Source organism: Akebia trifoliata, chromosome 10 (assembly GCF_017979445.1).
Source record: "Akebia trifoliata isolate Shusen 1 chromosome 10, ASM1797944v1, whole genome shotgun sequence".
NCBI classification, from domain to species: Eukaryota; Viridiplantae; Streptophyta; class Magnoliopsida; order Ranunculales; family Lardizabalaceae; genus Akebia; species Akebia trifoliata.
The window spans coordinates 18,005,670-18,149,848 of record NC_141384.1 but is presented as its reverse complement, the minus strand read 5'-3'; the positions used below and the strand labels follow the sequence as shown (position 1 = coordinate 18,149,848).

Sequence of the window (144,179 nt, the reverse complement as noted above, 5' to 3'; positions counted from 1 at the left end):
AAACATTTTGAAAAATCAGATTTGTATAAGCAAATCGGGTTGGAAGAATTCACATTATTTTTTTAGCTTCTAATTTAGTTATATGAAATCAAGATCGGCCAGTTAAATCCCCAGGGAAGAGGTGGCGCACAATGCTTTCGCAAGGGTACTCTTAAATCACCTCATTTCCTTTAACAGACATAGTCTATCCCTCTCGTATCCACAGGACAAGATCGTTTCTAGGCACCGACTTTGATCAAATACTACAATTGGTGCTTTTAAATCTATTTTATTTTTATGTTATTTTTTTTTAAAGATTGAATTCATTTGAGTTGATTGATCGGTTGTTAGCCTCATTAAATCATAGATGGATCATGGACTTGTTTCGATATGGGTCATGAACTTGGCGTGTAGTGGATTTGGGTCGTGGACCCAATTGAAATGGATCTCGGTCATAAACCCAGTTCAGGTAGATCTGGGTCATGAACCCAGTTGAGGTAGATCTGGGTTGTGGACCTAATTGAAATAGATCTAGGTCATGAACCAAGTTGAGGTGGATCTTAGTCGTAGACCCAGTTGAGGTAGATATGGGTTGTGAATCCAATTGAAATGGATCTGGGTCATTGACCCAGTTGAGGTGGATATAGGTCATAGACTCAATTGAAATGGATCTGGGTCGTGGACCCGATTAGATTGATCTAGGTCGTGGACCCAATTGAGATGGATCTGGGTCGTGGACCCAGTTGAGATAGATTTGGGTTATGGACCTAGTTGAAATGGATCTGGGTCATGGACCCAGTTGAAATGAATCCGGGTCATGGATCTGGGTCGTAAACCCAGTTGAAAAGGATCTGGGTCATGAATCCAGTCCAAGTAGATTTGGGTATGGGTCGTAGGCCCATTTAGAAGTGGATATGGGTCGTGAATCCAAACCTGAAACGGATATGGGTCGTAGACCCATTTTGAATGGATGTGGGTTTGGACTCAATTCGGAGTAATCACGGGTGATGGACCCGATTCGAGTTGACCCTTGGTAATGGATTTGATTTTGGTTGATAGTGTGCCATGTTGGCTCTTGGTAGAGAATAGGCGGACTCAATTTCGATCGCAAATGGACATTTAGGAGAATCGAAATCCTATTTAAAACGATGATGAGTGGTAGGCCCTGAACTTAATTACAAAAATGATCCATTTAAGCATTTTGAGGCCTTAAAATTCAAAATTAAAATAAACTCCAGAACAAAAGTTGTCAATAATGATGTCAGGAATAGAATAAGCAAAAAAAAAAATATTTAATATATATCCATATTTCAAGTATGGATACGGGTATTTTATACCTATCCGTGCCTGAAATATAGACTAGTACGAATTTTTGGCTAAATTTTTTTTTTTAATTTGTGAATCCAAAATTGAGGCACATTGCCTATAATTTTTGTTTTGGGCTAATAAAAAAATACATTTTTCATTTTTGTGTGGCACTGATGCTCAAACAGCAAGAGGTAGCTCTATACATTTGGTCTATTGTCAAGATTCATTCTAGTCCGTGTTCAGGACACGGATGAAACTATCATTTGTGTTATCTGTATTTTGGGCACGGATGAAACATTCACCATTTCAACCGTGCTCCCAATACGAATGAGGCACGTTCTATTTCAACCGTGCTCCTGACACGAATAAGGTACATTTTGTTTCAACCGTGTTTGCAACACAGATAAGGCGCATTTTTGTCCATCCGTGTCATAGACACGGACCAAAAAGAAATCCAGTTCCTACAATTCACAGAAACTGGTTTCTTATTTGTTGATTTCAATGTGCCTCACTTAGTTGTTGTTTTAGTCACTCACTCACTATTTTTTTTTTTTGAACATGATGCAACATGCATTCTTCCCCTTTTACCTAAGGAAAGTCAAAAAGAAAGTGGAAATAACAGCATACGATCTAACATGCCTCTTTGGGCTTACAACTTAGGCTTCAAGGCCCAACTACAATAAATACATACAACATTGCTTCGGGGGTCGATGTAAAATTGAAAACTTTTGTCCTAACATTGTCTAATCGAGCACATGCATGAGTCTAATAGGTGGTTTCACAGCTACCCGATCTTCAAACCTTAATGCATACCAAAATACACACGTCATTGGTTGGTGATCGGATTTGATGTGTTCATCCCGATACTTGAAATAACGATCTCAAGTCGTATAACTACTAGGCATCGATGCTAAATATATTGAGGGTGGGGTGGTCGTGTAATGGGGCTATGCTCGCGAGTGCATGTGCATTTTCATTTATTTCTTTTATCGACCCCCTTACAAATATCTTGAAAGTAAAAGAAAATAAATATTACAACATGTCACTTGAAATAAAAAAAGAATATGAACAACAAACACAAACTATGTTAGTAAACCAAATAAAAATAATAATTTTGTTTTTTTTTTTTTTTTTAGAAGTGACCAAGTTGACACGAGGGTAGAACCTTGCTCCCCAGCGGAGTCGCCAGCTGTAAATACATGGTACTCGATTACGAGTACCATGTCTACTAAGAATTGGAGTCGCCACCATTCATATTGTAAGTGGGTGTGAATGGTCACCCGATACATATGTTTTGAAAAATATGTCGTTTTTGGCACATAATGACTCGCGATGGATAAAGTACCGATCAACCTCGAGATCGGGGTAAGCGACTCGGTTGGAGAAAATGGAAGGTGTTAGGCATCCTTTTCTCCCCACCAAGTAGCAGTAACCTCAACTTAACTCAGTCATTTCGATAAAAAAATGTAAAAAATAAAGTGCCACGTATTGTGCATTTGTACCCTAAGTAAGGATTTGTTTTTGACTTTAGCTTGTAAAGATCATCTCATTGAAAGAGTTGACCCTAAAGGGCCTTAACCTTAGACATATATTAAAAAATGTTGGCTAAGATTTCGGATCCATTTTATGGGTAGAGAAGAATCTGAATTCCAACTTGCTTCAAAATAGTTTTTTAGGATTAAAATCGATTTTATTTTTTTAAAGGGATTACAACCCTTATACTTTCAACCGGACCGAAGTCCAATCTACCAGAGATAAGGGAGGGGAGCATTACGTCTTAGGAGTCTTCTAAAATAAAATTAAATAGAGGAGGGGGATAGTAAAAGAGGAAGATGGAGAGGGTAGAGAAGAAGAATGGGGAAATTTGCTTCGACCCACCTTGAACCTTGAACCTTCTTCAATGTCTTCTAAGGTCCTTAGTGATTTAGAAAATATCCACTTTTTTGTTTTTTTGTTTTGTGTAATTGAAAGAGTAGAGAAAATGTGATGAGAGAATTGAGATGAATATAGTATATTTTTTATTGTGAAACTTGGGAAAAGAGGATTGGTAGAGGAGAAATTGGTAAGACTTGGTAAAGGAGAATTTTTGTAAGGAAGAGATTGGTAGGGAAGGGGGTATTTATAGATATTTGGAGGGTATTTTAGGGGTATAATGACGTGAAGAGTTGAGAGAATGGATAATGGCATGGGTTTTAAGGGTGGAGAGTATGAAATTTGGAGTTATAGGGAGGGTAATTGTGTAATGAATGGAAATGGGTAATGTTTAGATGCAAATGGTTTGGATCCTACCCAAATCCATTTGGGTAGAGTATTTGGTAAGGTAAGATGAGATATGGAAAATGGTGGTGTAAAGGGTTAGGTGTTTGATTGAGAGTTAGGTTGGTTGGGTAGGTAGGGTGTTTTAGATTAGAGTAATATGTTGTGTAAGAGGTTGGTTGATTGAATTTTGGAAGAATTAAGGGGATGATGACATGTGGCAAATGGAGATGGGAGAGTGGGTTGATGAGATTGGGTGATTGATGATGGTGGTTGTTTGATTAAAGAGAAAGAGTGTGGGTTAGTTTTTTTAAAATGGTTTTGTAAGAAAATGATGAGGGAGGTGTGGGTTGTGATGTGAGTTGGTAGAGTATTTTGGGAAAGGCGATGGGTTAGGGTGTAGAGGATATGGGTTGTGATGTGAGTTGGTGGAGTATTTTAAGAAAAAGTGATGGGTTAAGGTGTATAGGCTATGGGTTGTAATGTGGGTGGTTGATTATGTTAGAGAAGAGTGATAGGTTAGGCTAGGGTAGGATATGGGTTGATGTGATTTTTGGAGAGAGGTAAGATGGTAGATGAATTATTTAAAGAAAGGTGATGGGGGTAGGTGATTAGATGAGGGAGGTGAAAGGGGATGATGACATGTGCCATCTTTTGATGGTAAGAGGGCGTAGACATGAGAATGTTCATCTTTGAACATCAATGCTACGTTGTTTAGAGTCGCCACCATTCTTTTTTGGAAATGGGTGTGAATGGGCACCCGAATCGATTCTTTTGAAAATAATTTTTTCATGACATTGTAGTGACTCTAAATCATGGAAAAGGTATAGTCTACCTAAGATCTAGGTAAGGGGATTCGGTTAGAGAATGGGGAAGGTGTTAAGCACCCCATTCTCTCCACCTTCGATGCTTATCTTTAGACTTGGCCATTTTTGAAATGATTAACAAAACAAGGAAAATGCATGGGATGCATGAAGTGGTGTGTGCATATGGTGAGTGTGTACCTCTTTGAAAAAGGATTTGATGTTAGTATTGACATAAGAAATATTCAATGAGAGAAGATATTCTATGGAGTCAACACACTTTTGCATTAGTTGAAAGGTTGGTTTAGGATTTTAGGTAAATTCCATGGATGGAGTCCCTTAGATCCACAACCTTAATGTATGCATGCTTAGCTAGAAACTTAGTGTTTTAGTCCCATCAAGAGAGCTACACAATTCTTCATCATTGCCAAGCATGTGTGGTGTGTGTGAATGGTGTACATTATGATGCATGAGATAAAAGTGGTAAAGAAGGACTTCAACCTCCATCCTTTCGATCAAATCGCATCAAGCATTCCATGCCCAAGGTTGAGGTTCAATATATTCGGGATGAAGGAGGGTTTTCATTACATCCTAAAGGCTTCTAAAAAGAAAAAAGAGAGGGATAAAAGAAGAAGATGCAAGTTAAAAAATAAATAAACAACTACAATTCCCACCTTGTCCCCTTGGAAGTCTTGAATAAACTTGAGCTTGAGATATGAACTCGAGAGTTGAAAGATATAGTTGAGGGTTGAGAGAGTTGAAGGTTGAGAGGTGAGAGATGAGTAGAGATTTTGGTTGAGTTTTAGGTTGAGAGATGAGGGCTTAAGAGTACCCCTTGTTCATAGAAAATGAGGGTATTTATAGAGTTTTTGGATAACTTTTGGGGATAAAGTGGTCCAACCCTAAAAATAATGAGAATTGACATAAGGTTTAGGTTATTTCTTTTTAGATTTTTCATTTGTATGAGGGCAAAAATGATATTTGTGAAGAAACCCTAAAAGCATTCTTTGATCTTTGATTTTTTGGTAAATAGAGGTGAGAGAACAAAAAGTACTTTTGAGAGGATGAATAAAGGAGTGACATGTGTAAAGGTGGAATGGTAGGTGAAAAGTAGACATTGGTTCATTTGTAAATAACTATTAAAATAAGGGTGAAAGTATATTTTTGAAATGGACAAATGAGAGAACAAAAGTACACTTGGGAGGGTGAGTAGGAAATGACATGTGTAAAGGTAAAGTGGTAGGTGAAAAGTAGACCTTGGTTCATTTATAAATAACAGATAAAGCAAGGGTGGAAGTATAATTTTGAAATGGACTAATGGGAGAACTCCATGTATGTACTTGAAGATTCCCACATTTTGAGGGTATGATTGGAAGTTCTCTCAACTTTATAGATTATTACCAAAGACCCAAGAACCTTTTTGGTTTGACCAACCTTTTTGGGAAGGGTATTCTTGGATTTTCACAAGGGAGAGTTGACTCTCCAATTAGATAATGCATTGGGTATTGGGGGCTTATAAGAGATCAACATGTGTCATCTTTTAAGGGGGTGTGAGAGAGTGGGCTTAGAATGGACTTGGTATTGGGCTTAGGGGTGGACTTGGGCTATGGATTATGAGTATTATGGCTATGGACTTAGTTTATGGATAATGGATTTGGAGATGGACTTGGTTTATGCTTAATAGTATTATGGACCTTGGGTTAAGGGTAATGGTATTATGGACCTTGGGTTAAGGTGTGGTGATGGATCGATTAATGGAAAACGGATATGGATCCGGATTGGATCACAGAGGTGATATGGAATTATATTGGGTTAGGGACAAAGTTGAGTATACAAAATTATGTGACATGATGCATGTATGCATGAAATGATGTTAACTGGGAATGCGGGTACGTCGAGAATCTTGAGTTCTAAATCAGAATCAATTCGAGGAAATTTGGATTTTTTTAACGGGTTCGTGCAAATTAGGGTGTCTACAGCTGTCCCTCTTTGCAGGAAATGCTTGCAAAGAATAAATTAGACGATTTATTTGCACGAATTTGAAATAATTGTTAGTACCATGTTTTGTCAATTCCAAGATTAATCGTATGTTGTCATGTTGTAACTACTGGAAGATATTGTTCAAAACGAACGAAGAGTAATCAGCATGCATTACATCAATGACAAATCCGTAGTGTATCAAAACCAATCAAAGGACAAGGGACATCTTCTCCCGTGGAGCATCAGAACAAGCTATTATCAAAACATCTTGTGAGTGTTCTAAGTTCATCCCAAAACTAGCTCAATCTCAAGAAAAATAGAGGCTGTCGACAGGAGTGAAGGATCCACCGTTAACCACCGACAGAATAATATGAGAAAACATCTATCGGTGGCAGAAGCTTAAACTTATCGGTTCCACTGACAGAATAGTCATCGGTTCCACAGACAGAATAGTCATCGGTTCCACCGATGAACAACTTGTCGGTCCCACCGCCAGAACAAAATGAGAAATCATATATCGGTGGCAGAAGCATGGTTTTGCCGGTTCCTCCATTATAATGCTCATCGATCCCACCGATGACTCTTGTAGGTTCCACCGACAAAGCTACCAATAGTGTTCAACGGTAACATTTTCGACCATTAAGTTTGGTCGGTGCCACCGACAGGAAGCCGTTGAGAGCAGTTTCTATAAAATAGAAGCTCTAGGCTTCATTATTTTTTTGATCAACAACTTCTGAGTTAAGCCCAAGCAAATAAGTACATTTCAAAAGACTTAACAAAGTAAGAAGAATCATCAGGAGAAGTCGAAACCATGCACATCAAGCTACTTCATCTGAGTTGATCAAGCTTCACTTACTTCATCCTTCAAGCAGTTACATTCTAACATTGAGCTAGGTGAGGAGCCAAAGATGAAGGAAGTAGTGAAGAACCAAAGAATAACAAACTCACCTCATTCATCATAATTGTGAGTTTGTTTGTTTTGCTTTAATTTCAAAATACTCTTATAATAGTTTCCTTGATTTCCTCTTCAAAATCAAGCACTTGATTGAGTTGCGGACTCAAGTTCAGTGATAAATGTTGCTGAGTTCCCGAAGCATAAAACTCAGACATTTTGAGTGGATGTGGTTCACTCAATCTTAAGGTTGCAGAATTAACCCGGGAAAAAATTCTATGTGCGGTTTAAGGTGAACCAAAAACCTCAGTTTTAGTAAACACCGAAAAACCATCGATTGGGATTCTCTTGGGAGTGGACGTAGGCACAGTTGCTGAACCACTATAAATTGCGTGTCCTGTGATTCTCTCTAATTTCCTTATCTTCATGCAAATCTTAACGTATATCATGATTGATCATTGCATGGATAAATCTTTTGTTCCATAGATGATTTGGTGAATGCTTAAATAGAACGAATTCATTAAAAATTCAGTCACACTTAAGTGTTCACATTTAGAAGAATTTTTAATTAGTCCTATTCACCCCCCTCTAGGTCTATACATTGTCAAAGCCTTTAATTTCAATTGGTATTAGAGCAGGTTACTCTAGAAAGGTCTAACAACCCTGAGTGATTTGTGGCTTTGCATCATGTCTAGAGCCGATAAATGGTCATCGACTCGTCCACCTATGTTTGAAGGTATCAAGTATGCCTTGTAGAAAAATAAAATGATGATATACATCAACTCTCTAAGTAAGGATGTGTGGGACATGATTGAGGAAGGTTGGGAACCTCCCGTTGACATCATCGAGATAGATGGTATCACTACCTCTGTTCCGAGACCATCAAGAAAATGGACAGAACAGGACAAAATAGATAGTAGCAATAATTACAAAGCTCTTAACGCCATTACTAGTACCATTTCCGATGATGAGTATCAACGGATATGCATGTGTCAGTCGGCCAAGCAAGCATGGAAAATTCTAGAGGCAACTCACGAAGGCACGAGCATAGTAAAAAAATCTAAACTTCAACTCCTCCGCACTCAATTTGAAAATATTAAAATGGAGGAAAGTGAAACTGTCCAAGAGTTCTACGCTCGTCTAAGTGACATTTGCAACTTTATGTTTTATGTAGGGGAAACTGTCCCTTAGGGTAGGATTTGTGCAAAAATCCTAAGATCCCTGCCTAAGAGATTTGCCTCTAAGGTTACCTCAATTGAGGAATACCGATATGTAGAAACAATAACTGTTGAGGAACTTATGGGGTCTCTCACTACCTTCGAACTCCATCTCAAAGGTCCTCCCTCAAAAGGGAAGACTCAGGTCCTGAAGACATCTTCTTTGAAGTCCACGTCAAAGCAAACATCTCGTATTGGGTCTCAATCCTCCTCCCATGACCATAAGAAGATATTGATTGAAGAGGATAAGGAGACTGAATCGGATGAGGAAGACTTAGCTTTATTAGCTTCAAGTTTTCAAAAGTTCTTCAAAAGAAGAGGACCTGGTAATACTAGTAAACGTAATCGTCTGGTAGATAGACATGCGCCTATGGGAAGAACCTTGTCTAAACTAAGGGAAGATACTGAATGTTACACATGTGATGGTCGTGGTCACTACTCGAATGTGTACCCCACTAAACCCAAGTCCAAAAGTCTCCGTAGATCAAAGGCTAAGGGCACAATAATGGCTGCTAAGGCCACATGGGATGACTCAGAGGGTGAAGAAGAACTAGATACTCTTTCAGATACTGAAAACCAAGACACTCTTCGGATCCTTATGGCAGCCACTACAGTCTGTATCCCAGATGGGGATGAAATTGAAAGGGAACTGGATTCTAAAAGTCAAAATCACTCTTTAGTCACCTCTTCTTCTGATGAAGAAGGAGAAAATGAGGATAATGATGAACTTGAGCTTCAATCTGCATTTGACCAACTGTTCATTAGTCATGTAAAACTAACCAAAAAACACAGTCAAGAAAAACTCCAAAAGGAACAGTGGCATGCCCAATATAAGCAAGTTTGTGAGGAAAAACTCTCCATAAGCCTTGAATTAGAAGACATTAAGATCCAACTCTCTGCAGCCTTAGAAAGACAGTCTAGCTTGCTCTCTGCATCTGAAACAGTCTTGATTGAAAAAGATGAGATGGTAAAAAATCTTCAACAACTCAAGAATCTCCTTTCGATGGCTAACTCCACAATAGCTCATCAAAACTTAGAATTAGTAAATCTTCGTGATGAAAACAAAGTTCTGAAGTTTGACATCAATGAACTACAAAAACAAAAGACTAGACTTGAACGTAATTACACTCAAGGAAGCTTGGAGTTACAAACACTAAGAAAAACTCCAAGAAAGTTATCACATGCAACTTCTGTGATGGAACGGGTCACATGAAATTTGAATGTATCGAGTACAAAACCATCTACCACACAACCTCACAGATCCCTATTGGTAAATCTTTATCGGTTGAAAAGAAGAAGCATGATGAAGAAAAGCATCAACTGCTAAATAAAGTCGAAAAAACAAAGAAAGAAAAGTCTCCAAAATGGAAGGGAGAAAAGCATCCATCTCCTCCCAAACAAAATAACAATATTGGGGAATTCTTCAAATAGATTGCTTGCCTGAACCTAAAAGCTAAAGCACTTGCTGAATCAAGGTGGAAGAAGATATTCAAAAAAAAATTTACCCTCAAGATCACCTAAGAAGGATAGGTCCCCTAAGAAAAGCTCACCTATTAAGGAGAAGTCTCCTCCTAAATGTAATCCTCAACCCCTCAAAACGACTTTACAATGGAAAATCAAAAATAGGGATAACAAGTACCTTATAATTCACACAGCCCTCAAGGCTGGAAATCTTTCGCGATGGTACCTTGATAGCGGTTGTTCCCGATACATGACGGATGACCGAAGTCAATTTAGCCACTTGATTGATTTTGACGGAGGGGTCAGTCACTTTTGGTGATGGCAGCACCGCTAGGATTATTAGGCAAGGAACTGTCAGTGGTCTTGGACTGCCCACAGTAGAAAATGTATTGTGCATAGATGGTTTGAAACATAGCCTTCTTAGCATATCCCAAATTTGTGACAAGGATCACCGAGTGAGTTTCAATTGTGAAGTTTGCGAAATCTCCACCCCGACTGGAAAAATTATCATGAGAGGTCTTCGCACTTCTGATAACTGTTATGTTATCGAAAACACAGGAGAGACTACTGTAAGCCACATGGCTCAAATTGATGAAGTCCAGTTATGGCATCAATGTCTAGGTCACGTTCACTACAAGAACATGTTTCGACTTGCCTCAAAAGGCTTAGTCAAAGGATTACCCAAGTTGGGAAAACAAGCAAGAGATGTCTGTGGGGAGTATCAAATTGGTAAACAAATTCGAAGTACCCACAAAAAAACAACCACTCTTTCAACCTCAAAACCCCTAGCACTTTTACACATGGACCTTGTGGGTCCCACTAAAGTACAAAGTCTAGGTGGAAAGAGACATTTCTTGGTAATCGTTGATGATTACTCTAGATTCACCTAGGTCGCATTTCTAAGACAAAAATCTGATACTTTTGATGAATTCAAAAAGATTATGAAGCATATCCAAACAGAAAAGGAATCAGTCGTTGGTAGAATAAGAAGTGATCTCGGTGGAGAATTTGAGGATAGTTGATTCACACAATTCTGTGATGAAAATGGAATTCGACATGAATTCTCAGCTCCGAAGATCCCTCAGCAGAATGGAGTTGCTGAGAGAAAGAATCACGTTCTTCAGGAAATGGCCACAGTCATGCTACATAGTAAGAATCTTCTCAAAAGTCTGTGGGCCGAAGTTGTAAACACTGCCTATCACATCATCAATCGAGTATATCTTCGAGCAGGCTTAAACAAAATAGCGTATGAACTATGGAACAACAAAACTCCAAGTGTCAAGCACTTCAAGGTCTTCAGTAGTAAGTGTTATATCCTAAGAGATCAGGAACATTTGGGGAAGTTTGATTCGAAAAGCGACCAAGTAATCTTTCTGGGATACTCTTCGAACAGTCGAGCTTTTCGAGTTTTTCATCAGAGGACCTCCTTCATTCAAGAATCCATAAATGTGGTGATCGATGATCAACCCATTAAGTAGAATGGTCCCTCTAACACCGAGGCTGAGGACGAGGGAGTGTTCCCTCCTACATCCTTACCATCCCCAATGTCTCAGATTTCAGAAACACTACATGTTGTCAAGGATCATCCCGCCAATCAAATCCTTGGAGATCCTCATATCGGAGTGAAAACCCGACGACAACTTGAGACGTTGAATAGTCATCTCTGCTTCATATCCAAGTTGGAGCCTAAAAATATTGATGAAGCCCTCTATGATGAATACTGGGTCCAAGCCATGCAAGACGAACTTCTTCTATTTACTCGAAATTAGGTGTGGCATCTTGTACCAAGACCATCTGATAAAAATGTCATTAGGACAAAATGGATTTGCAAGAACAAATATGATGAACTTGGCAATGTTGTCCGAAATAAAGCTCGTCTAGTTGCCCAGGGATACTCTCAAATTAAGGGGATTGACTTTGATGAAACTTTCGTCCTGGTAGCAAAACTTGAGTCAATTTGGATTTTGATGTCCATTGCATGTGTTATGAAATTCAAACTGTTTCAAATGGATGTTAAAAGTGCCTTTCTAAATGGCCTATTGGATAAGGAAGTGTATGTTGAACAACCAAAAGGCTTTGTTGATCCCAAACATCCTCACCAAGTCTTCAGACTGAAAAAAGCTCTCTACGGCCTTAAACAAGCCCCCCGTGCCTGGTATGAAAGATTGACTCAGTTTCTGATCAGTCATAAATTTGTAAGGGGGAGCGTTGATAAAACTCTGTTTGTTCAAAAGGTTGGAGGTCACACTGTTATTGCTCAAATCTATGTGGACGACATTGTGTTCAGGTCCACTACTGAAGGATTGGCTAACAAATTCGCCCACCTTGTGCAATCTGAATTTGAAATGAGCATGCTTGGTGAACTCAGCTTCTTTTTGGGATTGCAAATTAAACAACTCAGAGAATGGCATGTTCATTTCCTAAACTAAATATGCTCGCGACTTGGTAGATCAATTTTGTTTAAAGTCTGGACGAACTCACCATACACCTATGAGCACCACTCTCAAGCTCTTTAAAGATCCTTCAGGTAAGAGTGTGGATTAGCATCTCTACAGGAGTATAATTGGTAGCCTTCTCTATCTTACAGCCAGTAGACCCGACAGTTCTTACAGTGTAGGAACATGTGCCCGTTTTCAAGCTGATCCTAAGGAGTCTCATCTCCTAGCTGTTAAGAGAATCATCAGGTACGTAGCAGGTACTATTGAGAATGGTCTCTGGTATCCATTTGATTCCTTGTCCATCATAGCCGGGTATTCAGATGTTGATTGGGCCGGTAACATGGATGATAGAAAATCCACTAGTGGCGGGTGTTTCTACATCGGGAATTGCTTAGTTGCCTGGCATAGTAAGAAGCAAAGTTCCATATCCCTTTCCACAGTTGAGGCTGAGTACATTGCAGGTGGAAGTTGCTGTGCGCAACTTCTATGAATGAAGCAAATGCTTGCGGACTATGGGATATCTCAATATACGATGAGCCTCTTATGTGATAACACCAGTGCCATCAATATCTCAAAGAATCCGGTCCAACACTCTCAAACTAAACACATTGATATTCGGCATCACTACATTCGTGAACTCATTGAAGAACACATAATTAGGCTAGAATATGTTCCGACTGAAAGTCAACTTGCTGATATTCTTACTAAGCAATTAGATACCCTAACATTTGATCACCTTCAGAAATCCATTGGGGTCTGTTCTTTATGAGCAGGGTTCTTCCAACATAATGGAAGAGTGCCTGCATACACTCGGGATGCAGGATTGCTTCCCACTCCCGATCATTATATGAACTTATTGGAAAATTTGAGGAATGTTAGTCTCACAAAAAAAATTAAAAAAAAAAAAAAGGGAAATCTGTCGGTGGCAGAATGGGCATTCTGTCTGTTCCACCACCAGATTACTCATCGGCAGATGTCGATGGAACCAACAGAATCTGATGGTCCGACCGACAGCACGCGATTTCGTCATTTTAAAGCCTTCTCGCTCATTTTTTTCTTTCGCGCCTTTTCATATCCCCCACTGTTCCATTGCCTCTTCCTCTTCTCTCTTCCTTCGTCTTTCTCTCTGCATTCCCTCTCATGTCTCTCATCATCATGATGATTCTCTCGACTTACTTGCCCTGATCTCCGTGGTGTTGGTGATCAATCTCATGGCTCGCCGTCACCAAGCCAGACCTCCAACGGCCCAAAGAAATGTTAGAAGCAAGCGTGCTTCTACCTCATATGCACGCCCTTCATCCTCCTCATCCTCTTCCGCTAATGAAGAAGACGATGATGAAGAGGAAGTTGATCTGCCTTCTCCCCAGGGTTCTCGCCATCCTCTAACCCCTACTTCAGATATGGGCATCGATGATGATCAGCGCCTCTACATAGATCGATTGCAGTCCCTTCGAGACCGCACGATTGTCCGAGAACGTCGCGTTGACATCGCAGTAGTGCACCCATTTGGCATCTTTGATTTACTTCATCAAATGGGCTGGGAAGCTCTTCTGGAACTTGGAGGCGATGTCTTCCCCTCTCGCGTTCGTTGATTCTATGCCAGCATTGTGGACTCTCGCAACTTCCCTCCTTCTCTCGATGTGGTGGCCTTCGGTACGCCTGATCAGGTCAGTACCCATGTTACTGCCGCCACCATTGCCTCCATCCTGGGAATCACTTGCACTCATGTCGGACATCCTGATCCCATTTTTGACCTTGGGACTCGCCGAAACGCTTACATGGATGTCCTATATGGTCGTCGGGACATCCAGTGGGTCAAGGATAGTACTATTCGTGGCACGGATCTTCTTCCGCGGTATAGACTTGCATCCAGAAATAATTCCAGATTTACAGATTGAACTTGCATCGATGATATCTAAAGCTTCCGATAACGAAATTGAGTGAACTCAGATTCTAAATTAATCTACTCGACGAGATCTATATTTTATTAAAGGTTCCCAGACCTAATTCTCACTAAAATATTCTGTAAAAAAGTTTTAACGTTGCTGTCCCAACTTTTATTCAGAAATAATTCCAGATTTACAGATTGAACTTGCATCGATGATATCTAAGGCTTTCGATAACGAAATTGAGTGAACTCAGATTCTAAATTAATCTACTCGACGAGATCTATATTTTATTAATAGGCTCCCAGACTTAATTCTCGCTAGAATATTCTCTAAAAACGTTTTAATATTTCTGTCCAACCTCCATCATTCCATTATTTTCATAGGTTAATTTGAATCTTTCATTATTTAGGAGTCATCAAAAAGTGATCCTTAATTGAAAAAAAAAAAAATGCAATGCCCAAAATCATCTACAATCAAGACAAAAAAAATAAATAAACAGAAAAAATAAATAAAATAAATCCAACTAAATAATAAAAAAAAACTAGGTCATCTTGGCAATGCTCCCATACTTGGGGTTTTTCAAGTTTGATCCTCAATAGTCCCCAGTGGAGTCGCCACTGAAAGCGCCCTCGATCCGCGGGGTGTGCGGATCCGCTTTTGACCCTTGAGGTTTGGGAGTCGCCACCTAGTTATTACGGTCTAGGAACCGATCAATGACTCTAAATAGATAAAACTAATCTAAAACCAAAAAAAAAACTGAATTCGGGGATCATGTTACGGGATTGGAAGGTGTTAGGCACCAATCCCGCCCGGCCAAAGCCGATCTCTACTAAATTCTCAAGTAAATTACATTGCTAAAACCTAGATAAAAATAGAAAATAATAAAAAAAAATACCTTTCCGATGCAAGGACTTTATTCCCTCAGATCTGACAAAAAGAGCTCCTTGTACCGTGCTCCCTTACTTCGTTCTGCTTCCGGATTTGACTTCGGATCTCCGAGGCAAGGTATCTCCTTGTTTTTGAATTTGAACTCTTCAAGTTCGTTGCAGATTTGGGGATGTTTTTAGAAGGCTTTTGGGTGTTTTCTAGACTAAAATTGAAGGAGGGATGTTAGCTAAGGAGTTGGGACTCCAAAACTAGGGTTTATGGGGGACTAGGGGAGCTTCTAGACCTACTTCTCTTAGGGTTTATGATTTGATACGAAAATAGGGTGTGAGCACCTCTATTTATAGATGTTTTTAGGGGTTGATTTGGATAGAGTTAGTGTTTAATTAGAGATCTTTTAATTAGAGTTGTATTTTAGTTAGACTTATTTTAGATAGAATTGTGTTTTAATTAGAATTGTTTTAGGTAGAATTGTGTTTTAATTAGAATTGTTTTAGGTAGAATTATTTTTAAGTTAGAACTCTATTAGATAGAGTTATTATTTAATTAGAATTCTATTATGACTTTAGGTCTTATTTGATTGACTTTTAATGTTTTGACTTTGGTCTTAATTGATTGACTTTTAATATCTTGACTTTAGTCTTGCTTAATTGACTTTAATTTTAACTTCGGTCTCACTTGATTGACTTTAATACCTTGACTTCAGTCTTGCTTGATTTACTCTAAATTTTTGGAGAAGGCCCCTCCATTATTTCTTTAATTCTTTGGACCCCCAAATGGAGGGGTCCTTAAAGAAATATCCCACGAACCCTCAACAATTTTGCCTGAGAGTCCGATTAATCGATTTTTAGGTTCAAAATTTTAAATTAATTTCATTAATGTTTCACTTTAATTATTTAATGTTTTATTTATTAATTTCGGAATTTTTTATCATGAAAATTGTGAAATTATCGTTTTGCCCCCAGAGAGGACTTTTCACGTTTTAGGTCAGTTTTTAATGTTCTAGGATGTTTTAGAATCAGTTTTTCGTAAGGAATTCAATGAGAATGTTGGTTTGTGTCATTTATGAAAATTTTTATGTGAAATGGTCGTGAACTTTATGAGGGGCATTTTCGTAATTTTGTCGAATTCTATGAAAATTGACGAAATGATTTATTTGGTTTCGATTTGTTGTTTTATGTGTTTGAATGAGTTTTCCTAAGCGTAACGTAGGCTCTAGGATTGTTTTGAGGTTAGGGGTATTTTGGTAATTTGATAGTTTTAGTGATTTTTATCGTGAAGCTTCTTTTTGGTTTGCAAGATGATGATTTCTATGTTTCTGGGGTCGTATTTACCTAGCGTAGCGTGGTTTTTAAGGTTTTGTTAGTTTGAGATACCTCATCCGGATTTCTGAAACACATCTGGTAACAAAATAAAGCAATGGAATACACATCCATCATTGGGAATCATTGCGATCGGGTTGACGAGTTGATTAATCAGGCGAGTGCAAAAATGGGGTGTCTACAACCCCCTCCTCCTCCAGCTGCCCCCTCCGACTTTGAGTCTCGGTTGACTACTCTGGAAGCAGGTCAGCTCCATCTAGTACAAGTGCAAACTCATCTGGAGTCGCGCCTTAAGAAGATGAACAGGTACCTTAAGACTTTTATTCGGGCATGTGTACCAGGGCACGCCACCTAAGATGACAGCTCGGGCAGTGCTTAGTCTTTATAGTTAAATTTTACAGATGTTTTCTTCCTTTGTTGTGTTTTGTCGGGTTGCTTATGTCATGAATTGTATGTATCTATCTTCAGTGATTTGTATTGTTTCTAATGAATCTATGTTTAATTTCATGATGTACTTTTCCCATATCACTGTTATGTGCATCCTCATTCTTGGCATATTCACTTTTGTGCATCTCTGTCTCTGTCCACCCTGATGTGTCTCTTGTTCTTTGTCTTCATTGTGTGTTGGCCTTGGGGTAGTTTGCCCTTGGTCAATGACTGACAAAAAGGAGGAGAAGGTATCCCACCTGTGAACCAATGTTTTAATGCAGGCATATATAAATAATGCAAGAAGTAAGGGGGAGATATCTATCGTCTTACATCCTATATCTGAAAATGTATCTGTAATCATTTAAGAGACTTACTGTTTTGTATTTGTATATCTTGTGTAAGATCTTGTTGGGCTCTATATGTAATTGATTACTTTTACTAATGATTCACAGTTGGTAGTCTAGGATTGGTTTTGTCTTGTAATTGACAAAGGGGGAGATTGTTAGTACCATGTTTTGTCAATTCCAAGATTAGTCGTATGTTGTCATGTTGTAAATACTGGAAGATATTGTTCAAAACGAACGAAGAGTAATCAGCACGCATTACATCAACAACAAATCCGTAGTGTATCAAAACCAATCAAGGACAAGGGACATTTTCACCCGTGAAGCATCAAAACAAACTATTATCGAAACATCTTGTAAGTGTTCTAAGTTCATCACAAAACCAGCTCAATCTAAAGGAAAATAGAGGTTGTCGACAGGAGTGAAGGATCCACCATCAGCCACCGACAGAACAATATGAGAAAATATCTATCGATGGTAGAAGCTTAAACTTGTTGGTTCCACAGACAGAATAGTCATCGGTTCCACCGATGAACAACTTGTCGGTCCCACCGACATCCACCAACTGAACAAAATGAGAAAACATCTATCGATGGCAGAAGCTTTAACTTATCGGTTCCACCAACAGAATAGTCATCGGTTCCACCGATGAACAACTTGTCGGTCCCACCGACATCCACCGCCAGAACAAAATGAGAAATCATCTATCGGTGGCAAAAGCATGGTTTTGCCAATTCACCGTTATAATGCTCATCGATCCCACCGATGACTCATAGAGGTTTCACCGACAAAGCTACCGATAGTGTTCAACGGTAACATTTTCGACCATTAAGTTTGGTTGGTGCCACCGACGGGATACAGGTGCCACCGACAGGAAGCCGTTGAGAGCAGTTTCTATAAAATAGAAGCTCTAGGCTTCATTGTTTTTTTGATCAACAACTTCTGAGTTAAGTCCAAGCAAATAAGTACATTTCAAAAGGCTTAACAAAGTAAGAAGAATCGTTAGGTGAAGTCGAAACCATGCACATCAAGCTGCTTCATCTGAGTTGATCAAGCTTCACTTACTTCATCCTTCAAGCAGTTACATTCTAACATTAAGCTAGGCGAGGAGCCAAAGATGAAGGAAGTAGTGAAGAACCAAAGAATAACAAACTCACCTCATTCATCATAATTGTGAGTTTGTTTATTTTGCCTTAATTTCAAAATACTCTTGTAATAGTTTTCTTGATTTCCTCTTCAAAATCAAGCAATTGATTGAGTTGCGGACTCAAGTTGAGTGAAAAAGGTTGCTGAGTTCCCGAAGCATAAAACTCAGATATTTTGAGTGGATGTGGTTCACTCAATCTTAGCGTTGCAGAATTAACCCGAAAAAAAATTCTATGTGCGATTTAGGGTGAATCAAAAATCTCAGTTTTAGTAAACACCGAAGAACCATCGATTGGGGTTCTCTTGGGAGTGGACATAGGCACAGTTGCTGAACCACTATAAATTGCGTGTCCTGTGATTCTCTCTAATTTCCTTATCTTCATGCAAATCTGAACGTATATCATGATTGATCATTGCATGCATAAATCTTTTGTTCCATGGATGATTTGGTGAATGCTTAAATAGAACGAATTCATTAAAAATTTAGTCACACTTAAGTGTTCATATTGTCAAAGCCTGTAATTTCAATAATTTATTGTATGATGATTAAAAATGTTGCATGGATTTAGGAATTTTTTTTGTAGAATGTGGCTACCCAAGCACGGGATCTGACAGGGTTAATATTTTTGAAATCCTTGATTTCGTGGCACAGGGCTCGTTTGAAATCTTAGATAGAATTTTTGATGATTTTTTAAAGTGATTGACATTTTAAATCATGCAATGCAATTTTGAGATATTTTTCTTTTCCCTTGTTAATTCCAAATTTCGAACTTCCTTCTTCCATTTTCATGACAGTTACGGGATCGTCTGGAAATGACTTAGCATAGCGTGGCCATTCTTGAGAAAAGCTTGCTTTGAAGATATATGACGACTTGATATTTGAGTATTCAGTGAGTCATCTTGCCACGAATGCTGAGAGAATCATCATTGACCAGGCTGTTCAAATCAAAGCCTTAGAGGATAGACTTGATGCCTATTATGCTTTGTATGAAAATGTTTTAGTAGTTCTTCCTCCATTGTCCCCTTCTGTACTTTACTTTCAAGAAGAGGTGTGTGAAAGCGCCCTCGATCCACGGGGTGCACAGATCCGCTTTTGACCTTTGAGGTTTGGGAGTCGCCACCTAATTATTACGGTTTAGGAACCAAATATTAACTCTAAACGGATAAAAAAATAACTAATTTACTGAAGAAAAACTGAATCTAGAGATCACATTACGGGGTTGGAAGGTGTTAGGCACCAACCTCGCCCGGCCAATGCCGGTCTCTACTTATCCCAAATAAGACTACATTGCTAACAAAAAACCTAGATAAAAAAAATAAAAATAAAATAAAATAAATTTTACCTTCGAAATGTAACGATTCTATTCCCTCAGATCTGATAAAATCGCTCCTTGTACCGTACTCATTGCTTCGTTTTGTCTCCGGATCTGATTTCTGATCTCTAAATCAAAGTATCTCTTTCTTAGATCTGGATTCTTAGAATTTTGTTATAGATTTTGGAGTGTTTTTTAAGGACTTCTAAGTATTTTTCAAGCTAAAATTGAAGTATGGGTGTTAGGTAAGGAGTTGGGGCTTCAAAATTATGGTTTATGGGAGGCTATGGAGACTTTTTGACCTACTTTTCTTAGGGTCTATGATTTGATACGAAAATAGGGTGTGAAGGCTCCTATTTATAAAGTTTTTTTAGAAGAATTAGGGTTTCTTTTAGAATTTTAATTAGGATTTTGACTTTAGTCTTATGAGATTGACTTAGTCTTTAGAGTTTTAATTTAGGGTTTTGACTTTAGTCTTATGAGATTGACTTGATTAGTTTAGATTAGGGTTTTGACTTTAGTCTTATGAGATTAACTTTAATACTTTGACTTTAGTCTTTCTTGGTTGACCTTTAATGTCTTGACTTTCGTCTTACTTGATTAACTTTAAGATTGACTTTAGTTTTACTTGATTGACTTTAATTTTTGGAGAACCTCCTTTTATTACATCTTTAACTTTTTGGGCCCCCAGATGGAGGGGTCCTTGAATAAATATCCTAGCAACCATCAACAATTTTGCCCGAAAGCCTGATTGATCGATTTTTTGGTTCAATTTTTTAAATTAATTTTATTAATGTTTCACTTTACATTATTTAATGATTTATTTATTAATTTTTAAAATTTTAATTATTAAAATTGTAAAATTACTGTTTTACCCTCGAAGAGAAGTTTTTGCATTTTAAGTCATTTTTCAATGTTCCAGGATGTTTTGGAATCGATTTTTCGTAAGGAATTCAATGAAAATATTGGTTTGTGTCATTTATGAAACTTTTGTGTGGAATGGTCGTGAATTTTATGAGGTGCATTTTTGTAATTTTGTTGAATTCTGTGAAAATTGGCGAAATGATTTATTTAGTTTCGATTTGTTGTTTTATGTGTTTAAATGGGTTTTCATAAGCGTAACATAGGCTCTAGGGACATTTTGAGGTTAGGGGTATTTTGGTAATTTGATCATTTTTTAGTGATTTTTATCGTAAAGCTTATTTTTGTCTGCAAGATGATGACTTCTATGTTTTCGGAGTTATATTTTCCTAACATAGCGTGGTTTCTATAGTTTTGTTAGTTTGAGATACCTCATCCGAATTTCTGAAATATATCTGGTAACAAAATAAAGCAATAGAATAAACATCCATCATTGGAAATCGTTGCGATCGGGTTGACGAGTTGATTAATCAGGTGAATGCAAAAATGAGGTGTCTATAGATGCCCCTCTTTGGCAGAGGATTGAAGCAAACTAGATAGCAAATCTATTTTGGTAGATGGTGCGATATCTGAATGCCAAAGCTACTGACAGTTCATTTTGCAGCCTAATTTAGCAATTCGTCGGGATGTTCAAATCCTTAAGCGTAAAACTCTCCCCAAACTAAAAAGTTGTCAGGTCATCGAGAGAGAACTCTCACTGACAGTGTCAGATCCTTGAATTTAAAAAAATTCTCCTTGACTAATATGTGCAAGTGTGTACACTTGAAATCTGAGATAAATCTAAGAGGGTTTGAGCAAAATCTAAGCATAAATTGAGCATAACTGAGCATAATCTGAGCAAAATCTGAGCATAAAAAAGTTGAATGTCTTACTTTACCTACCCTGGGTGAAAGAGTAATGAACAATTTTTTTTTAGGGAGTCCTACTCTACCTACTCGAGGTGAAAGAGTAATGAACTAAGCTTTTTGGGAGTCCTACTCTACCTGTCCAAAGTGAAAGAGTAATGAACTAATTTTTTGGGAGTCTTACTCTACTTGCCCAGGGTGAAAGAGTAATGAACTAATTTTTTAGGGAAGTTCTACTCTACCTACTCGGAGTGAAAGAGTAATGAACAAAGCTTTTTGGGAGTCCTACTCTACCTGTCTAGGGTGAAAGAGTAATGAACTAATTTTTTGGGAAGTTCTACTCTACCTACTCGAGGTGAAAGAGTAATGAACTATTTTTTCTAAGAGTCATACTCTACCTACTCAGGGTGAAAGAGTAATGAATTTTTTTTCGGGAGTTCTACTCTACCTACTCGGGGTGAAAGAGTAATGAACTATTTTGTCTGGGAGTTCTACTCTACATACTCGGGGTGAAAGAGTAATAGACTTATTTTCTGGGAGTTCTACTCTACCTACTCAGGGTGAAAGAGTAATAAACTATTTTTTCTAGGAGTCCTACTCTACCTACTCAGGGTGAAAGAGTAATGAACTTTTTTCGGGAGTTCTACTCTACCTACTCGGGGTGAAAGAGTAATGAACTATTTTTTCTGGGAGTTCTACTCTACCTACTCGGGGTGAAAGAGTAATGAACTATTTTTTTCTGGGAGTTTTACTCTACATGCTCAGGATGAAAGAGTAATGAACTATCTGAGTAAAATCTGAGCAAAATCTGTGAAAACCTTCGGCGGTATCTGGCTAAGCATAATCCGAGAAAACCCTCGACGGCATCTGAGCATAATTCTGATAAAGCCTTCGGCGGCATCTGAGCATAATTCCGAGAAAGCCCTCGACGGCAACTGAGCATAATTCCGAGAAAGCCCTCGATGGCATCTGAGCATAGTTCCGAGATAGCCCTCGGCGGCATCTGAGCATAGTTTCGAGAAAGCCCTCAGCGACATCTGAGCATAGTTCCTAGAAAACCCTCGGCGGTAACTGAGCATAGCTCTGAGATAACCCTTGGTAGCAACTAAGCAAAATCCAAGATAACCCTTGGCGGCAACTGAGCAAAATCCAAGATAACCTTTGACTGCATCTGAGCAAAATCCAAGATAACCCTTGGCGACAACTGAGCAAAATCCAAGATAACCCTTGGCGGAAACTGAGCAAAATCCAAGATAACCTTTGACGGCAACTGAGCAAAATCCAAGTTGACCCTTGGCGGCAACTGAGCAAAATCCAAGATAACCCTTGGCGGCATCTGAGTAAAATCCAAGATAACCTTTGGCGGCAACTGAGCAAAATCCAAGATAACCCTTGGCGGCAACTGAGCAAAATCTAAGTTAACCCTTGGCGGCAACTGAGCAAAATTGGTAGAGGAATGAATGATTTTTGGGAAAGAATGAATGAATTTGGAGAAGGCTGATTAAACTGAATCTGGATGAGATTGAAAATGAATCTAGAGAATAATGATTGAATCGGGGAACGAATGAATAAATTTTGAAGAGAATGATCGAATCCAAGACTGAATGGATCTGGAAAAGGATAAATGAATCTGGGAACGAAAAAATACCCTAGGTAAATGAGTTATTTTTTGGGCAAAAACCAAAATATGAGATCAGAAATTCTTTTGTTTGACCCTCAAGTTTTTTTTTCAAAAGTTTTATGACTTTAAAACCTGAGTTTTTATTTCTTTTGAATCACAAGGGTTTTCGAAAAATTATTATCAAAAGGGTAACCTTAAGTTTAAGGTTCTCATTATCTTTTAGAATTAACATTGATCAGGCTTGAAGTAAAAATGCGCCAAGTTTGACAGGAAATATTGTATTGAACACATCTTGTAAATAAATAAATAAAAAAATGCCCCTAGTATAAGGGGAAAACTACATATCAGAGAAGAAAGAAAATTCCCCTTGTATGAAGGTTTGAAATATTTGACTACCACAAGCGCAATAAAGATTCAACTTTTTAATTTCGATATTTTATATTGAAGATTTTGAGTTAGGCTCAAGTAAATAAAATATTTCCTTCCGAGATTCATTGTAGAATCCACCATTTTCCTTCTTGGTTCATTTGGGAAAGTAAAAATTTTCAAATCAATCATAGACAAGATACTTGTGGTTTCTGAGTCTATGCCTGATTTAAGCTAAATATTAGACTTGATTATTCAAACTTCAAATGTTTCGGCTCGAACCTCCTGAGATTTTCTTCTGTTTTTCTTTGTTGCTTTAACTTTTGCCTAGATCGCCTTTTCAGGTTTTCGATCTAGCGAGCTTGCTCTACCTTTTGCCTAGATTACCTTTTTAGGTTTTCAATCTAACGAGCTTTTTCTTTTTTTTCTCTTTGCTCTAATTGTTGCCAAGACCGTCCTTTCGGATTTTCAACCTTGCGAGCTTGCCTTAATTTTTGCCTAAGTCGCCCTTTTCGGGTTTTTCAACCTAGCAGGTTTTTTTTCTTCTTCTTTTTTCCATCTGAACTTCTGGAGTGACTGTCAAGTCATGCTTTCCTACCTTCCTTGACTTTTGCACATGGTACTTAGGAGGACTTTTATAGGTAGGCTTAGGACTGGGCATAAAAAAAAGGAATTTTGAGACTCAAAAACCCAAATGCCTCTTGTGTGGCATTTCCTTTTAAATTGTTTTGTTTTTCCTTGAATTTTCTTTCCCATTTTGGATGATATTTCTTTTTCTTTTGAATTTTTTTCTTTTTAGATTTTTCTTTGTTAAGGAATCTATTTTTTTATTTTGATGTGGTCGGACCTGAAGTAACTTCTCAGGTTGCCTATGTACCCCAGACCAAAAACGTAATTTGAATTTTTCCCTCCCCTAGGTTAGGTGATCGGGCTGAGAAAGAAAATTGTATTTTTTTTTAACTTTATTTTTTTGAAAAATGCTGCAAAGGACTGAGAAAGGAGATATTGAATTTCTGAACTGGGTACTAGAAAATAGATTCAACCAAAGATGGCCTCCTTAAATGTAATACCGTTTGATCTGGTCAAGGTTGATTAGTTCTGCTAATTCGATTCCATCATGATCTTGAACTCTGACAATTTTTCCTGATAATATTTTTTTTATGATGAACGGACCTCCCCAATTAGGTTTGAACTTCCCTTTAGGGTCAAAAATAAGTACTCGATTCTCTTTGAAATCTGATGGTTTTCCAAAGTAGTATTTTCTTGTTGATAAATGAATTTCTCCAATTAAGTTCAGACTTCTTCCTATGGTTGAGGAAAAGTACTTAGTTTTCTTTGAAATCTGATGGTTAAATCCTTGACTTGTAAGTAACGAACTTTAACCTTCTTGTCAAACGTGTGAGCGATTCTTCTTTTATAAGTTTGCACCCTAAGTTATTTTTCTTCAATCAAATTTAGCTCTTCGTACCCAATGGCGAGTCTAGTCTGTTTCTAGCAATTGACTTTCCATCAAGACCTTGAGATACAAGATTCCCTTTCAACTGGTATGACTGTTTATGTACCCATAAAGTATGAATGGTAGCTTCTCTGACTAATCCTGGTGCGATTGACACATTTTCACAATGGTTATTTTGAGACTCTTATTAGTTGCTTGCTTCAACTGCTCTACTAATCTGAGGACGATAGGGAGATGATGCCAAATAGTGAACTTTGAACATAGATCAGATATCAATTTCTTTTCAACCATTTCATTAGTCTGAGAATGTAATTTATTCTAGGAGCTCTACCATGTTGAGAAGTATAGCACTGATACATTTTGTAACATCTTCTTTGATCTCATTTTATCAAGTCAATATCTAATCTGTGTCAAACAACACCCAAGCTTGCACCTAACATATCCTCATAGGCCCACACGAACAAATCTTTTGAAATTTCTAAGAAAATTCATTATCCCCTTATATTCCTCTAGGGATAGGATGGTTTCTATTTGAATCTCTTTAGGAATTAATTTCTGTTCCGAGGTTAATGACCTTTGTTTTCTCTATTAAACGTTGAGCCTGACTCTTATCTTCTTGCTCAAGAAAGAAATCTATCCTTGAAGCCAGATTAGTAGTTAATTCGTTAATGCGCTCGAGGTATTCATAAATTTCCTTTATCAAATCAAATTCAGATGGGGGCGACAAATACCTCTATGACTCGACAAATTAACTTGACTCAACAGAAAAAAAGTCGACTCAAAAAGAAGACATGACCTTGCTGAAAAAAAAAGACTCAAACTAACCCAAATGACTCATGAAAACTCAAGACTACCCACAACGGGCTTGATTAGGACTGAGGAGTGAGACATTGCTTACAACCGGCATGACTGAGGCACTGTGATCTTCAAAAAACAACTGGGCGATATTGAGAAATTTTGAGGTCATTTCTGACTGTTGACTTGATATTGACGTTTACTCTAACTGACTGGATTTCCAACCCTAGCTAGACGATGGACAATTGAGCTTAGATACAATGATAACCTAGTAACCCCATCAAATGTGGATTATCAATTCCAGTGTTACCCCCATGATAATATTTTAAATGAATCCTGAGATTTTATTGAATTATGTACACCAATCCATTAAACAATCCATCCATGAAAGGGAAATAATTTTATTGCACTCTTGAAAATTATTGAAAAATAATGTTTTTATTGAATAACAATTTTCACAAACATATTTCAATCATTTTTTCTTTGAAAAATATTTTTCTTCCTTTTCTTTTTTTTGGAAAACATTTTCTTTTAGAAAACTTATTTTTGGGAAAGCATTTCCCTTAGGAAAATCTTATTTTTCTGGAAAACATTTTACTTTTGGAAAGCATTTCTCTTCTGGAAAATATTTTCTTCTTTTAAAATAGGTTAAAAATCCAAATTAGAAAAAAGTTTAAATTTCATTTTGATTCAAATGACTCGGCCCATAATGATCATTGGATCGAGATGGACTGGGCAAGTTTAAAATAGATTTTTTATTGAGTGGGTGTACCCAGTGATACTGTAATTTCAAATCAGGTTAAACAATAAAAAATATATCCTTGAGGACAAACCCGCACATTCCTGATCTCATCATTCATATCATTCACATACACTCATCAATCAAAATGTTCCATTAAATAAACAACCCGGGAACACCCACGATAAGTTCGAGTTGTGACCTACAGAGAAGGTTTCTATACTCTAAGCTTACTACGTGCAATGCATTTTATCTGGCCACCCTTGCCCAAATACACCTATATACCTCTCGATACGTGGTGACTTGGTTTGATATATCGTATAGGTGATAATCTAAAATCTCAACTAACTTCTCTGAAGCCAAAAACAGCCAGTTTGATCTCTAGTTGAGAGGTGGCACACGATACTGAGCAAGGGCCCACTTAAATACCTCTCGTCTAGAATAGACGTAGTCTATCCCCCTCGTACAGTAGGGTACAGCGGGGCAAGATCTTGTTTAGGCACCGGTTTTGACTAAGAAGTGCAATTGATATACTTGGATTATCTTTTATATACCTACAGGTACGAGTAAAGAGTTGTAGCTTTCATAAATGGTTTGGCATCCCACGAGGGGACCGACCACGTACTAGTACTACGTTGACCATCGGGACATGTGACTGTGTGGCTCACAATAGGTCAAAGGCTCAGGTCGCTCCAGCCTGGGTGCATAAATATACCTTTCAGAGTCACCTGATCAGACGGTACTGATGTCCTAGTTTGATATACCTTAAGGTACGTGACTGGAATTGTGGTTTTCATGAATGACGTCGCATCTCTAAAGAGATCGGACCACGCACTAGTGCTACGTTGGCTATATGGGACGTGTAAGTGTGCAAAACAGTAAACGTGCATGTGGTGTGTGCAAAACAGGGTGGGGTGTGCCCGGGGCCTTTTCCAAACAGATTAATTCATGGGTCCAAATAAATCATCCAAGCTATCATGCAAGTACATATATCCATTGACCAGAAAAGACTAAAAGCATATCCACATGGTTCAATTCAAAATTAAAGTATGCACAAAATAATCCAAGTCAAACGGATTTATTTTTTCTATGGTCCAATCGAAGGTTATTTTGGGTGGCCCACAATATATCGAGATTTCAATGGATATCAAATTGATGATGGAATGATAATTATTGAGATAGGGAGTCATGATTTTAGGCGATGATTTCAGCGATTTTTATTAACAAAGAAACCTCACTAACTTAATAATGCTAGCCCTATTCTTTGAATGTCTTCTGAAGTCAAGATGAAGGGAATTGATTTTCTCACGAAAACACATATGGGATCATATCAAAGTTCTCTTTTGAGTGAAAACCTTCATAAAGTAGTAAGTTTCCGTGATGAAAATTTAACAACCGTGTTGCACAAAAAGATAATTTTAAAAATAAATGAAGTACCCAGTCAAGATTTGTCAAAAGGAACACTTATAAAAAAATTTCTCCTTTGCCACGCAACATTCATGACCATAAAAAATTTTAAATTTCTTTTTTTTTTTAAATATGTGTTGCTGCCTTTTTTTTTTTTAGGAGAAAAAAACATGAACCCATAGAGTGCTAACAAAAGTTGGTATAGCCATAGCCATTCTCAAACAACACAGAGAGCTGCCCCCATTTCTTTTCTTGTTTTTTTTTTTTTTTTTAAAAAAAAAACTAAACCAGAAATATGTCGAGTTCATCGTTCGTAATAAAGATCCGAAATACTGGATTCATTGGTCCAAATCGGAAATCAAATCGAAAAAACTTCGATCTAAGCCGTTGATCAACATCCAACCTATGCTACAACTGCAGCACCCAACCTGAGATCATACTCTCCCTTTGAAAAAAAACCAATAAGATTGAGAATGGAACTCACAATACCAAAGATCTGTAGTATTCATCGTTGAGATAAAAAATCTGAGAGCAGTGGGTTACTGGTCCAAATCGGAAGAAGAAGAAAGAACAAACCACATCAGCCAACTTCTTCTTTTTTCTAGAAAAAACCAATTTTTGAAAAAAAGAAATCTTTTTCGATTTCAACAGATTTGGCCAAAATTTCTTGTTGTTCGTCAATGGTTTTGAATGGAGAGATCTGAACTTAGATTTTGATTTTGATCTTCAAAATCCAACCTCCACGACCTCTCTTCGACAGCCGAAACAAGAAATTGATTTTCTCTTAATTAAATCGTTTGAATTCAAGTTGGTTTCAAGAAGAATCAAACGGTTTTAAGCTCTAAATCATAGGAAATCTGCGATTTATGTGGAATTCTAAGTCGATCTAGCCTGACTTCCACCAATCGACCAGAGAGATTGAACCGGTCTCTGTTGAAAAATCGATGGAATTGGGTAAAACAATTAACGAAGAAGATGATGTGCAGATTTTTAAAGAAACCGTTCTGTTTTTGGCACACCAAACACATCATCATGTATTGGTGGTGTAAACAAAGAAAACAACAACTTATTTGTGGCACACCAAGCGCACCAGCACCTATTGACAGAACCTTTAAAAAAATTTCGTTAATTCCTTCTTGCTGTCAATGGACAACATGCTAAAAAAAAATTTCTTTAAAAAAAAAAAAAACAAATAAAAGATGTTGTCAAAGGGTACATCCACACCCTTAAACGAATTTTTTTTTTTTAAGGAAAATGGTCAAATACCAAATCAAGCACACACCTAAATTTTTAATCGAAAGATACTTACATATGTAAAAAAAATCATGGTCCAAAAATCATTATCCCATCCTCAATAAGACTATTCCTTTGAAATCTCGCATTATTTAAGGTCATTCCGAATTACTTTCGATTGAACTATAAAAAAAATGATAATATGCAATAGAAGAAAAAACACAATCAATAATTGAATGAAAAAAAAGAAAGATAAAAACAAAACAAAATAAACAGGCACACTAATAACTAGAAATAAAAGCAGTCGAGGTCGTTTTAGCAATGCTCCCATACTTGGGATTTTTCAAGTCTGATCCTCAAAAGTCCCCAGTGGAGTCGCCACTGAAAGCGCCCTGGATCCGCGAGGTGCGCGGATCCGCTTTTAACCTTTGAGGTTGGTAGTCGCCACCTAATTATTACGGTTTAGGAACCAAATAGTGACTCTAAACGGATAAAAAATAACTAATTTACTAAAGAAAAACTGAATTTAGAAATCACATTACGGGGTTGGAAGGTGTTAGGCACCAACCTCGCCCAGCCAATGCTGGTCTCTACTTATCCCAAATAAGACTACATTGCTAACAAAAAATCTAGATAAAAAAAATAAAAATAAATAAAAGAAATTTTACCTCCGAAACGCAACGATTATATTCCCTCAGATCTAATAAAACCGCTCTTTGTACCGTACTCCTTGCTTCGTTCTGTCTCCGGATCTGATTTCTAATCTCCGAGGCAAGGTATCTCTTTCTTAAATCTGGATTCTTCGAATTTTATTATAGATTTTGGGGTATTTTTGAAGGACTTCCAGGTATTTTTCAAGCTAAAATTGAAGTATGGTTGTTAGGTAAGGAGTTGGGACTTCAAAATTATGGTTTATGGGAAGCTAAGGAGGCTTTTTGACCTACTTTTCTTAGGGTCTATGATTTGATACGAAAATAAGGTATGGAGGCTTCTATTTATAAAGTTTTTTTAGAAGAATTAGGGTTTGATTAGGGTTTCTTTTAAGATTTTAATTAGGGTTTTGACTTTAGCCTTATGAGATTAACTTAGTCTTCAGGGTTTTAATTTAGGATTTTGACTTTAGTCTTATGAGATTGACTTGATTAGTTTAGATTAGGGTTTTGACTTTAGTCTTATGAGATTGACTTTAATACTTTGATTTAGTCTTTCTTGGTTGACCTTTAATGTCTTGACTTTCGTCTTACTTGATTGACTTTAGATTGACTTTAGTCTTACTTGATTGACTTTAATTTTTGGAGAACCTCCTTTTATTATAACTTTAATTCTTTGGGCCCCCAGATGGAGGGGTCCTTAAATAAATATCTTAGCAACCATCAACAATTTTGCCCGAAAGCCTGATTGATCAATTTTTTGGTTCAAATTTTTAAATTAATTTTATTAATATTTCACTTTACATTATTTAATGATTTATTTATTAATTTCAAAATTTTAATTATTAAAATTGTAAAATTACTGTTTTACCCTCGGAGAGGATTTTTTACGTTTTAAGTCGTTTTTCAATGTTCTAAGATGTTTTGGAATCGATTTTTCATAAGGAATTCAATGAAAATATTGGTTTGTGTCATTTATGAAATTTTTGTGTGGAATGGTCGTGAACTTTATGAGGTGCATTTTTGTAATTTTGTTGAATTCTGTGATAATTGACGAAATGATTTATTTAGTTTCGATTTATTATTTTATGTGTTTAAATGGGTTTTCCTAAGCGTAACATAGGCTCTAGGAATGTTTTGAGGTTAGGGGTATTTTGATAATTTGATCATTTTTTAATGATTTTTATCGTAAAGCTTATTTTTGTCTGTAAGATGATGATTTCTATGTTTTCGGAGTTATATTTTCCTAGCGTAGCGTGGTTTCTATAGTTTTGTTAGTTTGAGATACCTCATCCAAATTTCTGAAACATATCTGATAACAAAATAAAGCAATAGAATAAACATCCATCATTGGAAATCGTTGCGATCGGATTGACGAGTTGATTAATCAGGCGAATGCAAAAATGAGGTTTCTACAGTGTGTAGTACTGTTTGAAATAAATGATATGAAAATAATAGGTTTTTTACATAGTGGCCTCGGATATATCTACTACCTTCGAAAACTCTTGATTTTGAGAAAAGTCATAGGTTCTTCGTCATAAGCCAAAAATAGTAATTTTGATGATGCATTTTTTTTTTGTTTTAGGTTATAAAAATTGCCTTTGTTGAATAATCTGTGATAGATTAGTGTTTGACGACTCTAAAAGTCAATGATCATGGTGCCTTTGCTAAATTCCGAGGATACAAGCGTCAGCTAATCCTTAGCATCTTTAGAGTCATCCCCGAAACTGAGGATTTTGACTGAGCTGTCTTCGTGTATCTATTGGAATACTGAGGACTTCGAGATTTTTGTCGTTCATGATTTATACTCTTGCGGGCCAAGAAGAGTTATTTTTTTCTTTTTATTTTTTTTCTTTTTTTTTTTCAGTTTTGCCCCTGGCGCCAGTTACAATTTTCATTAGACCCGATTTCCACATTTTTGCGCATCGATGCCCTTTTTGGGTTTTCATCGTGCTAGTGATTTTGATCTTGCCATAGACTGATTTTTTTACTCACAGTGCCCTTGCGGGTTTTCACCATGCCCTTTCAGTCTATGCTTACTTTATAGATTTTCACTTTGAATTCTTTCTCGATTTCTCTGTGCCCCTTGTGGCTTGGTGACTCAAGCTGCAAGATCGAACACTCTACTCTTCTAGTGGCGTTTTTTCTTGAGTTACAGATCTGGACTCCCCTCTCAAGTTCCTCCGACGATTTTCATGGTGCGGTGACTCAAGTTGAGCTTCGAGATCAATGACTCTACACTTCGAGTCGCTTTTTTTTTCAAATATTTGATCTGACCTCCCCTCTCGGGTCTTCCAACGACTTTGGTGGCTTGAAATCCGAATTAAGTAGTAGAATCAACTATACCCTGACGATGTTTTTCATGACATGCTTCCACAGTGATTGAGTTGCCTTAAACCATTCCCTGATCTGTGAGGACTTTAAACAGGACGAAACGTAGGCTTAGGCTATGGTTGCGAAAGGATAAGAAATGTTGAATCTAGATTTACTGAGGGATAGAATGGACACAAGGTTTATCTATTTTTGTTCTGAAAATATGACCTATGTCTCCTCCCAACGTCTCACGAACTCGTTTAAGCGAGAAATTTGGATCGAGCTTGAGATCAAGTATTCGAGACTTTTCACTTTTTGATTTTTTTTGTACTTTTAGCCGTTCACAGTTTATCCTCATGCGGGCCAGGAGTATACTTTGGTATTTTTTATTTTGACTTTTGATGATATTTATCTTTTTTTTTCTAGTGGTGACTTGCCCCGGTCCTAGGTTAAGACATAAATGTGATGGCTCTAAAAAGGGTTAACTAAGGGTAAATAATTGTTCAAGTAGTAGAAAGATGGCCTCTCTTCATTTCAAGGAACGACTTTAGGCATAATATTTTTTTACGGTGTCAGCATTGATCAGTTCCGAAAAGACTTCTCTATCCATCTCTGTGAGAATCAGCGCTCTCCCAGATAGTATCTTCTGGATGACGAATGGCCCCTCATAATTTGGACAAAATTTCCCTCTCGCATCTTCTTGTATTGGCAGAATCTTCTTCAGAACTAGGTCTCCTGGTACGAACTCTCGGGGTCGAACCTTCTTGTTATAAGCACGTGCTATTCTCCGTTAATAAGTTTGCCCATGACAGATTGCTGAAAGTCGTTTCTCCTCTATTAAGTTCAACTGATCGAATCGGGCTTAGACCCATTCTGCCTCATCCAATTCAACTTCTTTTAAGATCCGAAGGGAGGGAATCTTGACCTCAACGGGCAAGACTGCTTCCATTCCGTAGACCAGTGAATAAGGCGTTGCCCCAGTCGAAGTTCAGATTGACGTTCGATAAGCATGTAGAGCGAAGGGTAACATTTTGTGCCAATCCTTGTAAGTTAGTGCGTAGTATCAGTAGGCAACGTAAAGGTAAGCCATAGTGACACTAGTAGATAAAAATAATAAATGTCAAGCCCTACGTTAGCTATTAACTTAGATAGAGAGTAATAAAATGATTCAAAGCGGGCCATGTAAAGTATAGTGTTATTCTGTTTTGTCAGTTCCGTCTCAACTAGTTAACTCCGACTGATTTCTAGTTGTAGTTCCGTCAGGTGCTGTTCAATTAGTACGCTAGTCTTTATATCAATAGTCTAGTCAATTACTCTATATATTATGCTAGTAGATAAGTAGGTGTTTCTTGTATATCTTTCATGTCGAGAGCTACTTCCTCGAATATCAACACAGGGAGTTGCGTATCTTTCCTTTCGATTGAAGATAGCTTAACTTTGGAAGGCCTCACGACTAAACTATTAGATGAAGCAGCCCTTGCTTTATGACTTCTTGAATCAATTCTCCTCCTTTAAAAAGATAGATCCTCATTTTCCTTTCATCTTTCTATCCTTGATGTCAGCTCTAACTCTTCTTTTGCCTTCTCCTTTCACGATCGCTTTCCAGTAGAGGTATTCATTATTCTCATTCTCGTTATGTGATTAATGTTTTCTACAGACAAGCGCTCACTTCGAGACTTCGATCGTGGCTCCTTTTCACTCCTCGAAATGAAAGTGCTATAAGTAAAGATTATGACTCCGTAGAAGCAGTGACTAGCACCTGCCTGTGCCCACATCCATCCTAAAGAGAGAAGGTCTGCATTCAAAACATACCATTCTTATAAGGTAATGTCCATTTGTTTATACGAGCAATTTTTAGACAAGAAGGAAAAAAAAACACACACACACGCGTGGTCCGGTTAAATATTGGCTTTTCATAGGCGAGTCACAAACTGCCCTTGGTTATACGGTAAAACTATGCATTGAAGAGTAAAATTCATGCAAGTAAGGGTAAAACATAATAGAAGATGTAATGGGTGAGAGAATTAAAAATAAAGACTAAAGAAGATGTGAAAGGATTGTTGTTAATAGACATTGGTGGGGAAGTGATACATAGTGAATTGATTGTTATCTTAGGGTTATACAAATAATGGATCAGTTAGAATATGAGAATGATTTGGAGTGATTAATTGATGGATGTATTGGATTGATGAAAAATAGGTGACATAAGGTTTCTGAATTATAAATTTAAAATGACATTGACTTAGAACCAAAAATATATGATAATTGATGAGGGTATGTATCGTTTATTATTCATGTTGTGTGTTGACAACGAAGTTCGATACAATATGATTTCAATTTCGAGGACGAAATTTTCATTAAGGGGGGGAGAATGTAAAATCCTGAATTTTTTATTCGTATCTCGAGGAAAAATAAATAGTGAAAATTTGAGAAAATCTTGAAAGTGGAACTTAGGGTAAAATTTTAGGATGTTTCTAATAATTTTTAAGAAAATATGACATCACCATTAAATTCAAAATGATCGAAAAACATATTTTAGCCTGTAAGCATGCTCAAATGCGAATCCAAACAGAGAAGTTACAAAATCCTTGATTACCGAGTCGAACAGGCTAAAATAGTGACTTTTTGTTAGAGTAATAATTATTAAGATTCGATCATACTATTGGGTTTGTAACGAAAAATTATTTAACATGGACTATTTATTTGTCATTTTTAGATACCAGAAAGTCGAATTATCGTAAAAAACGAAAACGACATCAATTTTAGGGGTCACCTTAGGCCAAAAATGTAAATTATTGTTAGAGACAGAATTGGTAGAAATTGACTGCACCATTAGAATCGACACAAAAAATTAAACGAAATAGAGTATGCATTCATCATTTTTGAAATCTGGACGGTCAAATTATCGTCGATCGAAACAATAGGCAAAATATTGATTTCGTCCCAAATTTTATATAAATAAATTTTTCATTTTTTTTTCTTTTCACTTCGTCTTCTCCAACCCATCCAATAGCCAACGCATTTTTTTTTAATATTTTTTTTAAACTTCCATCTCAGATTCCTCGCAAATGGCTCGTTGTCGACGACTGATGCAGAAGGGAGAAACGTCCGCAACCTCATTCTCTACAAAACCCACCCAACATTTTTTCGTTTCACTTTCTTTTTCATCTGGTATCTTCAAAAATCAACCATATTTATATACGAGGATTTCGTAACTTCGACCTCAGATTTCATTCGTTTCGGAGTCAAACTGTCTTCCGTCGCAGAAGGGAGAAAAGACGACGGTGTCAAGATCTTCGAAACCACTGTGTTAGATTCGAAAATCAGTCATCTCGAACTTCAAGCCATCTCGATTTTCTCGCCATTCGCCTCAATTTCGGTGCACGCGTTTTGATCCTTTCACACAGAGATTGTAAGGAACTCTCAATTTCTATTAGTAATCGTAGATTGTGAAAATTGTATTTAAGACTTTATAAGAAAAATTTTGATATATTTTCAAAATATAGAATTCTTTTGTTATTTCAAAATTCACGTCAGCAATTGCATGTCTGATATGTTTAATTGTATTTTTTAACAAATTATACGTGGCTAGGGTATTTTAATGGATTATTTCCATCAGTTGGGTCTTGTGCACTGGTCGAACCCCGTTTTGATATAAAATTTGTATTATTTTTCAATAGTATTGATAAAATAAATTCTATAGTTGAAAAATATGATTTAATATTCAATGATCATGTTGAGTTGATAATATCAGAAAATGGAAATTTTATTGAAAAGATTGAAAACTGTAAAAATAAAAAAAAGGGAAAAAGGGTTTGAAATAATAAAATGTCATAATCACACTCGAGGAGTGATGTCTGCATTTTATATTGTTGTGTGGTGTGTAGGTTGGTGAACGGATATCCAGGGATAACGTTACTGGTTGCATGTTTATTTAAATTTCTGTTAGCGCGAGGCGCTGTTTATTTTTCCATTCTATTATTTATTTTAGGCCGACTAGCCACAATTGGTTGGTAGGAAACTGGATATCCATTCTCAACCTTGTATTGTTAATTTCTCTTATGTTTTCCAAGGAAAATAATATATATATATATATATATATATATATATATATATATATATATATATATATATATATATATATATATATATAACTATTTTGTGAGCTGTTAAAGAGTTTGTGAATGCCTGAAAGGATAGTGCGTCATATCATCCGGAGTGATGTACTATCCTGTGATGTACGGTAGGGACCACCAAGCTCATACGTGGTATGGGACACGTATAAGAGTGGAGTCACAACTGGAATCCGGGATATTCCTCTCTATCTTTACCAGTGAACTTGTACTGTAAAGGTGGTCGTATACGAATGGTTTGTATAATTGGGAATCACATGCACGCCTGATAGGTATAGACGAAGATGATTAATCAGTGATCACTAATAATCTATAGTAGTCGAACGTTCTGACACATCGAAAAGAGACCCATTGCTTACGGTCACGTCAAACGACCAGCCTAAGCCGGATAAATGGTCAACCAAACGTGGTAAACAGCGACCAACCACAAAATCAGGAACTAAAAGCCAGAGAAGAATTGTAACATCATGTCCTGACTGGGAGCGATCCAGTCATGAATCCCAACTCTTTAATTCCAATACTCCACCATTGTGTATTATGTATCTATTGTCTTATTTTGATATATAAAATGAAATGCATGTTTACTGTTTCTATTTGATCAATTAGATTTGTAAAAAAAAAAAATGTTATAGTGAGTACTACTGATCGATGTAATGTGAGTTTTAAAACGTTTAATTGCTCATCACTGGCTATATGTAGCAATTAATCGTAGTTTCTTCTGTAAAATTTTATATATTTTAAAATGATTTAGTATGCTTATTCGTTCATATTAGAAGAGGTTATTGGCAGAAATTGTGTTCTTCCTTACTAGGTAACCATTGTACTCACCCTTTCCTTCTCCATTTTTTTTAGTTTCAGATTTAGAGCCTTCCGAGGCAGGTATAGAGCATGAGTGAAAATCATCTGGTGGGTCAGATAGATAGCCAGAGTTCGTCACTTGGTGAGTATTGGGGTTACACCCCTTAGTGGTGTCGATTTATCCAAGAGTATTTAGATTTTGTTCTGAACGTTAGGACTTTTGTTAGAGTGAGAAAATCTCTGTATAATCCTGTATATAAATTTTCTTCTTATCGTACGATATTAGATGTATATAAGCTTTCGCTAGTTATTATATTATGTATGTATATGCAGGATTGTATGTCGTTTATCAAGTGCAGGTTGAACTGTAGACACCCCATTTTTGCACTCGCCTGATTAATCAACTCGTCAACCCGATCGCAATGATTCCCAATGATGGATGTGTATTCCATTATTTTATTTTGTTACCAGATGTGTTTCAAAAATCCGGATGAGGTATCTCGAATTGACAAAACCTTAGAAACCACGCTACGCTAGGAAAATACGACTCCAGAAACATAGAAATCATCATCTTGTAGATCAAAAAGAAGCTTCACGATAAAAATCATTAAAAATTGACCAAATTACCAAAATACCCCTAACATCAAAATAACCCTAGAGCCTACGTTACGATTAGGAAAACCCTTTCGAACATATAAAACAACAAATTGAAATCAAATAAATCATTTCACCAATTTTCATAGAATTCGACAAAATTACGAAAATGCCCCTCATAAAGTTCACAACCATTTCACACAAAAAATTTCATAAATGACACAAACTAATATTTCCATTGAATTTCTTACGAAAAATCGATTCTAAAACATCCGAGAACATTAAAAACCGACTTAAAACGTGAAAAGTCCTCTCCGGGGGTAAAACGGTAATTTCACAATTTTCATAATTAAAATTTTCTAAATTAATAAATAAAACATTAAATAATTAAAGTGAAACATTAATGAAATTAATTTAAAAATTGAAACTAAAAAATCGATCAATCGGGCTTTCAAGTAAAATTGTTGAGGGTTCGTGAGATATTTCTTTAAGGACCCCTCCATTTGAGAGTCTAAAGAATTAAAGCTATTTTAGAGGGGGGTTCTCCAAAAATTAAAAGTAAATCAAGCAAGACTAAAGTCAAGGTATTAAAGTCAATCAAGTGAGACTAAAGTCAAAATTAAAGTCAATTAAGCAAGACTAAAGTCAAGATATTAAAAGTCAATCAATTAAGACTAAAGTCAAAAGTCAATCAAATAAGACCAAAAGTCAAAATCATAATAGAATTCTAATTAAATAATAACTCTATCTAATAGAGTTCTAACTAAAAAACAATTCTATCTAAAATAATTCTAATTAAAACACAATTCTACCTAAAACAATTCTAACTAAAACACAACTCTAATTAAAAGAACTTTAATTAAATACTAACTCTATCCAAATCAACCCCTAAAAAAATCTATAAATAGAGGTGCTCACACCCTATTTTCGTATCAAATCATAAACCCTAAGAGAAGTAGGTCTAAAAGCCCCCCTAGCCTCCCATAAACCCTAGTTTTGGAGCCCCAACTCCTTACCTAACATCCCTCCTTCGATTTTAGCATAAGAAACGCCAAAAAGCCTTCCAAAAACATCCCAAAATCCGCAACAAACTTGAAGAGTTCAGATCCAAAAATAAGGAGATACCTTGCCTCGGAGATCCGAAATCAAATCCGGAGACAGAACGAAGCAAGGGAGTACGGTACAAGGAGCTATTTTTGTCAAATCTGAGGGAACAAAATCATTGCTATCGGAAAGGTATAAAATTTTTCTTTTATTTTTATTTTTATCTAGGTTTTTAGCAATGTGATTTATTTGGGAAGTTAGTAGAGACCGGCTTTGGCCGGACGGGGTTGGTGCCTAACACCTTCCAACCCTGTAACGTGATCCCCGAACTCTTTTTCTCTTTCGTAGATTAGTTTGCCTTTTTTAGAGTCAGTTTGGTTCCTAGACCTTAACAACTAGGTGGCGACTCCCAAACCTCAAGGGTCAAAAGCGGATCCGCGCACCCCGCGGATCGAGGGCGCTTTCATGAATGCCTTAGAATGCTAACATAAACAGAGGAGACTATGCCGAAATTTCGAGATGGCACCTAATACCTCGAGATCTGACATGGAAATTTGTTTTAGCGTTTGGCGGGACACCACAACATAGGTGATGTCGAACTCCGATAATAGTAGTTGCTATTTTGTAGTGCGTCCTATGAGTGCTGGCTTCTCAAAGAGATACTTCAAAGGATCCATTCGAGCAATGAGCATAGTCGAATAACTAAGCAAGTAGTGGCGCAGTCGTTGTGATGCCCAGACAAGGGCACAACATGTCTTATCAAGAGTCGAATAGTTCACCTCATAACTTGTGAACTTCTTGCTAAGGTAGTAGATGGCTCACTCTTTCTGACCGATTTCATCATGTTGCCTCAGTACACAGCCCATAGAGTTTTCTTACACGGAGAGATACATCAGTAGAGGTCGACTTGGTGTAGGCGGAACCAAGACTGGTGGGTTAAGTAAGTATTTCTTGATCTTGTCGAAAGCTTCTTGACAGTCTTCATTCCATTTTTTTGGCTCATTCTTCTTTAGTAGTTTGAATACTGACTCACAGATCGACGTGAGTTGTGCGATGAATCGACTAATGCACTGAATTCTCCTTAGGAATCCCCTGATCTCTTTTTCTGATTTGGGTGGCTCCATATTTATAATATACTTCGCTTTAGCTGGATCGATTTCGATACCTCTTCTACTGACGATGAACCCAATAGCTTTCCTGACGTGGCCCCAAATACACATTTTATCGGATTAAGTCTTAAACTGTACTTCCTTAATCGATCAAACAACTTTTTCAAGTTTACTAGATGATTCTCATCAAGATTTGATTTAGCTATCATGTCGTCCACGTATACTTCTATCTCCTTATGAATCATGTCATGAAACAAAGTAGTCATAGCTCGTTGATAGGTTGCCCTAACGTTCTTGAGACCGAATGGCATGACCTTATAGTGAAAGGTACCCCAAGGTATAATTAACACAGTCTTCTCTGGGTCCTCTTCTGCCATTTTTATCTGATTATAATCCGAGAAGCCATCCATGAAGGAGAACATACCGTGCCCCGCTGTATTATCGACCAAAGTGTCGATGTGTGGTAATGGAAAGTCATCTTTAAGATTGGCTCTACTCAGCTCATGATAGTCCACACACATGCGTACATTTCCATCTTTCTTTGGTACAGGAACGACATTAGCGAGCCACTCAGGGTAGGTGGATACTGCGAAAAAGCCTACTTGAAACTACTTCATTACTTCGTCCTTGACCTTAAGCATCCATTCTAGTTTCAATCTTCATAATTTATGATTGACTGGCTTACTTCCCGGTTTGATAGGTAACTTGTGGACGACTAGATCTGTGTCTAAATCAGGCATATCTTGATAGGACCATGCGAAGACATCTTGAAACTGTTGTAAGAATCCTATCATCTCCTCTTTCTGCTCAATCGTTAATAGGACTTCGATTTTGACGATCTGTGGGTCATTTTCAGTGCCTAGGTTCACTGAGTTTGTATTCTCTATATTTGGGTTAACACCTTCTCGTGACATTCCATGAGTTCTTTGATTTCTTTTGGAGGATACTCAACCTCTTCTTCTGACTCTTCTTCGATCCCCATGAGATCAAAGTCGAACTCGAGGTCAAAGTCGTATTCATCTCTTTCATACTATGTTCTGTCATAAGGCTCATTCAACTGAGAAAATTCTTTGAAAACCTTTGGTATTTTAAAAATTTTTGATTTATTTGAATTTTTGAAAATATTTAATTTTTTTGAATTTTGAAGATTTTCGATTTTTTTGAATTTTGAAATATTTTTGATTTTTTTGGATTTTGCGGACTATCTATATGCCTGAAACAAGATAAAGAAAAATCATGCAAATTCATTAACGACGAAGGTGAGCCCCCAAAACAGTCTTGCTCCGAGGATGAGGGCTCATTATGGTCTTCGGGCAGACGAGATTTTGTTAATGGAATTTTTTTTTAGGCTGTAGGGGTTCTGGACCCCATGGCGGCCTCGTAAATGATTGAGTACTCCTCCTAATTTTTGAAGACCTGCCATTTTTCTGCAGGGCAAATAAATCGGGAGAGTGGTTCCATTGATGGTTCAGATATGACCATCACTTCCGGATGACTGTCGTTAAATCCGGGTACTTGTAGGGTGGGTGGAATTACGACATATCCCCAATCGATTTGAAAAGGGAACAGTGATCTTTCTTCTTCGCGTATTGCGACTTCCGCCTTAGTGGGCTCTCTTTCTTAGGGGTTTGTGAATTTTTTTGGGGTTATTTTGGATTGGGTTTTTTAGGGTGGGTAGGTTGTAGGATTTTAGGTGATATGGAATTGAATTTTAAGTTAGGGGGGAGGTGAGAGATTGATTTTGGAGAGTTGAGGGTTTATGGGTCTTACGTGGGCTTAGGGTATTTTTGTATTCGGAAGTGGGACGGTGAAGGGTAGAGGAAGTGGTAGGCATCCCAAGTCTCACATTTTTAGTTTGTTCATTTTTTTTTTTTTTTTGTAATCATTTGGTTGATCAAAATGCCACGTGTTGGCAAATCGGACTTTTTAGGCCCGTTGGAGAATTTTATTGAAAATCAGATATTTCTGGATACAAAAGCAGAGCAGTGAAGGTTGGGAAAGTGTGGGGTAGGCCAAGTTCTTTCGGTGGGTCCCCTAGACCCTTGGGAGGTTTTAGGGGCATCGGTTCGATCAAAACGTCATTTTTCAATATTTTGGGCCCTTGAGGCCCATTGATAAACTTTGTTGAAAAATTAGTATTTTTTTGCCCTTTCAAATATGAACCTGTTCAAATTGGGGTGTTTATACTCATTATGTGTCAAAGGATGATACTAGAAACTATAATTGTAGAAGCATTAGCCATTTTGTCGTAGTTTGTCCCCTCAAAGTCTAGAATATCTGATTTTTAAATATCTAGGTGCAAGGAAAAAATTGGCTGTAAAAGCCATGTGGAATCATTCAAATGAGTTAGTATAAAAACTTGAGTTTTCAATTCGTATCTCGAGGAAAAATAAATAGTAAAATTTTGATAAATTTCTAAAAATGGGACTTTGAGTAAAACTTTAAGATTTTTCTGATTATTTTTCATGAAATCTAATCTCACCATTGGATTCCAAATTATTGAAAATATACTTTAACATGTAAGTACGCTCAAATGCGAGTCTGAATAGAAAAGTTACAAAATCCTTGATTTTCAAGTCGGACCAGATTAAAATAATGACTTTTTTGTAGAGTAAGAATTTTTAAAATTCATTCACACCATTGGGTTCATAATGAAAAATTATAGAAAATAGACTATTTACTTGTCATTTTTGGAGCACAGAAAGACGAATTATCTTAAAAAACGGAAACGACAACAATTTTAGGGACCCATCGGGCTATAAAAGTGAAGTTTTATTAGCGATAGAATTTATAGAATTTGACCACACCATTAGATCCAGAACGAAAAATTATACAAAATAGAGTATTCATTCATCACTTTTGAACTCCGGAGGGTCAAGTTATCGTTGAACAAAACTATATAAAAAATATTGATTTCGTCTCGTTAACAAATATAAATAATTTTTTAATAGAATTCACTATTCATCATCATTTAAAATCGTCCAATATCAGCCAAGAGGTTTTAACGAAAAAAAATTATTTTTTTCCACTCTTTAACCTCAGATTCTTCAAAAACGGGTCACCATCGACTTCCGACGCAAAAAGAAAAAACATCCGCAGTATTTACCTCTACAAAATCCACCAAATTTCTTTTCATTTTCTCTTCTTTTTTGTCATGTTTCATCGAAAATCACCCGTATATGATACGGAAGTTTTGATTTTTAAACCTCGGATTTCATATATTTTGAAACCAAACCGTCCTCCGTCGTAGAAGGAAGAAAACACGACGGCATCGAAATCTTAGAAATCATTGGGCCAGATTCAAAAATCAACCACCTCAACATTAGATCTGCCTCAATTTCCATAATGATTATCTTGATTTTTACGCACATGCTTCGATCCTAACATACAAAGATTGGTAAGGACTCTTAATTTCTATTGGTAACCGTAGATTGTAAAAATTACATTTATGATTTTAACAGAAATTTGTGATATATTTCAAAATATAGAATTCATTTAGTTATTTCAAATTCACATCAGGATTTGCATATTTGATATGTTTAATTGTATTTTATAATAAATTATACGTGGGTAAGATATTTTATCGGGATTATTTTCACCACTTAGGTTTTGTGCACTGCTTGGATCCCGTTTTGATTTAAGTTTTATAAATTTTTAATTTAAATTACAAAAATGAATTTCAAAATGTGAAAAATGATTTAATACCGAAAAGATGGGATATCACACCCCATGTACGTGCCAAATTGGGCCCGTGATCAGTTGGGATAGCAGTGTGGTAGTAGTGATACACATGGCAGGCTCCATGAGCTGACATGTAATTGTGGATAGGAAATACGGCCAAGGAGTGATGTCTACATTTTACATTGTTGTGTTGTGTGTAGGTTGTTGAACGGATATCCAGGGATAATGATATTGGTTGCATTTTATTTACTTTTTGTAACGAGAGGTGCAGTTTATGTTTTTATTCTGTTATTTATTTTAAGCCACGGGACCACAGTTGCATGGTAGGAAACTAGATATTTATTCTCAACTCTATAATGTTAATTTTTTATTTGTTTTCAAAGAAAAGAAATGATATATATAGTTATTTTGTGAACTATTAAAGAGTTTGCAAATATATGAAAGGATAGTCTGTCATATCATCCGGAGTGATATACTATCCTGGGATGTACGGTAGGGACAATCAAACTCATACGTGGTATGGGACGCGTATGAAAGTGGAGTCACAACTGGAATCCAGATTTATTCATCTCTATCTTTACTAGTGAACTTGTAATGTAAAGGTGATCGTATACGAATGGGATTGTATATTTGGTAATTATATGAACGCCTGATAGGCATTGACGAAGATGATTAGTCAGTGATCACTAGCAATCTACAGTAGTCGAACGTTCTGACACATCGAAAAGAGACCCATTGCTTACGATCATGTCAAATGGCCAGGTTGAGCATGATAAATAGTCCCGCAAGTGTGGTAAAGAGCAACCATTCACAAAATCAAGAATAAATATTTTATTATGAAACATCATGTCCCGATTGGGAATGGTCCAGTAGTGAATCCCAACTTTCTAATTCCACTATTCCACCATTGTGTATTATGTATATGTTATCTTATTTTAATAAATAAAATGAAATACATGTTTAATATTTCCATTTGATCAATTAGATTTGTATAAAAAGAAAATGTTACAGTGAGTACTACTAATAGATGCAATGTGAGTTTTAAAATGTTTAATTGCTCATCCTTGGTTATATGTACCAGTTAATCTTAATTTTTTTCTGTAAAACTTTGCTTATGTTAAAATGATTCAGTATAGTTATTCATTTATGTTAGGAGAAGTTATTGGCATAAATTGTTTGCTTCCCTATTAAGTAACCATTGTTACTCAACATTTCCTTCTTCATTTTTTTAGTTTCAGATTCGGAACTTAGTGAGGTAGGTGTAGAACATGAGTGAGGACTATCTGATAGGTCAGATAGACGACCAGAGTCCATTACCTGGTGAGTACTGAGGCTATACCCCCAATTGGTGTTAGTTCGTTGAAGTAGTATTATGGGTCTTGTACTGAGCATTAGGATTTTTGTTAAAGTGGGGAATGTTTGTATTATCATGTATTTTGTTTATCCTTCCACACTTTGATCTATCGTATGTTATTAGATGTATATAGACTTCCATTATTATTATATTTTGTATGTATATACAAGATATTATGGATTTTGTTTATCAGGTGGAACAGGTTGAACACCTTATAATGCTAACATAAACAAAGGAGACCATGCCGAAATTTCGAGATACTACCAAATGCCTCGAGATCTGACATGGGGCTTTGTGTTAGTGTTTGGTGGAACACCACAGTTAGAAAGTGAGAAATAAGTTTCTTCACATTTTTAAGTCTATAACACATTTAACATCCATATGACATTCACCACTGTCTTTATCCCTGATGTGGAAGAAAAGATATTGGTAAATCAATCTTCTTCTCAAGTTACCTCCTCTTCTGATGATCAGAACAAGGAAGGCATACATGATGTCTTGGATCTCCAATCTACCTTCGATTATTGTCAGTGAATCATATTGCACTCATTAAGAAGCATGGTCAAGACAAGGCAAAAAAATAAAGGATTAATGAATCTTCAATAACAAGTAGTTGTAGCAAAATGTTTTTTAGGGACTGAGTTAAAAAAACTCGAATCATCCCTTCATAGTGGTCTACCACACAAGAGTTGTTGGATAGAGTGAGAAGTGAGTTGATCACTAAATCTTAACATTTGATAACTCAACTAATTATGGCAAATTCAACTATATCTCATCAAAATACTGGATTGGTAAATATGAAAGATGATAATAAAATCCTAAAAGTTGACATTTTCGAGTTATAATCATACAATGTTAGACTTGAGCGTAACTATACCCAAGGTGTAAGAAACTTGAAAAAATCTTGGGTATGGAAAAATCATTTGGGGATAAGGGAAGTCAAAGCTATGCTAGTTATAATTTTATATCGCCTCTCATTCCTACAGTATTTGTCTTTTGAGGCCTTTTCATATTCCAATAAAACAATCACTTTTTTAAACATTTCAAATCCCAAGAAAGTCACCATTTCTGGATACTTTTCTTACTCAAAGAAATACTCTAAGAAAGTAATCATCTGCAATTTCTACGGAGAAATTGATCACATTAAATTTGAACACAAGACCATTTACTCCAAAACTACCCTAATTTTTATTGGTAAATCTTCAATGATAAACAAAAAGTTACATGGGATAAGATAGGTTCCTTTACAGAAAATTAAACCATTTGTGAATAAAGAAGAGCCATCCAAGTCTAAGGAAGTGAGAAATTCTTCACCTCCTATAGGTCATATTGTGAGGGACTTATTAATCAAATTGCTTTCCTAAATCTAAAAAATCAGGAGTCTTTAAAATCAAGTGGAAGTAATCAAGGTGCATGAAGAAATTTGAAGATGATATCACCTTCAAGATCACCTAAGAATAGTAGGTCCCTCACTTAAAACTCACCAAAGAAGAGAAAACTGAGCTTAATAGGAAAATCCCTTCTTCCCCTAATCATAATCCTTCAACTCGAAAATTTATTTTAAACTCATAAGTTAAATCTAGGGATAACCAGTACCTCGTGATTCATACTCTTCTTAAGGTGAGAAATTTTACACAATGGTATGTGAATAGTAGTCACTCCAAACATAAGACTAGTGACCAAACCTAGTTCAGTCACTTGGTATAGTTTAATGGAGGCTCTATCACCTTTGGTAATAGTTGTATTGCTAAGATTGTTGGGTATGACACAATCAATAGACCGGGGATGCTTAAGGTTGAAATTGTTCGCTAAGTGGATGGTTAGAAATATAACCTCATCATATCACATATGTGCAATAGATAACAATCAGTGAGTTTTAACCAGAAGATGTATGAGATCCCAGATATTAATGGGAAATTGATCTTGAGAGGTCTCCGCACATTCAATAACTATTACGTTATCGAAGACATAAAAAAAAAAACAATCATTCCGTGTATGTGTGTGTGTATATAGCTCAAGTTGACGGGATCAAATTGTGGTTTAAACATCTTGATTATGTTTACTACAAGAACTTGTCTCAACGTTGTAAACACCTTATTTTTGCATTTGCCTGATTAATCAACTCATCAATTCGATTGCAACGATTTTCGATAATGAATGAATATTCTAAAGTTTCCTAAGCTCAAATAAGATATTTTAAACAAGCAAAACTTCACTACGCTAAAAAAATATGACCCAAAACATAAAATTCATTATTTTAAAACAAATATAATTTTTACGAAAAAAATTCATCAAAAAAATGATTAAATTATCAGAATACCCCTGACACCAGAACATTCGTAGAAGCTACATTACGCTTAAGAAAATCCTTTCGATCAAAAAAAATAACAAACGAAAATAAAAATAAATTATTTCGTCAAACTTTTAGAAAATTTAAAAAAATTACAAAAATACCCTTTATAGGGTCCACAATTATTTCATGCCAAAAACTCAAACTCTAATTGAATTCCTTATGAAAAATTAATTCTAAATAATTCCAAAATGTCAAAAAACGATATTCCAACTCAAAAGTCCTCTTTAAGGGTAAAAGTATAATTTTTCAATCCTAAAATTAAAAAATTTAAAACTAATAATTAAAATATTAATCCTTATCTTTAAAAAGCAAATTAATTTTCTTACATTTTTTCTTTAAAAAATTAATTAAAAAATATTTTTCTAACAATTATTACATTAAAAATCTTTTTTTGATGCTCACAAACACGTCTCTTCAAATAATTAATTAAATTAATTAATTATTATATTTGCATATTTTTTACGTTTTCTATTTTAAGACACGTCTCTTCAAATAATAAATTAAAAAATTAATTATTATATTTACATATTTTTAACAATTATTATAGTAACAAATAATTAATTAAAAAATTAATTATGTTTTATTTTTTTAAAATTAATTAAAAATAAATCAAGTAAAAATTAATTTTAAAAAACATAATAATAATAATAGAAATTAACTCAAAGTAGGATTCTATTCAATTAAATCAACGCCAAATAGGACTTTAACTACAATTAGGATTTTAACCCATGTTTTTTTTATATTAAAAAAACTAAAAATTACGTTATATTTAAATAATTATTATTTAAAAAAATTAAAAAATATTTTTCTATTAGTACTTCAAAGAGACAAGTTTCTTTCAAATTAAATAACGTAAATCCATTTTTCTTACGTTTTCTTTTCAAATAATTAGTTTAAAAATAATATTTTTAGTAATTATTATTTAAAAAATATTTTCTTACTACACATCTCTTCAAATAATTAATTAAATTAATTAATTATTATATTTGCACATTTTTAACGTTTTCTATTTTACTCACTTTAAGATACGTCTCTTCAAATAATTAATTAAAAAATTAATTATTATATTTACACCTTTTTAATAATTATTATAGCGACAAATAATAATTAAAATTTTAATTACGTTTTATTTTTAAAAAATTAATTAAAAATAAATAAATATTTAAAAATTAATTAATTAAAAATTAATTATTTTCAAAATAATAATAATAATATAAATTAACTCAAATTAAGATTAGATTCCACTAAATCAATGCCAAGTAGGACTTTAATTCTAACTAGGATTTTATCCCATGTTTTTCTTATGTTAAAAAAACTAAAAATTATGTCATATTTTAATAATTATTATTTTAAAAAATTAAAAAATATTTTTTTATTAATGCTTAAAAGAGACATGTCTATTGCAAACTAAATAACGAAAATTCATTTTTCTTACATTTTCTTTTCAAATAATTATTTTAAAAATAATTTTTTTAGTAATTATTATTTAAAATATTTTTTTATTAGTACTTTAAAGAGACATGTCTCTTGTAAATCTCTATCTACTTACGTTTTTCTTTAAAAAGATTATTTAAAAATAATTTTTTAATTATTTATTATTATTATAATTTTTTTACATTTTATCTTAAAAAATTAATTAAAAAATATTTTTTTAACAATCATTATATTAAAAAAACTTTTTTTTATGCTCACAGACACGTTTCTTCAAATAATTAATTAAAAAATTAATTACATTTTATTTTTTTTAAATTAGTTAAAAAAAAGTAACAAGAATTGGAGTGTTTTTTAGAATTATTTTATGTGCAATTCATGTTTGTGCATTTTTAAATATTTTTTTTGTTAATATATCAATATTGGCACTAATTGTCACAACTCACAGACTCCTCTCCAAAATGTTGCCTCATTTCCTTTCTATATTTGACTATGTTTCTTTTTCTCCATCCTTCTAACGAATTCTACCAAAAAACCATCATATTTGAAAATCTTTTTTTCTCATATATTTTTGGATTTCTGTAAGACGACAAAAAACTGTTACGTTTGATTGATCAAAGGCGTCAACAAGTTGCTCCTTTGAATCAAGTACTCGTTATTTCTTAAACAAGAAGATTATTTAATTGAATCTATCTTTGGAGGGGATCCCCAAGATATTCTGTTTTTGTTGGAAGGTAATCTCATGCCTACAAATCTCTTTTGAAGAATCACAGTATAAACTTTCTTCTTAAGTTTTAACCTTCTATTTTCTTTTGTACATAAAAGAGTAATAAATATTTTTAATAACTAAAATTTAAAATTTTAATAATTATTATATTAATAAATATTTTTAAATATTAATGCTATTATGGATTTATTTTTCTTTAAAAAATTAGTTAAATATTAAATTTTAATAATTATTATATTTACAAGTATTTTAAATATTAATATCCTTAAAAGTAAGAAAATTGAAGATATGGACGTGATTTAAAAAAAAATTAATTAAAATTTAATTTTAACAATTATTACATTTTCTTTTTAAATATTAAATAATTAATTACAAAAAAATTTACACCAATTATTATATTAAAAAATATTTGTGTGATTCTACTTAAGCACCTTCAAAATAAAAGAGGCGCTTTCTTTTTTAAAATTTATATTTTAACAACTATTAAATTATTTTTTCATTCTAACTTTAAACACTTTTTCAAGCATATATATATATAAACATAATATTTCTTTTTTTTATTTCAATAATTAAGCAAATATGATATTTTGATTAACATCATTCCTGAATTCTCTATTAGAGTTATTTTTATACAAGAACAATATATAATATCTTTGCATATTTCTATTTTATTTCATTCATCATTTTTCTATTTAAATTTTGGATCATACAGCCTACACGTGCATCGCACATGCAAGGCCCAGTAGTTAACATAAAGTGAAATCTTAATAAATCAAATTAAAAATTTTGAATAAATAAATTCAATTCATAAAGTTTATGGGCCAAATTTTAAGTGGTGGTCCATTTATTCTAGTGGCGCCCATCTAAAATTTAATAAAGAACCCTCTACCAAGTATCCCAAAGAATTCAAAATAATTTAATAAAGAACCCTCCATTGGAGGGTTCTTCAAAATAAATAAATAAATAAAAAACTCATTTTACGTAAGTCAAATAAAACTTAATTGAAAACTAATTTTAAGAAATAAGCCTTATCTCTAAGAGATTTAATCTCTAAGAGACCTAATCAAACCATAATCTTATCACAAAACTCTAGAGAAATCCTAAAAAACAAAAGTCAAAAACTTTCCAAAACTTTCTCAAAATCCTAAATCTGAAACCCAAATCAATACATTACCCTCGAACCTTAATTTTCAACATAAAAACACTCAAAAATACCACAAGTAGTCATAAAATATCCAGATTTAGAATAAGAAGTCTCATATCAGATATCGGAAGCAGATCTAAAACATAAAAATAAAGCGAGAAGATTCATATGAGGAATGTTCAGCGCTAGTTTCTGAGGGAACCATCGCCGTAATCACCTAGGTAAAAGGAAAGGAAATTTATTTATTTTTATTATGAATTTAGACTACGTTTTACAATATAAATATTTGAGAGGAATAGAGACTGACTTTCGTCAAACGAGATTGGTGTTTAACACCTTTGAATCTCGTAATCTAATCTACGTACCTATAATCTCTTCGTAGTTTTGTATTTCTTGTTCATTTATAGTCATTTTTCAGTTCTTAGACTATAAAACTAGATGTCGACTCTCAAAAAGAAAAAAAAATCTGTACACGCGGATCGAAGACACTTTTAGACGTGCTTCAAAAAGTATTAGTCAAAAGATTGTCCAAGTTAGGTAGTAAAACTAGAAATATTCATAAGAATTGTCATATTGGTAAACAAGTTCGTTGTACCCAACAAAAGATAAACACTCTAACTACCTCAAATCCTTAAGTATTACTTCCCATGGATCTTCTGGATCCTACAAGAGTTCAAATTCTCTAAGGTGAAAGACATTTTCTAGTAGTGGTAGATGACCACTCCAGATTTTATTTTGTTGTATTCTTGAAGAAAAAATTGGATACATTTGATGGATTCAAAAACGTCGTTAAGTAACTTCAAATAAAAATAGAGTCCATTGTTGGACGGAACAAAAGTAATCATGGTGGAGAGTTTGAGAATAATCAATTTATTGAATTCCTACCTTCCTTGTCATTGTCCCCATCTTTCATGCCAAAAAATCCATCAGTAGTTAAGGATTATCTATTAGTCAAATCTTTGGAGATCCTCACACTAGTGTGTAAAATGCACGGTAACTAGAGACTTTCACTCTTGAGTCCAAAAACTCATAAATTGGTCTTAATTGGTAAATTTGTAAAATGCACGGCAACTAGAGACATTTATTACCTTGTGATTTTTAGTAAAATCTAAGATTTAGACCTTATCTTCGTGAATTTTTCTTTCAAAAAATTTTCACATTGTTAGAGTCAGTGTGCCCATGCCATCCAGGAATCCGTCTTTTTTCAATAATATGTTATTTATTGGTAAATTTAAATACTTGTATCCTCACACTATTCTTAAAATGAGTCCACTTGGATGATGGGGCCTCACTACTTCCCGTCAACAATTGTCTAAGTAAACATATACACGTTGGACAATTTCTTTTACTTTCGATTTTTTCACAAAATTTGTACATCTTGTGTGAAAACCTCTCTTGATGCTTCTATTGGTAAATTTGAGGAATTTCAAGTTTCTTTTCTCCCAATTACAAATTGATGGGAAGCTCGTGTGCATCATGGAACCTCGTTGGTTCACCACATTTGAACCACTATTGTCATATTTTGAGTAATGAGACTCATTCTTGTTTTTATAGTCAAACTTGAGGTTATGACTTATGAAAGCGCCCTTGATCCGCGGGGTGCGCGGATCCGCATTTGACTCTTGAGGTTTAGGAGTCGCCACCTAGTTATTGTGGTCTAGGAACCAAACTGACTCTAACATGGATAAAAAGAACTAATCTACCACAAAAAATCTGAATTCGGGGATCATGTTACGGGGTTGGAAGGTGTTAGGCACCAACCCCACCCGGCCAAAGCCGGTCTCTACTAACTTCTCAAATATATCACATTGCTAAAAACCTAGATAAAAATAAAAAAATTACATACCTTTCCGATAGCAAGGATTTTGTTCCCTCAGATCTGACAAAAAGAGCTCCTTGTACTGTACTCCATTGCTTCGTTTTGTCTCCGGATTTGACTTCGGATCTCCTAGATCAAGGTATCTCCTTGTTTTGGATTTGAACTCTTCAAGTTTGTTGCGGATTTGGGAGTGTTTTTGGAGGGATTTTAGGTGTTTTCTAGACTAAAATTGAAGGAGGGATGTTAGGTAAGGAGTTGGGACTCCAAAACTAGGGTTTATGGGGGGCTAGGGGAGCTTCTAGACCTACTTCTCTTAGGGTTTATGATTTGATACGAAAATAGGGTGTGAGCACCTCTATTTATAGAATTTTTTAAGGATTGATTTGGATAGAGTTAGTATTTAATTAGAGTTCTTTTAATTAGAGTTGTGTTTTAGTTAGACTTGTTTTAGGTAGAATTGTGTTTTAATTAGAATTGTTTTAGGTAGAATTGTTTTTAAGTTAGAACTCTATTAAATAGAGTTATTATTTAATTAGAATTCTATTATGACTTTTGGTCTTATTTGATTGACTTTTAATGTTTTGACTTTAGTCTTAATTGATTGACTTTTAATATCTTGACTTCAGTCTTGCTTAATTGACTTTAATTTTGACTTCAGTCTCACTTAATTGACTTTACTACCTTGACTTCAGTCTTGCTTGATTTACTTTTAATTTTTGGAGAACCCCCTTCCATTATTCTTTAATTCTTTGGACCCCCAATGGAGGGGTCCTTAAAGAAATATCTCACGAACCCTCAACAATTTTGCCTGAGAGTCCGATTAATCGATTTTTTAGGTTCAAATTTTTAAATTAATTTCATTAATGTTTCACTTTAATTATTTAATGTTTTATTTATTAATTTCGAATTTTTTAATTATGAAAATTGTGAAATTACCGTTTTGCCCCCGGAGAGGACTTTTCACGTTTTAAGTCGGTTTTTAATGTTCTAGGATGTTTTAGAATCGATTTTCGTAAGGAATTCAATGGAAATATTATTTTGTGTTATTTATGAATTTTTTGTGTGAAATGGTCGTGAACTTTAGAGGGGCATTTTCGTAATTTTATCAAATTCTGTGAAAATTGGCGAAATGATTTATTTGATTTCGATTTGTTGTTTTATGTGTTTGAATGAGTTTTCCTAAGCGTAACGTAGGCTCTAGGGTTGTTTTGAGGTTAGGGGTATTTTGGTAATTTGATAGTTTTTAGTGATTTTTATCGTGAAGCTTCTTTTTGATTTGCAAGATGATGATTTCTATGTTTCTGGGGTCGTATTTACCTAGCGTATCGTGATTTCTAAGTTTTGTCAGTTCGAGATACCTCATCCAGATTTCTGAAACATATCTGGTAACAAAATAAAGCAATGGAATGCACATCCATCATTGGGAATCATTGCAATCGGGTTGACGAGTTGATTAATCAGGTGGATGCAAAAATGGGGTGTCTACAACTTATTTTGATGAAAATTCTCCTATAAAGAAATTTTTCATAACACTTTTGCCCATTGTGGCCAATTCGTTGAAACTTGAGCAATCACGAAATTTGATTTCTTTGGTATATTTGGACTTATAGACCTCATTTAAGTTTCATCTTAAGTACCACTCAATTTTTAACTCATTTTTACTTATTTTATCTTTCTTGGATTGTAATTCTTTTTGCAAATTGACACACTCTTTAAAAAAAAAATTAAATTCTTGAGAAAGAGTTAGGACAAACAAAATTGATTTTTAGAATCATTAAAATATTAAAAATAGTAAAAAAAAAATTTAAAAACCATTTTTTTCAAAAATTTGTCCTCCACCAGTAGCGTTGGAGTTCTGGTCGACAACCACCGACTGCGCTTGGCAGCAATATGATAAAAAAATATTTTTTTTTCTCACATGTTTTGTTTGTCTATTAAGCTCCTAAACTTGATTCTTCTACACATATTTATCATATTTACATCATTTGGTGAGTATAATGGCCAAACGTGGTTACATGACCCAATTCATGTGTTGTTAAGCTACCTCGTGTGAAGTATCTCTACTTTTCGAACTTAATTCCTCACACGAATATCATGCTCCAACTATTATGGTAATTATTTGTCTATCTTTATTCGCTTAGTAGTATGTTATGCCAATGTTTAAATAGTAAAATTATTTTGGCATTTATTTTGGCATCTATAGTAAAATCATTTACAATTGTCACGTGTGCGTTGAGCGTTTATTGACATATTGTTTTGCACACATATGTATGTTACGGCATTGCTTCATTTAATTATATTTTTATATGTTATTTATCATGCTATGTCTATGCATTATGGTTATTGTAGACACCCGAATTTGAGCGGGCCCTCGACACAGAATACCTCAAAAATTGAAAATTTGGAACGGACCCCAAAGCCCAAACCTACAAAAACCCAATGCATTTTCAATTAATAAATATCCGAGGCCACTCACGTGGCCCATGGACCCGCACACCTCACCACCTTCCTACATCCTTAAATTCAACCCAACACTATTCTACCCAAGCCCGATCACTCTTATTAAGCCCAAGTCCACTACCATTATTATTCAATCCCCTAACCAATTACCCACCTAATCCCAAACAACAACCTAAAACCCTACCCAATCTACTACTAAAGCCCAAAGCCCAAGTCCACTACCATTATTATTCAATCCCTTAACCAATTACCCACCTAAGCCCAAACAACAACCTAAAACCCTACCCAATTTACTACTAAAGCCCAAAGCCCAAGGCCACTCCCATTATTAGTCAATCCCCTAACCAATTACCCACCTAAGCCCAAACAACAACCTAAAACCCGACCCAAGCTACTACTAAAGCCCAAAGCCCAATCCACTACCCAAATCCAATCCAACCCATCATCAGCACATCAAACCAATCACCAAGAGATGACACATGGCATCAGCTCCGGCCACCGCGCTCATCTAATCAACGCAACCCATAACCCTACCCTAACCTAACCTATTCCCCATCCTCTCATCAGCAACCACCAATACCACAACCCATACCCTACACACCTTAACCTATTCCCCATCCTCTCATCATCAACAACCAACAACTCAACCCATACCTTATACACCCTAACCTATCCCCCATTCTTTAACAACCCACTCATAACCCATATCTCCCACACATCAAACCATCACTTTCCCTTTAAAAACACTCCCACAAAAGCACCCACAACCCATACCGCCCACCATCACCCCCATACTCTTCTCTCTAATCACCCAACCACCACCACCAATCAACCAATCTCTTCATTTCTCCATTTGCCACATGTTATCATCCCTTTACGCTGCCCAAATCCAACCAATCAACCTCTTACACACCATCCTCTCAAATCAACACATTACCTCTTCACCCATCTCTACACTCATTCTCCAAACAACTCTCTTACACCCATCACCCATCACTCATCTCACCCCACCAAACACTCTACCCAAATGGATTTGGGTAAGATCCAACCATTTGGGTTAAAACACAACCCATTTCCCTCATTACTAAACTACCTTTATTTCCTCTCAAATTTCATACCCTTCTTATTTCAAACCCATGTCATTATCCCTTATTCTAATTCCTCACCCTATTATACCCTTAAAATACCTCTCTAACCTCTATAAAAACCTCTCCATTCTCTCCTCACCACAACTAATGAAAAATTAAGCAAAATACCTCAAAAATATCACAATTCACCTCAACTCAACTCTCCACTCTCAACCCTCTACTCTTACTCTACCTCATAACCACCATCAATTCTTAACTCATCTTACCATTCTCAAATCTTAACCTTCTCTCAAGTAAATCAAGGAAGCAAGTCCAAGTCCACTCAAAAGAAGAACATCAAGAAAAGCCTTGAAGATCAAGATTGGGACAAGGTGGGTTCGAAAAAGGACCATCCCCTCTAACCCCCTCCTCTACTCTCCCTTTTCCCACACATTTGTACACACCACCATGGGTTAAATCACCAAATGGCCCCTTCTACATAAGGGTGCCCTTAATGGTTGAAGCCAACATTAAAAGTCCCTCACACTTGAGGGCACACATCGAATTTTTCTTCGATTTTATTTTATTTTTATTTTAAGAAAACCGAATCCGAGGTTACCACATTGTGTGGGTGGAGTAGGGTGCCTAACACCTTCCCTATTCCACAAATGGACCCCCTTACCTTGAATCAAAGGTTGGACCACGTGCATTATCCTACGAGAGTCATCACATCAAAAATGATTTAATTTTCAAAAAATGAGACATCGGGTGACCATTCACACCCCTTTACCAATTTGAATGGTGGCGACTCCAAAACACCCCAAAGTGGAGAGATGTTTGGAGAATGTTTAAAATCACATGTCCACAGTTATATTATTTTTGGCATGTCTCTATTTGTTTCCACCGTGTATCGTGCTCTGATAGTCATATGTATTGATTTCATGTTTATATTTTCCCCTATGCATATTGGTATATATATTGTATCAACATTAAGTTGATTATGTCATTTGTCAAATACTAACAAAAAAAGAGAGAATGTAATTTCCACCCGTGTGTACTGTCCTAGTGAATTCTACAAGTAAACCATTTAGGGAGAGCAATACTTAAGGGGGATCGAAGCAATTGGAATCTTAGGTTTTTAAATTTAAATACTTTTACAAGATTCTAATCGGGTGTAAGTATATTGTCATTCTATAAATATTTCCTAGTCTATTTGATGTAGATTGGGTTTTATCTCATAATAGACAAAATGGGAGATTGTTAGTTGCATATTTTGTCAATCCAAATACTTAAGTTAAGTGTCAAATCGGTTTACATTTAAAGACATGTGAAGATTCCGATAAAGCCATCCAACCTCAAGCACATCAACAAAATGCTCCATATGTGTGTGCACAAAACCTAAAAGATAATGAGACCACTTAGACTATTCCTCAATATATAGATGATTATGATTGTTAAGTCGACTCATATGAGTAAGAAAATCTTATTTCTTGACCCATTCATTCATTAGAACTTTTGGGAGTCTAAAATGGTCATAAAGGGTATTTTGTTAATTTGACCACCCTTAGAACATCACCCACCCTTAGTGAATATTTGAAGATCTTATATAGGCAAGATCTACTAAATCCCTGAATCGCTTAATCACTAGACTTCCCAATAGATCAATTTGACCCAAAATGGCTAAAAGGGAATTTTGGTAATTTTACCCACTTAGGGCATGGTCCACCCCTTGATGAAAGTTTGGGGACCTTCTATTTAGTAAGATCTATAAAATCACCGAACTATTTGTTCATCGGAGCTTCTAGGAGCAAGACATGGCCAAAATGACTTAAAATGACATTTTGGTAATTTTACCAGCGTTACCTGGTAAAATGTCTAAGGCCCTTGACAACAAGCAGCTAGTTCTACCAGGATCGCCAACAGCACACACCAATGGTCATATTTTTTATCGTTGAGCTACCGACACCCCCGATAATTAACCCAGTGCCATTGTTAGGTTTTGAAAAACCCCCAAATGTGTATAAAACTCATCACTTGAGTTCATTTGTGGGTTGGATCAATCCCTAGAGAACTTTTGTTCTCTATTCTCCCTTCTTAAAGAACATTCTCTACAATATTAGAGGATCATGCCTTAGTTGAATGTAACCTCAATACAAGCAACCTCCATGAGAGTAATATTAGGTGAGCCTTCCTGCAACCTATCTTGATCTCTCATTTGATCCCACTTCAACCATCAAACATTTCCTTACACACACATTGATACATTCATGGAGCAATGAACAAATGGAGAAGATGGAATGAGTGATCACAAGGAAGTGACGAACTTGAAAGCTTAATTAGAAGATCTAACCGTTGAGATACACTTGTGAGCTCAATCAAGGACTCAAAGAACTTAAGATTGCTACTGACGAATATTAAGCGTTGAGTGAGTCCTTGTTAATTTGGTTTTTAATTTCCAAATCCTTGTATGTAGTTACTTGGTTCAGTCCTCGAAAATAAATTTTTTTGTTAAAATCGAGGATTCTTGACAAGAGTAGAGGTTCGTGAGTTTTCGAGGTACAAAAAACTCACAACATTTTGAGATAATGTGTCTTTCTCAACCTTAAGATTTTAGAATTTAGCCTAGGTATAAAAATTCTATATACAATCCATGATGAATCATAAAACCTCTTTGATTAGTGAACACCAAGACCTTTGCAAAGGTGACATTGGGAGTGGATGTAGGCACGTTGTTGAATCACTATAAAATTACTTGTCTCGTGTTTGTGAAAATGCCTTTATTAATTTATACTTAGATGAATGCATGCCATGAATAGATATTATACTATGTATGACATGCCATGAATAAATGTTTAGACTCTAAGTAAATCTCAATTGCATTGCAAACTAAAGATAAGCCGTGAGAATAGATGTAGGAACATTACCGAACCATTGTAGTCTCATGCATGTTTTATAATTCTACAATTTACGCTTGAATGCCTTGAATATCATGAAATACCATGTATGCCGAATAGGCAAATCTTATATAAATGAATCATTAAATGACATGACAAAATGAATGTTTTTATTTCAAGTACATTTTCATTAAATGCAAGTTAGAGACATGAGTGCAAAATCGAGGTTAGGTGAATGACTTAGAATACATAGTCAAATTATCAATCCAAGTTAAAATTGGATAAATCGAAAGAAATTTTAATCATCTTATTCACCCATCTTTTAAGACTAGACACCGATATGAACCTCAAATTTTGGGATAGTTGAAAAGCACACCGATAGAGGTACTAGATCCACTCAAGAGGTTTGAAGAAGTACAAGGATCTTCGAATACACTTTTGATGGTAAGGGATGAAGAAGGATGTTGCAAATTTTGTGAGTAAGTGTTTTACTTGTTAGCAAGTCAAAATAAAGCCTCAACAACTATCAAGTCTATTCCAACCATTGTCGATAGCGAAATGAAAATGGGAGACATTACCATGGACTTTGTTTTCAAGTTACTGAGGACTAGTGATAGTCTCGATACAATATGGGTAATTGTAGATAGACTGACAAAGATTGCTCATTTTAAATCAATCAATGTTACATACACAATTGACAAATTAAGCAAGATTTACATCGCGAAAATAGTCAAAATTCATGGCGTATCGACATCCATAGTATCAGACAAAGACCCCAGATTTATTTCATACTTTTATAAGAGACTGTACACAGCTTTAAGTACTTAGTTAAGTTTTAGCACATCCTTTTATCTTTAGACGGATGGACAATCAGATAGAGTAATTCAGATAATAGAAGACATGCTTTAAGAAAGTGTTTTAGATTTTAGAGGTAGTTGGAAGACGTACTTACTCAGAATTGAGTTTTCTTAGAATAATAGTTACTAAGCTAGCATAGGCATGGCTCTATTCAAGGCATTGTACGGGAGATCATGTAGATCACCTATATGTTGGACAAAGGTTGGAGACACAGTTTTGATGAGACTAAAATTGATCGAGGAAATAACAGAAAAGGTCAAAATAATCAGGGAAAAACTAAAAATAACCAAGACCATATAGAAAAGTTGTAGACACCCCAATTTGCACGAACCCGTTAGAAAAATCCGAATTTCCTTGAATTGATTTCGATTTAGAACTCGAACCTCTCAACGGGCCTGCATTGCCACTTGGTAACATTAGTCATGCATACATGCATACATGCATCATCTCATATTATTTTTGCATACCCATACCTTGTCCCTAATCCAAGCCAATTCTACTTACTTCCATGATCTGATCCGAACATATATCCATTTTCCAACCTAACCCAAGTCCAAAATCCAAGTCCATATTCTAAGTCCAAATCCAAGTCTATATCCTAAACCCAACACCAAGTCTATTCTAAGCCCAACACCAAGTCCATTCTAAGTCCATTCTCTCACACCTCCTAAAAGATGACACATGTTGATCTCTCATAAATCATCAATACCCAATGCATTATCTAATTGGAGAGTCAACTCTTCCTTGTGAAAATCCAAGAATGCCCTTTCCAAAAAGGTTAGTCAAATCAAAAAGATACTTTGATCTTTGATAATAATCTATAAAGTTGAAAGAACTTCCAATCATACCCTCAAAATGTGAGAATCTTCAAGTACATACATGGAGTTCTCCCATTAGTTCATTTCAAAATTATACTTTCATCCTTGCTTTATGTGTTATTTACAAATGAACCAAGGTCTACTTTTCACCTACCACTTCACCTTTACACATGTCATTCTCCAATTCACCCTCCCAAAAGTACTTTTGTTCTCCCATTGGTCCATTTCAAAAATATACTTCCACCCTTGCTTTATGTGTTATTTACAAATGAACTAAGGTCTACTTTTCATCTACCACTTCACCTTTACACATGTCATTCTCCAATTCACCCTCCCAAAAGTATTTTTGTTCTCCCATTGATCCATTTCAAAAATATACTTCCACCCTTGCTTTATGTGTTATTTACAAATGAACCAAGGTCTACTTTTTACCTACCACTTCACCTTTACACATGTCACTTGCTTATTCACCATCCCAAAAGTACTTTTGTTCTCTCACCTCTATTTACCAAAAAATCAAAGATCAAATAATGTTTTTAGGATTTCTTCACAAATGTCATCTTTACCCTTATACAAATGAAAAATTCAAAAAAAAATAACCTAAACCCCATGTCCATTTTCTTTATTTTTAGGGTTGGACTACTTCATCCCCAAAAGTTCTCTAAAAACTCTATAAATACCCTCATTTTTTATGAGCAACTCATGCTCTCAAGCCCCTATCTCTCAACCTAAAACTCTACCAAAATTCATACTCATTCTCTCATCTTTTAAACTTCAACTCAACCCTCAACCATCTCACTCAACTCTCAAGTCTATTTTTCAAGGTTCAAGTTCATCAAAGGAAAATGTGGGGTTTAACATGTAGTCTATTTATTTTAAAGTTTGCATTCTCTTCTTCTAACCCTCTCATTTTCTTTTATTTTTAGAAATGTATACCCTCTCCCATCTTGATAGACTGGACTAAGGTTCGATCGAAAGAATGGGGGTTGAAGCCCATTTTCATCTCAATCTCTTGCATCATATTGTACACAATGCACACACTCACCTATGCATGGCAATGATGAAGAAATATGTCACTCTCTTGATGGGGTGAAATACTAAGTTTCTAGCCATGCATACATGCATCAAGGTTGTGGCCTCAAGGGAACTCCATCATGGAGTCTCTCTAAAAGCTCAAACCTACATTCATATTCATAAATTTAATGTGACTACATGGGTCATTGTTTTCCATAGAATGCCCTTAATGTCATGTTGAAATCAAAACCCTTTGTAAAGGGGACATTTCACTCCAATGCACACACCACCCTTATCATGCATTCTCATGCATTTTAGTATTGATTTTCTTAAATGTTTTACAAGATAAAATGATCAAGTAAGGTAACCACCTTTAGTGGAGAGGATGGGGTGCCTAACACTTTCCCATCCTCTAATCAGACTTCCTTACCTAGATCTTAGGTAAACCTTGCCCTTTCCAACACATGAAAGTCACTACAATGTCATGAAAAAAATGATTTTCAAAAAAATTGATTCGGGTGCCCATTTACACCCATTTTAAAAAAAAAATGGTGGCGACTCCAAACAATGTAGCATTGAGGTTCATGGCGAACATTTCATGTCTACAAAAGCAATGTGAACAAGAGGTAGAAACATTTGGAGTTCAAGATAGAAGATAATGTATTTTTGAAGATATAATCGAGGAAAAAATCTCTAGATTTGACATGAAGAAGAAACTCAAACCACATTACGTAGAGTCATTTGAGATTTTTGAGAGGATCGGATTGGTAGCTTATAGGTTGCTATTACCACCACAATTAGGACATATTCATAATATTTTTTAGACATTCATGTCAAGGAAATATGAATCGGATCTTTCACACATGTTGATTTTCAATCATTAGAAGTTGACGAGGATATTTCATATGAGGAAAGACCCACTCAGATCTTAGATAGATGAGAGAAGAAGTTGAGATCTCACATCATTCCATTAGTCAAAGTATTGTGGAGACACTACAACATCAATGAAGCGCCATGGGAAAAGGAGAAACACATGCAAGTAAGATATCTTGAGCTATTCATGGATTAAGGTACAATTTTTAATTTCGAGGACGGAATTTTTGCTAGGGGGAGAATGTAATTGTGGCGCCCCGCCGAACACTAACACAAATCCCCATGTCAGATTTCAAGGTACGAGGTGGCACCTCGAAATTTCGGCATGGTCTCCTCTGTTTATGTTAGCATTCCAAGGCGATTCAACCTGCACCTGATAAACGACATACAATCCTACATATAACAAACAAAATATAATACTAGCGGAAGCCTATATACGTCTAATAATGTTCGATATATCAGAGTGCGGAAGAAGAAAAATTATATACAGGATTATACAAAATTCCTCACTCTAACAGAATTCCTAACACTCAAGACAAATCCATAGGACTACTTGGAGAAACTGACACCACTAGGGGGTATAGTCCTAGTACTTACGAGGTGACGGACTCTAATTGTCTATCTGACCAACCAGATGATCCTCATTCGTTTTCTACACTTGTTTCGCCAAGCTTCAGATCTGAAACTAAAAAAATGGAGAAGGAAAGGGTGAGTAACAATGGTTACCCAGTAAGGAAGCAACAATTTCTGCCAATAACCTCTCCTAACATGAACGAATAAACATACTGGATCATTTTAAAATAAACAAAATTTTACAGAATAAACTACGATTAACTGGTACATATAGCCAGGGATGAACAACTAAACATTTTAAAACTGACATCACATCAATCAGCATTACTCACTATAACATTCTCTTTTTATACAAATCTAATTGATCAAATGGAAACATTAAACATGCATTTCATTTTATATATCAAAATAAGCAACAGATACATAATACACAATGGTGGAGTATTGGAATTAGAGAGTTGGGATTCACGACTGGATCGCTCCCAGTCGGGACATGATGTTACAATTCTTCTCTGACTTTTAGTTCCTGATTTTGTGGCTGGTCGCTGTTTACCACGCTTGGTTGACCATTTATCCGGCTCAGGCTGGCCGTTTGACGTGACCGTAAGCAATGGGTCTCTTTTCGATGTGTCAGAACGTTCGACTACTATAGATTGTTAGTGATCACTGACTAATCATCTTCGTCTATGCCTATCAGGCGTACATGTAATTCCCAAATATACAAACCATTCGTATACGACCACCTTTACATTACAAGTTCACTGGTAAAGATAGAGAGGAATAAACCCGGATTCTAGTTGTGACTCCACTCTCATACGCGTCCCATACCACGTATGAGTTTGGTGGTCCCTACCGTACATCCCAGGATAGTACACCACTCCGGATGATATGATGCACTATCCCTTCAGGCATTCACAAACTCTTTAACAGCTCACAAAATAGGTACATATATATATATATATTATTTTCATTTGAAAACAAAAGAGAAATTAACAATACAAGGTTGAGAATAGATATCCAGTTTCCTACCATGCAAGTGTGGCCACCCGGCCTAAAATAAATAACATAATAGAGCGCCTCGCGCTAATAGAAAGTAAATAAACATGCAACCAGAAACATTATCCCTGGATATCCGTTCACCAACTTGCATACAACACAACAACGTAAAATGCAGACATCACCCCTCAGGTGTGACTCTAACATTTTACCGTTTCATACCCTTTTTTCCTTTTTTTTTCGACTTTTACAATTTTCAATCTCTTCAATAAAACATCCATTTTCTCATATTCATCAACTCAATATGAGTTCATTGAATATTAAATCACATTTTCCAACTAACGAATTTATTTTTATCAAAAACCTAAAAAAATACAAAACTTATATTAAAACGGGTTCCGAGCAGTGCACCGGACCCAACTTACAGAAATAACCCAATAAAATACCTTACCCACGTATAATTTGTTAAAAATATAATTAAACATATCAATCATGCAATTTCTGGCGTGAATTTTTGAAATAACAAAAGAATTCTACATTTCGGAAATGCATCCAAATTTTTCCAATAAAATCCTAAATGCAATTTTCACAATCTACGATTACTAATAGAAATTGAGAGTTCCTTACAATGTCTAGGCGAAAGGATCGAAGCGTGTGCGCGGAAATCGAGGAGATTGGCACGGAATTCGAGACGGACCGAACTTCGAAGCGGCTGATTTTCGAAATCGACCTGGTGGTTTCGAAGATCTCGATGTGCTCGTCTTTTCTCTCTTCTACGGCGAAAGACAGTTTGACCCCGAAATCGATGAAAATCGAGGTCGAAGTTACGAAAATCTCCGTATAAAAATACGCCTGATTTTTGACTATACGAGGTGAAAAACACGAGAAAACGGAAGGAACTTGGTTGGGTTATGTAGAGAATGAGGCTGCGGACGTTTCTCCCTTCTGCGTCGGAAAGCGATTTGACCCCGAAACGGACGAAATCCGAGGTCAAAGTTTCGAAATTTCCGTATCCAAATACGACTGATTTTTGACGATATCGGATGAAATAGAAAGTGAAATGAAGAAAGGTTGGGTGGGTTTTGTAGAGAACGTAGCTGCGGACATTTCTCCCTTCTGCGTCGATTGTCGACGGCGAGCCGTTTGTGAGAGATCTGAGGTGGAAGGTCGAAGAGAAAAGAAAAAAAAATCGTTTTATATGTCTCGGCCGTATGGACGCGTTGGGGAAGATGAGTTATATAAAAAAAATTAAAAATATTATTTAAATAACATGTGGGACAAATTCGGTATTTTGTCAATTGTTTCGATCGTCGATAACTTTATCATCCGGACTCCAAAACTGACAAATGAATACTCTATTTCGCCTAATTTTTCGTTTCGGATCTAATGGTATAGTCAATTTCTATAAATTATGTCTCCATCAAAAATTTACATTTTTGGCCTGACGTGACCCCTAAACTTGATGTCGTTTTCGTTTTTGGCGATAATTCAACTTCCTGATCTCCAAAAATGACAAATAAATAGTCCATGTTGAATAATTTTTCGTTATGAACCCAATGGTATGATCGAATTTTAAAAGTTATTCCTCTAACAAAAAGTCACTGTTTTAGCCTGGTCCGACCCGATAATCGAGGATTTTGCAACTTTTATATTCGGACTCGCATTTGAGCGTGCTTACAGGCTAAACTATGTTTTTCGATCATTTTGAATCTAATGGTGAGGTCAGATTCCATTAAAAATGATCAAAAACATCCTAAAGTTTTACCTGTAAATCCCACTTTCAAGATTTTCTTAAAATTCCACTATTTATTTTTCCTCGAGATACGAATTAAAAATTCGGGGTGTTACAGTAATACCCCATATTTTTAATGCGTATCTTGAATAATTTCATAGGTCAATCAATAGGATTTTTTTTATGAAGTTAGAATTCGACAAAATTGATTGCACCATTAGATCTGTATCGAAAATTTAATCGAAATAGACTATAAGTGTGCAAAAATCGAAATACGAGAAATTTAGGGTTTTAACATAAACTGACGAGTAATCATTACGTCATTTTGACTCTATAAAAATTAAATTTACAAATTTTCTATTCTTATGTACTTTTATTCTCTAGGAAATAGAATCCTATAGCAAATCTTAGCATTCAAAAACTTTCAACTCGTTTAGAGGATTCGTTAGGGTTCGTCATATGAGAAGAGATCGTCTGACCCGTCAAAACTTCAAAGAGAACTGTAGAGTAAGAAATTTTGATTACTCCAGAGAGAAAAAACTTAGGATTCAACATAGATTTTTCGTGTTCTTCACGGATTCTTAGTATCAAAACATGTAAGGAATTTCTAAACCTTATTGATAGTTGTAGTTTTACATGCATCGTAATCTTTTAATTTTAAAACTTTGTATATTGTTAAATATTAAGGAAAATTCATTATTTTTATAAAATCCATGATCAATTTTGTTGTGTGTTGATTTATAGATCAAACCCACATTTGAAAAATTTTCTTTTTGAATTAATCGAAGAAAAATTGAAGCTTGAACTCAAAAGAAATCGGAATTGGCAAAAATGTCATATTCTACAGAAGTTTTTGTCGATGCCACTGATAACCACTGATTGAGATTTCATCAGTGCCACCAACATAAAAGAAATTTTTATAATTTATTTATTTATAGATTTTAACCAATTTGTATTATTTTCTTCAAATTAACTTTAAGAGATGATTTTCAATGTTTAAAATTGTTTAAAAATTTGATTTCAATCTATTCAAATCATTTTTAGAATTTTGATTGAAAATTTGTAAATTTAAAAAATAAGCGGTTGAATTATTAAAAGTCAAGGGATCGTATTGTAGGTACGATGTCCTATGAAATAGAGTATAGATTCTCGTTGTGTGTATGTGTGTTGGCGGATGAATATCCAAGGGTAACTTTACAATTTTGTTATCGCAAGGCGATGTTTGCATGTCAATTTATTTTCTATTATCACGAGACTATGAATACAATTTATTTTTTTACTAGTTGGGCTTTTGCATGGTAGGAAATTGTATATCCATTCCACACACTAGTATTTTTTTACTTTATTTAAAAAAAAAAGAATACTAAACATAACTATTTTATGATCCATTAAAAAGTTTGTGAGTATTTGGGAGGATAATATGTCATGTCATTTTCAGAGTGACACATTATCTTAGGATGAACAGTTGCAATGATACCTTCATATGTAGTATGAGATGCATAGGAAAGTAGCATCACAACTGAGATCCGATAGATTCTGTTATATTTTTACTAGTGAACTATGTGGTGTAATGATAGACCGTGGAAAGTGTAGAGAAGTCTTAGAGAATAATACATTGTGTTTGATAGACTTAGATGAAGATTACTAGTCAATGATCATTAACAATCTAGAATAGTTAAGTGTATTGACACTTCGTGAAAGAACATGTACCTTATGGTCACAATCAACGCCCAACCTGAATCAGATAAATAATTATTCAATCGTGGTAAATGCAGCGACCGACGACAAATTAAGAAACTAGCGATTGGATTCCACATCAGTAAAGTCTGGAATAATTCAGATGGTATCTAGTCATGGTTCTTAACACTCTTAACAAACACACTATCACTACTTGTGTTTAAATTTGTTTAACATGCTTTTCTGTTTAAGTTGGTAAGTGTTTTGAAACTATTTATATTTGTTTCAGTTATTTTCAACATGTTTATTCTTTTTTACTGTTATCTAAATTTAAAAAAAATTTGCATGTCTTCAAACATATTAAAATATTTTTTCCCATGTTAAGAGACTTAGGTGCTGTTTGTTAAACTGAACAAATAAGTGCTGAATGATTATAATTGCTGAAACTGTATAAGCACTGAATTTAAGTGTTGAAATTGTTATCTGTTTACCGATCTGAATTGTGCTGAACTGATTCAAATTAAGCGTTGTAATCACATAAATCTGTTTCTTACTTAATGCTGAAAATTGATAAATTGACTATATTACCCTTTTTAACAGTTGTATGTTTAAGGGGAAATTATTAATAAAATTCAAAAATAAAAATTATTTATTAAAAAAATACTAAATTTAATGAAATTCGTTTTGGGAACCTAGCCGAACAAATTCTCTTTCCTCCATATCATTTAAAAAGTAAATTTTAAAATTTTTTAATTCAAATTAAAAAATAATATTATTTCAAATTAAAAATAGAGAATATTAAATATAAATATTTCGTTAAATATTAAATATTAAATATTTCAAAAAAATAAAAAAGGAAAGAGGAAATTTTTCTCTCCTCTTTTATTTTTTTGAAATATTTAATATTATTTAAATGCGTGGAGGAGAGAGAAAATTTTGATCCTTTAAAGGTCAAAATTTTCTCTCTCTTTAATTTGAATTAATATTATTTTTTAATTTAAATTAATATTATTTAATTTGAATTAATATTATTTAATTTGAATTAATATTATTTAAATACGTAGATGAGAGAGAAAATAGGAGAGATAATATTGGTGTGGGTTGCCTTATTAATTTGTGGGGTGCTTATATCATTATCCTTAGGACATAAGAGGTAATATCTTTTCAAGTATAAGGGCATACTTGTCCGTGGTGAAAAAGACCGGTGCTTACCGCTTCAACAAAAAAATTAAGTGATCCAATTTCACTTAATGTTTTTCACTTATTTTTCAACAATAAGTGCTGAAAATGTGAAGTAAACAAACGTGCTGATTGCTGAAGTTGAATTGCATTCAGCATTAAGTGCTGAAATCAGCATTAAACAAACACCCCCTTAGTTTGGAATAGTATTTTCTTGCTAGATAACTCCCCCGTGACTCACCCTATGAATTTCAGTTGCAAACCTTCCCTCGTTGATGAGCAGTTAAAGGAACCATTAGTGGAGTATTATCTTGTTGGTCACATTGACGATCATATTCCTCTTCTAGGTGATAACTAAAATTATTTCTATTAGTTCTATCTTAGTTTAGATGTTAGAATTTTTCTATTTTAATTGTTGAGAGTAGGGTTTGACGTTAGAATGAGGTTTTGCCAAATTTTCTTTTCTTGATAGATATTAAGTTTTAGTTAGTGTTTCAGTTATTTTGTGGATATTTTTCACATTTATATTTCAATTTTATTAGATCTTTCCATTGCGATATTACATTTATCATCTTATACCTTATTTATGATTATTATCATCGTTGAATATGTATTTTAGTGCTTTGAATTTTAGCATGGAATCATGGCGATTCGTGTTAATGGTAGTTGAAATACTTGTTGGGATGTAGATGATATATAAATTTTGATTATACTGGTATGTACATGTGAATTTTTTTTTCATAAGTCCAGTTTTTAAGGGAAATTCTATTGAAATTATTATTTGAAAGAAATTCACATAATATTTAAGATTTTGATTTTTCTCTCCACTCTCGAGATTTGGAAAAATCTAAATCCTAAATTGAGCACGTGGCAATGTTGCATTTAAAAAGATAAAATCTACAAGATTTAACGAGATATATTTGGATGTAAAGTTTGAACTTCTTACGCAAAATCCATTACAAAAAATTTTGCTCATTAAATAAGATCCAAAACCGTGGAAAGAAAGTGTTGGCAAATTTTCTAGAGAAGACTAATAATTTTTAGGAGCATTCAACATATTTTTTTGTGGAACTTTGTTATTGACAAAATTAAATTTATAATTGAGTTTAATTTGTTAACATTGATAATAGTCATTGTTTATATCTGTATGGTGATATATCGTCTTCTTTTTATAATGAGTGCAATATTTTCTAATCCTTTTTCATATATTATATGTGATGTTTATTGATATTTTTTGTTGTTGTTGTTTGAACGAGTGTTATATTGTTGAGATTATAATTTGTGCCAAACCGTTGTAATTTTTGAAGAGTGTGTTTTAATCTTTAATTAGGATGTGATAAATAATTTAAGAAATTCGGGTGCTAATTTCTCATATAATTTAAAAAATTAGAGTGTAATAATTTAATTTTTTCACAAAAGAATGATTTTAACGTAATTATGCATGTAATTATCACTATATATATATATATATATATATATATATATATATTTTTTTTTATATAACTCTAACGAGAAAAATAATTTTACGCAAAATTTTCCATGCTGTATTCAAACAATGAAAAAAGGTCTGCCAAATAATATTTTGTTTGGAATCAAACACGCCCTCACCAGCTTGTTATGATATCTTAAAAAACTTTAGGGTGGTTATTTCTTAAAATCTCCCAACAGGATCTATCAAAAGTGGCATTTCTGCTATTTCATTGACGAACAAGGTTAATTTCGTAATTACATATTTCATCAGTTAATAAAAGCAAACAAAAGGGCGAACGAAGTTCATTTTATTTCGAGAGATTCCGTGAAAATTTTGGTTCCTTGCTTTCAGAGAGTTTCTTCAGTCTCTCTCCCTTTCTCCGCAGACGAAAAGCCAAGGTACGAACCTTCGTTCGAGCGCTATTGCTCGTATCTTTTTTTTTTTTTCTTAGGGTTTTGGATCTTGTTTAGCTTCTTTTCTGAATCCGTAATCCGTGCTTCGTCAAAAATAAGGTCTAGTAAGTTAAATCTGTACTAGAACTAGACTTCGGATCTGCAATGCGAAACCCTAGTTCTGGTTTCATGGAAAAATCGTCACTCTAGTGTCTATGTTCTTTAACAATTGCTTTTTGTTGCAGAAAATCAATATCTTCTTCATTTCTCTTGCATGAATCGACTGCGCTAATCTGAGTTTTTCTTGAGTTGTTCGTTGAGTTTCGGTGTCATTTGTATGCATTTCGCTTCAATTTTTGTGTGTAATGGCTTACCTGAAAGTGGAGAGTTCGCTTTAAGTTGTCAATTAGATTGTAGACACAGTCCAACGAGTTTTAAAATGGAATCTGAAGAAAGATACGATTTTGTGGAACTCGTCCATCACTAAAACTGAGAAATTTGCTATTACTTTTCAGAGCCAGTTGGATTGATTGGTAACTTGAATAAGCGACCCCAGAAACCTAAAAGACTTCGCTGAAATTTTTAACCACAATTGTTTCTTGTGAAATTTTACAAAAAATTGTGCCAATGATGATGCTCACGAATCGTTAAAACTCTAAACATGATGAAACAGCTATAAAATCTTTAAATCTTTAAATGCGCCCAACAAAAAAATCTGCATCATAATATTATTTCACAGTCCTTTCTCAGATGTTGTTGTCTAGTGGTACATCTTGAGAACATTCAATAAAATTCTGGTCTTTTATATGGAAATCTAGAGAAAAGAAAATGGATGAACTTTACTTTTTTTAAGTTGCTGAATGAACAACAATCTCGCTGTTATTTTGGCATTAAGACTGATTCTTCTTCCCCTTTTTAACCTTACTATTCACTAACTTTGGCTAAAGTTAGGAATATTTATTTGAGACTTGGACTGAAGCTAGAATTCTCTATGAGCCATCACTAAATGCTTAGGTTTATCAATTTAATTCTTTCACATATGGTGGAAATTTTCAATCATCTTTGCCTCTTATGAATTATGAGTTATACATTTGTATTATTATTTTTCTTCCAAGTGGTTTGATTTTAGGTGGGAGTGCCTGTTATGGGCGATTGTGCAATAGATTAAAGTCATTTTATTGGCTACATACAATTACCCTAGTTTAAATTGTCTTTTGCGAGGCTCGTTGAACTCAGTATACCCCCTACTCCATGTTGTATTCTCTTTTTAGCAGACTTGTAAAATTCATGGCTGTTGCACGCAAATATATATTTATTTTAAATAAAATTATAAATTATTATTTTAAATTCAAGTGATTTGATTTGTATTGGTTTCATCTTATATTCCATACTTTCTTTTATTTCAAATTTTTATTCCATTATTTTTTATGATTGTTGCATATCTATTTTGTGTTTGATTTTGCTTTAGATTCATGTGAACCATCTGAATTTTATCTTGTCATGGGGTTGTTTTCTTTTAGTTAATCCTCTCCGTGTCTTCATTAAATTTATTTTGGTTTGATATAATTTTTAATTTTTTAATATACTTTATTTGGATTTCTTATGAATGTAAGATATCTTAATTTCCGTAAAGTGAGAGCACCCGTGGTGCTTAACCTTACCACTATCTTTGGAATATAGTTGAAGTGCACCCTTTATGTTTTCTTTTTTTCCTTATCAAGTGCTAGATGAAAAATCTGAACTCCTTTGTATGCTATATTTTTATTTGATAGTCTTTTACAATGCCTTATAAATAGGAAAATCATTATCAATTTCTTAACAAGTTTCTTTGTTTTTGTTACCCAAAAATTCAGTTGTGTTGGTTTTGGTGAAGTTTTTCCTGATTGAATTTATGCTCATGCGAATTTAGATTCAATCGGGCATATTGATACCAATTGAAACCTAGGCCTTCATCAGAAATAAAAGATTGAGAGTTGAATCATCTTCTGAATTAAGTATTCAAAATATTATATTTGACCTGCTATTTGAATTAAGTATTTGAAAGTTTCAATCAACCATATAAAACCTTAAACTAATTTCATAAAGACCTCTCAAATTACTCGAGCAACTATTCAAAAATATTTTTGAGCCAACATGTCATAAAAATTTACTCGTCAATATGTTTTTTATACGTATGATTTTTTTCACCTATCATACCACATGATTTTATTTAAATTCAAAATAATATTTTGAAAACTACTATTTTCTATTATAACACATCGACAATTCTTGTAAATTTATTTATTACTATAAATAGTAACAATGTATAATATTAATATTAATTTAAAAAAAGAGAAATATTTTTTAGTCTAACTCATCTAAAATACTTGTAATAATGAACTTATTTTTAAAATTAATTATTACTATAAATAACAGTAATAAAGGGTATTGATTTTACACTTCAAAAATTCTTTTTATTTTACTAATTTACTTTTAAATTAATTATTATTGGGAAAATAAAGTATATACTTTCAAGAATAATATTTTTAGGTCCAACTGGCTCCAATTTTTATTTTTTTCAAATTTATTACAAATATCAATGTTTTCAGAGGTGTTTGAAGAGTATGTCTCGAGGTGCGCCTCAGTGTGAGGCACTCAAAAACGCATTGAGGCGAGGTAGGTTGAGGCGTCCATACACTTGAGGCGTTATGAAGCATTAAAAAGGCATACACCTCAGTCGAGGCACGTGACCGAAGTGTATGTTTTTTTTTTTGCTAAGGCGACATAAGCTTTTCTTGTAAATATAAATGATTTTTTATTTCCATTTTAAGTATTATTTTACACCTATGCTTCCCATACTAAATATGTTATTGTATAGGTATGAGTCAGAAATTTCTTCTTTTAAACCTTTTTTTATTTTTTATTTTGATGTATTTTCTGTAAGAATGATTAGACTTTCTAATGCATGGTACCATTGAATATATATATATTTATTTCAAAGTCCTCCAAACTGGTTTACAAAGCCAACAAGTAGATTGATTTTCTACTTTCATGGTGTCTTTTCCTATTTTTTATATATAAATTATCTATATGTTTAATATTATTTATTTAAAAATTTCATGCGCAAGAAGCTTATGCTTTACGCCTTGAGGCACTCGAGATTCCAACACCTTGTCTCACGCCTTAGCGTTTGGAAACATTGAGAAATATAATGAGTCCAACGTAGCCAATAATTCTATAAAAACAAAAATACTTCTAAATAATTAATATTTAAAAATATTTCTGTGTCCAATATGTCTCAAAATGGTAAAATTTCTTGCCTTTTTCTTCAACCTTAAGATTCTACCAACTTTAACATTAAAAAATTACAAAATTTACTATCAACTTCTACCATACAAATTTTTTTTTAAAGGTCCACTTCGACCTTAGGTTCTATCTTGTTCAACCTTAGAACCTCACGAAACAATATAGGATTTTTGAAGTAAAGATGATGGAGTTTTGTACATAAAAATGAAGTGTTTTTTTTAAAACTAGGGAATAAGGTAAAGTTGAAAAGATTGGAGGAAGATTATACATTGAAGTCATTTTTCATTGGTCTAGAAGAAAAAACTAAGGTCAAGGGGCATGTCATCAGTTTAAAAATATAGTGGTATCTAAAAATATTCATCAAACGTGGTTTAAAACCATAGAGGTATCTGAAATATTGGTGGCAGGGGCATCTCATCAGTTAAAAAACCTAAGGACTTTGGAGTTGAGAGAAGTGAGTTACCATACTTGGTTAAAAAGACGTGGGCGAATATTATAATAATTTTTTTAAATAAATACAGACAAAAAGTACGGGATCTATTTACTTTTAGAAGGTATAGGATTTTATCCGCCGATCCGCTTTTGTTAATCTTATATTTATGGCCTTGCAAAGCAAAATTTAAGGTAAACAAGGTCGAGAAATTTTGTCATTCTTTACTGATCTTGGAAATTTCAATCGTTGTAATGATTTTCATGTTCTTCTAAAGTAATGTATTAAAAAAATGTTCTCTTGGAGGAAGGCTTTTGTTGTTTTCATGGGGATAAGTTTCTAGGATCTTTTGTTTTTATGGCTCAGTCTGTAATTAGTAGTTATTGATTGTTTCTGTATTCCCTTTTGCTTTCTCCTTTTATTTCGTTAGGTCTCTTCGACGTCCTTGCTTCATTTCCATTTTATTGCAAAGTTGGTAGTATGGAATTATGGATTCAAATATTTGAATCAATTTTAATTTGGTCCAGGAGTTTGGAATATGGATTTGGATTTACATTGGAATCTGAAATCACAAAATTTTATTTATTTTTTATTTTTTGAGATTTTTCTATGTTTCTCTTTATTGGAACTTTTGGTACTTGTTGATTTGAAAATTTAATATTTTTTATTGAAATAATTAATGCTCATGAGGCTTGCGCCTTACTTCTTGGGGTATAACTTGGCCAGTGAAATGCCTCGCCTCACATCTTGGTATCTAAAAACATTGTGCAGCCTATGCTCTCCTCATGCGTTGATGCTCACATGATTTATTTAGTGAGTTGGAAATGAATTGTTGCAACCCTTGCTAGTAAAGATGGATAAAATTTAGTTTACCACCGTGAAATAATTATTTTATTGATTCCTGAAAATTATTTCTTTGTTTTCTTATACTATATATATGCATAAATTAACCTTCCATAATCCATTTTATTTTGTGGACATAGTTTTCTTTCACATGCAAATTGATTCATAAATTGATACTTCTCAAATTAACATCCATAGTGGCTATTCTCTGCGATATGTTAATCATTCTCAAGTGATGCCTGGTTTTTTGAGCTAAATACGCTTTGATAACAACTTTAAACATCTCTTTTGGATTGAACTTTTTATCCTTTCTAATTCTTTTTATTAATATCACAAGAAAGTTGACTTCCATTCTTATTTTGTAGAATATGAGTAGTTTGGTGGAAAGACTTCGCATAAGGTCAGATCGAAAACCTTTGTATAATGTAGATGAATCAGATGATGAGGCTGATATAGCGCCAAGATCTGGGCCTACCAATCAATACAAGGCCGAAAGAATAATTAGAACTGATGCGGTATGTTTTCTTCATTTGGTTTATATATGCGTTTCATTTTGGTTTATTACTCATAAAGATACTATTTGTGTGATTGCCTGGAGTAACCTTTCATATGGTACAATTTTTCTATCTTTGGTGTTAAGTTGCTTGAGCGTTCACAAACTTATCTCTCTCTCTCTCTGTCTCTCTCTCCATATCCCTCCCTCCCTCCTTCCAGGGAAAATGATACATTCATGACTTCCTTTATCTTTTATGGAATGGGATAAGGGCTAAAGGTTGAAATAAGGTAATCTCTGCCGCCTATTGTGGGGGATGAGGTCTTTGATGTTTGTTTTTCTGTTAAGAATAGTTGTCCATTCAGCAGGGATGATTGGGGTGGGGGTTGGGGGAAGCTAATTTATTTCACGAGCAGGAACTAGTCTAATCATTGATGCATATGGGTCTTCTTACATCCAGCAGGCGGAGAAATAAATATTTGAGGAGATTATTTTGGCCCTGGTTATGGAAAAAAATTGGCACTATTATGAGGGTAATAGAAATTCTCGAGGAGGTAGTCCAATTTAGTTGATTCCTAGGGACAAATGTTACTATTTATGATAAGGATGATTGCAAAAAGGTCCATTCAACGGGTGACTGGGGTGGGTGTTGGGTGAAGCTAGTTTATTTCATGAGTAGGAACTAATCTACTATGAGAATATTGATGCAGGCAGGGGGACAAATAGTTATGCGAGGAGGAAATTTTGCCCTGGATATGTAGAAAATTGGGTATTATTAGAGGCTTGCTCGAGATATCATGCGTGGGTAATGACTGTTAAGTTAAAAAAACTCATGTAAGATACCGAGAGAAGTAACAAAGAATTACAAAGTAATAGGGAGGAGGTGAAGTTCGAAGGCCACAAAAATGGATCAAAAAAGCTTTTTGGATCATTGAAATGTGGTGAGGTTGCCGAGATTGCGAGGTTTATTGAGTGCATTTCTCGGGTCCACATTGACTTATTGTTGGATGAAAAATGGGAGTGCGAGGCTAGCAAGGATAAATTGTTCTTAGTCAGATCATTTTACTAAGCTAATGTTACCTATCCAATCCCTTATTTTCCTGTCAAAGCAATCTGGGGTCCCAAAGTTCCTTTAAAGATTTCTTTTCATTTGGGCGGTAACTTTGGTAAAATCCTCGCCTTGAATCAAGTAATGGAAACTTGAATCGTCTTGGTCAAGCATTGTTCCCTTTGTAAATTGAGTGGTGAGACGGTTAATCATGTTTTATACACTATCCCTTTGCTAGAGATATTCTGACCTAGTTTCTCGCTCTTTTCAAAATACCATGGTGTTTTCTTAACTCTATTCTCTCAGTGTTTGATAGTTGGTATGTCAACAATATCATCCTTAATGAAAGGGCATTTGATGGAAATGAACATTCCTTGCAAGATGTGCTTTTCTCAGTTTTGGGTCTTCTTTTCTTCTGGAGCAAGTTGCTTGGTGAGTTCAAGAGAGTTTTCTTCAAGCATTTTCTATTTAGATAGGACTCGTTATATTCAGCTTAAGTGGTTTTTTGATGTTCCTTGGAAAGGCTGTTGTGGTCTACCCTTTTATTACTGTTTTTTCTTCTTGCTTTGTATTGTAGGTGGCCTCCTTTTTTCCTAATCAATATAACTTTTTTTTCTTAGCCTATCAAAAAAGAATATGGCTCCTTTTACATCTTCCATCTCTATTATGCTAAATCATTTGTGCAACTTGGGTCTTAGAAGAAACCTAAACAATTGGAAGTTGGGGGTCGTTTCTAAACTTGTAGCTTAGATTAATATGTTCTTTGTATCCTTTTCCGAGGTATTAACCTAGAAGGGAAAAAAACTTGTCTTAGTCAGATCATTTTGTTTGGCCATCCATCAGGTTCCTCATCAGATTCCCTGCTTCATTGATTTGGGCCTCTCATATTTGCACTGAGATGTCGTTTTGTATTCACTAGTGGACCACTTAATTTATCACAAGCAGATCATGATCAAGTATCAACTTTTGCATCATGTGCAAGATGGGTAGGCAATTAGTGAATCATTGCTACTTGATTGCCTATTGCAACATACAAGGGAACTGTGGGCTCATTTTTTGGAATTCTTTAGACTTTGCTTGGTTATGTTAGGGTGTGTTGTAGGTGCCTTCAATAGTTAGAGGTGTTATTCCTTTTTTTCTTTCACTATTTGTTATGACAAATGGAAAGAAACGAACTCTCAGGTCTTCGGTGGGAAAGGTCGGAGAAGATTAAGTTAATGATACTCAAGGTTAAAGTGTTGCTCGTTCATTGTTTTTCTGCAGATAACGAATGTAAATTGTTGTTTTTTGGCACCAGTTACCTCCACATACATAATTCTAGCGCTTTGGTCCTAACTACACTACTATATAAAGAAGTAGGCCCCCCTACGCACAACCACCTTAGCCCTTCGGCCCCCCTGGGTCCTGGAGCTTGCTACTAGCACACTACGGCTTTTCAGCCTCCGTTTGCTACTTGCGTTAGATTGGATGAAGGTGAAGGCTTTGAAAGGCAATGCAATTGGTTTGTATTTACTTAATGGCTATTGTGCTTTTTGCTGGTGGCGAGACCGAGAATGGCTAGTATGTGTGAGACGGGTAATCAAGAGTTGAAGGAACGGTGCATTGCATTATTTTGATCTTTTTTCCTATTGAAAGCACATCGCCCAACATCCCTTCGCCTAGTTTTGAACCACACTAAAGGATATAGAGGTACCGTTCAAGAGTGACTTGGGTCTATAAGAGGCAGAAGAATCCCTTGAATCAGGCTGAAGATGCGCCTTCAATGATTTTGTTTTTAGGTGGGAGTCATTGTTTTTGGTCCTTCCTAGATTTGATGGAACATTCTGATTGATGTCTCGTTTATCTAGGTTGTATATTTTGGTGGGATTCGTCCATTTTGTGTAATGGAAACTTTTTTTCCATGTGATGTGGTGTCTCCACTCCCTTTGGAAGTGGGATTAATCCTCATGGGTACGCCCTGCGACATAAATTGGCGTATCAGATGTACATAAAGTTCAAAATACACATTTGAAAATTAAACAACAACAAAAGCAAAGCCTTATCCCAAAGATTTAGGATAGGCTAAATAATTCCTATTCCTCCATTCCACTATCTACAGTGAAGTCTTTTGTTATTGAAAACAAGTTCATATTCTCTTTGAGCATCTCCAAACACTTTCAGTTGGGTCTTCCTTTTCCTTTTTAGGACCTTTAACTTGAATATTACTTCTAAGTTCTAATTGGTTTAGTAGTTGGCCTTCGTTGAAGATGCCCAAACCATCTCAGTCGACTTTCCCTTAATTTTGGGTTGTTTGTTGTCTTGTTTTTTCTTGTCTTTCTTTTTTTCTTTTCGTTGTTTTCTTGTATCTGGGGCCACCTCACCCGCTTTTTTAATAAAATTTATACTTTTTTTATTATTTGTTGTCTATTGGTCCTATGTTTTTCTTTGACTGCGTTCATTTCTAATTTTATCTTTCCTAGCCTTCCCACTCATCCTCTCAACATCCTTAGCTCTGTTATGTGCAATTTGTTAAGATGATTAAAGCATAGCTGGTTTTACTGTTGTCTTTAAAATTTTTTTTTTTAATTTGATTGGTATGCATCTGTCACGTTGTACTTCTGGATCCAACTCTGATTCTATGGCCAACACCACCCCCAATCTCTCCATCCTTATGTCTAATATGCCAGAATAGCATAAGTGGTTGCTTTGGGGTATTCCTAGACCATCAATTTTGACTGGATGTCCCTTCTCTTGGGTCTCAATTCTAAATTTACTTGTGTATTGACTCCAGTTCCCGTACCTATGCCCATGTAATTTTGATTATGCCCTTATAAAAACCGCCAATTTATTTTATAGTGTTTGTTTTCTTTTAATTTTATAGAAAGATGACTCATGTCAACGCTGTGGAGAAAGTGGTGATCTTCTTAGATGCGAGACATGCAATTATGCTTACCATTCTAAGTGTTTGCTTCCTCCGTTGAAAGTTCCTCCTGACAGCTGGAGCTGCCCAGAATGTGTATGATGCAATAATAACATTTCAATCATTTTGAATATTTTTGAGCTTAAAATATCTTGTTTTATTGACCCAACATTTGGTTGCTGCAGGTGAGCCCTCTAAATGATATTGAAAAGATATTGGACTGCGAAATGAGACCTACCGTGGCTGATGATAGCGATGCCTCACAGCTGGGCTCAAAGCAAATATTTGTTAAACAATATCTTGTAAAGTGGAAGGGATTGTCTTATCTGCACTGCACATGGTAATCCCTGGCCTAATGGTTGCCAATATAGTTAAATCATTTTTGTAAAAAAACCATATATTTGCGACCACTAATGTCGCTTCAATTAATTTTCTTGAAACAAGTTCAGTTACCGTACAGAGCTGTATACTTGTTTGTTGCAGCTTATCCAACATTCTCCATTCTTCTGTTCTGTTACTGTACAGAGCTGTATACTTGTTTGTTGCAGCTTCTTTTGCTTGCTTCTGAACTCAATACTTAAGCTTTATTGGGTTTGTAATGCTTCTGGATTTTGTTGTTCACTTACCTGTCATTGACTACGTCCGCAGGGTGCCAGATAAGGAATTCCTTAAAGCTTTTAAGTCACATCCTCGTCTGCGGACTAAAGTAAATAACTTTCATCATAAAATGGAAATGGTGAATAGCTCTGAAGATGACTTGACTGCAATTCGACCTGAATGGACCACAGTAGATAGGATTCTTGCTAACAGGTTCAACTGCTTGACTGCTTTTTGTTGTTTTCTTCCTTTTTTGGTACAGGGTTCATTGTAAAATTAAGAGTTGGTGCCATCGGATAAAGCAGTAGAGGCATAGTTTTGCTTTACTTTGATCTACCAACTTCAGTGTAGTAGCATTCTCTTATACATCAGTTATTCTTCTATTAACAGCGATGATTACTTGAGCTTGCACAATCATATTTTCAGCTCTTCACATCTTTGGTTCTTGTATTTGTGCTGCTTTATTTCTTATTCTGATTATTCCACTGATCCTAGGGTAACACTTACCTTTGTTTGTTTAAACTTGACCCAATCAACCAAGTGTGCTACAGTCCTGTTGGAATTAGACTTCATTCACACAAGAGAATTGATTTGAGATTGAATGTTCCTCTCTGTATGTGTTGTTCATCCACTACCTACTTTTCATTCTTTTGCAGATGGACCTAAACTTTTAGACATTTTTTTAATTACTTGTAAATTTTAGATTGTTTTGATGGGTCCTTGTTTACTGTCTTTTACCATGTTTGAAGGATTGTTTTTAGACATATATTATTAAATTTCGACGTATTTCCACTAAATATTTTGAATTATTTCAATTTCTGCAAGGCTTGATAAGAAATTTAACTGCATTTTCCTTTTGTATTAATTTTGTGAAAATCACTATTCACTTGGTGAAATGTTTTGATGAATAGCACTTCTGGATTGGGAAAAAAAAAAAAAAAAAAATTCAGGTGTGAAGATGCAAAATTTGGTGGACATATTTAGAGAAACAATAAAACTTGACTGGAATATTCTTTTAAGAAAAATCATTCTAAAAGTATTAATTACATTTATAAAAACGATATTATAATATTTATAAAGACCACACCTTAGGAAGTGGAGGTCTTGAGTTTGAATTTCCCCCTTAGGGGCCACCCTCAGGGATTTATCCCAGATATTACCCAGTAAGATTTGGGGTGGGGGACGCATGTGCGTGAGGATTAGTCGGGTACTTTATGAAGCCCGGGCACCTCGATTACCAAAAAAATATTTGTAAAAACAGTAAATATTATAAATTGCTTATAGAAAGGACTTGTAAATTACACATAATATTCAATCATGAGTAGAAGATGAATTATGTCTGGTTAGGTATCTATATATCATCTTATTTTGATGTATTTAAAGTATACTATAACACTCATATAAGTGGGCAGACACAAATATTGTAATTATTCTTCCCATTTCCATGTAGTGTATAGTTGTTTTTACCTGTTGAGCTCTCTGAGCCGTGCCAACAGGAAGTGAAATGCTTGTAATATGCATCTCCACACTGCATATGATTTATTGTTGTTTGATGACTTAGGAATGTGTTTCCATGTATGTTTTAACATTTTCTACAATTTCAATGAAAATTTCCTCAACAATTCCATGGAAATTGTATTACTTTTTTTTGTGTGGACATAATACTATTAAATTAAAACGTAAGTGGGAGGAGTCAAGGTACAATACCTTAATTATTTCAGAATGCTTGAAGGACCTTCCAATGCCTTGAAATACTCATGTTTGAAGCTTGTTTTGTCCCTCTTGCTGATACTGCTTTCACGTTCCAAAAGAAGTCTTGTTCTCTAACAAACCACTATTTTATGGCATTTTCTGTAAATTGTACCACATTATTTAAACATGTTTTTTCTCTTTGCTGTCAGCACTCACAAGTTTTTAGGAGAGAAGGCCAAGCAGGAAAATCTACAAGCCCTAGAAACTAGAAGAAAAGGAGAAGAGGAACATCTACACAGATGTTATGATTAATATTGTCAATATTGTGTTATATTACTCAAAATATATGTTGATGGTTAGGCTTTTTTAAGTATTGTAGCACGTATAGTTATGCATGAATATATGTTATAATGTATATAACTATTCAATAGTGTGTGTTTTTGTTAAAAGTATGTTGAACACTTAGAATAAATGTCTAATGCATGATGTCCACATTATTTACATATTGTTTACCTTTGTTTTTCATATATTTTTATTTCCTCTCCCCCCCCCTCAAAATTTCCTCTTACCTTTTAAACCCGTACTTTGACTTGGTCACTCTGTCAAGATTGAGTATGCATACTGCTACATTCTTGGTCGAGATGTTTTCCTTGACATCAGATCGGTTTTTAAGTTACACAGGTGACAGAAGAGCTGTAAAATATAACGAAAGAGTCACCGTTCTTGTACCATCATTGATTCTAGGACTTATAGTGGGAGTCATCTTTATGGTGCTTGTGGCCATGGTTGTGGATGTAAGAGAGATTGGAGTGTGCACGCTATGGGAAAGACATCTATACTTTAGAGAATTGATGAGTTTTTGATGGCTATCTCTTGTCAATGCCCAAACTACTTTTCATGATTTTTTTTTTCCTACACTCCCAACTAGGTTCTTATGAGGTTCCACTCGCATCTACAAGAAGCTTAGAAGTATCATTTCCATTACTCCTTATGCATGTCTTTCATCTCCTTGATCCATTTGGATTATTGATTCAGCTTACCATTGAATGACTACAAGTTTCACTTCGACCATTACTTGTTTTATCTATATGATGGTGACATTGTTGGGGGAACACTTAGGTACTAAGCTATTGCATATATAAATCATGGCATATATTGCATTTAGTGGTGAATCCTGACCCACTGTACTTGATGCATGTCTTGATGAGTGCCATTTTGGGTCTTATACTCATGAGACTCCCTATTATTGTTGTTATGGTGTTAGCTTTGTATCATCTGACTGGTGTTCTTTGGTTACCCTGTTCATCAAATCAGTGATCCGAATATCTTCTATGAGAATATTATTCATTTGTAATCATGAGTGAAATTCTTACAGGGGGAATGGTAATGAGAGGGAGTATCTTGTGAAATGGAAAGATCTTGGTTATGATGAATGTTACTGGGAACTTGAATCAGATATTTCTGCGTTTCAACCGGAAATTGAAAAGTTCAATAGAATTCAATCTAGGTCACGTAAATCATCTTCCACTAAGCATAAGAGTGCTATTCGTGATGCAAAGGAATCAAAAAAGAAGCAGAAAGAATTTCAACATTGCGAACATACCCCTGATTTTCTTTCTGGAGGTACATGCTTTTCCAGAACATCTCTCTCCCATTCTTTTGTTGTATATCTGGCTAAGTGTTGTTGATTTGATCTTAAATATTTACTAAAGCTTTGGTTTCATTGAAGGCTCACTGCATCCATATCAGCTTGAAGGGTTGAACTTTTTACGCTTTGCTTGGTCCAAACAGACACACGTGATTCTTGCAGATGAGATGGGTCTTGGTGAGTTTTTTATTTTATTTTACAATGACAGGTTTTTCTTTTTCATTTTTTTGGATGGGTTTAAGTGTGAAGGTGGGGTTTTGAGCCCAGATCTGTGTATCTTGGTGGTTAGTGTAATGCACTGGCTGAAGCTTGCGGTTGAATGCAGGGAAAACTATACAGAGCATTGCTTTACTGGCATCTTTATTTGAAGAAAATATCTCTCCCCATTTAGTTGTCGCACCACTTTCAACATTACGCAATTGGGAACGTGAATTTGCCACCTGGGCGCCTCAAATGAATGTTGTATGTGAATGAACTTCTCAACTTGACCATATGAAACATTTTATAGAAACATATTTTTTCACCATTTTTTCTCAGTGAAAGTAATTTGCTGCAGGTAATGTATGTTGGATCATCCCAAGCTCGTGCAGTTATTAGGGAATATGAATTTTTCTTTCCCAAAGGTGAATTTAAGAAGCACAAGAAAAAGAAGGCCGGTCAATTTGTCAGTGAAAGCAAGCAAGACAGAATAAAATTTGATGTCCTTCTAACATCATATGAAATGATTAACCTAGATTCAGCATCTTTGAAACCAATAAAGTGGGAGTGTATGGTAATTTTCATTGGTCTATTGAATGCATTCCTAGTCCCCACAATGTGTAGATTAATTCTTTGATATATCTTTGTGCAGATTGTCGATGAAGGTCATCGCCTCAAAAATAAGGATTCAAAATTATTTATTTCATTGAAGCAATATTCCAGTAATCATCGTGTGCTTTTAACTGGAACTCCTCTTCAGGTTGGTTTCCTTTCAATTTTAAGTCTTCCTATATGGTAGAAAGAACTGCATTTCCTCGTTCACCTCTTTTTTGTTGTGTGTATAAACCTCTACCAATCATACAACCTATTTTTTAATAGTATTCCTCTTATTTACATGGGTTTTTCGTGCTGGTTACATTGCAGATCATTTATTGATAGTAACATGGATGGTCTGTTTACTGTATATGCAAATAACGTAGTAACTTCATAATCTTAGGTAATTGTGATGACGTCTTGCACTTGGTGTTACCCACTTGCATCCAATAACGGGAAGTTTTATTCCAAGAGGGTTCCACAATGACCAAGTCATTCTTATTATTATTTTTATTGAATAAAAAGGATTTATTAAAAGCAAGATTTCAGAAAAGATTACAGCAAGGTTTAAAAAGTCGCAGGGTATACTTGAGATGGTTTACAAGCCAGGTTTAAACTGGTTGCAACATCCAGTTACATAAAGTTTTAGTACAATGGAGTTCCACAACGTTCGTATCATTATTATTATTATTATTGTTATTGTTATTGTTGATAAATAGTTTTCATAACTTGAGGTATGAGCGACTATTTTTACTAAAATGCTAAATTCTTTTTAAAGTTATTATAAATTTCTAAAACTGATTTCATCTTTGAAATATAAAGATAAAGAAATGAACATAATAGCTAATCTTTTTTTATGCCTCATGCGTTACTCTTTCGAGCTTAAAACCTAATATTTATGCACATTTCTTGTTGTTGTTGATAAGTAAAGTATTTAATTATGAGTGGAGATAAATAAAAAGATACTTGCAAGGTTTAAAAGTTGTGACGTGAACTTGAGGTTGTTTACCAGTATGCGTAGTAACCAAAGTTCGGAGTCGAGAATATCTGGCAGGGGGTCAGTTAGTTTAATTTGAGAAAGTTTCAGAACAAAATTTGGAAAAAATTAAAAAGTGATGTTTTTAATGAATAAATTAGGTGCATTCCAGAGTTAGGGTTTTGATATATGGAGAGATGTAGGGGTAGGCTGATTCAATTGGTCATAATTTTTGTAGATTCAATCACTTGTCGATTAATTTGGAGAACCGTCCATTACTGTGATTAATAAATTAGGCAACCCGTTATCCTCTGAATTTTTCTTAATAATTGGAACAATTGGAGAATTTTGTGGCAGTGCTTGTATGAGTTGTTGTGTAAGCCAATACTCAATTTTAGTTTGAAGCATATATCATAATGAGTTTCTAAGAAAATAGAAAAAATGAGTAACTTGAGCTAATTGCAATTCTTATAATTTACCTTATTAAATTATCAAGCCAAACACCTGATACGAATGCACTGCCAACATGGTTCAACCCACAAATAAGCGTAAATCATATATCTTACAGTGTATATGAAATATTTTAATAACAATTCATAGTCAAGTATCTAAATAGCTATTAGCTAATTAGTAAAATAGTTAGTAAATAACTGCAATTCGAAAACTCTGTAGCAAAATCCATATCCCATTCCCATATGATTATCAACAATTCAACAAGCTATAATAGCCTATAGTTGGCGAATTTTTTTTCTCCACCTCACCGCTCTCAACTTTAGGGTCATCCGTAGATTAATCATAGTATCTAACTGATCTATCATCTTCTCCACCACCCATTTTTCCTTATCATCCACCAATTGCGTTGGTGCTTTTGTTATCTTGCAAAGCTAAAAAAGTAAACAATAAACAAGTTGTAGGAATTGGTGTCTTTGCTAATTAGGATGTTGATTTTCAACACTCTCTTCCTGCTGAATGATGTGCCAATACATTGGCCGATTTGTTGACCAATATGGTGTATACTAATACCATGAAGCTATCATTACCATTGCCCATCATAACAAACTCCATATGGTTTCTTCCTAAGGAAATTGGAAAAGTAGTAAGCAATCTTGACTGAACCGAGTGAAGAGGATTCATTTTTAGTAATCCGGTCAAGGACTATATGGTATTGACGTGGATAAATCTGTTATATTTTGTGAATATTCTTTAGTTTTGGTCATTTAATTCCTTTATTAATGATTTGTATTCTTGATTAATGATTTCTAACCAAATTTCATTTGGCATCTTCATTATTCTTGACGATTGGTTTCAAAGGAACTTCAGAATATTGATCTCTATTGGATGATCTGTTTGTACTGTAAGATTGAAGCTTAATCAGATTCAGATTCAAAATAATTTTAGTAGTGTTGCTATTAAGTTCTTGTTGTTTTTTGCCTTGTTTTTTTTTTCGTTTCTTTTCTTCTCTTTGTATTGGGTGGGTCTTCTCGACCCCTTTGTTTCTTTCTTTTCAATAAAATAATCTTTATCGATAAAAAAAAAAAAAAAAAAAAAAAAAGTTCTATGGCCTAGTTATTAATTTGGTTTTAGTTTTTTCTATTTAGTTTTTATTTCTATTTTTGAATATCAGGTGCAGGTCATAGTCATACATTTCTTCTTCATGTTTGTATGCAGTACTAACTTAATTGCATTTTACTTTCACATTTCTTATTTGTTTTGGAAATTTATTAACGCAATCAGGCTTGATACATTTTTCAGAACAACCTGGATGAGCTGTTCATGCTCATGCATTTCCTTGATGCTGGAAAGGTCAGTATATTACGCTTTAATGCAAGCTATCAATTAAGAAAGCAAGTTACTTTTCGAGAACATGTAATCATTATTGAAAATTGAAAAGAAGAAGACAGAGAAAGGTAGAAGTCAGGCAAGAATGGTTCATCCCATTTATTCTACACACCATTTTTATGAAATACACACCATGAGAGCTTTGGTTAAGCTATCATTTGCTTGATCTTCAAATTGGACATGTGGGATACGCATGGTTTCAAAACTTGTCAGAGACCGAGACGTATCGCCCGAGTTGTCTCGGTATCTCCCAGCAACGAGACGGACAAGTCAATGTATCGGATGAGATTTAAAACTGATGTTCATTTTTCTCATTGTTGAATGAGACGTCTCAAACGTATCGGAAAAATTGTCCGAGACGACTTGGTCTTGTTCACGGACAAGACGCGATGTCAAAACAAGTTTTAAAACCATGGGAATACGTATCTTTTTTCTTATATCATCTCCAATGAACTGACAATCCATGTCTATTTGTTTGGACTCTCGTGGAAAACAAGATTACTGATAATGAATATTGATGCTTGATTATCACATAACTTATTATAGGCTTCTCATCAAAACAAAACTCATGCATACGAGTCTTCAACCACATCAACTCACATACAGTATTAGCCATTTGTCTATATTCCGCTTCAGTACTTGACCTAGCTTCCACACTCTGTTCTTGCTTCATGTAACCAAACTACCACCAGTAAATTTGTAGTATCCAATAGTATATGCATAAGAGAAAGGAACAATATCAAGGTTTCCTTGTGGATGATATGCTAGACTTTTCCAGAGGCAACATTTAGATATCTCAGAATTCTACATATTGCGTCTCAATGACACTGTTTGGGATTTTCCATGAACTAACTAACAGCTCCCACAACAAATGAGATGTTAGGTCAAATGAAAAATTAGTCGTCTGTACTCCATTTTATTTACAAATGCATTATTGTCTTCGGTATCCCAATGTACTTTCGATTGCATTGGAGTATCTGCAGGCCTGGCTTCAAGCATCCCTATCTCATGAAGAAGGTCAATAACATATTTCCTTTGAGAAAGAATTACACCTTGCTGTCCACAAGTCACTTTATCCCCAAAAAATACCTTAGCTACCCCAATCTTTGTGTGATAGTGTTGCTTCAAACATTGCTTAGTTGCTTCAATCCCATGAACATCACTACAGAAGATGATTATATCATCCACATACAATTAGCAACACTATACCTGATATGCTCTGAATAATAAAAATTAAGTGGTCTGTATGGCTTATACAATATCTAAAATCCATTACTACTAGGTTAAATTTCTCAAACTAGGCACAAGCCTTCTGTTTGAGACCATAAATTGATTTATTTCGTCTTTACATTTTTCAAATCTCCCCAAAAGTTAAACCCCAGTAGTTGCTCCATATAAGATTCTTCATTCAAATCACCATAGAAAGGCATTCTTGATATAAAGTTGATATAAATATCACTATTTGCTCACCACTACTGATATAAGAACATGAACCTGATTTAACCGATCCAAATGAGAGGTCTTGAAGTAATTTACTCCATGGGTCTGTGTATAGCCCTTGACCACCTATTGTGCCTTTAATTGATTAATAGTACCATTAGGTTGATACTTCTAGCAAAAAAATCCACTTGTAGTTCCTCTTCCATTCCTTTCTTGCATGTTAGATGGGAAAGTGCGTTCTACTTCTAACAGGTTTTGAGAATAGATACATAGAATGGGACAACGTAAACTAGCAATACAAAGAACTGAGTTGGTCAAACGAAACAAATTGATCGATTTGATGTTTAGTACTAGAGCATTTACCTTTTTGTGCAACAATAGGTAGATCTAATGGAAAGAACTGATTGCTAGGAACACGATATGGGCCCCAAACATCTGAAGTAACTTAAGCCAAAAATTCCATTAAAGATGAGACACACTAGAATGGAGAGCAGTACTGGTAGTCATTGGTTGTCCTATAAGATAGTATAATCCATTCAATTCATGCTTGCCAGTTGTCCTCTTTGTTTGGAGATCCTGAAAGACATGGATAAAAGTTGTGGGACATTTTAATGATTTTGTTAGCTGACTAACAGGCAGAATGTTCATAAGAAATTTAGGTACGTGTACCACAGATGAAAGAAACATAAAAGGATTTGCATGAGCATTATCTTGTCCCAAAACATTAGAGTAGGGGCGATCCATAATAATAGCAGATGAATGATGAACAATAAGATGCAAAGATGAAAAGGTTTTAGAATTACATGTCATATGAGTGGATGCAACAGAATCTATTACCCAAGATGAGAATGACTAGGAAGCAATAAATGTAGTGGTACCTGATGTGTGTTATGGTAGCAATAGCATTGGAAGAGGTTGAAGGTTGCTGAACAGAAAGCTGTTCTTGCTTCATTAACTTGCTATACACCTGACGAGACAACCATTGTATCACCTCCCAGGGAGAAAATAACAGGTTGTTCAAAAATTTTAGTTTGTAGAGTACAACAGTAGAGGTTTGATTGGCCCATACATGCTTCCCAACTCTTATCAGAACTATGGTGGGAGCAACTACAATGTGTGCATAGATGGTTACTGTGACTTCTACCATGAGCTCCTCCTGAATTTCGATCATATTCACGGGAATAACTACTGTGACCACGTCCTCCACTAGGAAATGAGATACTGTTACTAGATTACAAGGAAACTAGAGCAGAGGCATCCATAGTTAGTCATGTAGGTAGCGGACTAATAAGGTATAATAAACACGTAGCAATAATGAAAAAGATGTATTCAAAGATGAGATACTATTGCTCCCTAATGGATTGATAATCTGGATGGGGCCCTAATAGAAACTTAGCAACCTGAAGCTCTTCACTGCCGGACCTCTAAATCTAAGAGGCTGATGCATATTCAACTCTTCTAACATACCTTTAAGAAATTTAAAATATTCACAAAGATTTTTCTCTCCTTGCTGAAAATTAAAAGATCCATGGGAGTATATGTCATGTATGGTATTTCAAATACCCTTTGTAGTCTGCTGAAACATTACAATTGCACTAATATGTGCTCCATTCTTTTCATCACTTTTTATACTACGCTGAATTCTCTTCTGGTGCGTCATTCATTAAAATATCGAAAGGATGGCACCCAAAGAAGATAATTAGGGCTATTCAACTTAATTGATGTACCTTGTAAGCTTGTTCTATCGCAAGAAGTTTGAACACATCTTTGATTCACTGGAAGAAGAAGATAGAGAAGGGGAGAAGTCAAACAAGAATGCTTTGACCCCTCTATTCTTCATATATGATATGTAAAATATTGAAAATTCACCATCTTCCCCTTATTATTTACCCACGGTTCTCCTCAAGTACATGCCATTTATTATAGTGTATTTAAATTCATGGTTTTACCCAAATTTAAACTATGGTTTTCTAATGTAAGTATTTATTGATATGCGCATGCAGTTTGGAAGTTTGGAGGAGTTTCAAGAGGAGTTCAAAGACATCAATCAAGAGGAGCAGATTGCAAGGCTTCATAAAATGCTGGCCCCACATCTTCTTAGGAGTATGTATCTGACTCTTTTAATCCAATATGTTTGCTTTAATCTCTTTCTTTTATTTTTCTCGAAATGATATAAATGACATGTTTCGTTTTGCATTCATAATGGTCAAAGTTACATTTAAACTTCACTTATGAATTATTTATAATGCTTCAAGTTACATTTTATAAGCATTTTTTATTTGGATTCCATTTTATCTTCATTTTGCTTCTTTGTATTACTCTGATGCACAAATATATTTTCTAGTAAGAGTGGATATGAACGCACTAGAAGACATGACATGACTTTAGATATAATGGCTGGAGGGTAGGATCTGTTTGATGTAAATGAAGTTTTGGCTGCTTTGTAGTTTATAGATGGTGATATAGTTCCGGAGCGGATATGCTTATGTAGTCTTCTTCAAAGTTTGTCGAATCTATCAATGATGACATTGAGAATATTATGGAGTTCCATGGAAGGTGAAGGTGATATGAGGGATCAAATTCCATGTACACTGATTGGAAATATTGTCACTTTAGGAGAATTTGGTGGGAAGTGTTTTCAATGTTGTAGCACAGGCGCAGGTGTCAGTTAGCTTAGTTGGTAAACTTTTTGGGTGTGATACCATAGACTTGGGTTCAAATCTTGCCAGCACCGAGTTACTGAACTCATTAAAAACAGGCTTACCAATAAAAAGAATGTTGTAGCTAAGGTATTGGTTAAGAGGTTATAGGCGGTGATTAATAAAATTGTGGGAGCAAATTGGGGTTACTTATCAAATGAAGTCAAATCTTAGATGGGGTGCTTATAGACAAATCTTCCCATATGCTTTTGTAGTATGTTTAGAAGCATAGCAAATCTAAGAAGGATTTTGAGATAATGTTTGGCCTTTGAATAATTTGAGCAAAGTACTTTATTTGGCATTGGGTAGGTGGAAGGGGACATCATTGATAATTGTCTTAGAGTTTTGTAGTGTAAAAGAGGTAATCCTTCTTTTTATATATCTGGTCGTATAAATGGAACCTATCTATTTTTATTCCTTTTTGGACAATATGGGTGAAGATGGAAAGAGGATTTGTATGTTGGAAGAACTTTTTATCATTAAGGGCCAGTATGATAACACTGTCAAGTTTTGCTATCAGATTCTATGACTGGAAACAGCTGGACAAACCAGCTGAAAAAAGTTAGAGCTGTGAAAAGCTTGTTTGACAAAGTCCTGTAAAAGTGTTGTGTTGTCTATCAAAATCTGGTAATTACTGTTTGAAACAGCTGTTGGATTCTGTTTTACTCTAGTAAAATGATCTAACTGCCCTTAATGTTTAATAATGTACTACATTGCACCCAAATAAACATAATGACCTCAATACTAAAACAATTCTACTAACATATAAAAATTTAATAATTTTTAATTAAAAAATTTAAATAATAATTAATTAATGGTAATACATTAATTATAATGATTAAAATTCAACAATTTCTAACAAAATTTTGGCAGCATATCCCCCAAAAAAACTGACCTAATTTTTTTTTAACCTGATAAAACATTACCTGAATAATTCCAACAAATGATATTTCAACCGATGCACATGCACAATATTATCCAAATGACATCACAAAATAAATATCCACTTGTTTAACACACAAGTATCAACAAAACCATATATCCTTCCATGATACACACAACCATATAAAAGTATATCCATAATACAATACATAACATAACCTAAATAACATTACAATCATAAAAAATGTAATAAGAAGGCATATGATCAGAGCCATACATATTATGCAACCCACCAATCTATAGATAATGTATTTATCTTTATTTTTTTTTTTTCTTGAAGCATTTTTTTTCAATAGTTCATCATCAAAATGACCCCTTTCAATTTCATCTGCCCAAAGAAAAGAACTTGCATGTCGTTGTAATGCAAATAATGGACGTATGTTATAACTAAATAAACAGATATTACCTGTTCTTTTATTAAATGATACCTATAAGAATACCTACCAAGGTGGATACCTATAAAAATACACTCGTTATCTTTGGTTGTAGCTATCACCAAACTCATTACTCGGCCACATGAACCACGTAGAGTAGTATAATGTGCCATCCTTTCACCAGTACTAATGAATATTAAAAAAAGAAAATAGATCGCAGACATATAATTCAATAATAGTAGTCATGAAATATAATGAATAAAATATTGTCAACACTTGTCAATGATTGCCATTGAAGATGGCATCGCCTATTGCATCCCTCGGTCTTTTGATGCTTTGTTGGTTCCGACAACCTATTGATGGGGGAGCTAGATACTCCCAACTATTAGCCTCTTCTTCCATGAGTTGCTCCTTGAAAATGACAAAATTTTCATACGGTCTGCTTTATTATAAAATTGTGCAATGCCATACAAACAACAACAATATTTCATTGTTTGTCCAATGTATATGCATCAACTTCAATATTGACCACTTTGCCTTCAAAACCTCAAAACTTCGATCGACCATGTTTTGGAGTGAAGTATGTAGATGGTTAATATTTCTTTTCGACCATTTGCCCTTGACCTCATATACTCTTGTAGATGATATTGGATGTCGTGATAATGTGAGAGATAACCATCCATGAATGAGTACCTATCATACATCAACAATGTTGTTAAATAGCATATGTGATCAACTCATGCTATTCACATATGCAATTTTGCACATTGCATATGCTGCAAGAAAAAAAAAAGTTGAAAAGAAAATGTAGAAAAACATGCCATCGCACAAATCACATATACCATCGCACACATTGCATATGCCATCGCATATTGGCAGATAGCATAATTTGGAGTTTGCGATTGTAGCATATGCGAATATTTGACAACACTGTCTACCAAATAATATTTACCAATAAAATAAAAAACAATCAGAATTTATTAATTCTAATATAATAACTAAACCTATACAATTGGGAATCTTTCATATACAGACTTGGTGGAGGGTGTGGAAAATTTAAACTAGGACTATTAATTGTATCAATGAAGACATGCGAATCATTTACTGATCTTTCCCAGCTAACCACTACATGAGTGAACATGTTAAATGAAGATGTGGCATAACGTTTTGTGTTGGGTCCTTGTGTTTTTGATATCACACTTGTTCTTCTATTGGGACAAAAACATTAATGTGTGCCCATAAATCGCTTCAATACAATCCTAGATCTATTTAAGTACATTAATTTCACCACAATAATGAAAACAAACATTTGTAAAGTATATGTATAATAATATACCTTAAAATAGGGCAAAAACTTCAATTGGTACGAATGTGCAATGAGACTATATTACGTTTGATGGGTACAATTAAGGACATTAATAAGTTCACAACGACCATCATAACTATGTTGAAATACTTGCTAATCGTTTGAAGTGAATGTTCAAATCGATTTGCAAGTAGTCTTTGCCCCTGGTTGTGAACTAGCGTCAATAGGAATATCTTTACTTCTTGTATTGTAACATACCATTCCATATGTAATAGACCTCGCTCTTCCTAAGTGTTGCACATATTGTTAAATATGTGTCTTGTCGTTCTAAATAATTAGTGACACATCATGACATCACCATTGAGTGAATCCCACACAAAGTGACCCCCCCGTGTACCGACCATTACTACGCGACTCCCTACATAAGAAATTATCATAATAAGAGTAGGAACCCCGATATCATTAAGTTCACCACACTTGGATCGAGGGTATTTGTTTCCTTGACTGAATCGACAATATTGGTGGTATCACCATCTAAATCCATATAACCTGTATTTGAATTCATATTAGGGGTTATTGCTTCGAAGATTTTTTGTTTAGATGGGAGCTTCTTAATAGTGGGTGATTTTGTTCTAGGTCGGGGGTATTGTTTTTCTCATTTTTTTTGCGTTTTGTTGTTTTTTCGTTTGTGTTTCTTCTTTGAAGACTTCTTGTCATTTTTCAATATTTTTTTTGGTAATTTAGTAAACCCCACTGCAAAACCCTTTTGCAAAATGTAAGATGTGGTCAACCCCCTTGACTTTCATTGACCTGGTCAAATCGTTAACAAAAACAATAATCATTAACAAAGATGGTGAAATGTCAGAAATACCCTTGTGTGTTTGAAATTACGAAAATGTCTTTTGATTAAAGCAACTCAAATGTGTTTGATCTAATCGTTCTAAACACAATAACCTTGAAAATCCTAATCAATTTCAACCAATTTGCCATCGATGTAAACTTAACTTTGTTATTTTGAAGCTTAATCTCATTGTTTCCAACCATTTCTCATCATTTTCAACTCAATTTCATATTTTTCAACTTAATATCAATGTGTTCATCCCAATCTCATCGTTTTCATATTTTCCCAAAGGCATTCTTTGACCCAATGCTTAGAATCTCCACATGAAAAACATTGAAACAAAAAAACTAGAGAAAAATTAAAAAATCGAGAGAAAATATGAAACAATGAAGAAAATTGAAAATCAAGTTAGTAATACCCCTTCATGTAAATATATATGTTAGTTCTACCCCCCTGTGCAGTCAAGAACACAAACTCTTGTTTTTTTTTCAAAGAAACTATGCCTTTGTTAAAAGAGCTCACATGAGAGTTGAAACCTAAACCCATCCCATGAAACATGAGATTTTTAACTTGTTTAACCAAATTCTATCCCAAAATCGAAATCGGATTCAGAGATGTTAATGATAGGATTTCAAAGTAATGGGTTTAAAGAATAGAACCCCAATACTCTTGAGAACATTCCAATAATAATAAATACAAACCCTAACTAGTGAGATATGGTAAAGCCTCAACTTCATCTTCTTCATGGGTTTAAGAAGATGAAGTTGGGTTTTATTTTAATCCATAGGTGTGAAATATTTCAATCCAACGGTTGAAATTTGATTTAATTTATTATGTTTTAGACTAAAACAATGACATTTTGGTAATTTAAATGCTACAAGGGTAGTTTGGGTATTCAGACTGTAGATTGTGAACAAAACAAACGTTAGTAACGATTTAACCGGGTCAATGAAAGTCTAGGTAGGTAGACCACATCTTATATTTCGTAAGGGGTTAGACCTAATTTTACCTATTTCGCAGGGGGTTCTACTAGAATGCCCAAAAATTTTGGTTATCAAAAAGAAATTATCACAGTATACAACCATTTGTCACCATCCACCACACATTAAAAAAATATATAATGAATCATAATCAACCTAAAAAGCATAATAATATCAAACATAGAACCCTGCTCATAACATATAAATGAAAATGGAATCAAGTATGAGAATTAAACAAAATGTAGCCATTGTATCATGCATTCTATTGGTGCCATAACTATTAGACATAAGAAAATGTATCTTGCACATTATTGTTGCCATATCCAGAAAATGTATATTGCACCTTGTTAGTTTAGAACAAGAGCATTACTGGCCTAAGATTAAATAGACACGTTCACAGAAACAGTAAAAGAACATTATTGCCTAGCTAGAAAATCGACCATCTTGTCTTCCAACCACTCACAGTGAATAATTACTAATCTCAACCCACAAAAGACCTCCCTAAATTCTTTGTTCTTCATAAAATCTTTAACGCAAAACAATAGAGATCATTGTTGGTGGTTACATTTGTGAGCTAGTCAGAGAGATCGGTGCAATCTTAAATACTGGATGTTATATCAAGCTTGCTAGTAGCATGCGTTTGGGTTTGAACCACATCAACAAGCCTATCCAGTGTCTGACCTAATCGCAAAATAGTAGTAATCTTCTGTCTATGGGTTCGGGGCTTTGGAGTAACTCCACCTTTACGATGAATGGGTTCAGTATGTGGGTATATTAGGGGTAGCATCATCCTAAATCTCGTCGACATCATCAAGAGTCAGGTCCAGAGGTGTTTGAGACTCAGGGAACTAGGTCTCGAGGACATAATCTATACCATCTTCGTCAAGGTCCTTCTCGTGAGCTCCTGATGTACCCGCATGTGGCATGCTATCAGATGTAGGTGACCACATTTGCTTACCATTAGCATATATGCCTCCAAAGATGAAATCCAATTCCTTTGCAAGCTTTAAAGGCTTACCTCAAAATATTGAAACCACCTTTCCCATCCTTGCTCGGATGCATCTAACTTGCTGGTGTTAGGATCACAAGTAATATCAGTATTTGAGGAAATCATCCAATGTCCCCAAATACTCTTTTGTTGATCCTATTTTTTCTTCATCTGGCCTCTATCATATTCAACACCATTTCTTTTTTTAAACTCCCTCACCAGGATTCCACGATCAATCTTGTCAAGAACTTGATATGGTCTCCTTTCCTTAACTAATTCACTGCAAATATCGACCCAAACCTTATGTTGTTTGGGTGTCCAATTGGATTTCGGACCCTTTGAATTCTCATCCTCCATCTGACAATGGTAAAAAAATAATCCTAACCATTGACTCCTTAAAGAAATTCAAACTTGAGAGCATAGTAATGGTCAATAGTTCATGGCACATACACAATTTTGACATAAAAAATGGTCCCAAAATCCTAAAAAACCATACTTGAGAACAATTAGAGCGATGATCATTTGTTCATGGCACATATAGAAGAAGATAACATGAAAACAAATACTTTTGCTTTAACATTTTTTCCCAATACATGGTATACATGCAAGAAAGGACTTATCATCATAATAGCCTTTTACAAAGGATTTGGGTTCGGCCAAATGAATCATGTTCTTACATTTCATTTTGTCTAGTACGAATTACATTGATGATCAATATAAGATAGTATGAAAACAAACCATAAATCCTTAAAAAAAATCGGAACTTAACAAAATCGTAACTGGTTGCTCAAATAACTAAAAAAAAACTTAAACAGCCAACCCAAATCGTGTGGTAATCAACTCAAATCTTGAACAAGCAACCCAAATTGTCAGATAATCGAATCAAATAGTTATCAACCGACCCAAATCGTGAAGAACCAACCCAAATCGTGAGGTAATCGACTCAAATTGTGATCAATTGACACTAATTGTGAACAAAGAACCCAAATCATGAGATAATGACCCAAATTGGGACAACCCACTAAGATCGAAGGGGAAGAGAAGGTCACTTTGAGATAATTGACCCAAATCGTGAATAACAATGGATTTATATCTATTTTGAAAAACAATGGTAGTTTTTACTTACCTTAAGGTAGATTGGAGTTCGATTAGTGTATGGTGTCGATCAAAGCTCCAATGACAATGGCTACAACAAGACGTGATGCACAGAAGAGGTTAGGGCTTGAAAATGGAAACAATAGAGTTGTCGTGTTCGAATATAAAAGGGACATCTCGTGTACATAATTTAAATGAGGAGGGGCATTTCGGTCTTTTCATTAGAGCCGTTTGTATGGTCTTTACTTCTCTCGCAAATGTAGAATCGAACAACTCCTAATAGCCACTTTTAGCCTTATTCTTGTAAGAGTTATAATTACTCCAATTTGGAGTGTGCTTAAAGATTACTTGTTTATTACATGCCTACTTTTAGAATACTGATTTTTGTGCCCAAAAAGTGTGATAGAATAGAGTTGACTGGCATGTTAGAAGAAAGAACTTTTTAAATTTTGTTGCTGGTAAATAAAAATTACTCAAATTTATAGAGCTTGCTAGATTTTTTTTTGTGTAATGCATATTAGGTTTTGAATCTGTGTTTATGGAGGAAATAGTGTTTTTAAATTTAGAAGAAGTTCCGAGGGTTGTTGCACAAGTTGGAGTGGGGAAGACGATGGTTCTTTGACAATCTATATATATATATATATGTGTGTGTGTGTGTGTGTGTGTGACACAAACGTCCAATCAACTACAATGTTGTGGGAGACAAATCCAACTAGGACAAACCTCCCATCATCTACAGTTTTGTGGGTTAAACCTTCTATCAAAGCTATGGTGTCATGGGACTCACTTTCTTACCTTTATTCTTTACTTCCTCTAATTTTACTATATTTTCTCTTCTACCCCTTTGAGCCACTTTATTATTTTTCATCTTTTACTCCTTTAATCTCATTTTTTTAATAATACCCCTTCCATCATGTTATAGTTTTTTGGGATTCACTTTATTTTATTTATTCTTCACCTTCCCTAATTTTACTATAATTCTTCTTTTACTTCTTTAATCTACTTTATTGTTTTTCTTCTTTTACCTCTTTAATCTCAAATTTTTTATAACAGTTTTGTGGGTTAAACCTCCCATCAAACTATAGTTTCATGGCGCTCACTTTATTTCCTTTATTCGTCACCTCCTATTATTATATTTTCTATTATACCCTTTTAATCAACTTTATTATTTTTTCATCTTTTACCCCTTGAATCTCAATTTTTTTTATAATAATACCCTTCTAATTTTTTTTCACTTTTCCCCCCTTAACCAGAGAGAGGATGCCTGTGCCATAGTGTAACGGCCAAATCATCTGTCACCTAGACTTAGGTGTAAGCTCGCCCCGGAGCTACCCGGGAGCACTCATGTAACAGTATGTAAGGCTCGTTATGAAGCCATGTCAGCCCCCGTACCAGGGCATATCTGTTAGCTTAGGGTACGTGTCAGCCCCGTGCCAGGGCACACTTGTTAGCTTAGTGGCATTTTAGTAATAAGGGAGTATGACCGGCCTCTACTTTTGATGTTCCCTTCTGGAAATCTAGTAAGACTTAGCATACACTTTGTAGGAGGGTGTCAGTGCTGTCCCAATCCCCGGCCTACACCCACGTTGTTGAAGCCCTTGAAGCCCAGCTCCGTGGAGGTCCCGCGTGTCATAGGATCATCAATTGCTTGTAACGCATCTATTTGCTTTTATACCGCGTTACACCGTGTAATCAATATTATATCAACAAAGTTGCCTTCGGGCTTTATCTCGTGTTGCCTCGTTACTTGTTTGCTAGCTACGTGTGTGTGGTGTACGATCATTTTACAGGCTTGCAAGTGGATTTGACCCCCTTGCGCCGCACGACCCCGCTTCGAAAGAATAGGGCCGTGACACATAGGCACGGGTGAACTTTAGTATATATATATATATATATATGTATGTATATAGGTAAATGTTCGCACCCTACTATTTGCCCTACATGTTTTGTCCTACATGGGTTAGAAGTTTTATAATGGGCTGATTTTTGGTGAGAATGATCTCTTTGGTGAGGAGATCATCCTCACCCAAAGTCAGCCCATTCCGAAACTTCTAGCCCCATGTTTATAAGTTGAAGAATCGTGGATCGTCCATTTTTTGTAAATCACTTTTGTTGGTGTTTGAAGTTTCTGAATGAGCTGATTTTTGGTGGTGAGATCATCCTCACAAAAAATCGGCCCATTCCAAAACATCTAACCCTTGTTGGACAAAACACGTTGGGCAAAACATAGAGCAAATAGTAGTGTGTTGAACATGACCCATATATATATATATGTAGGGAAAGGATTGACAACCCACTTTAGGGGGACAAAAGCTGCACAACAAATCTGGACTGTTGGGTTGCGGTCGATTTATATTAGACTCACAACTACTAAATACTAAGTTTCGTGAAATTGGAATCACTTCCTTGGGAGGTGGTAAAACAGATCGAATAAAAAAGTTTACTCCATCTTTGAACCTTTAACCTCTCTTCTATCTCTCACTCTCGATCTCGATAGACTCTTAAATTCATCGAGAAACGTCGTTGTCCAAGATCTCTTTGAAGCTCTTGACCAAAAGCTCTCAAAATTCAAGTATGAAGCTTTTGAACTCTTAATCACCCTTTTTTTTCTTCAATTTTGAGAAACATAACACGATTTCTTGAGCAATTGAAGATCCATTGGAAAAATCCAAGTACATCTAGGGCACAGTTTCTTTTTATCTATTGTTTGAAGTTCTACGTATCAGGAATCCTAAATCGATCCACTCTGTTCTCGAAGAGAGTAAGACCTTTAGTCAAGCGCCTTGAAGGGATCTTGGACGGTAGTGTTTCTCAATGAATGTGAGAATCGATCGGGATCGAGAACGCTAAGAGAGAGGTGGAGATCGAGAGTAAGATAGAGAATAGAGGTTTAGGGTTCAGAGATGGAGCAAACTGTTTTGTTCGATCTGTTTTATCACCTCCTAGGGAGGTGATTATAATTTCGCAAAGCTTGATATTTAGTACTTGTGAATCTAATTTGGACCATTAGATCGAGTGTGTTCTAACTGCCCAGATTTGTTGTGACTTTTGTCCCCTAAAGTGGGCTATTGATCCTTTCCCAGCATATATATATATATATATATATGTATGTATATGTGTGTGTGTGTGTGTTTGTGTAGAAGAAGGGATTGGAGTTTGAAAGTCATAGACCTAATCTTTGTGCCCTAAATTCATCTTTTATAGGCTCGTGGTAAATGATTGAAGTACCCTTTCTCATTGAACGATCCAAAATTTGTGATGAGCTCTTAGATGAAAGGCATTGATTGGGTAATCGTGCAGGTCATGATAATATTTTGACCTCTAAACCTGCATCCTCTTTGTCCTACCATGTTGATCATGCTTTGACACCTCACTCATGGTCCATCCATGTGGTATACACGTGTACTGAATCATTTTGCATCATCTATAGTAGCCCCCTGCACAAGGCAAAGGTTATTGACTTTTCTGGCTTGCAATCCCTAACAGAAAACATGGTGATACATGGGTAAATGTGTCATGGTTTCTTGAGAAGCCTACCGACTTTGGCTGTAAGTGTGCATGGAACCAATAAATGTGTTGAAAATGCTTATAGTAATCTTCTCAACGCGAGGAACCAATAAGTGTTGTGAAAATGACTAGTTAGCTGGTACTTCATTTGAGTTGAGAGGGAGACAGAACCTGTATTCTCGTGCTTTGCATACCATAAGTTAGTCTCTGCCGGAAGTGCGACTCAATTCTATGTAGTTCATACAAATCTACCATTCCACCAGGAGGGCTGGCTCATCAATCGAACACGGGGCGGAGAAGTAGCTTAGCGGCTGCTTAGCGAAGAGGCTGAGAGCTTTCAATAATAATCCCCCATTAACATTAAATAAGGTTAGTAGGCGTTTGGAGGATCCACATACGTGGTGCCATTAGGTTCCCCTCATATTCATATTTGGAATTCCATCCGGGCCCCGAAAGCACTTCAGAAACTCATTCTGGTGCCCCCATATGCCAAAGCCTATGCCGTCACCAAAAGCGCGTCTACTATAATCCGAAGACTGAGAAACATACTAATCTGATCTACGACCACCCTTTTTCTTCCTATCCGAAGGGGTTCCTACCATCAGAATCAAATGAGAAGAGGCTTCATTTCAATTTTCCTTTGGCTGGCGACGTTAGGGAGACTAGCAAATTTGGACCAATTAATCAGAAGAGGCTTCATTTCCCCAAACCAGTGTTGTATGTATAGATCTTAGGTGGAAACAATGGATCACTTATTCATTCATTGCCGGGTAGCTCATCACATTTGGTCGCACTTCTTGTCATTATTCGGGATAGTGGGTTGTCTTCCGCGCTCAGTAAAGTCGGTCTTGGAATCTTGGCTGGTGTGGGGAGGTTCCTTCTCGTCGTCTAAACTAATTCTTTGGTTCTTGGCTCCATTTGCAATCTGTTGGGGTATTTGGAAAGACCGCAACCGTTGCATCTTTGAAGGGAAAGTTTCTATGATGGAATGATTAGTTCTTTCTATTTTGGAGCTCATGTTCTCTTGGAGCAAGCTTTATAAAGAGTTCAAGGGGGTCTTCTTTGAAGATTTTGTGGTGCGGTGGGATAGGGTTTGTTCGTTGCCGCGAGCGTAGCTGTTTGTTCGCACTTTGCTGTTTTTCTCCTTTTGTTGTGTTGCTTTCCTTTGTCATGTTGTTTTCTTTTGTTTTGATTGGTCACCTCGACCCCCTCGTTTCCGTTTAATAAATTTATCTTTATCGATAAAAAAAAAGAATCAAATGAGAATCATGAAAACAATAGTGGCAGCCTATTTCGCCCAATGCAACAAAGCCAGATGAGCATCGCGAAAATGATGGTGGTAGCTTATTAGACCTAAGTCATTGAAGCCATATGAATATTGTGAAAACGACAATGGTGAATAACTGGACCCGGTCTAGCGAGTGTAGATAAGCGTTGTGAAAAATGGAAGGCACTAGTTTGAAGTAATGATTTATGGTGCTTGTCATGTTGCAAATGCAGTAGGATATGAGCACTCTTACATTTTCTTTGGGTTAAAACACCAACAAATGAAGGAGCTAATGTAGTCCTAGCCTAAGTGTGTCATGTTGTTTGACTTACACGCATTGGAGCACTCTTATATTTTCCCTTTAGTAATAAGAGGATGAAAGATTACAAAAGAGAAAGTCCTTATCGGGTTAAGTGGAATTGTTTTTGAAGGCCTAAATATTTTGGGGGGTACCGTGGTAAGCATAGATTGATGTGCAATGCACTTCTGGTTATTGAGTTTTAATTGAAAAATAAATACGTTCTTGGAGAAATAGGGCTTTCTTTATTAGATGAATGATCTTTTAGGGTATGTTTCCTGTTGTAGTGTGTTGGACACTTTGGAAGGAGCGATGAAGGCGAATTTTTGAGTGAAAGGAGCCATCCTTCCATGACATTACTGTGGAGGTCAAATCGCTTTTGTTCTTTTGTGAATGCTACACAAGGACCTTAAGGCTTTCTTTTTGGAAGTTTCTATATTTAAATGGAACCTGTATTGGTTTTGAGTTTTAAGTTGTCTACGTTTTGTCTGGCTTTTGTGTAGGCAGTTTTTCTTGTCCTCCTATTTTCTTAATTAAAATTCTTTTTGCTCATTAAATAAAAAGGAAATTCCTTGTACAGGAAAATGATAAATTATGATATGGGGCCCATTTATGAAATTTGGGATATCAAGGGGTTTGAAAGTATATGAAAATTTCATGGAGGGTGTTACATTCTGGGTAGGGAATGGAGAGGTCCCAATATTACGAAGATGACAGGTGTGAATAAAAATTTATTGAGGTCCAGTCAAGGCTTTACATCGGTGCCTATTAAATTAATCTCAATGAAACATTGCTTTTATATAATATAAAGACTTGAGTGATTATTTTTTTGATTGATAAAGATAATTTTATTGAAAATGAAATAGAATAAGGGGGGTCGAGGAGACCAACCCAAAAAAAGAGAGCAAACAAAGCAAAAGAAAAAGGAACAAAGAACAACAGAGATCCCCGAACAACTATTACACTAGTGACAATGGACAGATCTTATCCCATCTAAATCAAAAATCTTCAAAGAAAACCCCTTTGAAAATGAAATAGAATAAGAGGGGTCAAGGTGCCCTATGCTTTTTCGTTACTTTTTACCAGAATTTATTAGATATGGAGATTCAAGATTGTGCATTTTTTCGTATTCAGTTGGAATAGATTCGATTTCAGTTCGCTTCGGACGGTAGTTGTATGTTGAAAGAAATCCAAAGGGTGTGTCCTTGGTTGGTCTTATATTATAAGTTGGCTGTTTTTTCAGGCGAATCTTGTAGTGTGGGCTGCATATAGGGTGCTTCAGCTCCTCTTAGAGTGGAAGCCTTTGTGTGGGCTGTTGGACTGGAAAAATAATTATGATATTAGACCATCACTATCAGTGAAAGATGATGATCTGTAACCGATGCATCATGTGTGAGGAACAAGAGGAGAGCACGAATAATTTACTGCTATACTGAAAATTTGTTAATGCTGCAACTGGTTATTTGTACTATTCAGAATAAAAGGAATGTGAAACAAATGGACAATATAGGTACCTAGCGTGGGAGAAGATTATTTTGCTTTATACTATGTCTCTTTCATGAGTTCTGCAATTTTTGTTTCATCTCAGTATGCAAAATGATACATTAATATATTACTGATACATGCAATATAACTTACTACAAACTGCCACTACGTTTCATCTTAGATTATATTAATAATTGAACCTTTTCTTTTCTTCTGGTCCAACATTGGTAAAGATGATTTTGAGCACTTCATCACGTTGGTAACTAATGTAATAACTTTTAGTTAATCAATACTTTTGATGGTACTTTATGAGGGTAACAGTCTTGCAATTAGTAAGAGACCGAGAATTGTTATTTCAATTGTTTTTATTAAAGTGTGTTTGTTGTTCAAATTTTATGAGTTTGGCGGAAACTAGCTCCTAACTGTTTGGTGCTACATTAGGAGTCAAGAAGGATGTCATGAAGGATCTGCCACCTAAAAAGGAGCTCATTTTACGCGTAGATTTAAGTAGCAAACAGAAAGAATATTACAAAGCGATTCTGACTCGTAATTATGAGATATTAACTCGCCGTGGTGGTGCACAGGTAGGATTGTGCCTGTTTCAAATTACAGTTTTTGTGTGTGTGTGTGTGTGTTTGAGTTGGTTAAGGGGATAACTGCTGGTGCTTTGATACATGCAGATTTCTCTTATAAATGTGGTTATGGAATTACGCAAGCTTTGTTGTCATGCGTATATGTTAGAGGGAGTCGAACCAGATATAGAAGATACAGATGAAGCTCACAGGTAATCTTGTACATTGTAATATATGACTAGAGAGGTTTTTATTTATGGGTAAATTACACTTACACCCCCGTGGTTTGGCATAATTCCATGTTGACTCCCTTATGTTTTGATAATTGCATTTACCTGCCCTATAGTTATCTAACAGGATCAATTACCCCCTTTCCGTCTTCTTGCTGTCAACTAAACAGTTAAAAAAATTGATTTTTTACCTTTTATAAAGACTATTTCCCCCTTTTTAAAATATTATTCTTTTTTTATAAACAAAAGATCACTGTAAAAAAATGGGTTTAATAGTGAATGCTTAGACAGAGACATTTCTATATTTCTAAAATTTATTTATTTTGTATGAAAAAGTTAAAATGAATGGGTAAAATAGTAAAAATAACATATGAAAGGGTAACTTAGTTGGACTAAGTCTGGATACCCATGAATAAAAAATAAAATAAAATAATGTATAAACTTTAACACTGTGTGTGAAAGGGGGGATAAATGCAATTATCTAAATGTTAGGGGGTTAGCATGGAATTAGGCTAAACCACAGGGTGTCAAAGTGTAATTCACCCTTTATTTATTCATTTTTTACTATTATTATGGAAATTTTGTGTTAATTGAATGTAAGGGCTTTGAAATTTTTGAGATGTTACTTCTATCATATTTTGTTGATGAATTTCTTTGTTATTTTCCCCATATTATTGTTGTTATTGGCAGACAGTTGTTGGAATCTTCTGGAAAGTTGCAGTTGTTGGATAAGATGATGGTCAAGCTTAAAGAGCAAGGGCATAGAGTTCTTATATATACACAGTTTCAGCACATGTTGGATTTACTGGAAGACTACTGTACGTATAAGGTATGAAAGAGAAGTGCTTTTCTAAATCATTAGCAGTAGTAGTTCAATGTGGTAAGCCCCTGTAATTATCTTTGTTTAATGTTCTTATGCACTTGTTTTCAAGAAATGGCTCTATGAACGGATCGATGGAAGAGTTGCTGGAGCAGAAAGACAAATCCGCATTGATCGGTTCAATGCCAAGAACTCTTCCAGATTTTGTTTTCTGCTCTCTACTAGAGCTGGAGGGTTGGGAATAAATCTTGCAACTGCTGATACAGTTTTCATTTATGACAGGTAATATCCATACTAATATATTTTTTTTCTGGCAGTTTTATTATCTTATACATTATTTAGTCTATGTTGAGCATTGAGTGACCGTCATCTATTCCGCAGTGATTGGAATCCTCACGCTGATTTACAAGCAATGGCTAGGGCTCATCGGCTTGGGCAGACCAACAAGGTTATCCCCTTCCCCCCCTCCCTTTTAACTAGTTTATTAGAAAAGCTTATTAATAGCCAGAAGATTTGTACGAGGACATCATTTGATGTTTTTTGGTTGCATTACAGGTGATGATATATCGGCTGGTAACACGAGGAACCATTGAAGAAAGGATGATGCAGATGACGAAGAAGAAAATGATTTTAGAGCATTTGGTTGTGGGGCGACTTAAAACGCAAAATATCAATCAGGTATACTTTATGCACTTGTGCTAAATTTCTGATGTAGGGTAGAACACACAAACCTAGAGTTTATGTTAAAAATCTGGTTCTAGGGTGAAATCCCAAGAACTAGGAGTCATGAAGAATCTCTATGTCAAGCAAAATAGACTAGAAACTTCAATCTACGTTCGAGATTGATGGAAGTCATTGCAAACACTAAAATTAAGAACCAATATCAGGTATTTATGCTTAGAAAAAAACAAAGAATGGGAAGAAGTCTCTTCATTTTCTTTTATTAGTCAATCTTCAAAAAACCTAACTTCCTAATCCATCTATAACATATTACTAACCTTCTAATCCTACTAGAACTCAATTTGTACATCTAAAAAGACTTCTAATTATAACTTAAAGAATAAAAACGAATTTTAACATAAAACAAAGTAGAAACTAACTATGAAAATAAACTTTCTAAAATTGAAATAGAAATTCATTAAGACTACTTAATTAACTTAAAAACTAGAAACTCAATAAAAGAAAGAGTCTTAAGAGAAATTGGACTAGGTCTTGAGGACCGGTCAAAGCTTGGGTCGAGTTGACTCGGTCAAACAGAGTTAACTTGGTCAATGCTGCTGATTTCTTTCTTCGATGCATCTTGATTCGATCATAGGCATTGAGATAAGTGTTGGCAAGCCTATCTACATCCATTTCTAAGCAGTTGTAGATAATTTGAGGTTACTTCTTTGGAGATAAGAGAAAAATATATATGTATTTGTTCTGTTAGAAGCATACCATGCTAATCTGTGAAGAGTTTTGAAGTGCATTCCACGATCATTTAAAATTGTAGGTTCACTTATCAAAAAAAGGAAAAAAAAAATATTGATCTTCATTTCATGTAAAATCATAATCCTCCCAATTATGTTGGAAGCCACCATAAAATAGGTTGTTGTAGGCTTTGATTTCCTTGTCTTCTTTTCTCTTTTAGTTATTCTGTTTCTTTAGTATTACCTTTCTGGGAGAACATTTTAGTGCTGTATTTTTATCTTTAATTTGATGATGTAAGGTTGATCGTTTCCACAAAGGTTGGGGATTGAGCTTTATGATGATTTTGGCATTCAAGGGATCTATTATTTTAAGACACTATTATCATTTCCCACTGTTTCAATGAAGATTTTTTTTTAATTTCCATTGTTTTCACAACTTTTCCATAAAATTGTACTGATAGTTGAATTCTATAAACTTTTCCATTATTTTCCATTTCCAGATCATATAATTGAATTCTCCGCAATACTTAAAGAACTGCCTCCCCTGCCTCCCATGGAATTATCTCGCTTTATAGCCTGTCATCTAATTTGTTATAGGCAGCCTCAAGGATGGAAACAATTATCCTTTCCATGAACCTGGGCAAGTTGGACCTCCAAGTATGGATTCACTCGAGTCTAAAAATTCAATTGCTCCATTTGTTTCTTTATATCATCTGTAGATTTTGGTTAATGGCTGATCGATGTCTGTTGCTTCCCATTTCGTCTGAGTTATTACATTGTCAACACTCGAGATTTCACTTTATATTTGTTATATTTCGGTTAGAACTTCACTTTGAGAGTAATATACCCTAATTTCTTAAGGCTGAATTGAACCCTCTTCAATTAATTCCACTAAACACTTGGGGAATTGGACCCTCTTCAATTAATTCAATCCATTTTAACCATAGTAATCATCAAACTTAGGTGGTTATTACCTCTTGACTGCATGCCATCGATGTTAGTTCATTCTTGTTAGCCTCATGACTTCTCTATTGATCAGAAAAGTCTCCCTTTCTTGATTTCCCAGATCCCTGTCATCAACTAAACACTCATGTTTTGATGTGAATACTACCATGCATGGTATAGTGAATAGTACCCGTGATGAGCAACACTCCTGGTGAATGGTGTTTCTATCAAAAGGAAGTCCTGCCAAAAAAACCTTTCATTGCAATTAGATGAAGGAAGCAGTTTTCCATCACCAACTTCTGAGTTTATGCTGCATGATGAGGAAAACATAATTTACTTCACACGCCGAGGTCCATTCCAAGGGATACATTACTTCTGGAATATTTCCAATGTTGTTGTTCTTAGGGGGATGCCATACCTATTGTTCTGTGAATTTTTTTTTTTTTTTTTGTTCCTAATGCATTTCTCTTTCTTTGCTTCTCTTCCTTCTGTTGAATATAGGGTCAAATATCAAGTTATAGTGCGTAGAATAATATGGATGTTTCATCAAAAAAGAATTAGTTGTTGAATCACACTATTTTTCATTTAATATCAATCAAAATTCTAACTTGCAGTTTAAATCTGATCTCTAGGAAGAGTTAGATGACATTATTAGATATGGCTCGAAGGAGTTATTTGCCGATGAAAGTGATGAAGCTGGGAAAGCTCGCCAAATACACTATGATGATGTTGCGATTGATAGGTAATATGTGTTCTGCACTACATTTTCTTAACTTTGAAAGTTTATAATTCTTGTGTTCTGATATTTTGATTTTCATATTTTAACTTTATAGATTGCTTGATCGTGAACAAGCTGGTGTTGAGGAGGCTACAATGGATGATGAAGAAGAAGATGGGTTTTTGAAGGCCTTTAAGGTTTTGCTTTATTTTGTTGTCATTTTATAGTTTGTGGGTGCATTTATATGTAGCTGGCCGTGTTATTAGGAGACATTTTGTTTAAATAATTCGAGTTCATATGCCCTGCACAGATTGGAAAATATGTACATAATAAAAACCATTCATGTGCAATAGTGGGACGATTTTAATCCTCAAAATATGTTGATTATGGACAAAAATTTGATGGAAATATATCGTAGATCCATAGGTTGCACACTTTCATCTCCAAATCCTAATTCAGTCACAAAACAACAAATTTATGTTCAATTGAGATTTTTCTTCAATTTAGGTTTGTTTTGATTTGTACCCTACTATTCGGAAGAACACATTTTTACAAGTTCCACTTCAACTGGTTTACACTATATGCTTATAGAAACCAATTCTGAAAATAAAGATGGTTTGGATGGGTTTCTATGGGCTGATCGGTTCATAGTCCCTAGGTTTCAAATTGACATAATTTCAATGGAATAAGGTCATCTAGTGAGCTTTAATTTTTTTTATGAAAATACACTTCTCTTCAAAAGTTTTGCCAAATGAATAGTGATTTCAAACAAAATTTTTTTGCAAAAAAGAAATCTGAGTACATTTTCATTTTCGATTCTTAGGGAAGAGAAATTAGCTTTTTAAAAAACAAACATAAATTATTTAAATTTGTTACCTTGGATAAGGATGATGTTAAAATTAATAAAATGAATAGACACTCCTCAAGCAAATATTGTATTAAATCAGTAAAGCATGCTGGTAGTTGTAATTTGAACTCTAAATCTCGTCAAGTGAGGTATTTAATTACTCCTCTATGATACCGATGGTTCTAATCTTCCCATCTTGGTGGATTTGGCTAATGTGTTTTATGTGATTGAATTTCTATGCATTGGCTTCGAGCAGAATGCTTAGAGTTCAACTCACTGCATGATTGAAACTAGTTAAGGTTGATGAAGATTTTGTTTGAATTTTATTTCTCTTATTGATTCATATTCAGGAAATATATGATTGCCAGTAGTATATTTGTAAATTACTAATCTTCCTCGGTCTGAACTGCCTAGGGTCTTCAATGTGCTGTTATCTGATTATATGTTATATTTTTTTACATATTTTAGGTGGCAAATTTTGAATATAGAGATGAAGTGGAAGCTGCAGCTGAAGAGGAAGCACAGAAAGCAGCCATGGCGAATAAAACTACCATCAGTAACTCAGAGTCAAAAAGTTACTGGGAAGAACTGCTGAGGGACAAATATGAAGTGCATAAAATTGAAGAGTTTACTGCTTTGGGAAAAGGAAAGAGAAGTCGTAAACAGGTATAATCTGTGCTGTCAATTTAATATTAAGATCCTCGTTAGCGTATGAAATGAATAAGCAGCCTTGCGGCATACTTTTTCTTTATGTTCTCTTAGGAAAGTTGACCTATCTGATATGGACATTCTTGGTTCTTTGGATAGTCTGTTCACTGCATTTCTTTAGAACTATTTTCCTCCTGCAATGCCCTTTCTGTCTCCCTCCATAACTCTTTATCCTTATTATGGCATTTTTGGTTTAGCTTGGGGTGGTCCTAGAAAATGTGGACACATTTATGGTGTGACTTAATTGTCTCTTTTTGTTGAGATAAATGGAATGATAGATATAGAAGAGTGTTTGAAGATAAAGTCTATCGCGAGAGTCTCTTATGTGATTTGTTGATTGATCACTAATTGAGTCCTTGTTTTAAAGGATCTTAAGAGGGTTTTGATGTCATATCTTATTTGCAAACGGGATTCCACCATCACGAGCAGTAGAAATATGGAGAAAAAAATCCCCCTTTATAAGAGGCCAAATCTGGGGTGGGAGACAAAATCTAAATAGTAGAATTTTCTGTTTACCGGGGCTTGGCTATTATTTGTGCAGTTTTTAGAACAATCACTTCAATATCAGAATTCTTTTGATTTTGTTGATTACATTAGTAATCTGTTTTTATCAAAAAAGTAAATAGGTCCGAGCCTTAAACTCAGGGTCCTAGATTCGCTGTTAGGTAAACAATTGAACTTTGATAGACATTTGTATCATTGCTGTAGTTCTGTTTTAGATCCAATTCTCTTGTTAGGAGTTAATGACAAATGTGATGTAGTTGGGTGTTATTGGAAGGATTTAACTTGGTTTGGTATTGAACATTGATGAATTTGAGATGAACATTGGTACAAAAGTGCAATCTGCAATATGAGAAAGAAAAGTATATAATGGTCTTTGAGGCTTAACTTGGTGGGTATTAGGGGATAGAAAGACTTTTGAGTGACTATATTGACCATGTGTGTATGAGTGTTAGCTATTTTCAGAACAATTGAAGGTGAGACGAGAAAATTTCTAGACACAATCTATAAAATAGATCAACGCTAAGCCATATATATATATAGGGAAATATTCGGCACCCTACGCCTTACCCTACGTGTTTTGTCCTACGTGGGTTTAGAAGTTTTGGAATGGGCTGATTTTTAGTGAGGATGATCTCTAAGTGAGGATGATTCCAAAACTTCTGACCCATGTAGGACAAAACACGTAGGGTAAAGCGTAGGGTAAAGTGTAGGGTGCCGAATGGGACCCGTATTTATATATTCTGTACTTATGGATGGATTGACTGCATGTTGTATTCAAGGAATGGTCCCTTTGGATATGCTATTCGCTTATGATTTAGTGTTGGTTAATAAAACTTAAGATGGATTAAATTCATGATTAAAACGAAGGGGATGACTTAGGATTTTAAGATGGATTAAATTCATGATCAAAACGAAGGGGATGACTTAGGATTTTAAGATGAATAGGACTCATACATAATGTATGTGTTGGAACTTAATTATAGGCACTCTTAGGGTATATGCTAGTCAAAATTATGTCAAGAAATACCTTACCAATGTGATTCCATTATTAAGGTTAAATTATTTTTAAAGATGGAGAAAGTGGTGGGGATGCGGGTTGAAATCTAAGAAAACAGTAGAGAAATATGAGAGGAAAAGGTAAAAAAACAGGATAAAAAAATGGATGGGGCAACTCCTAGAGCTCTGAATTTTTTGTTAGAATATCCTAGGGATGACAATATTACCTGTATTCAAGAAAAAACCACATACATGCATAACAAAGATGAATGGACTAATTTACCCTTACAACACCCCACTCAAGTTGGTGCATAAATATTCGTCATACTTGACTTGTCCAAGAACTCATGAAGTTTCTACTGGTTCCTTTTGTGAAAATGTCTACAAGTTGTTTTGTCTTCACAAATGGAGTAAAAACTACACCTAACACAATCCTTTCCCTAATGAAAAGATGATCAACTCCTATATGTTTGGTTCCATCATGTTGGACTAGGTTATGAGCAATAATTATTGTTGCTTCATTAATACAATATATATTCATTTGACCAACTGTAGGAAAACAAGGTTTGCATAGGAGAGTACCATAATTTTTCACATAGTCCATGTGCTATAGATATGAATTTTGTCTCTGCTCTTGAATGTCCTACAACATGTTTCTTGCATCTTCATGTCACACAAGATTACCACCACAAACGCACAATATCCTGATGTAGATCTTTTTCATCTGTAGAGCTTACACAATCTGCATCAGTATATGTTTCCACCTTCATATGTCCATTTTTAAACAAAACACTTGTACTAAGTGAGTATTTGAGGTACCTTAACATCTGAAATATTGCTTCATGATGTGGACTATGAGGAGAATGCTTCTTGTAGTAGGAGCATCCAAGAAGCGTACCAAGGCCAAGCAGGCCTAGTAGTGGGCTTAGCTTGGGCTCTAGTTAAGATCAGAAATGTTGCTTCATGATGTGGACTGTGAGGAGAATGCTTCTTGATGTTGGAGCATCCAAGAAGTGTACCAAGGCCAAGCAGGCCTAGCAGTGGGCTTAGCTTGGGCATTAAATTTTAATTAATCTTTGTTATATGTCTGGAGTATTTTCTGTTTTATATTAGTTCTATAGATAGAAGTTATGCTCCTCGTATTTTTAGAACAGTTATGTGCCTTTCACGTGAGTCTTTTAAGTGTCTTGAAAGGGTTAAGATTAAAAGGTTATTGATGTAATCAAGGGCTAGGATGTTAGGGCTGCTATAACTCTAGTATAAATACTTTAGTATGAGTATTTGTCAGTAGTCTTCAAGTTTTTTTTGCAGAAATCAGATTGTAGAGTCCTTCTTGGGTCTCTTTTTCCCTAGAAACTCATATTTTTCTTTTTCCAACTTTCATCTTGTCGCTTTCTATCACTATTTTCTATTATTTTTGCTGTTTAAAATTCATTAATCACAATTTTGTGATTTTCTACTGCACCACTTCTACTGACTTATTGTACGGTCATACCAATTGGATATGTAATATCATATTTGGTAAGGGAAGTCAGATCAATCACTGATATACGGGCTAGTATTTGAACGTCAAAGACAAAAACAACAATATTCTACATGGAAATGAGAATGATGATTTTACCTTAACCATACGCCTTAATATATAATAAAAAACTCGGCTAATATTCTATGTTTGTCCATCTGTGAAAGCACTAAATATGCTTGAAGTGCTTCAAAATAAGATGATATAGATACCTATTAATTCTAATTCATTTATAGTATTAATAGAATATTATTTGTAATTTTCTATTAATAACATTATTATGTGTAATTTATAAGTCCCCTCTCTAAAAGCAATTTTGAAATTTATTATTATTTTTTTTAAATTTTATCAATATTTTTAGAATATACCTCGAACTTGATTATTTTGGTTGGAATGCATTATTCGCTAAAATATTTTGTGAAATGTTCTGTGATTTCCACTGAAATACATACAAAAAGAAGTTGTTACTTACATTTTGTATCTAACTTTTTGGAAATGGAAATATTGAAAATTTAATATAATGAGTATAAATAATTAGTTGTACTCAGCCGCAGTACTTTCTTATGTTTATTAGTCTCTTATGCAGTGCATTAACTTGTACTCTATACTCACAACTAATTGGTACACCATACACAAATATAATCAATACTCTGTATTTCCCTATATTACTTGCATATAGTTTAAGATATGTTTTTAATATTTATTACTTGCATGTAATTCAGTATAAAAGTTGTTATTTATAATGTATAGCTACTGCTCTCTGTTATATATAATGTGCCCAAACTCTTTGTGGTACTGAAGCTGTTTTTATTGCTCTCTATTTTTAGTGATTGTTGTGTTAAAGAGGGATTGTAAACAACATAATTATTGAAAAGTAATTATCAAGTCTCATAATAAGAGCTTGGCAGATATATGTATGTATATCTTAAATAATGTGTGAATGGACATAAACTTCCTTACATAAAAAACAAACAAAACAAAAAGAAACTGCATTATTTCCAATACCCCCTCTTAAGTTGGGGCAAATATATCAACTAAACCCAGCTTGACAAGTTGAGAATTAGTGACAGAAGGACCAACAAACTTCTTAAGTATGCAAGCAAGTTATACAAAGATTGTTTGAAAGGCATCAGAACGACTTTCTCCCTGAAAAAGTGAATATCAACTTCTATATGCTTTGTTCTCTCATGAAGAATAAAGTCAAAAGCAAGCATGATAGTGGACTTGTTGTCGCAAAACAATGTGGAGGAAGTAGAGACAGGAAATCCCAGTTCCTTCAATAAGATCGAAGCCAAATAAGCTCATATATGCGAAGGGTCATAGCACGATACTCAGCTTCAGCAGAAGAACGGGAAACCACACTCTGTTTCTTACATTTTCATGAGATCAGGTTACCACCATTGAAAATGTAAAAACCAGAAGTAGGTTTCCTATTTGTAAGAGAACCAACATAATCAACATTAGTGAAATATGACAAATGAGGTTGAATAGTGGACGAGTAGAAAAGTCCAAGACCAGAATGCGATTTCAAGTCGCGAAGAATGCGATAAACAACGTTAAGATGAGTAGTGTGTGGAGTATGCTTGCATGAACTAACTGACTACACTAGTCTCAAAGGTCAAATCCGGTCTAGTGTTAGATAAATCAGACGACCTACGAGTCTTTGATAAGAAGAAAGATTAGATAATAGATCACCAAATTCGGCATGAATTTGATGATTCTAATCCATAGGTGAGGAAGTAAGACGACAATCAAGCATACCTGTGTTTTGAAGAAGATCGAATGTGTATTTGCGCTGAGATAACAATATACCATGCCAAGAGCGGGTCATTTCTATTTCTAAGAAGTACTTGAGAGGACCCAAGTCTTTAACTTCTAAAGCAGACCCAGTAACTTTTTTACCCTATCAATCCATTGGATATCATTTCCAGTTAGGGATAATATCATCCACATAAATCAAAACAAATGCAATGGCCATCCAATCCTTGACGTATAAAGCAAGTATGATCTGAGTGGCATTTGAAAAATATCATAGGTAAAATGACCTCAGCAAAATGCTGAAACTAGGTTTGCAGAGACTGCTTTAGGTCATATAGAGATTTGAGAAGACGACATACCTTCCTAGAAATTCCCCTTGAAGATGAAATCCAGGAGGGAGTCTATATAAATAATCTCAACTAGATCACCATTCAGAAAGGTATTCTTCACATCGAGTTCGTGAAGAGATCATGATTGATAGGTAACTAGAGAGATAAGGAGATGAACAATGGTAAGTTTAGCCACATGGGCAAACGTGGCACTAAAATCCTTTCTAGGAGTTTGCATAAATCTCTTAGCAACTCGATGTGCCTTGTATCGATCAGCGGTGCCATCCGGAAGATACTTGATGGTAAAAATTCATTTACAACCAACGGTTTGCTCCCTAGAAGGAAGGGGGACAAGTTTCCAGATGTGATTTTTTTGCAAAGCATCCATCTCGACAGTCATGGCTTCAGTCCACTGAGGATCACGCAAGCCTTTGATACAAGCCGAGGAACTTGAATAAAATCAGTGGTAGTAAGGTAGGTCTGATAAGAAGGAGAAAATCCTTGATAGGAAACAAATTGAGCAATATGGTGATCAGTAACACACCCCCGCTTACCTTTGTAAAGTGCAATAGGCAAGTGAGAGTCAGATGTAGAAGGGATAAAAGTAGGTGAAGGAGATGATATACCTGAGTCCAATGAGGAGGTTGACAAAGGTGGAGAGGGGCGAGGGCGATGAGAGTAAACCTTAAGCGTCGGCGAAGATGGAGAAAAAACTGGAGAAAGCATTAGTATAGTCGTGGCACAGGAGTAAGGAACATTTAAAGAAAAAGTAATATCGAGAGAATGTATGACACGATGAGAAACAGGATCATAACACCGTTACCCCTTTGACATAGAGTACTCAAGAAAACACATCGAATGGTTTTGTCATCTAATTTCGTGTGATTGGGAGTCCTGTCCTGCACAAAGCAAGTGTACCCAAAGACTCTAGGTGTAATGGGGAACATAATGCCATCAGGTCGAAGAAAATGAAGAGGCACCTGTCCCCCTAAGGTGCGACTTGGAACATGGTTAAGGAAAAAAGCCGCAGTAAGGACTGTCATATTCCAATATAACTTAAGAACATGCATCTCTCGAAGAAGACAAATGATTATGTTCATGAGGTGGCGATTCTTGCGTTTCACCAGCCTGTTCTATTCAGTAGTGTAGGGACAAGTCAACTGAAGAAAAGCTGCAGTGAGGACTACCATACCTGGTTGCTTTTATAGATAACTCAACCATAGACTTATAATGAGAGAGCTCATCCCAACGGGTTTGAAGAAATCCGAAATAATCAATTACAATCTGAGTTTCTTGGGTAACCTGGCCAATGTCTCGATAAAGTTTATAAATCCTCAAGGCATTCCTAGCATGCACAAATATCTGAGTGAGGGCCGACCACAAAGATAAAACAGTTTCATGATACATAAATATGGTATAGATGCATTGCTCCATGGAATTAAATAGTCATCCAAAAATAGTGCAGTTGTCAATCTCTCATTGCTCAAATTTGAGATTAGTGAGGGGTAGCTTTGTTACGGTGCCCAAAAGCCATTCAGATTTACCTCTACTACCCAAATAAAGTCGCACAGACCGAGATTAGGACTGGAAATTCCGACTATCTAGTAGGGCATTTGTAATACGTTGGGCTGAGGAATTTGCCTCAAGAGTAGTGTTGGAATCCTTGGTCTCTTGGTTCGTTGTCATTGCTCACTACGGACAAGAAAAAAAAAACTTTGGATCGAAAGGAGATCTCCCGTAGTCTCAACCCAAGATGGAATGAGCCACGAGGTAAAAGGGGCAGCCCTCTAGACCATGAAATCCAAAAATTTATGACCTAGCAGCAGCACTATTGTAAGTCACAAATTGTATTTTGACCTAGCAGCAGCACTATCGCAAGTCACAAAAAACAGGTCGCAGGCCACCAAAACAGATCCAGTTGCTGTCACAGATCACCAAACAACACTTTGTTGCTGTCACAGGTCACCAAATAGATCGCAGGCCTCCAACCAGCCTCTAGTTGCAGTTGCACCAAAACAGATCCAACTGCTGTCGCGGATCATCAAACAACACTTTGTTGCTGTCGCATGCCACCAAACAACCTTCACTTGCAGTCGCAGAACACTCAACAGTCCATTAATGATAGAGAGAACCCTAACGCAGGTTAGAGGTAACTGTAAACAACCTATTTCAAGGCAGATGCCCTATCGTAGGGCAGAGATACAACGCAAAAACTCTATTGCAGCATGTGACTAATCCTTATCGCAACCCGCGATTAAGGAATCAGGAATCAACATAAATAAAGAGCCCCCGAAGGGGAGACCTCCTACAAAGCTCTCGCTAGGTTATTAGGTCTTCTAGCTCTGGAGGGTTGATAAGGAAAGAAGAGAGGAGCAGAGAGGAGAGAAGAAGATGCTTCAAGATCCCAAAAGTCGAAGAGGAAAATCCCAAGGACGGGGGTTGATGGGGTCCTCTAGGGCTTTGATACCAAGAAGAATTATTGTAAAGTAATTATCAAGTCTGATAATGAGTGCTTGACAGATATATATTAATGTGTGAATGGACATAAATGCCCTTACATAGAAAACTAACAAAACAAAAAGAAACTACATTATTTACAATATAAACCACATATTGAAAGATAAATAAAAGAGAACGAGAGACAACCTCTGTCATCACTTAAGTTGGCTAAATTTTTATGAAATTACCATTTAGTTAATTGCATCCAGCTGTATCTACACACATGTGACTCTCAAAATGTAGTTTCTTTTCTGTATCGATTAGACAAATTGTTGGGAAGTAGTTTCCTTTTTTCCTGATCTGATTGTTTAAAATGCCCAAGTTGGGTTATCATAAACATGATTCTGTTAGAAATCTTTGACAGAGACCTTTACAACAATATCCATAAATAACTATAAAGTGATTATTTATACGTTTCCTAGAGTGCCCTTAGAACTTGTTAATAAAAATGTAAACTATATAACTGAAACATAACTTGAAATGTTAGAATAAGCAAAAGTTGAAAACAACAGAAAGTACTACTAGACCATATTTGACATTCTATCTTCCCCAAAATATAGGAAAATATAACTGTTGCCACTGTTAAACCATGGAAACCATTTATAGTCTGAGAAATCTCAAATTTTGTTGAAGAACCATAAACTGTGGTTCCAAATACCTATATGAATATTGGTCTGTCTTTGATTGCAGTGAGTGTCTAGTGATGGGATGATTGGAGCATTCACCTTGGGTTAATGTTCCTCGGATGATTAGTGTTTTTCTTCATAAAAAAGTATTTCTCTTTGATAATGCAATCCAGTCTCTTGAAGAATACGAGTCTCCATTTTTCCGAGTCACGCTACAGTTTCTAAATAAAACCCTAAGAAAATTTAGAGATTTGACAATAGCGATCCCGAAGCCACAATGCTCATGTTGATGTAAGTAACCAAAATGTGTACTACATTCTTCACAAAGTTTTGAATACCGTGATATAGCTATAAATATTTATATATTTGAAGGGGCGAATCTGGAAATGATGTGTATGACCAAAAGATCAACGAAGGTTTAGGGTCAAAAGAAAAAGGAAGCTATCCTCCTCCATATAGAATTAAGCCCCATTACAAAGTCACCAGAATAGACTCTTACAATCATCAAAAACCAAGTCCATCTAAAACAGAGTTATGATCTTCAAGGATGTTAATTTCAATTTTTAATCTTTACTATCAAATACGTATTTATTTCCTTCCACAAAGCCCAATTTACTGGTAAAAGAATAAATCACTAACTTTCTAGGGGGGGAAACATTAGATGGTGTACTTATAAAGTATGATCATCCTACCAGTCATAATTTACTACATATTAAATAGGGAAAAACGATCCTTTTAATCTGTTACCAACATCAAATACAAAGAAGTTGGAAAAGAGAGAGCTCTTGGGTGATCCAAAATGTAGTATTATGAACTCACTGAAAAAAGACCATCTCAAGTCTTCTTCCATACTTGCTTTATCTTTCTCAATATGGAATATGGGTAGGCCGAAAGTGTCTCAGTCAGTGTAGCAATAGAATCTATTTCCAGTCCAACCCCACTCTAGCCTTTGATTATCCTTGTTGGCACCGCACCAACTTCTTGTTCCCGTTCCTGCCCTCGAATGAGTTTGTGATGGATGGATGATTTCGAAAGGAAGTGGGTCCGGTTGAGCCACTGAAACATATGGAGGGCAAGTAATGAAGTTGGTCTTTTGATGGAGGCAGCAACTGGTACCATAGAGAAGTGGCCATAAACTGGAAAATGGGGAGTGTTGAACAAGTTGAAAGATCATTTGATGTACTTGAAATAATGGAATTGTGGGTTGTTCGATCAAGTAATGGAAACTCACTGGAATTCATAACTGTCTCAATGTAATGTTTTTCTTCTTCGTTTTTAGTTTTATAGTCTGAATATTCAGGAACTAGTGAAGGTTTCTTCGTAGTCCTAGGTCCCATGATGTGTTTCCACAATTCAAACTGATTAAACTTTGGACTGGCTGCTGCTTTTTATTGGAAATTGAATAGACAACCAAAAATGAACATAGAATAGGCAAATCTCCCCAACAAACACTCTTCCAACTCTTCTAACCTACCAAATGTTAAATTAAAGGTAACAGTGATATGGGCAGTCGAGACTTTCTCCAACTCTTCTTTTTATTTATTTATGGGATAAGTGAACTCGTATTTTATCTTTGAACTTTCAACCCTTCAAAGATAAAAATACGAGTTCACGTATCCCATAAAAAGAAAAGAAGAGTTGGAGAAAGTCTGGACTGCACATATCTCTGTTACCTTTAATTTATCATTTGGTAGGTTAGAAGTTTCAGAATGGGTCCATTTTTTGTGAGTATGATATTCATGGTGATGACCATGTCCTCATTAACACTCAGCCCTGAATTTGTCCTCATCTTGGCTCCATACTCCAATGTAAAAGCTATGTAAAGAAAACCTTGTAACTATGGCAGTACACTGAAACATAATACATTATAAACCATTTTTATGCACCCTCGCATATTAATTGTTTTTTTCCTTCATCATAGTCTTATTCATGCTTCACACTTCTGTGATGAGATCAGAGCCTCTTTGGTTGAGAACAATCCCTGTTGTGGATTTGTGAGGAAATGTTGTTTTGCTGCATTTCCATTATTCTTGATACCTGGTAGATCATCTTTTAATTTCTTTTCTTTGCACTATAGGTTGAAGGTATTGTACATTGTTTGAATGCTGTTTTTCTTTTCAAAATTAGGTCAAGCTTTCATTTACATTATTTTGCTTTGTTCGGTGTTTTTTTTTTCCAGATGGTATCTGTTGAAGAAGATGACCTTGCTGGTTTGGAAGATGTCAGTTCTGATGGTGAGGATGATAGTAATGAAGCTGACTGGATAGATGCTGAAATGATTCCATCCGGAGCTTCATCTGGGCGAAAGCCTCCTGTTTCGAAGAAGAAAGCTCGTGGTATCTTTCCCTACCCATGACTTGTTATTATATATTATTTTGATATTTTTTTAAAAGAGGAAAAAAATTGTTGTAGTTAGTAAATTAATGCTTGCATATTTTGATGATAGCATAATTTTCCATTGAACTTTTACAGTGGATGGTATGGAACCAGTTCCTCTAATGGAAGGTGAAGGAAGATCGTTTAGAGTTCTTGGGTTCAATCAAAATCAGAGGGCTGCATTTGTCCAAATATTGATGAGGTTAGCTATTTGGTATTCTCTCTCTCTCTCTCCAATAGGTGATGTTTTGTTTTGCCATCAATTAAATTCTTGTCTATTTTACAGGTTTGGAGTAGGTGGTTTTGATTGGATTGAGTTTACTCCTCGGTTGAAGCAGAAGACCTACGAGGAAATTAAAGAGTATGCAATTAACCTTTATTCACTTTATTTATTTTATCTATATTAGTTTACATGGTTTTCTTTACATAGCTATTAAATTTTTCGTTCTTTAAATAGTTTTTTGACAATAGCTAAATGTATGAAATAAGATTTAGTAGTGAAAGCTACATGCATTTGGATGTGTATGGATTTTTCTTTTGATCGGTGCTTGGATGTGTATCGATCTAATGTGTAAGATGGTGTGACAGCTGTCAAGTCATATTTAGAACAGCAAGGCATCTTTTTTAATAGGTGTAGATCTTATATGCACTCTTATATTGTTTCTTATTAATGTTTTGCACGCACGCCTCACATTACTAGCAACTCATGGCTCCGTCACCGAAACGAAGTAATGTCGTCCAAAGTCCAAAAGTGGTAAAAAAGCTTATGGTGCAATCGCCATACTTCGATTGATGAACCAGTAAGGATTTGGTGCGGTAGATTAAACCTACGCCATCACCTAATAGATTGAGATGCAAACCCTAAACATGGTACCGTCGCACAATGCAATTAACAAAGCGATCAGCACCGTTAACGGTGAAGAAAGAGGTGTGGGTTCATTGCCCTAGTACTGGCTATAAGATAGGGAGTGGCGCCTTTGCTCTAATCCCGCGGTTGTCGGGATGAGAGCACTTTCCCCTTGAAATAGTTGTAGTTGCATTGAATAGCGTGCAGTAAAAATTGATTTCTTTTCTTTGTTTTGGGTTGGTCCCCTCGACCCCCTCATTGGCTTCTTTTAATAAAATTATCTTTACTAATAAAAAAAATTGATTTCTTTTCGCTTTGTAAGGCTTTATAGATGATATATTGATTGAATGTGACCGTATGTTTCCAGGGCAAAGTAGCATCCGCCATAAATGCTTAGTGACCATAAGTTCGTGGTCAAAATGCCATAAAAGTCTAGGAAAAGATGCATTCCTATATTTTTCTCTAGTGCTCATCCTTTTATCTCGCAATCACCGGTTTGCGGTCCCCAGCTGAGTTGCCAAAATGTAATGGAGTAAAAATACATTAATGAAGAAAATTGCAGATTAGGTTTATTTGCTTGAAATTCGTCCCTATAACAGTATTCCCCATGAGTATATTGCGGGGGTAAGGGGGGGACCACTCCCACTTGGTGCCTTACTTCACCTAGATGACATTGATGGCGTAGGTGGACGATGCCTATGAACGACGTAGGTGGACGGTGCCTATGGACGAGAGATAGAGAGCCCTCTGTCTGATGCTCTAAAGCTCTCTTTTATAGACAAACGTTAAGTTACTAAAATGTCCCTCTCTAATGACTCATAAGGTGATGAATTTCTGAGATAAAATGGTAGAATTTGCGATTACGCGGGTCATAACGATCTCTTGGCCTCCAAACCTATGGTCACTTTGTCCCCCCACTTGACTATGTTTTTTCCACCTCATGTATGGTCAGTCCACATGGTGTATACGTGGATCAACTCATTTTGAATATTGACAAGGTTATTCGTAAGTTACCATCTTCTGTTATGGTATTTTATTTAATCATTGGAAAGTTTATATTAGTCGGAACACGTTCCAACTGATAAACCCACATGCCATCATTCAGTTCTTCAAGTTTTTTAATGTTTACATTGTACTTTTTTATTTTGTGCATTGTTTTAATAAGTTTGATTTTAGCTCTAAATTAATTATTGATGAGAGACCTTTCTTCATTCTAGAGAAAAGTCGTGTGGTGTTTTGGTGTTTTTGACTTCCTGTCATCCTTTTTTAGATATGGTATTCTCTTCTTGTCTCACATTGCTGAAGATATAACCGACTCCCCTTCCTTTACAGGTGATTTTTTTCCTTTTAACACTGATATTTTGTAGATTCTCTGGTTTTTATTTTATTTTTTATACTTGTACCCTTAACTGTACTGTATTTTAAAATTTCTGGCATTGTTAATCCATTACTAATATCTTCTATTATTATATTTTATGCCATAGATGGTGTGCCAAAAGAAGGTCTTAGGATACATGATGTTCTTGTCCGGATTGCAGTTTTGCTTCTGATAAGAGACAAGGTATGTTACCACACAAGGTTAATCATGCAATGTTTTTGTTTTGAAATAAAATTGTCATGGCACTAATATTCTAATTGGCATGTACGTTATACCCTTTATGTAGATATTTTTATTAAATCTGCATGGTCTCAATGTGGCATGTATACCTTATAGCAATTTATGTGGAATTTCACGGGGCCTTTAAGCATCACATTTAGACATGAACTTTCTCCAGCAATTCACATTCCTTGATTTGACACTTTTGATTTAATCCAATAAGAATGAGTCAAGTTTCATGCTAACTGATTTACGCTATGCAAGAAGTGGATGTGCGTGTAAATGTTTTTCAGGATAAATGACATTTCTTCTTGTTTGACCGACATGGAAAAAGGGCTGATTGTAAAAGCTTTTTTTTTTCTCAAATTGGACAACGTTATGGAAACAATTTCCTTCAAAATAAAATGCAATCGTTCTCCATCATTTATTGTTTCATTTTCTTCATGGATTTTGAAGGTTATGAGTCTATCCATTACCCTTGTTTGTCACTCACAACCATGTCGAAATGCGGACATCCCCCCTTGGATTGTTGATGAACATGCTGGATCATTTATAATCATACATTCCATTAACGTCTCTCACACTGCTTTTTCTTGGTGAGGTTTAAGTGTGAAGGTTTCTGACTCTAATCTTGTTGACATTCTAGAATAATAGAAAGCCCCCATTCTCTATAAAATCCATGGGGAAATGTATTGTCTCTCTTTCTCTAGCAAAACCCTAGCATGGTAAATAAATAAAAAAAATCCTCTTTAATTACAAAAATGATTGATAAAATGGTAGGACTCTCAGAAGGAAAAAAAAAACTTTAGGGTGTTTGAAATCAATGAAGATTTCGATAATAAAATACTCAACATCAAAGCCTTTTTGCTCCACTAGTGAAGGAGTGTAGGGGAATAATCTTTAACGAAAATTTCAAATGGGGTTTGATTATTGATTTATAGTAACGGTTGCTCTGGTTTTGTCTCTTTTCTTGTTTTCTTGCTTTAATAGGTTTTCTCAATCTCCAGAGTGTTTGTATTTTCTCTTTTGTCTTCCTTTAAATAAAATTTGTTATATTTATAGAAAACTCTCTCTTTCCTTATTTATTACTCTCCCATATCTCTTATAGACTAGGCAAAATTTATGTTATTATTTGGATTTTGTTTCTGGGGGTGGGTTCAACCAAATTGCAAGGAAACATATTCTGTTAAACAACTCCACAGAAAACCCATATCCTGGAAATTGATTTTCCACTTGAAGTGCAGTTCCTGTTAGTCAAATGCAGCCTAAGAATGTAAGATGTGAGGGAGGGTCTAACTTCCAACATTACTTTGTACATGATTCTCAAACTTCGACATTACCTTATACATGATTTACATTGACCTTTCACTTTATGGCGTACACTTGTTAATTGATTCACAAGCTACAAATGGTGGAATTGAGTAGTTGAGTAGCTCTGAACTTAGCAATTAAAAAAAAAGCAGAGTAACTATTGGCTTTCCAGTAACAAACCATCGCCTCCTCTTGACTCTTGAGTGTAGAAATTGTATCAAATCAACGTTACCATAATCATTGCCTTGTCCTTAATACTTGCATTAGGTTAAACAGATCTTGTTCCTCCATTCAATTCCGTCTAAACCCACTTCTTTTGTTATTTCAAGCATATTAATATTTGCTCCCACTACCTCAATCCACATCTTTCTTGGTCTTCCTCATTATTTTATTTTATCTTTTCATTTCATCTTTCAAATTTGTAGTTGTATCACGTTGGGTATGGAAAGCTACAAGTTACTAATTTTTGGATCGTAATAGGTGAAGCTTCAGTCAGAAAAACCTGGTACTGTCCTTTTTTCAGAAGACATTGTAGCGCGTTTCCCAGGGTTGAAGAGTGGAAGATCATGGAAGGAGGAACATGATTTAGCATTGCTCCATGCGGTTTTAAAGTATGTTTCCCTTATTTTTAAACTTTGGGTTCTTATTTGAAGTAGACATTGCCTGCACTTTCTTTGTCCTAGTTAGTAATTGTTTGCATTACATAATATATCTAATTAAGTTCAATATATTATTTATTGAGACAAAACAGATGTTAGGCAATATTTCAAAATTTTGATTTCAATGTATTTTAGTCTTTTTATAAATGAATATCTCATGTATGGTGCAGACCTCCATTTGTTTTTGGAAACTATGAAATATCATGGAAATCTTGGAAAAACAAACAGGGACGAGTAAGGGTGTTAATGCATACTCATTTAATTGTGTTATTGGTATGTATAGGACGTGTGGGGGCAAATTGGTCTTTTTGAGTTCCACACGTTCCACTTAGTGTAACCCTAATTCTCTTATATAAATATAAGAGAGGAGGTTCATAGAATAAGTTTTTCTATTGAGTCTCTCTCAATGCTTCTCTAAATCTCTCTTTCTCTTCTAAGCAATAACATGGTATCAGAGCAAGGTTTAGATCTTGAAGTTTGAGAACCTACTCTTCTCTTCCTATTTCCCTTTCTTCTTCTTCTTTGATCTATTTGGTATTAAAATCATAGGCTTTTGATTACAACCTTGGGTTTTAATCTTCTAGTTGGTGAATACTCACAATATGTGAGTATATTTGAAGTTGGTGTTTTGTAGTTTGGTGGTGTGTTTTTCCCTAGGAGGTTTAAATCTACTTTTCGAATATCTGCGATTTTTCAAAAAAAAAAGGAGGGTGGGGACTTTAGTCATCTGTGATTTGATTTGTAAGTACATAGACCATATTCGATCAGATTTGGTTATTGCGATCAGGTTTGTGAATCATATCTACTATTTAAAAAACAGATCTGATTGGTATATCAAATATGGTTTATTTGGTGTGATCTGTTTACTATGGAGTGATTTTTGATGGAGATGAAGTCCAACGTTTTATCTCCTCTTGAGTTCTTTAATCTTCAATAGACCTCGATCAAATTAAATGGAAATAATTTTATCCCTTGGTTGAAATCTGTTGAGGTATTCCTTACTGCCAAGGAAAAGTTGAAGTATCTGCAAGATGATCCACCTAAGATTGACGATCCTCACTACTTTGAGTGGGTTCAGAAAAATGCTCAGATTATGACATTGTGAAATTGTATGGATTTCACCATTGGTGTCAACTTGATGTTCCTATCTTCTGCTAATTAGATTTGGATTCAGGTTGGCAAGATGTTTTTTGGAGAAAATAATATTTCTCGGATTTATCAGTTGGCTGAATAATTCTTTTCTGTTTAGCAAGGTGACCAAAGTTTACCAGCATATTACTCTCGCCTACAAAATATACGGAACGAGCTCAATGTATATCAACCCTTTACTATTGATTTGTCCGTACTACGTCGACAGCGGGAAGAGATGGATGTTGTTCGCTTTCTTTCTGGTTTGAAATCTGAGTATAATTCTTTTAAATCTCAGATTTGAACCAGTAAAAAAATTGCCTTCACTTACTAAAGTTTTTTCTTGCCTTCAGAGAGCTTCTGCTGGTAGTTCTGGTACTACATCATTGGTGTTTGAATTTGACTGATCGACATTGACTGTTTCTGGAAGTACAGATCGTGGTTGTGGCCGTTGTGGCGGTCGTGGGTATCGTGGTAACCATGGTGGAGGCCGTGGAGGGAGTCGTGATTCTAGTGGGGGTCTTGGTCGTGGTGCACCTAGGAAGTGTACCCATTGTGAACTTGATGGTCACTCTGTGAATTTCTGTTGAAATTTACATGGTTAGCCAACAAATTGGGCAAATCATGCTATTTCTAATGGCATTAATGGTGGTGGTTTTGTTGATCTGAGTCAAGTGGCTTCCCATGCAGATATGATTATTATCTCTCGTGATAAGTATTCCAAGTTACTTTATCCTCCTCAACTTGGTGTCACGTCCTCCAAGACTACGACTCTAGCTTACTCAGGATATCCTGTCTTGCTTCATTTTCATCCCCTTGGGTCATTGATTCAGGGGCGTCAGATTACTTGACTTGGTCATCAGGTGTGTTTTCATCTATTCAACATTCTTCCTCTTCGTCTTAGTTTGTTACTCTTGCTGATGGTACTACTTCTAAGGTTTCTGGTATTGGAACTGTCGTTCCTTGTTCTACTCTTTCTTTATCTTCTGTATTATATGTTCCTAAATTTCCTTTCAGTTTAATATCCATCAGTAAGTTAACTCAATCTCTTCATTGTTTCGTGATGTTTTACCCCTCATATTGTGTTTTTCAGGATCTAAAGACGAATATGACGATTGGTGGGGGATATGAATCTGGAGGTTTCTACTATTTGGATGGTGGTGGAGGTTTGCCTACTCTTCATGCCACAATCACTCTACAACAATGGCATTGTTGACTTCGTCATCCTTTACTTCGTTATTTAAAAAAGATGTTTCCCACTTTGAGTCGTATTTCTATTTTAGATTGTGAGTCATGTTAGTTAGCTAAACATCATTGTGTTTCTTATCCATCAAAGTCTATTATTAGAGTATCGAGTCAGTTTTATCTAGTTCATTATGATATTTGGGCTCCTTATAGGATTAGGATTGTTTCCTGTTGTGGGTTTCAGTATTTTGTTAATTTTGAGTTATTTTTCTATTGTTAAATTGTTTCATACTAAAATTCCAACTTAGTTTGGTGCGCAAATTAAGTTGTTTCGTAGTGATAATGCTAAAGAATATGATTCTGAACCTTTGAATACTATCTTTCAACCTTTGGTATTATTCATCAAACTTCTTGTACACGCACCCCTCTACAAAATGGTGTTACTGAACATAAAAATCAGCACCTTCTTGAAGTTGCACGTTCTCTGGTGTTTTAGATGCAAGTTCTCAAACCTTACGCGCAGGGGGGGGGATGCGATTCTTACATGTTATTTGATTAATCATATGTTTATGTCTGTTTTCTTACCTCCACGGATCTTTAGTTTTGTCTTGTTTATTCACCAGTCGTCTCTTGGTTTTGATAAGTTTGATCCACGTTCAGTGAAGTATGTATTTCTGGGATACTCTCGTACCCAGAAAGGTTATCGTTGCTATGATCCTTCAGTTCGTCGTGTTTATGTCAATGCAGATGTTACATTTTTTGATTCTATATCATATTTTACATATCCAGTACAGTATGATGATCTTTTCTTTGCTCTTTCTTTTCCTGTGATTGATTTATCTACCAATGGTCCATTTCCGCTTCCTTATGTTCGCAGAAAGCAATTGACAACTTCTTATCCCCATCCTCCTCTAAGCATCCCATTTTTAAGTTTGTTTATTTATCTAATCTGTTTACTTCGTATCGTGGTCTCGTTTCTACTCTTTCTTTTGTGTCTATTCCTAGTAATGTACATGATGTTTGTCTCATTCAGGTTGGAGACATGCTATGGCGGTTTATATGGATGCTCTTCATCACAATGATACTTAGGAGTTATTGTCCTTATCCGCTGGTATGCGCACTGTTGGTTGTCGTTGGGTGTATGTGGTGAAGCATTTGCCTGATGGGTCTATTGAGCGGTTGAAGGCCCGCTTTGTGACCATAGGCTATACTCAGACTTATGGTGTGGACTACTCAAATTTTTTTCTCTTGTAGCAAAAATGACTTTTGTTCGTATTGTCATCTCTCTTGCTACCCACTTTCAGTGGCCTTTATGTTAGCTGAATGTTAAGAATGCATTTTTGAATGGTGATTTGGAGGAGGACGTGTACATTGAGCAACCTCCTGGTTTTGTTGCTTAGGGAGAGTCTGACATGGTGTGTAAGTTGAAAAAAGGCCATTTATGGCCTAAAAGTCTCCAGGAGCTTGGTTTAGGAGATTCAACGAGCTAGTAGTTCAATTTAGGTTGAAACAACGTCAGATAGATGATTCGGTGTTTGTTTGCTTCAATTCTTCAGGGACTATCATTTTGGTAGTTTATGTTGATGATATACTCATCGCAGGTGATGACACTAATGGAATAGAGGAACTGAAAGCCTTCCTTCACACACAGTTTCAGATAAAAGATCTTGGCAAGTTTTGTTAATTCTTAGAGATAGAAGTTGCGAGATCTAAGAAAGGTATTCACCTAGCTGAAAGAAAGTATGTTCTTGATTTGCTTAATGAGACATGTATCTTAGGAAGTAAACCTATGGACACCCCAATGGATCCTAATTCAAAGTTGATAGTTGACCGTGGAGAGTTGTTTGATGATCTAGGAAAATATAGAAGTCTAGTCGGTAAACTCAATTATTTGACTATCACTCGTCTAGATATTTTTTTTTGTCGTAAGTGTAGTGGGTCAGTTTATGGAAACACCAAGGGTTCCACATTGAGAAGCTGTTGTTCGGATCCTTCGATTTTTTAAACGATCTCCGAGACGTGGTTTGTGGTATGAGTCCAAAGATCATTTGGACTTAGCGGGGTATAGTGATGCTGACTGTGCATGTTCTCCATCTGATAGGAGTTCTATATCTAGTTATTGCACTTTCTTGGGAGGAAACTTGGTTTCTTGGAGAAGTAAGAAGCAAAATGTGGTTGCAAGGTCTAGTGCAGAGGCGGAATATAGAGCAATGGCTCTTATGACATATGAACTGACATGGGTTAAGAATTTTCTCGGAGAATTGGATGTTAAGATAGTTACTCCTATGTGATTATATTGTGATAATCAAGTTACAATACATATTGCTTCCAATTCAGTGTTTCATGAGCGAACAAAGCACATTGAGACAAATTGTCACTTTATCAAAGACAAGGTTTTATGTGGGGAAATTAGTACACTGTTCATGAAGTTTGAAGATCAATTGACAGATATGTTCACTGAGGCACTTAACTATAGTCGCCTCAGTCTTATTTTCTCTAAGCTGGATTTACTTGATATTTATGTTCCAACTTGAGGGGAAGTGTGAATTTTTTTTCTATAGTACTTTATTTTCTGTAGTTTCTTTAGTTTATTTCCTTTAATTTTTTTGTTCCAAGTTGGACTTTCCAACTTGAGAGGGAGTGTTATTGGTATGTATAGGACATGTGGGGGCAAATTGGGTTTTTCCACTTCCACACTTCCCACTTAGTGTAGTTCTAATTCTCTTATATAAATATAAGAGAAAAGGCTCATAGAATAAGTTTTTCTATTGAGTCTCTCTCACTGCTTCTCTAAATCTCTCTTTCTCTTCTAAACAAGAACAAACTGAAACTGAACTGAACTTGGAATAAAAAACTCTAGCTTTGGATATCTTTTTTCTATACTTGGTTAGAGTCGAGTATAAAAGGAATTGAACCAATTAGAACCAGAGCTGATTTGGGTTTATCTGGCGGGACTAATGGGTATTTGGAACCGATTTGTTATGTCAATTTTTTTATATATTGTAGATGGTTGAAGGCTTCCCTACCTGCTAAGGTTGATAGATCTTACACAAAGTTCTTCATGTTTCCATTTACTATATATTTGAGCTTAAAGTGGCTCTTCTCTTTAAGAAGTTTATTATTGTAAACAAGATGGGTTTTAATCTATTAACAAAACGTTAACTCATCTTTACAAAAACAAATCGTAAGTATGTTGAAGTTTTATAAATAATTTGTTTCAGCCTTGAAAGGTAAAAAAAGATTAATAATTCATTGAAGGCATTTTCACTTATTTCGTGCTGGAAAAAACTTACTTGTAAAGAAGATGGAATTCACTATTACTCTGAGGTTATTCTTTGCCTCAATTCAGTTCTTGAGAACTAGAATTGATGGGTACCCATGGTTGGACGGTTTCGGTTCTGGTTCCACTTATTTTATATCTAGAATAGGAATCGACAAAAACCTAAACTATAGTTCCAGTTCTAGGTACATCAAAAGCCACCCGTTTACACCTCTACCACACACTAATACTTTTGTAAATGGTAAAACAAGCATGATCAATAGCTATTGGTACATTTAATATTTGTGTCTAAGACTTTGGATTTGAAGAGGTCAAGACACCCTTTGGGTGTAGTTTATGGAGGGGAATCATGAGCGTCAACTTGAAGTTTAGGGAGTTGCTGGTTTTTAAGTGTGGGAATGGGGAGAGAATTCACTTTTGGGAAGATATTTGGTGTGGTAGCTCCCCATTATCCACTCAATTCCCGAACCTTTATGCACTCTCCTTGAAAAAAGAAAATTCGATTGTTGACTTCTTGAACCACTCTGGGTTAAGGTACTGTTGGGATTTTGGCTTTAGAAGGGGTTTTAATGGTTGAGAGATTTAGGAGTTTGCAGAATTGATCTTCAAACTGGAACAAACCACTGTGGAGTTGTTGGGGTCTTATTAGAGGGTATGGACATGTACAAGGGACAATAATTTTTCGGTAAGCTCATTCTGCGCTTCACTAGTTCCACAAGGGTTAGTTTCCTTCCCTATTGGCCCCATGTGGGGTCATAAAGTGCCCTCAAAGGTTTCTTTAAGGAAAATCTTTTCTTTTGACAATCTTATGAAAATGGGTTTTGTTAGGCCAAATATTCGTTTCGTGTAGAGGGGATGGGGAGTCAATTTTCCACATTTTGATTCATTGCCCATTTGCTCGAAAAATTAGGGTCCATTTCTTGAGTCTCTTCAATTGCTAATGGGTGTTTCCAAACTCGGTAGCGTCGCTATTACAAGAATGGAACCATAACGTTTTTTGGGTAGATAGAGGTACCGATGGTCCGTCGCCCCTTTTGCAATATGTTGGGTTACGTGGAGGGAAAGTATCAGAGAGTGTTTAATGGGCATGTGTTGGACCTTCAAGAAATCATTTTGGAGGTGTTGGTATGGTTATTTTTATGGAGTAAACTAGATTCGGACTTAAAGGGGGTTTTGTTTGATGATTTTGTATTTAAATGGGAATCCCTATGTGCTAGTTAACTGTGTACTTTTTTAATTTTCTGTATTTTGTAACTCGACTCTTCTTCTATGGCCGGTTACCTCAACCGGCCGCTTTTATTTCAATAAAATGGTTCTACTTATCAAAACAAAAACTTTGGATTTGAAAGTTGGTTCACTCTGGTTGATTGATTCAAATCTCCGAGACATTATATAATTTTTCACTCTTGGAGAGATGAAATTCAAGCTGTGAGGTTAGATCTCTCTCTCGGTATAAGGATATATGCTAGGGTTCTGAGAGTCTTCAAAGATCTAGTTAAAACTCCAAAGCTTATAAGAGATGCAAGTTATAACAAGTTCGATTGAAACAGGAAAGTTCGAATTAGCAAAACTCACATAACATGATTGATCAAAAAAGGTGTTCAAACGATCAGAAATATCCAACCGATCAATCGGAATTGGAGCACTGACCGATCTCTTGTAAGCTGCATTCTATCGATCGGATTATATCACAAAATATCATTCAGCTAACCGTGAAAGTTGGAGATTATGGGCTAAGGTTGATTCGGTTTCTTCTTATATTTGAATTTTTTATAGTTAGCACTTCATTGAGCTTTTTTGGGTTTGAAGGTGAAAAAGTATACTGAAGAAGAATGTTAAATGAAATAGGTTTTAAATTAGAACTAACTATTAACCAAGGGCTTCCAGCGGTTGAATGCTCTTCTAAACTAGTTGCATTAGGAACAAAAATCAACAGAAGAATCCATCTGAAAATCAATGAATTATTCTTTAAAAAAAAACCCCATGAATAGTTCTTTAAAAAATTTGAATGTCCCCACTAAATCCTATAAGTTGACTCCATTGTCACTAACCTAGCCTCACCAAGCTTAATACCTTTGTGACACTTGAGCTAAGTCTCCTAGTAGCCAAGTTAGCTTCCCCCAATGAGTTGCAGCTTTCACTTCAAATTTCCATGGCACTCACTCACCACTCAAAGAATTGATAGAAGATAAACGTATTATTCCATACTACTATGAGAGGATGAATACAAGCATGATCACAACCCCCCCCGCGCCAATAGACTTAGGGATGAGAAATGGATGTAACTATGTTGTAGTATTCAACCCTTGCAGAACTTTGTAAAAGAATCTACCAAATTCTGTTACTCTAGAACTTTCCTAGGAACTCTACAATATATAATTCATGACTATATGCAATAATTATGGTATATCATCGGAACTTAGTAGACTTACAATATTATATTAGCACTCTTTGGCAATTTCCAGCTCTTCTGGATGTTTCAAACTTCCACAGACCTGTTGGAAGACAGAAACTTGAGGCTGTTGCAGGTCCGTGACACCATGCTCTGGATCTACTTCCCCTCGTAAAATCCACCTAACATAATGATTATGGTTTCGTTTCCATATATTTTGGAACAAATGCCCCATCATTTTTTATTTGAAAACTAGTGTATCTTATTTAGTAATATGTTGCTTTGGAGCCCTAAAATCATTGCATCCTGACTAAAAGGATACATATCATCCAATATCTCATGTTACAATCATCTCCTATTATCCTGTTGTTTCTACCATGCACTAGCAGTAGTTTTTATTGTTTTTTTTTTCTTAATCTGAAGGCATGGATATGGAAGATGGCAAGCAATTGTTGAAGATAAGGATTTACATATTCAAGAGGTCATTTGTCAGGAGCAGAACCTTACTAGGGATTCTTTCTTTGGAGGCGCTCAAATGCATGATGGCACAAGTATGGTCAACCCTGACGGAACATCCAACAACCAATTAAAGGGATCTGGTGGTGGAAATGATTCTGGATGTGATGTTGCACAGGGTGCCACAGAAAATGCAAACCGTGCCCAATTATATCAGGATCATCCCCCTTCATTATACCATTTCAGAGAGATGCAGAGAAGGCTGGTTGAATTTATTAAAAAAAGGGTGCTTCTCTTGGAGAAAGCACTTAATGCGGAGTACCAGAAAGAATTCTTTGTAAGTTGATTTACACATTCTTCCAACGACCAATATTTTTTTTTCATATGGCTTTTATTGCTTTGATCATTGAAGTATGCTCGCTTGCTTGGTTTCCTGTTTCTTGTCTTAAGAATTACACATCCCAATTATGCTGTTTGATTCGTACTTTTGTATTCTTCTATGGTCATTTCTCCATACTGAATTGATCTTTAGCTGCTATTATAGAATGTTCTATTATACATAATTTTCTATTGATACATTTGGTGAGTTACACATTCTACTTTTCCCTTAATGCATTATTTTGTTTTTTTCCTATTAACCATTATGGTTATATTAACAATAATATCTGATTCATCTAGATAGAAGGTAGGTATTATTTTAATATGAAACATTAAAAACTCTAGGTCTATGCTCATGTCTAGTTGGGGAGCATATCAAGGGTTGGGATAATGTTCTTCCTTTGGCTGAATTTGCTTACAACTCTTTAAGGAACCGAACTACTAATACTTATCCTTTTGAAGTGGTGTATGGTTTCAAGCCCTCTAGTGTTGTTAATTTGATTCCTTTCCCTACTAAGAAAAGGACAAATGCTAGGGCTGATGATATGGCAGCATTTATGAATGATCTTCATGTACAAATCAAATTCCAAATTGAGAGTTTGAACAAAAAAATATAAGGAAGCCGTTGATCTTCATAAGGGGAGAGTTGTGTACAATGTAGGCGACTTGGTTTGGGTGGTTTGAAGCAAAGATGGGCAGCCGGATGACTTATACACCAAACTTAAAGCTCAGAAAGTGGGGTCTTGCAAGCTATTGGAGTGCATCAATGATAAAGCTACAGGGTGGAACTTCCTCCACATTTGAATATATCTAATGTGTTTAATGTACAACATTTGCTGCCTTATCATGTCGCCTAACTCGTGGTCGAGTTCTTTTAAGGATGGGAGAATGATGCAGTCCAAGTTATTTAGTGGTTGGAGTTGGTTAATTGTTTGTTATTTCGGTTAAATAACAACCTAAAATAGTTAATTGTTGGAGTTAGCTAGTTGTGAGTTTCTCTTTAGTTTTATCTTTTTTACTTTTAGGATTCATGTAAGGGTAATATTGTCATTTCGGCTGTTATGTTTCTGTTTTAACTTATAAATAGGCCATCAAATGTAGTTGTAAACAAGTTTTTAGTTGAATAAAATAGCTTCAAGAGAGATTTTTCTCTTCCAATTTAACTTTTCAACATCTCTTCAAGTTTTCACTCAAATTAGTCTAAATTTCCAGATTTGATTGCATCACGGAAGGTGAAATTAATTGTCATCAAGCTCAAGGGAAGGGCCTCTGTATGATGGGAACAATTTCAAGTGAGTCGAGTTCGAGGAAGTTAAAGGAAGATCAATGATTGGTGCAAGATGAAGAAGAAGCTCAAGGAGCAATTTCTTCTTTTCAATTACAAGCAAACCATGTATAAAGCCTTGCACAATCTTCGACAACATGGGAGTGTGGCTGAATACACTGAGGAGTTCTATCAATTCGTAGTAAGTTGATTTGAATGAAACCAAAGAACAAATGGTTGCAAGGTATCTTAGTGGCTTAAAGTCTTCTACTCAAGATATCCTTAGTCCACAAAATTTGTGGACTGTTTCGGAGGTCTATAAATCGAGCTTTGTTGGTGGAAAAACAACAAAGTAGGTGTATAACAAGGTATGGACAATAGTCTCAAGGTAACTCTAGGGCCAGCCAACCATTTCAAGTTGATACCAAGGTTGGCAACTCGTCAAGTATTAGTAAGAGTGATACTTCCAGGGTTAGACAACAAGCAAAGTCTATTCTTACTACCCCTAATCAGCCCTATAAAAATCAATTTGGGGCTGGAAATCGGTTCAAAGGTGGCACTTTCCAGTGCTATAAATGTGGTGAGCCTGTACACAAGTCTTCAGATTGTTGGAAGGCAAATGGTTTTCACAATAAGGCCTTTTTTATTTGAGGAAATGGTGGAATCGCAACCAAATGAAGAGTTACCCATCTATGATCAGCCTCTAAATGAGGATATTGGTGGAGATATTGATGAAGAAAAGGGATTAGCACGTGTGATGAAGGATTTTTCTTACTCTCAAGCATGAAAATGAAGATGATTGTTGAGAACCGATATCTTTTCTACTGACCATGATACCTTTGATGAAATTACTAGACCGGATGAAGGTGAAGAAAGTGGGGAACATGTGGATTACAATGATTACCTATTTATGATGAAGAAGACTATGATGTGTTTGATGCAATTATCAATCCGGGTGAAGGTGAAAGTCTTGTTATTGACAAGGTTTTGGCCACTCCCACTTTCTATGATGACATTGCACACATTTCCACCACATTTGCATCTTGTTTGCACACCTTGGCTTTAGAAGTTATTGGGTTTGATTGGCTCAAGGATGTGTATGAAGACAATGCCTACTTTGGCCCAATTGTGGAGAACTGCAAGATTCGGGTGTGATGACAATGTATTGAATGATGGATTCTTGTTCGAAAGAACTCAACTATGTATTTTAGATTGCTCAATTCGGCAATGATATTATTGTGGAATGGAGGACTTGGTGGTCACTTTGGGCAAGACAAAACAATGGCCTCTTTTGGCCAAAATTGCGGTTGGATGTAACACAGTATGTTGAGAGATGTCAAATTTGTCAAGCTTCAATGGATCAAATGCAAAACACGAGACTTTACAAGCCATTACCGATTCCTAACCTTTTGTGGGTTGATGTTGGCATGGACTTTGCATTGGGACTTTCTAGAACTCAACGAGATTTGGTTCCTTTACCAAACTTGGGTAGAGCAAGCAAAGATGTTGAAGAAATGATGAAGATTGTGCATGAAATCTATGAGCAAGATATGACTTCATTAATTAAGGATTTTCATGCACAAATCAAATTCCAAATTGAGAGTTCAAACAACAAATATAAGGAAGCTGTTGATCTGCACAAGAGGAGAGTTGTGTACTAAGTAGGTGACTTGGTTTGGGTGGTTCTAAGCATAGATAGGCAGCTGAGTGGCTTATACACCAAACTTAGATCTCGCAAAGTGGGACCTTGCAAGATTTGGAATGCATTAATGATAATGCTTGTAGGGTGGAGCTTCTTCCGCATTTAAACACATCTAATGTGTTTAATCTACAACATTTGCTGCCTTATTATGTCGTCTAAGTGGTCGAGTTCTTTTAAGAATGGACGAATGATTCAGTTCAAGTTAGTTAGTTAGTTGTTTGTTGGAGTTAATTAATTAGGCCCTGTTTGATTCTACAGCCAGAATCTGCTGTCAAATTCTGCTATCAGAATCTGCTATCAGAAGCTGAAACATTGAAAAGCTTGTTGGATAGAGCTTTATAAAAGTGCTGTGCTGTTTACTAGTATCTGGTAATAATTGTTTGATGCAGCTTCTAGAATCTGCAGTATTAGGGTAAAATGACCAGAATACCCTCAAGGTTAATAGTGCACCTAGAATGCATAAAAATTTACCAGAATACCCTTATAAATATATAATTACATTAAATATGTATAAATATAATAAATTTATATTAAAAATTTATAAAAATAATTATTTTAATTTTAAAAAGCTTATAATTTTATAAAAAATTTATAATTCTATAGAAATTTCGACAGCATTCTTAAAAATGGACATATGAAATTTTCCTGATAAACAAAATACCTGCATAATACGCAATGTTGATAATGCCCCCAAAATGCATAAAAAATTATTAGAATACCCCTATAAATATATAATTACACTAAATATATATCAATATAATAAAATTATATAAAAAAAATTATAAATTTTTTTTTAATTTTAAAAGGTTTATAATTCTATAAAAAAATTGTAAAAAATTTATAATTCTATAAAAATTATAAAAGATTTATAATTCTATCGAAATTTTGGCAGCATGTCCTCTTAAACATGGACATATGAAATTTTCCTGATAAGCAAAATACCTGCATAATACGCAATGTTGATAATGCGCCTAGAATGCATACAAAATTATCAGAATACCCCTATAAATATATAATTACACTATATATATATATATATATATATATATATATAAATTATATAAAAACAATTATAATTGAAGTTTCCAATGGCCTTGGATGTCAATTGGCATCCATTTAATAAGAATCCAACAAGAACCGAAACCCCGATTTGTTTGTTCTTTTTTATTTGAACCTACTAGAATTGTGCCTCTTTGGAATCAAATCAATTGAAAGCCAAAATCCAAATAAAAATTTAGGATCAGAACTGTTCAAGAATATAATTTTTTATGTTTCGATTCTCCATTTGTTCTTATAACAAACAATAATTCCACATTTGGTTTCACAAATTAGTCTCCAAATTCCCAATATGTCATATCAGAACAAGAAATTCAACAATATAAGGCAGTAATCATCAACAAAACCTATAATTTATCATAGTAAATTATAGGGGAAAAAAATATCTCATAAGCAATTCTATCTAATGTACCTCTAAACATATTTCTTAAGATTTTCCTACAAAATTGATCGTTAGGAACAACACTAATCCCTTATCTCTCTAAAATCTTTTTGTTTGAAACTTGACCTGATCAATGGTGAATATTTTTTGGTGAATATTTATTTGAGATGCCCTAATTGATGTCATACCCCTTGACCTTGGTCTCCTTTAAAAGATTAACAAATTGATATAAATGCCCTTTCGTTCAAGTTCTATTATTTTTTTTAATAAAATCTACCAAGAAATTTGAAATAACCCTAACAGAAATTTTTTTATTAATCCAACCTTTGCAATTTTGTCAAGAATCAGTCACAGAAATTGAAATCGATGAGAGAGAGAGAGAGAGAGAGAGAGAGAGAGAGAGAGCTCACAAAGCTGCTGTGGGAAGGGATTTGAAGGCGTTGATCGAAAAAGGTGTCAAATGGAGGGATTAAGTTTGATCGGACTTCGCGTCGTTGTCGTCGATCACAAACGGGGTCGTCAATGGCGTCAATCGTCGTCGCCGTCTTGATCGGGATTAGGTTGAACGATGGTTCAAGTTCAAGGCTTGGAGCTGGCCGTCGTTGATGGGTTTCGATTGAACGAAGACAACGTCGTCGTCGTCAATGGGTTCAATCGGAAAAATGCTGGTCGTCGTCAATGAGGTGGGTTATCGTTGCTATCGAAATTGAAGGTTCAGACAAAATGATAAAGATGAACGATAGGTTTTATCGCAAACTCATTGGAAATATTATAAATGACGAAGGGTATTTACGTCATTTCACTTCGTCGCTTTTAAACGTGGTTGTGCGAAGCCCCTTTCATCTGCTTTTCAAAACTGCGGTAAAAAACACAAATCTGCGTTAAAAACTTTGAAACGCGGATTTTCGTAGCGTTACCAAACGCACATCGCATCTCAAATATGCGCTTTGACGCTAAAAAGCCGCATTTTGAAGCTGAATCAAACACCACCTTAGTTGTTGAAGTTAATTAGTCTTGTTAGTTTCTCTTTAATGTTGGTACTGTTGTCAATTCACTTGGGCTGTTATTTTTTTGTTTTGCCTATAAATAAGCCATTGAATGTAGTTGTAAATCAGTTTAGTTGAATAAAATAGATTCGAGAGAAAATTTTCTCTTCGAACTTAAACTTTCAACTTATCTTGAAGTTTCACGCAAAATTGTCTAAATTTCCAGATTTGATTGCATTACCTGCTTAGAACACTTGCAAAATCGCAAATGTTTGCTGCACTTTCATTTTTAATTGTTTGTAGAACAAAAGTTCCTCAAATGAATGTAGTGATTTTTTTTTAAGGGTGGGTTATCAAGGGGTGAACAGACATTACACCTTGTAAAACAGTGGAATAAAATGAGTATTTAGGTGAGGAGCGTGCTTATGTGAAGCAAAGCACAGTCCATTTAATGAATTTAATATAATATATTAAAGGGTCAGGTTCAAGGGCCATATACAAAACCAAACACTTTTCAATATATGGGTTAGAAGTATCGGAATGGGCTGATTTTTCGTGAGGAGATCATCCTTACCAAAAATCAGCCCATTCTGAAACTTCTAATCAGCCCTTAAAACTGTAATTGTACTAAAGTATCCCGAGTCATCTTGATATCGTTTATGAACAAGACAGATATTCAAGGTTAATGGTCTCGCACGTTGTCTTGTTTGACAACTGAGATGACTCCGGATGTATTTTGAAAATCACGTTGGAGTCAAATGGGATTTTGTATGTTTGATTAGAATAATTAAAGTTTTATAATTTTAATGTATATTGTTTAAATAAAATTCTGAGCTTGTGACTAAGCATTTTCTAATCTACCTTATTTAAAAATAAACGTTTATAATTATTTGCATATAAATGTATATTAATAAATATTAAATCGAGTAACAGTTGATCTCATTAGAGATGAGATGATTCATCCCAAGATAAGTTGGTCTCATCAATGAACGAGATAGTATGTCAAACCGAGATTCGAAATCATGATTAAGAATGTCTCATGGAGAAAACGCATGCTTCCAACTATGTAAAAATGCAATCCATGGGTGGAGATTTATCCTCGGGAGAAGTATCCCCGAGATGTGTGTAATCAGGATACATATAAATCCCAACCATTGGATTTCATGTTTGCACAGTTGGGATCATGTGCTTTCTCATGAGTCATTGGAAACCGACCCTATATATACTGATTTTTTCTTACTGCATTCTTTTTATTCTACGTGATGGGTTTGGTAACTATTAAGTAGCCTTAGTCAATTTATTTCCTTGTTAACTGTTTATTTTAAAGTTTGAAATTATGAAGAATGGGTATGGATCCATGCCATTTATCTTTTTGGTACTCATACAAGTTTCTTTGGGATGATTACAGGGCGACGTAAAACCAAGTGAGACAGCAAATGGAGAGCCTGAAATTGAAACGAAGGTTATAGGTGTAGAAAGTCCTACTACCTTGGAGGATGATGTCCAAAAGAATGACCAGTTACCTTTCATCGAACCAATTGGTAAGCCCGTGGGAGGTGTTTTTTTTTTCTTGACAAATCCTTCTAGGTTATTCGATTAAACTCTGAATATGTGCATCAAGATGTTTGTTTTTTATCTCAATTTCTTGAGTATGTGGTGGTTGAGTGATTTCTGGATTCATCTTCATTGCTTAAATTTTTGTTCCAGGGTGTACCCTGATTCTTTAGTATGCTGATCTTGTTACCTTGAGAAAATAGTAATGGAAACTTGTGTGATATGGTGCTACTTTTCCCTGTTGTATCATTCGTTATTCTCATAAATGACTTTGTCGTATGAATAAAAAAATTAAAAAAATAGTGATTTTGTCATAGAAATTAAAACACGATAAGTTTTTATTTTGTGATTATATTCTCAACAAACTAACACCAAAATTAGTTCACCTTAGTAATTCAAAATCTCATTATGCACTATGAATTGATATAAAATGATTTGACTGATTCTAGTGTACAAACAATTATTTCCACAAGCACATCTTGCCAATTCAAAGTGATTGTTTTTATGAAATCAAAGCTTGACGTAGAAACCTGTTTTTATTACAGCTTCAGAAGAAATATCAGCAGCCGCCTGTGATGACAAATCAGATCGCTTAGATATGGCCCGGCTCTATAACGAGGTAAAAGTATAAATGGTAATATCAATTTGAAGGTTAACTGAGCTCTTACTGTATGGTCATGAATTCAATTTTATGGTTAATTTTATATTTGTTCAGATGTGCAGAGTAGTCATAGATAACATCCAAGAACCATTCCAGACAAGCACTAGCAACAAACCTACAGGTTATAGAATTGGAAGAAATCTTCGTCCACTTGAAACCATTTATGAAGAGATACACCGGATTCTTGCTGCGGTGAACCAGAGTTCCGTTACTTCAGAGGAGTTAAATGCAAATTCAGACCTACCAGCACAGCCTGAAGAACATAGCAAGCCTGCAGGACCTAGCTTGCCATCAGACATAAGTGTGGATGATCCTAAATCTGGAAGAATGCTGGATTCTCTGCCCAAGGTCACTGAAATCAAAGAAGATTCACCTTTGTCTGTCGATCCATCAGCACCTCATGGGGAGTCTACTTCCTCACCAAAAGGAACAGCAGATGTCGTAATGATGGAGGCAAAGGAAAATGATGATGCGGATACCGATGCTGCACCAAACAAATGCACACCAAAAGGTGCGGTTGATGTGGAAATGATGGAGGCAAAGGACGATGCTGATGACAAGACGGAAGCTGGAGTCATTATTTTGGATGATTGAGTGATGAGTGGTAATTGAGTTGTGTTACTGTTCTTTTTCTATTTCGTTTTCCCTCATCAATAACTTATATTGAGATCAAGCTGAATGAAGTATCCGGCCTCTGCAAGTTTTACTAATTTTCGCTGACTTTTGACTTTAAAATTGGTGGGACAGTTATACTGAATAGTGAAATAGATTTGCAGAAAGGTGTTTCCTCCTCTGAATGGGAGGTGTTGTATCATACTTGGATTAAAATTAAAGAAATACATGTGCCAATTTAAGATGACAGAAGATACGCTAATTATGTGCTGGGTCATTGAACAATATATATAATAGGTTTGGGATCTGTTGACTCCTAAGAACGACTCATGAAAAAAACACATAATCCCAACCCTTTAAACACAAAATCCAATAGTTGAGATTTACGAGTATCTTATGACACAAATCTCCGATATATTTAATTGTGTTTTTTTCATGAGTCATTTGTGTTTTTTTTTTCTTGAGTCATTCTTAGGAGTCTAAGGGATCTTGAACAATATATATATATGGGTCCCGTTCGGCACCCTAAGTTTTACCACACACTTTAACAAACGCGTTTTGTCTTACATGGGTTAGAAGTTTCGGAATGGGCTGATTTTTGGTGAGGATGATCTCTATGGTGAGGAGATCATCCTCACCAAAAATCAGCTCATTCCAAAACTTCTAACCCCATCAAAAATGATTTACAAAAAATGGACGGTCCACGATTTTTCAACTTGTAAACATGGGGCTAAACATTTCGGAATGGGCTGATTTTTGGGGAGGATGATCTTCTAATCATAGAGATCATCCTCACCAAAAATCAGCCCATTCCAAAACTTCTAACCCATGTAGGACAAAAAACGTTTGTTAAAGTGTGTGGTAAAACTTAGGGTGCTGAACATTTCCCTATATATATATATATAGGGTCGGGTTTTGTAGACACATAAAGCTACTCATAAAGCTATAATGTTTTTGTCTTATATGGTTAAAAAGATTCAGAATAGGAGGATGATCTCAATGGTGAGGGGATCATTCTTGCAAAAAATCATCCCATTCCAAAACTTCTAATCCTATCAAAAGTAATCTATAAAAATTGGACGGTCTAAAATTTTTCAACTTGTAAATATGGGGCTAGAAGTTTCATAATAGGCTGATTTTTGGCAAGGATGATCTCCTCACCATAGAGATCATCTTCACTAAAAATCAGTCCATTCCAAACATTTTTGCCCATATAAGATAAAACACGTTGTAGTTTTATGAGTAGCTTTATGTGTATGCGGATTCTAATCCATATATATATATATATATATATGTTTGGTTGCCAACGATAGGGAGTCAATTTGTCTTATATGACTTAAACGTTTTGGATTGAGCTGATGGGTTGTGAGGATGTTCCCTAGGGTGAGGAGATTATCATCACAAAAAAATGAGCTTAATCTAAAATTTTTAAATCCATCGAAGTGATTTACAAATTATCGGTAAATAATCGATGGTCCACCATTCCAATCACTTTTAATGGTTTTAGAAGGTTCAAATTGGGCTGAGTTGTTGTGATCCTGTTCACAAAAGAAAAAAAAAAACAAAAGAGCTCAATCCAATATATTTAAATCATATAGGACAAATTGTTTGCTGCTGAACCTATATATTTAAAAGATGAGATGGAGAGAACTAAAATTAGAAATGAAAGTATCCATGAAAATGTAAACCTAATAGGTGAGGAAATAAGAGTTGGATTGAGATGATTTTCTTCCTAGGAAATAGAGGGTCGATAGCCCACAAGCCTATTAAGTTTCATTAAAAAATTAGATCTAGAAAAGATTCAAAATACACTTCTTTTGAGCTTTGATGGAAGGTCTTGAAGAAAGATGGCTACTGGACTTTCACCTAACTCCCAAACTTAAAATTAAAATTCAACTGTGAAAAAT

At 35.1% G+C, this 144,179-nt stretch overlaps 1 protein-coding gene across 3 annotated transcripts; it reads left to right on the top strand.

The window, feature by feature from the left end:
• Positions 1–70,082: 70,082 nt before the first annotated feature.
• PKL (chromatin remodeling factor CHD3 (PICKLE)) lies at positions 70,083–142,514 on the top strand. Of its 3 annotated transcripts, none has more exons than XM_086454939.1 (31): positions 70,083–70,205; positions 75,123–75,272; positions 79,159–79,293; positions 79,383–79,537; positions 79,846–80,007; positions 82,862–83,109; positions 83,216–83,311; positions 83,460–83,596; positions 83,691–83,906; positions 83,985–84,092; positions 86,655–86,705; positions 90,185–90,284; positions 104,405–104,547; positions 104,644–104,747; positions 105,456–105,594; positions 105,698–105,867; positions 105,967–106,033; positions 106,141–106,263; positions 108,572–108,681; positions 108,773–108,854; positions 109,973–110,170; positions 120,626–120,782; positions 120,919–121,024; positions 121,109–121,183; positions 122,940–123,001; positions 123,154–123,230; positions 125,058–125,188; positions 133,645–134,014; positions 140,854–140,986; positions 141,545–141,618; positions 141,715–142,514. In XM_086454939.1, the coding sequence occupies exons 2-31, from the start codon at positions 75,126–75,128 to the stop codon at positions 142,252–142,254; spliced, it is 4,416 nt and encodes a 1,471-aa protein (XP_086311065.1). In that variant the 5' UTR covers positions 70,083–70,205; positions 75,123–75,125; the 3' UTR covers positions 142,255–142,514. The 3 variants fall into 3 exon arrangements, with proteins under 3 accessions (XP_086311065.1, XP_086311064.1, XP_086311066.1); XM_086454938.1 differs by having other exon boundaries at positions 75,123–75,290; XM_086454940.1 differs by lacking the exons at positions 133,645–134,014; positions 140,854–140,986; positions 141,545–141,618; positions 141,715–142,514 and adding an exon at positions 127,458–127,526 and having other exon boundaries at positions 75,123–75,290.
• The last annotated feature ends 1,665 nt before the right edge of the window (positions 142,515–144,179 follow it).

Coding starts and splice junctions, on each gene's coding strand:
- PKL (XM_086454938.1), top strand. CDS start 75,126: ATGAGTAGTTTGGTGGAAAGACTTCGCATAAGGTCAGATCGAAAACCT. Junction 83,312..83,459: donor TGCAGATGAGATGGGTCTTG/GTGAGTTTTTTA, acceptor GGTTGAATGCAG/GGAAAACTATACAGAGCATT. Junction 134,015..140,853: donor AGTACCAGAAAGAATTCTTT/GTAAGTTGATTT, acceptor GGATGATTACAG/GGCGACGTAAAACCAAGTGA.